The sequence below is a fragment of the Stomoxys calcitrans genome, chromosome 4, assembly GCF_963082655.1.
Source record: "Stomoxys calcitrans chromosome 4, idStoCalc2.1, whole genome shotgun sequence".
Taxonomy (NCBI): domain Eukaryota; kingdom Metazoa; phylum Arthropoda; class Insecta; order Diptera; family Muscidae; genus Stomoxys; species Stomoxys calcitrans.
In genome coordinates, this window is record NC_081555.1 from 87483664 (window position 1) to 87599108 (window position 115445).

The 115445-nt window shown below is 38.9% G+C and overlaps 2 protein-coding genes across 3 annotated transcripts; one reads left to right on the forward strand and one right to left on the reverse strand.

Moving 5' to 3' along the window:
* Positions 1-8069: 8069 nt before the first annotated feature.
* Positions 8070-115123, reverse strand: LOC106089674 (ATP-binding cassette sub-family A member 13). Of its 2 annotated transcripts, none has more exons than XM_059366796.1 (23): positions 114916-115123; positions 113839-114032; positions 43434-43675; positions 43142-43368; positions 42898-43040; positions 42737-42820; positions 42412-42552; positions 39346-39485; positions 38138-39270; positions 37958-38078; positions 33999-34189; positions 33598-33932; positions 33354-33537; positions 29683-29981; positions 29293-29465; positions 28245-29221; positions 28001-28181; positions 27834-27946; positions 21922-22624; positions 21756-21863; positions 15594-15989; positions 15374-15484; positions 8070-9110 (listed from the first exon to the last, which is right to left on the reverse strand). In XM_059366796.1, the coding sequence occupies exons 3-23, from the start codon at positions 43515-43517 to the stop codon at positions 8802-8804; spliced, it is 6153 nt and encodes a 2050-aa protein (XP_059222779.1). In that variant the 5' UTR covers positions 43518-43675; positions 113839-114032; positions 114916-115123; the 3' UTR covers positions 8070-8801. The 2 variants fall into 2 exon arrangements, with proteins under 2 accessions (XP_059222779.1, XP_059222780.1); XM_059366797.1 differs by having other exon boundaries at positions 115075-115093.
* Positions 15998-21768, forward strand: LOC106089675 (uncharacterized). The gene is made up of 2 exons (XM_013255608.2): positions 15998-16617; positions 21261-21768. The coding sequence occupies exons 1-2, from the start codon at positions 16100-16102 to the stop codon at positions 21712-21714; spliced, it is 972 nt and encodes a 323-aa protein (XP_013111062.2). The 5' UTR covers positions 15998-16099; the 3' UTR covers positions 21715-21768.
* Positions 115124-115445: the final 322 nt, after the last annotated feature.

Genomic DNA, 115445 nt, shown 5'->3' on the forward strand with positions numbered 1-115445 from the left:
ATATCGTATGGTACGATTTTCCTGCTTTTGGAAGGAAAAATACCACCCCATAGGTATAACGACATGCTGATGAAAGCAGAGTATATCTCCCTAAACCAAGGAGCTAGTCTATCGGACAAATGCAAATTTTGCCCATGAACATTCCACTAAGGAACAGGGGCAAGCTTCTCACATATTAATGAGTGCAGTCCGATTCAAGTCTAAGCTCAATGATAAGGGGCCTCCTTTTTTTAGCCGAGTCTGTACGGCGTGTCGCAGCGCGACACCTCTATGGAGAGAAGATTTACATGGCATAGTGCCTAAAAAATGTTGCCAGTATCAGGAGGGGAAACCACCGCTGAAAAATTTTTCGGATGGTCTCGCCAGGATTCGAACCACGGCGTTCAGCGTCATAGGCGGACATGCTAACCTCTGCGCTACGGTGGTCCAGCCTATCGGACACAGCTTGCAATTCAATCGGTGACACATTGTCAGGGTCTGGCGATTTAAAGGAGTCGAAACGCACCCTCCCCCTAACCCTTATATACAGAAACGCCAGATCTCCGTGGGTAGGGCGATTTAAGCGAAATTTTGTTTGCACACTAGCAGTAACCTAAAAACAAAAGTTTGGTAACCAAATTTCGGATGGGGTACCTAGGGGGGACGCCTCTAAAACCTACCAAATATTTATATACACCAATCACGACAATCTGGGACTCAAGTGAAAGGTATTTAAGATTAGAAAACTTATCTGATATCTAATTGTCGGACGAAGTGTTTGGGGGACCACCCATTCCGCAAAATACCCCTAAATCGGACACATTTACCGACCATGGCAATATGGGACATAAATGAAAGGTATTTACGAGTAGAATACGAATCGATATCAAAATGTGCGACCAAGTGTATGGGGGACCGTCCCTCTCCAAAAACTCCCCCAAAGGGCCAAAGGGGAAAAATTTAGCAATATGGGGCTCAAATGAAAGGTCTTTGGAAGTAAAGCATGAATCTGATATCAGTATTCGGGAAAAAGTGTCTATGGGACCACCTACACCCATAACACCACCCAAATATGACGTATTTGCTGACCACTATTTTAGAGTAGAACACGAATCTGATATATATTTTTTTGGGCCAAGTCACTTAGTGGCTGTCCCACCCCTCAAAACTCCACCAAACAGTACATGAATGCTGACAATAGAAATATGTTGCTCAAAGAGAGGTAATTGGGGGTAGACCACGAATATGATATCATTCAGGTTCAACAGTCTGGGGGAAGTCCCATCCCCATAACAACCCCCAATTTGAACGTATTTGCTCACCATGGCACTTTGGGTCTTAAAGAGAGTGGGGCTCGATATCGATAGTTTTTAAGGCTCATACCCCAAAACGGACTAATTTGCTTACTTTCCAATAAGGGGTTTACATTAAGGGTATTAGAGATTAGAAAACGAATTTGATATCTAATTGTGAGGCCAATGGCAATATGGGGTTTAAATAAATGATATTTGAAAGCAGAGCACGATGCTGACATATTTTCGATCTAAGTGTTTGGAGGACCACCACACTCCCCAAAACACCCCTAACTCAGGCATATTTACCGACCATGACAATGTGGGGCATAAATGAAAGGCATTGGGGAGTAGAACACGAAATTGGTACCCATTTTCGGGACTAATTTTCTGGGGGTCTACCCCTTCCCCAAAACAGAAATTTTGATATCCAAATGTGGGACCATGTATTTGGGGCACCTTCTCTTGCCCAAAACAGTCCCCAAAGAGTACAAATTGACTGACCGTGGCATTATATGGCCCAAAAGGTATTTGAGATTAGAAAACGGATTTGTTAACCAATTTTGGGGCTAGTGTTTGGTAGACACCTCATCACATAAACACCCCTTAAACAAATGACAATAAGGGGTTTAAATAAATGGTATTTAAGAGTAGAGCACGATGCTGATATTTGTTCAGGGCTAAGTATCTGGGGGACCACTAAGAACACCCCTAAATCGGACATACATATTGGCCGGTCACGGCAATATGGGGATCAAATGAAAGGTATTTGGAAGTAGAGCACGAAATTCATACTCATATTCGGGACCACGGTTCTGGGGGTTCACACCACCCCCTAAACCCACCAACCACCACCATGGGGGCCTTCCAACTCCCAGAACCCCCATGAGAATTCGGACTCAAATAAAGTCATTTAAGAATGGAGTACGTCTAACATCCAAATTTAAATAACCTGAAGTAATAGACCAATAAAGATCATTTGGGATTCAGATTACAGACATTATTATACTGTTGGTTATGTGATATACATACATATATCATTTTCATAGCATGGTGTTTCATTAAAAACTCTTTAATTATCGAAAATAAATATTCAAAGGAAAATATTGTTCCATATAAAGTAAAAAAAGGTGCAGCGGAGCGGGCCCGGTTCAACTAGATTGTCTATAAATATTCTCCTAAAATAAATAAAAAATAAATTTTTTTCATAACAAGCTATTGCAATAAATCTGTATGAAGTAATAACGATCGATCGTGAAGGATCGTGTTGTGCTTTTGGTATTACAATTACAACAACTTTATTTTGATACAAGTAGAAGACTCTGACAAAGGCTATTGGAAAATTGTGCTTATTTAACTAATAACAGTGAAGATGCTAAAAATGCTAATTATTTTTACAAATAAATGCTGCATTGGTCTCTTTTCAAATTGTTTTGTGTTTCATTATTTATAAATTACGAAGCGTTTGGTTTTGGTTAAAATTACAACCACATGCATGAATTCCAGTATGACCCACACACTCACATTTGTGTGTTCACATGCAGGTAAGCTGCTGATTAATTGTTTGATGGCGTATTAATTTTTATAAGTAAATGGCAACATTTTGACCTTGTCAAACCCGAAAATTTTCCGCAAAAAAAAACGTAATGCCAGCCTATATTTGGCATAGTTGTTGGAAGACGAAACAAAACTCTTCATACAAAATTTCAGCCAAATTGGATAAGAATTGGCTCCTCTAGAGGTTCATAAAATAGAGATGGGCGATGGGTAAATACCCAAAAGGTATTTACCCGGTAAATTGGGCAAATAGTTGGGTATTTACCCATTTATACCCAAAAGCTGGGTATTTATAATTTTGCAGATATCTAGGGTATAAAAATATTTTCCAAACAATTTTTGATGATTTCGAATTCTTTGTATATAAACCTGATCTTCGGGTCCCAAACAATTGGATTTAAGTTGTATATAGCCGCTATATGGACCGATCTCCAGACATAAAGTCTTGAGACAATAAATTGGTAATTTTTTTATCTGAATTCGATTAAATTTGGCACAGTGAGTTCTGGTAGACCCCTATCTATTTTTGTGGAATGTGGTTCAGATCGGACTATATTTGGATATAGTTGCCCTTAGATCGACCGCTTGATCTCCCGATAAATGGTATTGAGGCCATAAAAGATCCATTTTTACCCGAATTCGATGAAATTTGATACAGTGTGTTCTAGTAGACCCCTTCCCATTCCTGTCAAATGTGGTCCAGGTCGGACCGTATTTGGATATAGCTGCCGTATAGACCTATCTCCTGATATGGAGGATTGAGCCCATAAAAGGAGCATTTTTGATCCGATTAACATTTAGATGAAATTTGAAACGGTGCGTTTTGGTACCTCTCTTAACCTTTTTGTTGAATATCGTCCATATCATATTTGTATATATTTGCCATATAGACCGATCTCCCGATATGGAGTATATGACCGATCCCACGATAAGGAGTATAAAAGGAGTATTTCTCACCCGATTTTAATGAAATTTGAAGCAGTGCGTTTTGGCACCCTTCTAAACCTTTTAGTTGGATATAAAAACTCACTGTTTCAAATTTCATCAAAATTAGATGAAAAATGTTCCTTTTATGAGATCCATGCTCCATATCGGGAGATCGGTCTATATGGAGTCTATATCCAAATATGATCCGATGTGGACGATATGCAACAAAAAGGTTTAGAATTCGCTGTGCCAAATTTCAATGAAATGGCTAAATCGACTAAGAACCTCAAGACGAACTAGTATATATATATATATATATATAAATATATATATATATATATATATATATATATATAGTTATATATATATATATATATATATATATATATATATATATATATATATATATATATATATATATATATATATATATATATATATATATATATATATATATATATATATATATATATATATATATATATATATATATATATATATATATATATATATATATATATATATATATATATATATATATATATATATATATATATTTATATATATATATATATATATATACTAGTTCGTCTTGAGGTTCTTAGTCGATTTAGCCATTTCATTGAAATTTGGCACAGCGAATTCTAAACCTTTTTGTTGCATATCGTCCACATCGGATCATATTTGGATATAGACTCCATATAGACCGATCTCCCGATATGGAGCATGGATCTCATAAAAGGAACATTTTTCATCTAATTTTGATGAAATTTGAAACAGTGAGTTTTTATATCCAACTAAAAGGTTTAGAAGGGTGCCAAAACGCACTGCTTCAAATTTCATTAAAATCGGGTGAGAAATACTCCTTTTATACTCCTTATCGTGGGATCGGTCATATACTCCATATCGGGAGATCGGTCTATATGGCAAATATATACAAATATGATATGGACGATATTCAACAAAACAGGATATTTATAAAAATTTGCGTTAAATTCCGTTGGAAGAAAGGGGGTTTACTAATTTCATCATTCCGCTTCTAACTCATCGAAATATTGAACTGAGACCTAACAAAGTATATATATATATATATATATACTTTGTTAGGTCTCAGTTTGCGTTAAATTCCGTTGGAAGAAAGGGGGTTTACTAATTTCATCATTCCGCTTGTAACTCATCGAAATATTGAACTGAGACCTAACAAAGTATATATATATATATATATATATATATATATATATATATATATATATATATATATATATACTTTGTTAGGTCTCAGTTCAATATTTCGATGACTTACAAGCGGAATGATGAAATTAGTAAACCCCCTTTCTTCCAACGGAATTTAACGCAAATTTTTATAAATATCCTGTTTACACTTATGAATTCGATTTGAAAAGTTGATTAAAAATTTTTTAACTATTCACTTGTACTTACCCTGGAAACTGAAGCTATTTTTTGGAGTTGCAGCAGAATAATAGCAATTATAATTGGTCAATGTTAATTTCACTTTTATTATAGCCACCACTATAATATGGGTGTTTACTATTCTAGTCATTCCGATTGTAATGCCTCGAAATATTGATCTGCGACCCTATAAAGTATATATATTCTGGATCGTCTCGACATTCGATTCGATATAGCCATGTCCGTCCGTCGAAATCACGATAGCAGTCGAACCCGTAAAGGTAGTCGCTTGAAATTTTGCACAGAAAGTTACTATTGATGTAGGTCGTTGGGGATTGCAAATAGGCCATATCGGTTAAGATTTGCATATAGCTTCCATATAAACCGATCTCCCGATTTGACTTGTAAGCCACAATTTTTATTCGATTCAACTACAATAGTGTTTTGTTATGACTTCCAACAAATGTGCCATATACGATCCATATCGGTCCAGATTTGGAAGCCGCATTTTTTGTCCCATTGAGCTACAATTTTTAATATAGTGTTCTATTATGATTTCCAACAACTGTGCTAAGAACGGTTCAAATCGGTCTACAATCTGATATAGCTCCCATATAAACCGATCGCCCGATTTGACTTCTTGAGCCCTTACAAGCCGCAACTTTGTCCGATTTGGCTGAAATTTTGAATGCGGTATTCTGTAACGACTTCCAACAACTATTCCAAGTACGGTCCAAATTAGTCTATAACCTGATATAGCTCCCATATAAACCGGTCTCTCGATCATCCTTATTCGGTTTCTAGAAGCTTTAATTTTTGCTGGTTTGACAGAAGTTTTGTGGTGGGTTCCCAACATTCGGCCCGCGCCGAACTTAGATCGCTTTTACTTTTTTGTTAATATTTCGAAATTAGCTTGAATTGATATTTTATTTATTAGGGGTGTTTCATTTACCCACTAAATGGATTTTCTCGCTTAGTTTGTATGGAGAAAAATGCTATCCCCGCTAGACTGGTAAATAAAATGCAGAAAATACTTTAAGTACAAAGCTGGGCATGGGATAGCTGTGAGCACCACACAGGATGGAACATTGAGATCCAATCTGCTGTAACGAGAAGCTTAGGTGCGAGCTACCGGACGCGTCCTCAGTTTGCGGATAGTGGAATGCCCCATACGAAGTAGCTGGTATGGCAATCGCGGACATTTAGCGGTATCAAGCGGAGAGTCTCAGTGAGAGACCGGACGGCACCGCTTATTGCACAAATACTTAATGCCTATGATGCTCGATATGACAAGGTGAGTTATTGGCTCCTTTAAATAACCGATTTCCACACTTCTGTTTCCGCGGCGATAGGACCTTTGGACCGGAACGAGCTTGCTCGCCTACAGAAGCTTGAAGAGGACCGCTACCTCCACTTCACCTCTTTGGGTGTGGTGGCTACAACAACATCAAAGCTAAACAAAACATTTGCTGTGGTGACAAGAATACAAATGTGACGCCGTCAATTCTTAATAGCTTAATTGCGGCAATGAGACTTAAGGCGATGGGAGAATGAAATGAGGATGGGAGCAGCTCATACCGTCGCGGTATAATCGAGGCGACGATAGGAAACCTGGAAGGAAGGGAAGAGGTTTCCGATCGGATACCTGAGATGAACCGTGAAGTCGAGTGCGAGGCACTGCTGCCATCGGCACAGTCTTGAATTGACGGAACCCTAGTATTGCCATCTGGAAAATCATGTTACACGGATGGATCAAAGCAAGAGGACAGAGTGGGCCTGGGGGTTTACATTGAGAACCCAGGGACTGAAATCTGTTTTAGACTACCTGACCATAATACGATCCTGCAGGCGGAGATCCGGGAGATCACGGAATGCGTGAAGTGTTGAGGTGCTAACGCGAGGACATATGGAAGGTAAGGTCACGAACAGTCTTGCAGTATAAGAAGGAGATTAACGCCTTCTCTGAGGATGGCAAAATTCGCATCGTTTAGGTGCCAGGCCATAACGGAGTAAGGCAGAATGAAAGGGCAGACGATTTGTCGGTGAAGGGAGTGGGCGACGAATGCGCATGCAACACTTTGGAACAGCGAAACGGTCGGTAAGACTGACGTCAATAAACTTGGTTAACCAGAAGCCTTTCGGGTCGGCGCAATCCGAGTTAAGGGAGTGGGCGACGAATGCGCATGCAACATTGTGGAACAGCGAAACGGTCGGTAGCACGGCAAAAATCCTATGAGGGGATCCAGATCGTGGGAAGATGAGGCTATTATTGAAAGGAAGTAAGAAGGAGGTCAGTATAGCTATTGGTATCATAACGGGACACATAGGACTACGTAAAATCGGTGCGGCAAGTGATAGCATGTGTAGGGCATGAGAGGAAGATGATGAGACGTTTGAGCATTTCCTTTGTCATTGCCCGGCTTTCGCGTCTAATAGATACCGGCACTTAGGTGGAGACACAATACCAGACATGAACCAACTTTGGGGAGTGGTATTGAAAACAATTAAGGATTTTGTAAGTAGCACGGAATTTCTAACTTAAAATTCTCTTTTTAGAGGTCACTTTATAGTTTTTAAAGCGCACAACAAGCCGAGGTGTAGGTGTATGTCCATAGTGGTATGGGGCGGATTAATATCTGCACCCTCTTTTCAATCTAACCTAACCTAATAGCCTAATTCTTCTGGTGTTAAATTGACCACAAATGGTATTAAAAATATTTTTCAATGATGAGAATAAAATACTAACAGCCGGTATTGGTAAAGAACCAACAGTGCACTGGGTTATTACAGCGTAGCCCTTGCACTGGGTTATTACAGCGTAGCCCTTTGTGCAGCCCTTTTATGTCTACGAGTTAAATTAGAAAAAAAATATTTTAAAATTCTCTGTGTGAAAAAATCACAAAATTTAATTTACAATTTTATTAAATAATAAAATAATTCTTATATACACAAAAAAAAAAAAACAATATATTTTGTGATATAACATCGAAATCGAAGTCACAAATATATAATATATATGTAAGTACACATTAATAAGAAAGACATTAGATTCCCGCAACGATTTATAAATACCCCTATATACCTACATATAAACTTATTACGTAAAAAATCACACACTAAAGTAAGGAGTTGGAAGGCGAGCTCAGCTCACTTCTCTCCATTTGTTGTTTACACCTATAAAACCTAACCGATTTACAAAAAAAAAAAACAGTGGTAAGACAAAATAGAGCGGGGTAGTTAAGATAAGAACAAACATATACACCCTGGAAACATAGAGGAAGCGGTAACTAACTAGACATTCTACTAAGCTTATTTGGAATAGAAAACTAATAAAGTATACATACATATAAAAATCTTTGCTATAGTATTTTTAAAGAAAAAAAATTAAAATTTATATTAAAAATTAAGATCATAATAAATACAATACACACGTTTGCTTTGGGCATTATACAATATCGAAATTAAAATACAACAAAAAACCAAAGACATAGAGAGACCACCATATGATTGGATTGTTCCATGTGTAGAGGCACAGCCTGACTTTTTCCCCTTTCTACTCATTGCAAATGGAAATAATTCCCGGAAATTCTTAGCATTCAAAATTTCATATTTTCTCTGCCATTCACAATGCAACTTTCAAGTTTCCGTTTCCACATACCCATTGTGTATGTAACCGGTCGAAGGTGATCCAATGGCGGCTACATCAGAGTCATTATAGAATGAACCTCTTCGAAGATTGCTTTGCTCACTTCTATCCAAAATTCTTTCAAATACAGCATCCAGTTTACACCTGTTTACAGCATAACGTAAGGAGCTGGACACGTGTTGGGGTAAAGCACTTAAATCATGGAAAAGTTGTGATAGCGTAAGACTTTCTTTTGACGGCGAGGTAGTTTGGCTGTCATTTTCGGCTTTTTTCAATTCTTCGGGCAAGTCAATGCCATTCTGCAAATAAAGAGACAAACATATTAATAATTTCAACTAATAACAAGTAAAAGCGTACTATGTTCGGCCGGGCCGAATCTTATATACGCTCCACCATGGATCGCATTTGTCGAGTTCTTTTCCCAGCATCTCTTCTTAGGCAAAACCGAAAACAGAGCAACTGTTATTAGAGCGATATCAAGATATGGTCCGGTTTGGACCACAATTAAATTATATGTTGGAGACCTTTGTAAAATGTATATTGATGGTCATGAGAGGATCCGTCGTACAAAATCCGCAAATCAGGCAAATCGGATAAAACCTCTAGAGATTCAACAAGTCAAGATCCCAGATCGGTTTATATGGCAGCTATATCAGGTTATGAACCGATTTTAACCTTATTTGACACAGTTGTTGAAAGTAAGAATAAAATACGTCATGCAAAATTTCAGCCAAATCGGATAGGAATTGCGCCCTCTAGAAGCTCAAGAAGTCAAGTCCCCATATCTGTTTACATGACAGCTATATCAGGTTATGAACCGATTTGAACCATACCTGGCATAGTTGTTGAATATCATAATAAAATACTTCTTGCAAAAAATCATTCAAATCGGATAAGAATTGCGCCCTCTAGAAGTTCAAGAAGTCAAGATACAAGATCGGCCCATTTACAATCCCTAGGTCGGTTAGGATTGTAAATGGGCCATATCGGTTTTTATCACAAATAAAAAATTTTTGTGCAAAATTTCAAGCGGCTAGCTTTACTCCTTCGAAAGTTAGCCTGCTTTCGACAGACAGACGGACGGACATGGCTAGATCGACATAAAATGTCACGACGATCAAGAATATATTGTATATACCTTATGGGCTCTCAGACGAATATTTCGAGTAGTTACAAATAGAATGACGAAATTAGTATACCCCCATCCTACGGTGGAGGGTATAAGAAAGCTTAGTTAGTGTCTAAACTTCGTCATTAACTGAGCTAAAAGTGTCAGAAAAAATATGCAGAAAGCCATAGCTTCGGAATGAAGAGTGAATTCAAAAGAAGGTTCACTGTCCCTTGAAAAATGTTGTTATTCTTACGAGGGCTGCGGAGTCGAGTCCGAGTTCATAAAAATTCTATGTTTTTATGCAAATCTCGCCATTTCATTTGCAACACCTCGAAATATTTATTTCCGACCTTACAAATTATATATCGTGCCTTTCCCGCGCAAATGATGTATGCGAAAAACTCCAGTATATTTTTTTTAATATCACTTCATTTTTCGCTGTCACGCTGGAAGACCAGTTTTAAAAAAAAATTACACTTAACACATATATAACATTAAAATAAAGTTCGTATTTTGGGTCTGATTTCCTGGTTTTTTCTTGGCACAGATGATTTTTGAGGTCTAGAGAGGGAGCATATTCAAAATGGTTAAAATCGCTTCAGATGCAGATATAGCTTCCATATACATGTTAATCCGATTTGGGCTAATATAGCAATAATTTATTTATTTGTCAATTAACCTTCACGAAACTTAGCACGAAAAATCTCCATATGACTTTTGAGATTACTGTTGAATTTTTCAGATATCGGTTCAAATTTAGATATAGCTCCCATGCAAAAGGTGATTTTTCAGCATTATTTTTTTGGTCACACTGGTTTAAACAGCTCACGTATGTTTTGTGTTTTGTTTCACGGTCAAACATCTTCAGTTTGGTCAATAATTTAACCATGAATCGTGTTACAAACGAACAACGCTTGCAAGTTATTGAATTTTATTATCAAAATGCGTGCTTTGTTGAGAAAGTTAATCGCACGCCTCTTCCATTGAGCTCAATTTTGGCTCAATGGATACGCAAATAAGCACAATTGTCAATTTTGGAGTGAAGATCAGCCAGAAGCATTGCAAGAGCTACCAATGCATCTAGAAAAACTCACAGTTTGGTGTGGTTTATGGGCTGGTGGTATCATTGGACCGTACTTCTTCAAAGATGACGAGAATCGTAACGTAACTGTGAATGGTGAGCGCTGTCGTGAGATGATATCCAACTTTTTTTCCCAAAATGCAAGAGCTTGACTTGCATGACATGTGGTTTCAACAAGTGGGTGCCACATGCCACACAGCACGCGTACTAATGGACTTATTGAGAAACGATTTCGATGAACATTTTATTTCATGTTCGGGACCGGGCAATTGGCCGCCTATATCGTGCTATTTAACGCCTTTAGTCTAGTTTTTATGGGACTATGTCTATACAGACAAGCCCGCTTCAATTGACGCATTTGAAGACAACATTGAAGCATTTATTCGTGAGATAATCGCCGAAATGTTTTAAAGAGTTTGCCGAAATTGTACTAAGCAGATGGACCATTTGAGGCTCAGTCACGGTCAACATTTGCATAAAATAATCTGCAAACACTAAATGATACGTACCGTATTATTCATTCAAATAAAGATTTCATGAATTTTATGTGTTTTTTTAACTTTCCTATAATTCTTAAAAAATCACCCTTTATTTATCACCTTTCGCCATAGTACGGTGAAAAGTTCATAATTTTTTAATCCATAGCAGCTATGTCTTAATATAGTCCGATATCCACCATATTCAGAAAGGCTGTGTAAGGGTCTTACACAAATTATTGTACCAAATTCATCGATTAAAAGATGCACCTTTATGGCCCAAACGAAAGCTGTATATCCAAATATAGATCGATCTGAACCATATTAAACACCAATATCGAAGACCCTAACACAGCCCACTGTGGCAAATTTCAGCGAAATCGGGTAATAAACGTGCTTTTATTGTCCCAAAAAATTAAATCGGGAGATAGCCATTAAGATCGTCGTGTCAATCAATTTGATGTCGATCTAGCCATGTCTGCCAGTCCGCTAATTTTCAAACAAGTAAGGTTTGTCTCTCGAAATTTTACCCAAGTATATTTTATCAATGTAGATAGGTTGGGATTGTAAACCGGCCAAATTGGTTCATGTTTAGTTACAATTTCCATATATACCTGTCCCCCTATTTAATTTCTAGAACTCGAAGTGGGAAATTCTTACGCGGTTTGGGTGAAATTTGGAATAAAGAATTCTGTTATGAATTCCAACAAACATGCCAAATATGTTCCCAATCGGTCCATAGCCTTATATAACCCCCTTATAAACGGGTTTTACGATGTAAATTCTTCAGCTCGTAGTTGGCGCAATTTTTATCTGTTCAATGCGGTCATTGAAAGTGGTAGTAGGATGTTATAGGAGATCTATAGATACCAACTGAGAGTCTATAAGTTCGAATTAAGAAATTCTAAAAGGATGGGACTGAAAATTGTAAAGAACTCATATACAGCCCGGCAGAGATTGAACTGAGTCATCCGGCGATATGCTGGTTCATTTATTAAAGACACACTTTCCCAGTTGTGATTGTATGGAGTAAAAAGAAGGGTTTTGATGTCGGAAGAAGGCACGGGAATGGACACCTTTGTAACACATGAAAGAGTTCATTGGGCATAGCACACCTTAAAATCAAAGAATTTCTAGTCCATATGCTCTCTACCGCAAGATGTTGCAAGTGGGCTAACAGGTACATCGCGTTGTTTCGGTCTTGTATAAGCGATAGGAGTAGCTTATACTCTTGTTTTAGAAGAAGGTGATGGAAGTCTTTATAGTCAATACATGTAGCCAAGTCTCCTCCATTTTTGCGAAAATGTTGATAAGGTTTCTGGACTTCGTATACTCGTAAGTGCTAGTCTGAGGTAATCATACTTCATCTGGTGCCAGCCCACATATATGGGGAGTAGGTTAAAGAACATGTGCATTGCAACCGCAGCTGCCAACCGCTTTACTCGCTGAACTCTAATTCATTTTGTTCGTTTGAGACAGGAATGAAATTAGAAGAGGAGCAGAGAAAACGAGAGATAAACAAAAGCGGGCATAGAGATCGAAAAAGCTCATGATAGCCGGTTGTACGTACCGGATTGAGCCGATGGAGTCCTTCATCGGTAAGGGCTGCCGCCTCAGTGTACACCACAATACTACAGCAACCAAAAAGGTCTTTACCGACTATGGTGTCGCCCCGCCAGCCATCCCAGGCCCTTACAGAAGTTCAGAATGATCCGGGGGTCGAAAGACTGTAGAGAGCGCCTTCTTCACGCCACCGCGGCGCATTGACACAGCAGATGCTCGACAGTCTCCAAATCCTCCTTATACCAACGGACCCTATAGAAATCCTTATCGTCCAGAGCCCATCCCGAAGTCAGATCGGTCCAGTCTTCCACAAACAATCGAAGGTCGTGTTTCCCCAGCTCAAGGACGTCCTCGTTCCGGAGAACCTCGGCCACAGCGCCTTGGCAATCCTGGAGCCCCCAACGCCAGCCCACGCCAAATCTGCGCATTTGTCGTAGTAGGTCTTCACCATTTCAAACAGCTACCAAAGAGGGGGTTCACCATTGTCGACGCACTCACAGAGTGCCTCGTTTCCCGCCAACCCTTGATGGCCCGGAACCCAGCAAACCCTGACAACAGCCCCTATATTTCTGAGATGTTTCTTACATGTCCCAACAAACCTCGACTTCACATGACCCACAGCCAGGGCTTTCAGCGCCGCCTGACTTTCCACATAAATCGTGACAGTCTGACAAAGCCATGCTCCTGATTAAGGATCACGTCTTAGGCACTGATGTTCGTAAAAATCACAGCCTGAAAGACACTGAATCCGTCCAAAAGTCTATGTGCGCCCTTACTTCGAATTCAACAAAAATCCCTCTCCCGGTACCCCCACCCAGCTTGTACTCATCCATGTAAAAAGACGGACCCAAGAAGGGTGGAAAGCTCCCTCCCCGGGAAGACAACCTCCAGATCATTATCGAAGAAAGATCCGCCCGGAGAGAGCCTTATCTCTGACTCCCTCATTCTGAGGGCTATCCTCAAAAGCGGTAGTTTAGCCGACACTGTTCTTAATACAATCATAATTCACCTGGAGAGGACTCTTCGGTTTAAGGAATTTGCTTTAGTGACATTTGGGGGCCAATAATTATGTGCATCCACCATAGAGGCGGCGTTAAAGAATGCCGATGTAGATAACGATATTACGGATTGGATAATGAAGCAGGGGAACGCTACAGAGCTAGGTTATGTCACCGTTGCCATGGCAGCCGGATCGTCCTGACGGAGTTGTTCATCGGCAGAGGCTGCTGCCTCAGTGTAGAACACACTGCTACAACAACAACAACCGCTGTTGTGGAGATTTGAAAAGATTTGATTATTCATGCCACTGGGAAATTCTTGGATACTCTGCCTGAGGTTCTTCTTTGTTTGTTTTCGATGGAAAAGGATGGCCTTGGAGCTATAGAAATCTTCAAAATTTCAAGAGGTAACCACGAGCAAGAAAAAATCGGGTTTACGACTCAGGTTGTTGTTGTTGTAGATACATTTATATATATTTGAAGTGAGCGATCATCGCTTAGCTTCATAGGTGACTGTAGGTGTAGGTGTATTGGAGGTGGGTCGGGCAGTTCTCATCTATGGATGCGATACTTGGTGGCCTGTGACGAGTGCAGATCACAGTTATGAGATCTGGATAGAATAAATATCCTTATAAGTGGTGTTATGAGTACTTTTGCGACCAGGTACGTGGAGTTCCTCATGTATATCTTAATCAGCTAGCCCGCCTAGCTGATTGACCTATACATAAGGGAATCGGATGATGATATTCGGGATGATACAACTTTATCAACATAGGAAATTATCGGCTAGACTGACTACCAAACGGGAGTGGATATTAGGCTGCATGTGCTAATCTGCATATTTAGTGATAGTTAGGCGGTGTTATAGGCTCATGAGTACGAGCATAAAATCGAAAGCGCTGCATCGCTGTCAGTCCTATGTTGTTCTTGTTGTAGCCATATTTGCATGTGGAGGTGCGGTCCTCTTCAAGCTCTTTTATTCGAGCAAGCTCGTTCCGGTCTGAGCCCACAAAAGGGTTTTGTGATATTCGTACGTTTAGGTACCAAAAAGTACGAAATGGTGACTTTTACCCAGCGCGAACGGATGGGGCTAGAATTATGATTTTGGGCTCATATTAAAGAGCGTCTCAAAAAATAAGATTCGGTGACAAAAATTTCCCAAAATAGTACCGGAAGTGTGAAAAATGTATGTTTAGTACCTCAATTGGTACTTTTTGGTACCTTGTTTATTAACTGAGCTAGAGCTTTGAATTTTGGAATTAAGGTACACTATGGCAACCTAAATTGGGATGCCAAAAGAGTATTAAAATAGGATATGGAAATTTTAATTTACCTCTTTTTGTTTGCCATTTACGTTGGTGGGATTTTCAACTTTAATACTGAATTTGATAGAGTGAGCGTGGACCTGCAAGTCTTTGGCAAAGGGGAACTGTCGAAGAATTTCCTGGAATAAAAAAAATATGTATATAAATATTATAATGGAAGTTTTTACAGAGGAATCTTAACCAAAGTTCTAAAGAAAATATTTATTTCTATTTTTTACTCTCACTCACCTTTTCCAAATCCCTTAATTTATTTTGATCACAGTAGACCGTCACATTGTAGTAACCCCCAAATTGTGCCTTCAGACTCTCCGGACTGCTGCAGGTTAACATTTGACCATCCTTAAGAACCGCAATACGATGGCAAATTAGATCGATTTCCGATATGGAATGTGAAGTCAAGACAATTGCCCTCTTCTCGGCCAGCAAGTCATCAATAGTGCGATAGACAATGGCTCTGGTTACAGGGTCCATGTCGCTGGTGGGCTCATCCATCAGAACCACTGAGGTGCGACCACAGCATGCAGTGGCTACAGTCAGCTTGCGTCGATTACCACCACTCAGATTTTTCACTAGAACATCACGATACGACTCCAATTGGAAGGATTCAAGTATGCCGGCAACAAGCTGTCAATGAAAAAACATTTAATTTTACAAATTTGTGTTGTGTTCGTTTACGTGTGTGTTTTATTTTATTTTTCTTTCTTTTCTTTTTTGTGCGGATAATTATTTTTAAAATGACCCATATATGTGAAGCTTGTGACCGTTTGCAAGGTCATCCCTGCGGAACAGCTCCCAATCGTCCAACGTTTCAACAGCCCACCATGTATGACCATTTCGCTAATTTTCAAAATTTCAAACAATTAAAAGGCCGTCATCAGGAAGAGCTTTTGAAATGTAAAACACCATACGGGGATGCGGAACAGAAACTAGAAAATGCCATAGAAAACCAACATAATGACCATACAAAGGGTACTAAAAGTGAAACTACTACCAATTTGAAGTCACTTCAAAAGAAAAACTCATTGTGGTGCATTTCGCGAAGCCCCATAAATTGTCCCATCAGCGCCTGTAAGTGCTTGTTAGGTGTTTCTTCGGTCTTATCACACATTTTGCGAGATCATCACGACGAGATAAAATGCCAAGAGATTTATTTGGGAAACAGTTGTGATTTGTTATTTAATCCCAAGGACATGATATATGGCAAAAATATATGCTTGGGTGTGTTGGCCTATGGTGGCGCCACTGGTGAAAGGTAAGTCAACAGCAGACAATTTTTATAACCTCCACCATAGGATGGGGGTATACTAATTTCATCATTCTGTTTGTAACACCTCAAAATATGCGTCTAAAACCCCATAAAGTATAAATATTCTCGATCGTCGTGACATTTTAAGTTGATCTATCCATGTCCATCCGTCGTCTGTCTGTCGAAAGCACGCTAACTTTTGAAGGAGTAGAGCTAGCTTGAAATTTTACACAAATACTTTTTATTGGTGTAGGTCGGTTGGGATTGTAAATGGGCTAAATTGGTCCATGTTTTGATAAAGCTGTAATATAAACCGATCTTGGGTCATGACTTCTTGAGCCTCTAGAGGGCGCAATTCTTTTCCGATTTGAATGAATTTTTGAAAGAAGTATTTTGTTATGATATCCAACAACTGTGCCTTTAAAATACCTAAAGTTAGTCTTTGCTAACACCGCTAGGAATATTTTTGCAGGACAATTTAACAGCCAAGGGAATCATTGAAGTAGCCCTTAAGTCTTTTAAAAAAATATTTAAAAAATCATTTAAAAAAGAATTGTAGGAGAGCACATATTCTACAAAAACGTTGGGCATAAAATTTTTCTATAGCTCTTTAAATATAGGTTACGTTGAAGCATGCGCGTCTAGTAACCTCGATAGTAAGTCGTTTATTCTGAGAAGAAGAATACATATAGAAATTCACTGCCGTACTATCCAACCCGGCACGGGATGACTATGAACACCACACAGTCTGGAACTTTAAGCTCCGATCTCTGTGGTGGTCATATGAAGTTATCACGAGAAGCTCAGCTGAGAGCTACTGAGAGCATCCACAGGTTGCGGATAGTGGTGGAGCTATATCAAGTTATAGTCCGATTCGGGGCTCAAGATGTAAAATCGGGAGATCGGTTTATATGGGAACTGTGTCAAGTATATAGATCGATTCAGACCATATTGCTCACGTATGATGAAGGCCATGGGAGAAGCCGTTGTAAAAAATCAGTGCCAAATCGGATGAGAATTGCGCTCTCTAGAGGCTCAAGAACTCAAGATCCCAGATCGGTTTATATGGCAGCTATATCAGGGTATGGAGCGATTTGGACCATACTTCGCATAAATGTTGGAAGTGATACCAAAAGACCACGTGCAAAATTACAGCCAAATCGGATAGGAATTGCGCCTTCAAAAAGCTCAAGAAGTCAAGACCCAAGATCGGTTTATAAAGCAGCTATATCAGGTTATGGACCGATTTGAACCTATTCCCACAGTTGTTGGAAGATATATCAAAACACTATGTGCAAAATTTCAGTCAAATTAGATGAGAATTGCGCCCTCTAGAGGCTCAAGAAGTCTAGACCCAAGATCGGTTTATATGGCAGCTATATCAAAACATGGACCGAATTTTTATCCTTGTTTTTATAAATATTCGACTTTAATACCTTGTAGTCCTGGCATTTTAGATATTTAGTGTTGTTGTAGCAGTGTGTGCCATTAAATACCTAAAATGCCAGGACTACAAGGTATTTTAAGTCGAATATTTATAAAAACATAAGGAAAAAAAATTAAGCTCAGTGATAAGGGGGCTCCCATTTTATGCCGAGTCCGAACGGCGTGCCGCATAGCGACACCACTAAGTAGAGAAGTTTTAACATGGCAGGATACGTCACAAATGTAGACATTATAGAAAGGGGATAACCACCGCTAAAAATTTTTCTGATATTCACGCTGGGATTTGAACCCAGGCGACCATTCTTACCATTGCGCCACGATGGGCTCGCTTAACCTGATATAGCTCCCACATAAACGATTTGAAGCCTTAAGTACATAAAAGAGGCAATTCTTATCCATATATATATAAAGGGTGACTTTTTAAGAGCTATAGGAAAGTCTTTCAAAAAAAGCATATAAAATTCAGAAAAATACATGAAATCTTTATTTGACTTCATAGTACGGTCCATATCATTTAATGTTTAAAGATTATTTCATGCAAATGCTGACTGTGACTGCGCCTCAAATGGTCCATCCGCTTAGTCCAATTTTGGCATACTATTTCCAACATTTCGGTCGATATCTCACGAATAAATGTTTCAAAGTTCTCTTCCAATACGTCAATTGAAGCGGGCTTGTCTGTATAGACATGAGCTTTAACATAGCGTCACAAAAAAATAGTCTAAATACGTTAAATTGCACGATCTAGGTGGCCAATCGACCGGTCTCGAACGTGAGATAAAATGTTCACCGAACTCTCCTCTTAATAAGTCCATTATTACGCGTGCTGTGAGGCATGTGACACCGTCTTGTTGAAACCACATGTCATGCAAGTCAAGCCCTTGCATTTTGGGCGAAAAAACAGTTGGTTATCATTTCACGATAGCGCTCACAATTCACAGTTCATTACTATTCGCAACATCATTGAAGAAGTACGGTCCAATGATGGCCCATAAAACGCACCACACTGTGACTTTTTCTGAATGCATTAGCTTCTTGCAATGCTTCTGGCTGATCTTCACTCCAAAATCGACAATTCTGCTTAGCTACATACCCAATGAGCCAAAAATGAGCTTCGTCGATGGGTTGGAAGAATCGCGCGATGAACTTTCTTAACAGAGCACGCATTTTGATAATAAAATTCAATAATAAGCAAGAGTTCTTCGTTTGTAAGACGATTCATGGTTAAATTATAGACCAAACTGAAAATGTTTGACCGTGAAACAAAACACGAAACGTGCGTGAGCTTTTTAACCAATGTTGCCAAAAAGATAATAGCTAAAAATTCAGCCTTCATACATATAAAATCTATGGGTTTTACTGCTTGATATCTCGTTATCATTTTTTAGTTTATCCCTCTTAAGGGAAATCGTTCAAATAACTTCACACATACGGTTAAGGGAATATAAGATTAGGCCTGGCCGAACTTAGCACATTTCAGAAAAAATTTGTAGGAGAGGTTAGGTTACGTTGAAAAGAGGGTTGGGAAAATAATCCCCCATAAAACCCAAGCCAGTTATCGGCTTCTTGTGCGCTCTAAATACTAAAAAGTTACCTCGAAAAAGAACATCTAATTTAGGAATTCCGTGTTACTTACAAAATCCTCAATTGTTTTCCATACCACGTCTCTAAGTTGGTTCATGTCTGGTATTGTGTCTCCACCTTAGTGCCGGTATCTGTTAGCTGCGAAAATCGGGCAATGACATAGGAAATACTCCAACGTCTCATCTTCTCATCGTCTTCTCCGCATACCCCACCCATGCTATCACTTGCTGCACTGATTTTACAAAAGTATGTCCTGGTCCTATGTGTTCTGTTATGATACCCTTCAGTAATAGCCTCGTATTTTCTTGATCTGCATCTGCGTTTCGCTGTTTCACAGTGTTACATGCGTTTGCGCCTACGCCCTTAATTTGGGCAAGTTTATTGACAGCAGTCCTCTGGCCTTCACTGCCAAATGTTCTGTTCTGTGGCCCGGCACCGAAATGATGCGGATCGTGCCATCCTCAGATAAGTCGCGATCAGTCCGAACCAGGACTGTTCGCGACCGTCCTGGTTGTTATTGCCAGTTTACTGTCAGTTAAGTTGTTTACTCTCGACATCCTCGCGTGAACACCACACCATCTCACTCATTCCGTAATTCCCAGGATCTCCGCCTGCAGGACCGTTTTATGGATAGGCCGTCGATAGCAGATCTTACTATCTGTGTTCTGAATTAAGACCCCCAGGCCCACTCTGTCCTCTAGCTTTGATCCATCTTTGTGGTATGATCTCCCAGTTGGCAATACCAGAGTTCCGTCAATCCAAGACTGTGCCTCTGGAAGCAGTATTAACCTCAAGTGTCATCTCAGGTATCTGATCGGAAACCTCTTCTATTCCATCCAGGTTTCCTATCATCGCCTCGATTACACCGCGATGGTACAACACCGCCTTTTCTCTCATTTGCTATTTATAGGTCTGTTCGGTAACTTTTGAACAAATTTTTAAGAGTGTTGATGTATTAAAAAAATTGTGAAAATTTGCACATATTGTTACTGGAAGTCGTTTGCGTACTTTATTTGCCAGCAGAAAAGAAAGGAAAAGTGCGTAAGAGCGAGCAACATTTTAAGGTTTAGGTAATAGAAAGCTTGCAAAATTAGACTGGAGGTTTTTTCCCAGCAGAAATTTGCAGTGTCGATCAGCTGTTTTATGAAAATCAGCTGTTTAGGTTAGGTTATTAAGCAAAGTATTTTGTTCAGCTTTCGGAATTTTTGTGAAAAACTTTAACAAAATATCATAATTGTTTTTTTAAATATAATTAGATGAACTTTTTTTACTAACTCTATCTTACATTAATATTAGACGAGGATTAATTGTTTTTAAGTGCCGTTAAAAATTAATTTAATTATTTCACATGTTTTTAGCTTATATGTCTTTTTATATCGAGTTCGGCAGTTGTTCACATGAAAAGCCGAATGGAGTAACAACCCTTATATATCAAAAGAGAGTAAAGACTGTTCTTACTCTACTGCAAATTTTGCTGGAAAGATACGCGAACGGACCTATTGTGGCCTCTTCTTTCATAATCCACTTAGGTTTTCTTGGGATTTTTTGTGTAATCAAATATTTAAAAAAATTCCTTGAATAATCAAATTTTGAAATTTTTCTATAACTTTTTTTTACAGATCCAATCGACCCGCTGAAAGAGGCATTTGTTTGTCCAATGCATTTTTACCGATGGAACATGAACACCTCAATGCTCACTTTCCCATCTTAATAATGGCTTGTCGAACTTCATGGACATCATACCTAGCTTACCCCAAGGGTTCTAGGAATGATCAAACTTCTACAAACGAAAATCCAATGGCAGAACTATTTCTGATATGGCTAACAAGTGTGCAGACCACCAAACCCATTCACTATACCCTGACTGTCTATGACAAATTGTTGAGCGCCTCCCGCAGTTCTATTATGCGAATAAGGAATTTAAGTGACACCCAAAATCCTTCAAAATTTATGTCAAAAGAAGTGGATTATATGCGCCTTTGTCATGGCGATATTGAAATTCTATCACAAAGACGTGAAGTACCCATTCACATGGAAATTGTCATAAATGAATACGAATTAAATGGAAATTAAAAGAGAAACAAATAAATTAAAGATGAGAGATAAAAGCCTACCTTTGGCAGGTCATTGATGCGTCTTAGCTTTCCATAGAACTCAATGCATTCTCGCACAGTAAGCAAATCATCCAAGGTGTTGGTTTGAGGACAATAGGAAATTTCCGGCTAATAAACAAAGAACAAAGATTAGAAAAGTATGATGCTAGTAAACATAATTACTTACATTATCATAGATAATATGTCCCGCACTGGGCCTCAACTGACCGGACAGCATTTTAAATATTGTCGATTTACCAGCACCATTTTTACCCAAGAGTCCAAAACATTCACCCGATTTGACGGTAAATGTGACATTTGACACCGCATATTGACCATTTCCATAGGTTTTACTCAGATTGTCCACTTTCAGGGCATATAGATCATCCTTGTCATTACGCTTCAAAGAATTTTGGATTGAGATCACTTTCAGCTCCTCCAAATGTTTATGTTTGCTTGAGCCCAAATGCTGCATGATTTTTTCCTTCCAGTCTCCCAGCAAACCACTTTCCAACAAGACATTCAAAACCAAAAAGAAAATACCCACCACACCCAAAGAGGTGAAGTGAACTTGCAAAAGATCACTGTTAACGGGGTTCTTATAGGAATCAATGCCATAACGACGGAATGTCAAGGAGACCATATAATTTTTACACAATTCCAACAGGCCATCGCCTAAAGCATGTTGAGGGAAGATAATAAAAAGACGATGATTGAGGAAATGTCTCCATTCATCCCAGGCAGGTGTATCACCGACAACACCTAATAGCACTATAGTGGACAAAGTGAACAGAGGTATGATAATGTTTATGATGAAAATTCCCACAATAGCCACACTGGAATCGTTGAAACACTTTTCGAACACATGAACTCCAGGTATGCAGGCAAATCTGAAAAGGAAAATATGTTTTATTATTAAAGAGGAAATTTCCTATACCTCAAAGGAGGTCATATATTTAGCTTAGACCCTGAATTGACTGTTTGCAAGTTTGATTGTGATTGCCCATACTGAGTTACCGCAAAATTGGGATCATGTCCGTCAATCAATTAAAAAGGGTAGAAAATTCTCCATCTGCGAAAACGTTTTGTACAATCGCAGCGAGTCCACCACCTTGTACGTGGTCGGCAATTGATCGGAAACTTCGGGCTCAGATTTTTATATACAAAAAACTTTGTTGGTAAGAGAGCCAACGATCTTACTTAGATAGAACGGGGGCTCATTGAGCTTAACTGGAGACAGACTTCGATATGAAAGGAGATTTGGTAGAAGAAAGAACTTTCGATACGAAAGGACTTATCCAAAAAGGACTTAGGTTAAGTTAGGTAAGGTTAAAAAGAGGGTGCAGATATTAAATCCGCCCTATGCCACTATGGACATACACCTAAGCCAGTAATCGGCTTGTTATTGTTAAAATTTGTTAAAAATTATAAAGTAACCTCGAAGAAGAACATTTTAAGTTAGGAATTCCGTGCTACTTAAAAAATCCTTAATTGTTCTCAATGCCACTCCCCCTAAGTTGGTTCATGTCTGATATTGTGTCTCCACCTAAGTACCGGTATCTGTTGGACGTGAAAGCCGGGCAATGACAAAGGAAATGCTCCAACGTCTCATCATCTTCCCCGCATGCCCTACACATGCTATCACTCGCCGCACCGATTTTACATAAGTGTCCTATGTGTCCCGTTATGATACTAACAGCTATACTGACCTCCTTCTTGTAGCCTTTCAGTAATAGCCTCGTCTTCTCACGATCTGGATCGTCTATAGGATTTTCGCCATCCTACCGACCGTTTCCCTGTTCCATAATGTTGCATGCGCATTCGTCGCCCACTTAACTCGGACTGCGTCGACCCGAAAGGCTTCGGGTTAACCAAGTTTATTGACGGCAGTCCTCTGGCCTGCACTGCCAAATCGTCTGCCCTTTCATTTCCCCTTTCTCCGTTATGGCCCGGCACCCAAACGATGCGGATTTTGCCATCCTCAGAGAATGCGTTAATCTCCTTCTTACATTGCAAGACTGTTCGTGACCTTACCGTCCTGGATGTTATTGCCCTTATGGCAATTTACTGTCTGTAAAGATGTTCAGACTCGACGTCCTCTCGTTAGCACCACACCACTTCACGCATTCCGTGATCGCCCGGATCTCCGACTGCAGGACCGTATTATGGTCAGGCAGTCTAAAACAGATGTCAGTCCCTGGGTTCTCAAAGTAAACCCCCAGTCCCACTCTGTCCTTTAGCTTTGATCCATCCGTGTAACACGATCTTCCAGATGGCAATACTAGGGTTCCGTCAATCCAAGACTGTGCCGATGGCAGCAGTGCCTCGCACTCGACTTCAAGGTTCATCTCAGGTATCCGATCGGAAACCTCTCCCCTTTCTTCCAGGTTTCCTATCGTCGCCTCGATTATACCGCGATGGTAAGAGCTGCTCCCATCCTCAATCCATACTCCCATCGCCTTAAGTCTCATAGCCGTAATGGCTGCCCTAGTGGGCGTGGTCCTCATCGCTCCGCCTATGCCGAGGACAACATGTTCTCTGAACCTGTTGTTTGGTCCTTATGTTGCACTTTTTCTCCATAGCAGTCCACCAAACTACTGAGGCGTAAGTAAGTATTGGTCTAAAAACGCTCCTGTAGAACCAGTGGACTATCCTCGGATTCAGGCCCCATTTCGAGCCTACGGAACGTCTACATAGTGCCCAACATCTGTGAGCCTTCTCAGTACGCTCTTGAATGTGACACTTCCAATTCAGTTTCCTGTCCAAGATCACACCTAAGTATTTGACCTTGTCAGACATCGAAATCGTCTTATTGAGGAAACGTGGTGCGCTAAATCCGCCCATCTTCGTCTTCTTCATGAACAGGCATATTTCAGTCTTCTCTGGGTTAACATTGAGACCTCTGGGTCTAGCCCCGTCATATGCCATACGTAAGACCCTTTCGGCCCTTCTGCATAGCTCGTTCGGATCCTTACCCCTTAGAAGTATTATAACATTGTCTGCGTAGCAGACGGGTTCAATTCCCTCCTCAGTCAGCATCCGTAATAGGTCATTTATGGTGGTCACCCATAAGAGTGGCGATAAAATGCGCTCCTGTGGCGTGCCCTGTGCCACTTTCTCCCTTATATTTATGCCATTGGACACACAATTTATCCACCTGTTCCTTAGCATATGGTTTATCCAGTCTATAAGGACCGGGTCCACCCGGTACTGGTCTAAGGATTGGATCAGTGTGTCGCTCCGCACATTGTTAAAAAAGGACTTACATTCACAGAGTAACAAAGCCCATTCCTCTATCTAGCTTGGAATTGAAAAACACCAGCAAGAAAGGTCCCAGCTTGTGTCGCTACGCAAGCTTCTCGGCAATATAATAATTCAAAATTTCCCGGTAATAATTCAAATTTTTGACTCAATTTTCCATGGATGATATTCATTATAAAATTAACATTCAACATAGTTCTCCGGCTTGACAATGTAGGTAGTATAATAAGATCCAACCTTAACTCATATGAAGGTAAGGACTGCCGATCCCACCCCGTCGAAGGCAAAACAAAAGGAATTGCTTTTGAACAGATTCGATCAGATTTGAATGAAGTGTATAGAAAGGATCCTATACTATAGATCCGTATTCAAGGTTGCAACGTAGCAAAATCGAGAGATTGGATTACATGGGAGCTGTATCAAGCTTTAGATCGATTCAGACTATATTAAACACGTATATTGAAGGTCATAGAAAAAGCCGATGTACAAAATAATAGGACAAGAATTGCGCCCTCTAAAAGCTGAAGAAATCAAGGCCCAAGGTCGGTTTATATGACAGTTATATCAGGTTATTAACCGATTTGAACCATACTTAGCACAATTGTTGGAAGTGAAACCAAAACAGCACGTGCAAATTTTCAGATAGGACGAGAATTGCGCCCTCTAGAGGATCAAGAAGTCAAGACCCAAGATCGGTTTATATGGCAACTATATCAAAACATGGACCGATTTGGCCCATTTACAATCCCAACTGACCTACACTAATAAAAAGTAGCAAAATTTCAAGCGCCTAGCTTTACTCCTTCGAAAGTTAGCGTGCTTTCGACAGACGGACGGACATGGCTAGATCGACTCAAAAACTATTTGATATAGCTGCTATATAAACCGATCTTGGGTCTAGACTTCTTGAGCGTCTAGAGGGTGCAATTCTTATCCGATATGGCTAAACTTTTTCGTGTGGTGTTTGGTCACTGTGCTAAGTATGGTTCAAATCGGTTCATAACTAAATATAGCTACTATATAAACCGATCTTGGGTCTTGACTTCTTGAGCCACATGAGGGAGCAATTCCTATCCGATTTGGCTGAAATTTGCATGAAGTTGTTTGTTATGACTTCCAACAACTGTGCTGAGTATGGTTCAAATTGGTTCATAACCTGATATAGCTGCCATATAAACCGATCTTGGATCTTGACTTCTTGAGCCAATAGAGGGCGCAATTCTTATCCGATTTGGCTGAAAATTTGCATGCAGTATTTTGTTCCAATAACTGCGATAAATAGGGTTCTAATCGGAACATAACCTGATATAACTGTCATATAAACCGATCGGAGATCTTGATTTCATAAGCCTCTAGAGGGCGCAACTCTTATCCGATTTTGCTGAAATTTTGTACAACGGCTTCTTCCATAGCCTTCACGTGCCCAATATGGTCTTAATCGATCTATAGCGTGATACAGCTCCCATATAAACCGATCTCCCGATTATGCTTCTTGAGTCCCTACAAGACGCAATTCTCATCCGATTGGACTGAAATATTACCCAATGACTTCTACTATGGTCTTCAATATTCAATTCACTTATGGTGCGAATCGGACTATAACTCGATATATCTCCAATAGCATAACAATTATTTTCCATTATTCTTTGTTTGCCTTAAAAGAGATACCGCGCAAAGAACTCGACAAATGCGGTCCATGGTGGAGGGTATTTAAGATTCGATCCTGCCGAACTTAGCACGCTCTTACTTGTTTAAACATCATATCATCATTAGTATCCTTGAATGGTGTAAAGTCTCTGGAGCGAAAATATCAGCCAAAAAGTCATCAATATTTCACATTTCCAGAAAACAGAGGTGTAATCCGGTTGACCTCACAGCCCACCACATGATATTTCCTGTTGTTAATAACTTTAAGATTTTAGGCATCGAAAAAAAACTACCGTTAGAAGGAGCAAAGTTGCAAAAAGGATGGGGTTATATTTATTTTGTCATTCCATTTGCAACACATCGAAATATCCATTTCCGACCCTATAAAGTATATATATTCTTGATCAGCGAAAAATCTAAGACGATCTAGACATGTCCGTCCGTCTGTCCGTCCGGACAGCTGAAATTTTGCACAGATTCTTTCTTTGTCCATAATCAGGTTAAGTTCGAAGATGGGCTATATCGGACTATATCTTCATATAGCCCCCATATAGACCGATCCGCCAATTTAGGGTCTTAGGCCCATAAAAGCCACATTTCTTATCCGATTTCGCTGAAATTTGGGACAGTGAGTTGTGTTAGGCCCTTCGACATCCTTCGTCAATTTGGCCCAGATTTGGATATAGCTGCCATATAGACCGACCCTCCGATTTAGTGTCTCAGGCCTATAAAAGTCACATTTATTATCCGATTTTAATGAAATTCGGGACAGTGAATTCGACATCCGTGTCGTATATAGTTCAGACCGGTATATTTTTAGATATAGCTACTATACTTATTAGTATTTGGTCCAAATCGGAACATATATTGATATAACTGATATGGGACATAAGGTATGAAATTTTCACCGAATTTTGATGAAAGGTGGTTTACATATATACCCGAGGTGGTGGGTATCCAAAGTTCGGCCCGGCCGAACTTAACGCCTTTTTACTTTTTACTTTACACCAATTACCGCCCATACAGGTTCACAAGGACTTCTTGAGTCCCTAGAAATCATATTGATTTTGGTTTCTTCAAAATACTCCACATGTAAACTGAGTTTAATTGAGTAAACTTTTAACAGAAATCATATCGGTGGTTATCCAAAATTCATACCAACCCAACACACATTTTCCAGGATTTACTTACCCAAAGAATAAGGCCAACACAATGACTCCCCACAACTGTTGTAGGTCTGTGAAGACAGGCATATCAAAGGCCAATATTACAGAGCAACATACGAATATACCAATTATAAGAATCTAAAAAAATATATAATTATAGAAAATACTTTTCTTTAAATATGCAAAACCTACTAAAAAGTCCCATATAAAGGCAACTCCCCAATAGGTGGCGGCATCGACCCCACACAAACGCTGTTGCAGTTTTTCTCCCTTTACGCGTTCATTGACCAAATAGACGGAGGCAACTGCCACCACCATGGAAAAGGCTATAAGCAGAATAAAAGCCAGACAAGAATCACCAGCTTGGCGTAATCTTTAAAGAAAAAAAATGATTTTTTTTTTTATTGAGAAAAAATTTGTTGAAACCTAAACTCACATGGATGTGGTACTCAATTCCAAAAAGCCCAGCTCCCAAGGTTCATTGTACGATGTGATCTTAAAGTTGGTATTATTCGTCTCCACTTGCATCAAATATGAGTTCATGTCATTCAACCAGGCCACCATGGCATGGTAGCCCTTATTGTTATACCAAACCATGGACTTGGATTCGTTGAAGGTATATCCGCCATAGCGTTTCTCTTGATACTCATTGAGTGACTTCAATATCCAATAGAACGATTTTTCAGTATTGGGAAATTCTTTACAAGTCAAATCTGCCCCCGCAGCACAATCCTGTTTCATATTGCTATAAACATCCTGGGTAAAGGCCAATGATTTTTCCATACTCAGCATTTGTGTAGTCTTGGGATACAACTGTCGCGACAACTTTATGGTCTTATCGAAATCATCCTCCAAACGTTGAGCCACAAACCACATGGCACAAATTTCAAAGAGAGCCGGCAATACAATGACACACAACAGCATGCGATAGTTGCGACTGAAGTGTACCAAACGTTTCCAAAAGAGTTGACGCATAGCGGTACATCTATGCAAATTCTTTTCGCTGACCATATCCCAGCCCAATTCTCGTTTGAGTTTGGCATTTTTCAACAAATCATTGCCCATAACATGACCATTAGTAGTACCATTGGCAGCATGTTTGTCGAGATTTTTGAATACTTGCTCCAAATTCTCGGATTCAATACCCAAATCTTTAATACGACCTTCGCCTTGTAACTCTTGTAGATAACTCAAGTATTCGGAGGAATTATAATTTGGTTGGTCATACGAAATTCTTAGACTTAAGTCGGTGGAAGAAGTCTTATCCAATTGCCTGTAATTGGTTAAAAGTTTATTGGCCTTGTCCACAATCATATTCGAGGTTTGCGAATCGCAGCTATTCATGCTAACCTCATAGAATGAGGTACAATGATTTTTCAAAGTTTCCGGATTATGTTTGGCAATAATTTTACCCTGTAATTGAAAAAAATAGGGGAGTAGTAAGGTTTCTAAAATTTCTTGTTGGTGAGGTTCACTCAACTTACATTCTTCATTATCACAATGACATCGCTCAGATATTCGGCTTCGTCCAAGAAATGGGTGGCAAAAATGACGGCTCTTCCTTTGCGCAGGCGCTCAATCAAATCCCAAATGTCTTTGCGAGCCTTATTATCAACACCATTACAAGGTTCATCGAGGATAACAACGTTGGGAGAGGCTGAAAATTGGAAGAATTGATTATACAGGAGGTACATCGAAAAGAGCAGCCATGTAAGGATACTTGGCACAAGAGGTTACGTCGTTTTTTTATTATCATTGAAATCAGATAAAAACTAGGTATAAAATCAAATCGGTAGGTCTATCTTTATCAAGGCTTAATCGATTAGGGGACCTATTTTAACCTTACTGGACACATATGTAGCGGAGATACCTACCTATAAACGATATAGCCACACACAATCTTCGCTTGTATCCTCCAGATAATTGGCTGGCTTGATAGTTTTCATGTTTTCCGAAATTCAAATCCTTAAGAGTCTTTTGCACCTCTGACTCATAGTTGCGCTTTAATTTGATCTTGGCGTAGAGTTCCAAATGTTCACGAGCTGTAAGATTTGGTATTAAGATATTATCCTGAGAGCATACGCCAACTTTATCGTACTCTTTGCCACTGGACATGGCCTGAGACAAAATAACTCTACCCGTTGACTGCACCACCTGACCAGTTAACATTTTGCTGTCGAAAAAGAAAAAATATTACAAAAGCATAAGAAAAAATTAAATTAAAAACAAATAAAAAGGCATTTAGTTCAGACAGGTCGTACATTGGATACCCACCACCTGAAGAATTTACACCTTTTCGTCAAAATCCGGTGAAAAACTTAAATTACATGAACCCACAAACGTATCGGTATAGGGTCCGATTTGGACCAAACCCGGTACGGACGTCGAGAGGTCTAATACAATTATCTAATCAAAACGGCAAACCAAAATATTGATCTATATAGCCATATTTTGGAGGAGTATGTAAGGATCTAATACAACTCATTATACTAAATTTCAGCGAAATCGGTTGATAAATGAGCACTTTTATGGCCTTAAGAACTTCGAAAGTATGGTAAATTTTGCAGCTCTATTGAAATATGGTCCGATCTGGGCCATATTCAACAAGGATGTCAAAGAGCCTAGAACAGGTCACGGTGCCATATTTCAGCGAAAACGGGTAATAAACGCTGCTTTTATGGGCCCAAGACCTCGGGAGATATATACCGACAGCTATATCCACAAACAGTCCAATCTTAACCATACTAAGTACGAATGTTAAGAGACCTAACACAACTCATTGTGCCAAATTTCCGGTAAATCAGATTATGGATGCGCATGGGACTTTAATGCGCATGACACTTCATGACATTCTCCCCTAGGTAACGACCAGCGTGGCATAGCTTTGGCAGAGCAGATTGAAGGCTCCACGTTTCGCATGGTGAATGAGGATGCCCCCACTAGGATTACGAGGAGATGCAGCAGCTCGCCAAACATTTTCATTGCATCTCCTGTCTCCTGACAAGCCGTCATCTCTTTGGGGTCAGACCACCTCCCCATAATTCTCACCATCGACAGACCACCGGACTTCATAACCTCTGAGCGCCGGACGTGTATCAAACAGAAGAAGGCCGATTGGGCTGGCTTCAGAGAGTATACCAATCACCGCTTCAGTGAACTGCCACCCCCTCATATGTGCTAGTTGCCGAGAGGAAAGTCGGCGACAACATTAACGCAGCAGCCGGTCGAATACCCCAGAGGAATTTGTGGCTGGGACACTTGGAGGCAAGCTGTGGTCTACTGTTAAGTTACTCTCGAACCCCGGTAGACGAGATGATAGGACCTCAGTCACTTTTGCCAAAGTAACCGTGACTGATCCGAAGAGATGCGCCAGGTAGTTCAACCGTCAATGCATCCCGAGAGAGACAGGGCAAGGAGGAGAGCCAGTCGCCTTAGCCGTGGTCTCCAAGCCAATGGACAGCTATCACAATTTACCGTGGGCGAAGTTAAGAATGTCATCCGTGGCGCCTAATCATCCGAGGCGTTGGGCCCCGACGGAATCTCTACATTGATGTTGAAGAATCTGGATTTACCTGGAATTGAGTACCATACTTCTGTTCTCAACCTGTCTTTGAACACTCTTTTAGTTCCCGATGTCTGGAAAATGGGCAGAGTGATCCCGCTACTGAAGCCTGAAAAGGACCCAAGTTTGGGGGAGTCGTACAGACCGATCTCCTTTCTCTCATCAGTAGCAAAGACGCTTGAGGCATTATTCCTCCCGAGCCTGATGGGAGAATTTCCATTCGCCGAGCATCAACACGGATTTCGAAGACTGCATAGTACAACAACTGTTTTGCATGCCATCGCCGTACACATTTGCCGTGGCTTCAATCAGCCCAGGCCATGTGATAAGACGGTCCTAGTGGAACTGGACCTATCGAAGACATTCGACACGGTCAGCCATGCCAAATTATTTGAGGACATCGCCAACACGTCCCTCCAGCCAGGGCTGAAACCCAGGGTCGCGAATTATCTGTGTGGTCGCCAGTTATTTTGTGGAATTTACGGATAAGAAGTCAAACCACCATAGAGTCAAACAGGGAGTTCCCCAAGGTGGGGTGATATCTCCGGCACTGTTTAACCTCTACCTATCCTCCATTCCACCCCTACCAGACGGTATGATACGATCTCTAGTATCATATGCGTACGATCATGGCATCAGGCCCACCCAATGTTGACATCTGCGATAGGTTGAAAGTCTCCCTCAACGAACTTGCCTCATATTTCGTTGCAAGCACAATGAAGATATCTGCCACAAAATCTTCAACCATATTGTTGACTACAAATACGCGTGAGGTGAATTCTGAGCTGACTGTGATGGTCGATGGAAAATGATTCCGAACATCAAGTGTCCCAAAATATTTGGCTTCACATTTGACAGCTCTTACAAATTCTCCCCACATGCCACAGCAATTTGCGATAGAATGAACAGTAGAAACAAGGTCATCAAGTCACTTGCTGGCAGCATTTGGGGAGCAGACAAAGAAACCTTGTTGACCACGTACAAAGCAATTGGCCAGTCTGTGGTAAGTTATGCAGCGCCAGTGTGGTCTTTGTGGTTCTGTCAGAATGCCGCCCTCCGAACTGCGTCGGGCTGTCTCTTCAGTTTTCATGTGGACCACCTCCATCAGGAGACAAAGATCCTACTAGTGCGAAGCCATAACTACATGCTGTCTAAGCAATACCTTTTGGGCTGTTATCGCAGAGACCATCCAAATCATCATCTTGTGGATAGATATCCACCGCCCAGAAGCCTTAAGGTAGATCTATATGATCTAGAGCGAGAGGTTCTTCGCTACAAGAGAGAACCTCTAGATCAAGCGGCATATCTAGCAAGTCTAGACAACATTCATGCAAACATGGTAGCAAATGCGGTAAATGGCTCCCGGGTGAATGTAGTCCTTAGAGAACGACTGCCTCCCATTGCACCTGAAGAAATTGGCCTCCCCCGGCAAACCAGAGTAGTTCTGGCTCAAATACGTTCCCGCAGATGCAGCCGCCTCAACTCCTACAGAACAAGGATTGATGACGACGTGCAAGATGTATGTCCCTATTGTAACCAGGGACCACACGATACACGTCACCTGTTTCACTGTTCAGCCAGACCCACTCGACTCAGACCCAGATCCCTGTGGACGCACCCCATCTTAGTCGCAGAGTTCCTGGGTCTTGACACTCAACAGAATCAAGCAGGCACAACAAACTGCTACAACAAAAACTCACTGTTGCAAATTTCAGCGAAATCGGATAATAAATGTGGCTATAATTGGCCTAAGACCTTAAATCGGCAGATCGTTCCATATGGGGCTATATCAAGATGTAATCAGATATAGCCCATCTTCGAACTTAATCTGCCTATGGACAAAAAAAAAGAATATGTGCAAAGTTTCAGCTTAATATCTCTATTTTTAAAGACTGTAGCGTGATTTGAACAGAGGCACGGACGGACGAAAATTAATATTTCAAACTCCTCGATGGAGGGTATAAAAAAAACTAATCTACTTACATTATAGTACTTTTACCAGCGCCATTGCGACCCAATAGGCAGGTGACCTTATCCCTTGGAAATGATAGCGAGATATCTGTTACCGCATATTTAGTCTCATTATAAACTTTGGTGACATTGGTAAGAGTGGCACCCACACTGGTATCCAATTCCTCTCGTTGGACTTCCACAAATCGGTTGTCGTCTGAAAAAGTGAAGCCCCATATTAAAGGGATTAACTTTTCGATATTCCCCACAAACTCACCATCCTTGAATCGTTGATGAATATATCCTATGACTGCATAAATAATCGTATCCAATATAATCATAAAGAATGCAAAACCATATTCGCCTCTTAAACCTTCACGGAATGCAGCTTCAAAACTTAAACCAACTTCTTGCAATTCCATGCGCATAATGTGACTCCAACCATGAGCATAGGCCGTAGTAAATGACAAATTGATAAGAAAATTTTGCAAGGAATTCAGTTTGGAATCAAATATCAAGACAATTATGTACGGACAGAAGGTAATGAAGAATAAGACAGTGGTGGCAACCGCTCCAATGGTAGCGGTTACGAAAAATGTGGAACACATGTAGCTGAAATGAAAAAAAAAAACACATTAGAAATGCATTTAAACTCAAAGTGAGAGATGAAGAACATACCAAAATGATATAAGACATGCTCCAAAGGCGCACAAATAAATCATTGTGAATACCCATTTAGTGTAGACAATCATACCTCCAGTATATAGAACAATGGATACCATTATGAAGATAACCAACAACTCTAAAAATGTAACCAAACACCAAGAGGTCATTTCGGAACAGGACTTAAGACCCATGGCGCGCATGATCTGAAAATGCAATGAAAGAAACACTTTTATCATTTTATTTTAATTACAGAATATAAACAGCCGCACATACTCTGGGAAGAGCAACGAAGTAAAGTTATTTTATTTTAAGGTAAATGAGTTTTCCAGGTTCCGCAGACTACTCTCTGAGTATCCTTAAGCCCTTACATTACTTTACTTGGCTATGACAGAACATTTGGCCCATTAGCTGATGCATACGCCTCATCAACGTGTCGCCTCCGGTCTTAAATAGTTCAGAGGGCAACCCGTTGGGTCCTGCTGCTTTCTTGTTCTTCAGTTGGGTCACAGCAAATTGGACCTCATTCTGACTAGGAGGTAAACAATCTATACCATTATCAGGGATTGGTTCTACGGTATCCTTTTCGCTGCCATCGACGGACACTAGCAGTTGGGTAAAATGTTCTTTCCATATCCTCAGCTTGCTATCTATGTCAGTTGCCAGATAATCCTACTTTGTCTCTGCAGAAGGATGTGCCTCTACTAAAGCCATCGGTTTGATTCTTTGGTAGAATTTCCGGTCTTCATTCTGACTCCTGTACATTTCAATTTGCTCACACTCAAGTCTTTCCATTTCCTTTTTCTTTGTGCGGAGTAGACGTTTCTCCTCTCTGCTTTTCTTCTGATAACTCTCCTTCATCTGGTGCTTTGCTACTAATTACAGGGTTGCTCTGAATGCCAGATTCTTGGCTTCAGTAGCACCTCGGCACTCTTGGTCGTACCATGGGTTCTTTGGGGGAGGCTTCTTGTACGGATTTCGCGGCATTTTTCATGGAGTGGGCACTAAATTGCCACTGCGCCGTTTTATCATCGGGACAGAGAGGACTTCCATCAAGCAGTTGGGTCAGGAAGTATGTCGTTGCCATCTTTTGTGTTTGCAGCTTTTCAACGTCCAGCTTCCGTGCAGTGTCAGGTCGTACGTTTCTCGCCACACTAAGTGGGTGCGAACCTTTGCTGCAACAAGGTAATGATCGGAATCAATGTTCGCCCCTCGGATCGATTATATATCCAACACGCTGGTTGAATGCGTTCCATTTATCACAACATGATGTATTTGGTTTTTCTGGTTTTGATCTGGTGACAGCCATGTGGCCGTGCGAATCCTTCAATGTTGGAATCTGATGCTACTAACTGCCATGTTCTTTGACGCGGCGAAGTCTATTTAGCCTCAATCCATTATCTGAAGTTTTCTTCGTGTGGCCTAAATTGTTCGGCTGTTGGGCCAAAAATATGTAACATCCTATTTTCGCTTTAAAAACTCCCAGATAGATTGTAATATCATGAGCGGGACAGCGGTCATATTCCCTTTCCAGGCGCTCGCAGAAAATATCCTTTGTCTGATCGTCCTTGTCTTCCGTCGTGGCATGGGCGCAAATTAGGATGATGTTGAAGTATTGGGCCTTTATGCGGATTGAGGCTAGCCTCCCATTCACCGAAGTAAACCTGAAGACAAGGTGTTTCATTCTCCGACTAACCACTTTCCACAGCCAAATTCATGCCTCGTCTCACGTCAGATATAGTATAGGGCATCACCACCTGGTGTTGTTGTGGAGCCCTTCCCGAGCCATCGCACTTCCTGTATGGCAGTAATGTCTGTCTTGTACTTCTCCAATGCATCCGCCAGAGTGCGGACATTCCCGGTGCAGATACGCAAATCATGGTCATTAAAACGTTTGCCGGGGCCGTCAACATGGGGGATCCGTTTTTTTCTTCTTTGAGTTTTCAAGGTAATTCCTTCAGGTTTTCCGGGAGCTGGGTTGGGGCATCGGATTAGTCCCCAACCTATCTTTCTATCATTCTATAGGTGAACTCGTTGCACATTTTAGTTCGCTACATTTAACGATGGTAAAGGTAGCTACCGAGGTGACACCACGGGGAGGTTAGTGTTCACATTTGAGAAGAAGAAAGACCAAGATAAGCCTGGATTTTGACAGTTCAAAACCAATCAGAACGGTTGCTTGGTTTTCAACATCTCCAAGTCACCCCATCCTAAACCCCTAGGGGGCATTTCATGAGAAGACGGAACTTGGAGAAGACGGAACCGAGACCATCGCGATACTGTACCCCGCGCTGGATAATCGAGAAGGTACCGAGTACCTCGGCGGTGCTGATATCTTGCACCTATAAGTTGGACCTAATACTGATGGAGTCAGTTATCTAGCGCTCCTCAAACTTTGGACACTCTTCTGCTCTGATGGAATGTGGAACGCGGCTTGGCGGCATGCTATGTAGCCGGGAAGTCCTTCCTTGTTGACGGGTTGCACGTCGTTTTCCTGAGTGGAAATCTGTGTTCTTTCCGACCTTGCGGGACCTTCTTTATACACGAATGGGTATAAATATGATCGGGACATCAGGACAGAAGTTTTCATAGAAATCCTTGAAATCAGGGAATTATGAAGGCTTCTGGACGGGTGTAGCGTCTTTCAGGTGGAGCTGCTTACACTGTTACATTGTCACGATATACATGGACAGTCTAGCTGTGCTTTTGGATCTGGCCCAATAAGCAATCCATTAATGGCCAGGTCGTGGTTGTCCCACCATTGAAGTTTGTGACTGCTAAGAAGATGTAAAAACCTTCTCCGAACTTAAATGGATTGCTGATTGGCGCAGATGGTGCTACGGAATCAGTGAGCCCTGCTCTGTGCAAAGTTCTTAAAGGGGGGGATGCCTTCTATAATGACTGCGAGTATGAAGCGTGGGATGATGTTGAGGGCAATAGGGTAGCGCAGGCCTTGTGACAGAGTGTTTCAGAATCTTTAGTCTGCTTGATTCTGTTGAGTGTCAAGACCCAGGAACTCTGCGACTAAGATGGAGTGCGTCCACAGGGATCTGGGTCTGAGTCGAGTGGGTCTGGCCGGGCAGTTAAACAGGTGACGTGTATCGAGCGGTCCCTGAGTCCTGACTGGTCATTGCAACGTCAAGTTCTTGAGGCACAGGACGCAAAGAGAGGCATACTATTGCAGGGAAGAAGAACCAGGATTTGCATTTGAGACGGTCGAGCACTGTGCCGCAATTGCGAAATGAATACAAAGGAGAGTTGTTGAACGCCTCTTTCGGTGCCTAAATTCCATTCAGGCACTCAGTCCTCTTGTCATTCTGGAGCTTTGTGAAGGCCGGAATTGTCCCAGTTCCTTAGTGGAATGTTCATTGCCAAATTTGCATTGAAATTGCCTGATTTGTGTTTTTTTAACTATTATTAAGTACGATCAAATCTCGGGTATATGGCCAAATTAGGGGTCCCTAAAAACCCTTAACCCTTTAAGGGATTTGCTTAACTAACCTAATCCCAACGTAGAATTTCCCAGCCCTAGATTAGCTGTGTACTGTGACTTAAAACTTTTTATTTTCAAGTATTTTGCCTGTTAGGGCGATGATAATTTTATTTCATAATTTTTCGCTTGTTTCTCTTTTGAGACCAGCTTAATGATCCGCGATTTTTGCAAGGGGAAAGGAAATCCAGAGATCACAACAAACCAACCACTATGGGATGCGTTTCGTCTTAGGTGAGAAGACGATATTAGGTATAAGAGCTTCATACATCGGTATGTCGTACTTATATCGAATATACCGCGAAATCGTGTCTTCGATGTAAGCACGACACTAACACAAGTTTCTAGTGATAGACTTATTTTCTACACGACTACATAGCTTCCATGGTATACATCCATGATGTTGCATTTATTTTCCATTGCAAAAATCTCTGATCATTAAGCTCATCTCAAAAGAGAAGCAAACGATTTGTTTTATACTTACCATAGAATTCTTTGATTCCCTCATCCATATAAGATGGCGAACACTCGATGCTATTTCAGCCACTAGGCCAATAAAGAAAGCCAATTGTATAGCCTGGGCCAAATAAATGCCCGTTTTAAAGCTAAAAAAAAAAAAACATAAATCATGCTATTGCGATTCTCTATAGCATGCTGTACTTACTCATCCTTTGTATAAGCTGGATAGGGGAACTGTTTGGTAAAGTATTTTAATTTGTCAATTTCGAATTTGTATGTTTCCTCAACTTGACTGCTAAAACTGCTGAAAAGATCTGCAAATCCTTGACGTTTTTGTCTCTTCAATATCTCGCCGTTTTCTAAATTATCTAGAAGTTCGTCGGATAATTGGGGCAATAATGTTGTTATAATTTCATTATCTATAGATTCAGTAGTTGCTTCTAGAGGTAAGTCAGTGGTTGCTTCCTCATCTAATTCCGGCATATTTGTGGTCTCATCATCACTGGGTGTCATGGGAGTAGTTTCGGTTACCGACACCAGGGGTTTTTTCGTTACATTACCCACATCTATGCCAATGCCCGATACAACTGATGATATGAGAGTTTGGTTTTTGGGTTTAGTTGAACCCAAAACAGCCGTAGTACTATTTGAGTTGGTGGACCATTCATCATCATCATCTTCGTCGTCTTCTTCATCGTCCCCAGTCTCAATGTGTACCGTAAAAAGAGGACCTGGGGGCTTGGGTGTGGTTGGGGGCTCCAACAGACCCTGCTCTCGCAGTTTCTCTTTCTTATGCCTAATAATACCCAAATCTAAGGAATGTTTTATCTGCACAAAACCTCGATGATATTTCAAATCCAACAGCATTGAACCTGATGGACCCGGGAACCAGAAACGATTTTTATTCTCTATTGTAGGCTGTGTATTCTGTGTATCCATGTGCAGTTTATAGGCCACATTATCACTCTGAGTGTCATTGAAATAGATGGCCGCATAGAACATTCTCTTATGATTCATTTCGAAAGCTTGACGGCGCAATTCCTCCTCACTATCAAATGCCAGGAAACGATCAGCTGAGAAACATTCCAAAAGTTTTCTTATAGTAACCACAACATCCTCTATCACGGGATCTGTGCGTATGCGTTCAATTACAGCCTCCATTTGATCCAAATCTATTTCATCGCCAATGACGCTACGTACAAAAGGTGTTTTAGCCAACTCAATCAAAGCATTAAAGCCATTTTGGAAATCACCCGGAGTTTTCAGCTTAAGGAGAATCTGTTCAAAGGCTACGGATAGCTGTTTCAGACGATTGATCTCCTGAAATGTTGTATTTGACTGCAAAGGCGAATGGAAGAAGAACAAATATTCAGAGCTTAGAATTTTGACGAGTCAACCCTTTTTCGGACTTACCAATGCCATAATCGAATTAGTATCAGCATTATTAGGAGCAAATAATATTTTTCCTTGTATAATGGGCTTCACAGATTCCCAAGTGATTTTGCCATAGTTCGATCTGGTCACATCCAAGTATAATTTTTTACAGTATGGTGCTGACAAAAAAAAACGAAAATCGGATTAAAATCTGCAAATATTTGTGATAAAAAATCTATTTAATGGAAGATTTTTTAGCTATTATCTTTTTGGCAAAACTGGTTTAAATAGCCGACGAACGTTTCGTGTTTTGTTTCACTGTCAAACATCTTCATTTTGATCTATAATTTAACCACGAATCGTCTTTCAAACGAACAACGCTTGCTAATTATTGAATTTTATTATCAAAATGCGTGGTCTGCTAAGAAAGTTCATCGCGCGATTCTTCCATTGATCGACGAAACTCATTTTTGGCTCAATGGGCACGTAAATAAGCAAAATTGTCGGTTTTGGAATGAAGATCAGCTAAAGCATTGCAAGAGCTACCAATGCATCTAGAAAAAGTCATAGTTTGGTGCGGTTTACGGGTTGGTGGCATCATTGGACCATACTTCTTCAAAGATGATGCGAATCGTAACGTAACTGTGAATGGTGAGCGCTACCGTGAGATGATATCCAACTTTTTTCGCCCAAAATGCAAGGGCTTGACTTGCATGACTTGTAGTTTCAACAAGACGGTGCCACATGCCTCACAGCACGTGTAACAATGGACTTATTGAAAGGCGAGTTCGGTGAACATTTAATTTCACGTTTGGTACCGGTCAATTGGCCACCTAGATCGTGCGATTTAACGATTTTAGATTTCCTTTGTGGTCTATGTTAAAGCTCATGTCAATATAGAAATGCCCTCTTAAACTCTTTACTTCTAAGAGGTAAGGAGCCGAACCAGCTATGCAGAAGGGCTGAAGGGTCTTGCAGATGACACACGACTGGGCTAGACCTAGGGGTCTCAATGTTAACCCAGAGAAGACTGAAATCTGCTTGTTCACGAGGAAGACGAAGGTGGGCAAATTTGACTCACCACGTTTCTTCAATAGAATAATTTCGATATCCGACAAGGTAAAATACTTAGGTGTGATCTTGGACAGGAAACTGAATTGGAAGTGTCAGATGTTGGGCACTATGTAGCTCTAAATGGGGCCTGAAACCGAGGATAATCCACTGGCACTGTCGTGACAAAGGCGGAGCGATAAGGACCACTCACACTAGGGCACTGACTATTCTAGATATCTGAACCATAGCCATACAGATTAAGTGCGAAGCAGCCACTGCGCCTATGAGACTAAAGGCGATGGAAGAATGGATTGAGGATAGGAGCAGGTCATACCATCGCGGTATAATCGAGGCGACGATAGAAAACCTGGAAGGAAAGGTAGAGGTTTCCGATCGGCTCCCTGAGATGAGAATTGAGGTCGAGTGCGTGGCACTGCTTCCAGCGGCACAGTCTTGGACTGACGGAACCATAGTGGGCCTGGGGGTCTACAATGAGAACCCAGGGACTGAGATCTGTTTTAGACTGTTTTAGAGCGATCACGGAATGCGTGAGGTGAAATGGTGTTAACGACGTCGACTATGAACATTATTGCGGACAGTAAAATTGCCGTAATGGCAATAACAACCAGGACGGTAAGAACACGAACAGTCTTGAAATGATAGAAGGTAAAAAACGCCTTATTTGAGGATGGCATGGTCCGCCTTTTTTGGTTGCCGAGCCATGGCGGAGTAACAGGGAATGAGAAAGCCGATGATTTGGCAGTGAAGGCCAGAAAACTGCCATCAATAAACTTGGTTAACCCGAAGCCACTCGGGTCGACGCAGTCTGAGTTAAGGGCGCGGGCGACGAATGCGTATGTAACCCTGTGGAACAGCGAAATGGTCGGTAGGATGGCGAAAATCCGATGGGGATATTCAGATCGTAAAAAGACGAGGCTATTACTGAAAGGAAGTTAGAAGGAGGTCATTATAGCTTCGGAATCATAACGGGACACATAGGACTACGAGCTCATGCAAATCGGTGCGGCAAGTGATAGCATGAGTTGGGCATGCGGGAAAGATGATGAGACATTGGAGTATTTCCTATGTCCGGCTTTCGCATTTATTATCCGATTTCGCCAGAATTCGGGACAGTGAGTTGCGTTAGGCCCTTGCACACTCGTCTTCAGTTTGGCTCAGATCGGTCCAGATTTGGATATAACCGCTATATAGACCGATCTCTTGATTTAAGGTTTTTGCCCCATAAAAGGCGCATTTATTGTCAGATTTCGCTGAAATTTGGGACCGTGAGTTGTGTTGAGGCCTTCGATATCCTTCCTCAATTCGGCCCAGATCGGTTCAGATTTGGATATAGCTACTATATAGACCGATCTCTTAAATTCATCTCTTGGCCTCATAAAAGGCACATTTATAATCCGATGTCGTTTAAATTTGACACAGTGAGTTATGTTAGGCTTTTCGACATCCGTGTCGTATATGGTACATATCGGTCTATATTTAGATATGGTTACGAAAAAGGCCAATATTTTGTTCTGCAAAACTGAACAATGACTTGTACTTATTAGACCACTCAATATCCGTGTGGAATTTGGTCCAAATCGGACCATATTTTGATAAAGCTGCTATGGGGGCATAAATTATGCATTTTCACCGGATTATAACGAAAGGAAGTTTACATATATACCCGAGATGGTAGGTATCCAAATTTCGGCCCGGCCTAACTTAAACTCTTTTTACTTTTTTTTCGTAGTCCTTAGAGTTAATATCATTATCACAGTAGCATCATATAGTCATTGTGCTAACGATCTTAACTTTAAGTACAACGAATAACGAGTTGCGATACTTCAAGCCAGTCATTTACGATGGTGCCGATGAAGATGATCTTACCAACCAATCATCGAAACGTGGAGTCATATCTGATTTCTTTCTTCGGAATTCAATTATCAATATCTCCTTTGTATGTAATATTCTCCTAGTTATTTAAGCTGGACTTCCTTAAGGCACTATCGACGCAATATATTCTTATTACAATAAATATATATGGGAACTTACTTGGCATAGCATTTATCTCGTCATCGTTGACTTTGGAGAAGTCTTGAGATTCTAAGATGTCTGAGACTAAAGGTATTGTATCAATACTGGGAAATGGATAGCCGCAGATTAAATTACCAGCCTTGACAAATGTTTTGCGATCTAGAAAGAAAAAAAGATTAAACACAGAATGTGTAATTAAATAACTTTCCTAAAATATTAATTAATTCGATTTTTTCCAATTAAATCCCCCTTTTTCTAAAAACTTATAGTTTTCAATTCAATTATTAGTTTAGATTATTTATAAATTTACCAAGTGCTTTTAATTAACATGAGAAATACTTACTTGAGAACAAAGTCTTTATATCGAAAGTGCCATTTAGTGTCTTCCTCACCTCCGGTATCATATCAACAACCTTACCAATGTTTTCTTAATAAAAACATAAATTTAGAAAAATATTATCATTTAATTTTCAAATACCTACTCGTATAATTTCCGCAACTTACCTCGTATTTCACCAAAATGTGAATTTGTGACTAGAGTTGTTACGGCACTAATGAAGTTTGCTTTTTCCGGCAATTCGACCAGTATTTTAAACAATCCATCATCATTGATGAGTATTTGTACAACATCAACAACAGGTTTTACTCTGTAGATAAAAAATCAAAGGACCAACATAAAAATCTTGTAATAATGAGCTGTCATCTCCCCATCCTAGGATGATGATTATCAAGAAGTTCTTTAACTTACGGTGATTTGGGCAAAAATTCATATTCATCATAGGTGTCCGTACTTTTACATTTATTTTCCAGAGTGCAAATATACGACAACATCCCGGGTAACGTTTGACGTGCCGTCGGCAATTGGCGTGTTGGAAATTGGCAGGAATCTTTGTGAACCGGTGTAAATTTGAGACGTATCAAATAGGGAAGAAGAAAAATCACTAGAGGCCACAGAATTTGTAAGGCCATCAGCCACTGAATGAGATAGGAAAAAAGTGAAAAAATCGTAAAACATTTTCAGAGTTTCGAAACAAAATTACCTTTTGACGCCATCTGACTAGAAAATCTTTTCGCAGGATGGCCTGGATTTGACTCCAACTGATATTGGCCTTTAAGAATTTCATGGTTAAACTGTTTCTCGAACAGTTCACCTAACTTTGGTAGTTTTAGCAGAGGTTAGTAAGAATCTTTGGTGCTGTTGACAATCTTATTATCATATTTTCGGAGTCGTTATGTATGAACGGAGACCATAAGATCGAATTGTGGTGTAAATCGGTGGTAACTGCAAATAGAATAAAATAAAAAAAGTTATCAATATGAAATGATGTGAAGTGCAATGAAAAAAAAATAAAAAACTAATGTTGAGCATATTTAGACCATAACTGGTATTTGAAATCAAAATTTCAGCCAAATCGGGTAAGAATTGCGCCGTCTAGACGCTCAAGAAGTCAAGACCCCATATAGGTTCATATGACAGCTATATTAGGTTATGAACCGATTTCAACCATACTCAGTTGTTGGATGTCATAATAAAACACCTCGTTCAAAATTTCAACCAAATCGGATAAGAATTGTGGCCCCAAGATCAGTCAAATCAAGATCCAAGATCGGTTTATACGACAGCTATATCAAAACATTGAACGATATAGCCCATTTACAATCCCAACTGACCTACACTAATAAGAAGTATTTTTGCAAAATTTCAAGGATCTAGCTATACTCCTTCAAAAGTTAGTATCCTTTCGACAGACAGACGGACGGACATGGCTAGATCGACTTAAAATGTCATGCAAATGCAAATTTGCCCATGAACATTCAACTATGGAAAAGGGGCAAACTTCTCACGTATCAATGAGAGCAATTCAATTCAAGTTTTATGCTCAATGATAAGGGGTCTCCTTTTTATAGCCGAATCCGAACGGCGTGCCGCAACCTCTTTGGAGAGAAGTTTTACATGGCATAGTACCCCACAAATATTGCCAGCATTAGGAGGGGAAAACCACCATTGAAACTTTTTTCTGATAGTTTCGTCAGGATTCGAACACAGGCGTTCAGCCTTAAAATGTCATGACGGTCAAGAATATATATACTTTATGGGGTCTTAGACGAATATTTCGAGGAGTTACATACAGAATGACGAAATAAGTATACCCCCATCTTATGGTGGAGGGTATAAAAACAAGTCAGTGCGGTTTTCGTCATCCTTACGAGACACATAGAACTACGAGCACATTTATACGGAATTGGTGTGGCAAGTGATAGCACGTGTTGTTGATAGGTTTGGTAAGGTTAGTTTGAAAAGAGTGTGCGGGTATTAATCTGCCAATAATCTTTATACTAAAACGTAACCTCGAAAAAAAAATTCATAGAAATTTCGTGCTTTACAAAGACCTCAATTATTTACCAAACCACGCCCCCACGTTGTTTGGTAGTGAGTCCCCAACTACTTGCCGGTGTATGTTAGCCGCAAAAGCCGGGAAATGATATAGGAAATGCTCCAACGTCTCATCATTCTCCCATGCCCTACACATGCTATCACTTGCCGCACCGATTTTGCATAAGTGAGCTCGTCGTCCTATGTATCCTATTTTGATACCGAAAGCTTTACTGACCTCCTTATTACTTCCAGTAATAGCCTCGTATTCTCCCAATCAGGTTCTCCCCATAGGATTTCGTCGTCCTACTGACCGATTCGCTGTTCAACAGTGGTACATGCTCGTTCGTTGCCCACGTCCTTAACTCGCACTGTGTCGACCTGAAAGGCGTTTATTGACGTCTTATATCAGTAATGGCTGTCTTACACTTAATCTTTATGTCTATGGGTCAGATATCTAGAATAGTCTTCAGTGCCCAAGTGGGCGTGATCCTCATCGCTTCACCTATGCCAAAACAACACGTTCTATGAACCTATTGTGTCATCCGTACGTTGCATTTTTTTCCCATCGCAATCCACAAAACTTATGAGGCGTAAGTAGGTTACGTTGAAAAGAGGGTGCGGATATTAATCCGTAGCATTAATCATGTAGCATGAACTATCAGATAGCAATACCAGAGTCAATATATGACTGTGCCGCTGGCACCTCGCACTCCGTCTGAATTCTTCCATTCTCTCCAGGTTTCCTATCGGAGCCTGGATTATACCGCAATGGTATGATCTGCTCCCATCCTCCATCCATTCTCCCATCGCCTTAAGTCTCATAGCGGCAGTGGCTGCCTCACCTATGCCAAGACAACATGTTCCTTAACTCAACGCAGTCCTCCAAAGTACTGTACAGCCATTGTAATATCCTTGGATTTAGGCCCCATTTCGAGCCAACAGCTAGCCTACATAGTGCCCAACATCAGTGAGCCTTCTCGGTACACTCCTGAATGTGCCACTTCTAATTCCTCTCTTAGATCCCTTCTAAGTATTTTAACTTGTCAGATATAAAAATCGTTCTATTGATACTGTTCCGGTCCACCCGAAACTGTTCCAAAGATATGATCAGTGTGTCGGTCCGCACATTGTTGAAAGCCCCTTCAATGTCAATATATACCACTACTATGAACGTCTTGATGTAGTAAAGCTTCACTTGATGTAGTAACGCTGTTTGAGTTTGAGCAGTTCGCTGGATGTCCTACTCTTTATCATGGTATCCACCAATCGTTCTACGGATTTACATCTATTTATTTTTTTTTTTTTTCTTGCAAGTCTTATGGAGCGTTTCCTGCAAGATGTCCCTAAGAATATCGGAAAACTTCTCTCCAATCGAAATATTCAAGACCTCTGCAATGACTTTTACACCACTTTTTTCCAGAGACAATAAAATATTATTAATATCTACACGGAGACAGTACAATGAGGCGCTTATTACCAACCTACCTGTGCAGATTTTAGTTCCCAAGCCTCTATACATTGTACGATTTCCTCTCTAGACTTTGTATATATATTCTATGACTTTTGAATGTATCTTATGATAGTAAGTATTTATGCTAGAATCTTCCGTGGCCTAGAGGCCTTGGATGTATATTGCACAGAGCTGCAGACGTCCATCCCGTATTTTTCCTAAGCCTTTTTTAATTCACCATCTTATTTTTTGTACCCACCACCATAGGATGGGAGTATACTAATCTAGTCATTCCGTTTGTAACACCTCGAAATATTGATCTGCCACCCCATAAAGTATATATTCTGGGTCGTCTCGACATTCTGAGTCGAACTAGCCATGTCCGTCCGTCCGTCTGTTGAAATCACGATAAAGGTATCGTAAAGCTAGCCGCTTGAAATTTTGCACTGATACTTTTTTTGGTGTAGGCCGTTGGGGATTGCAAATGGACCATATCGATTCAGATTTAAATATAGGTCCCATATAAACCGTTCCCCGGATTTGACTTCTTGAGCCCCTAGAAGCCTCAATTAGTATCCGATTAGGCTGAAATTTTGTAACAAAGACTTGTGTTATGCCAAGAATGATCCGAATCGGTCTATAGACAGATATAGCCCCCTTATAAACCGATCCCCGGATTTGACTTCTTGAACCCTAAGAAGCCTCAATTTTCATCCGTTTTGCCTTAATTTCGGAAAAAACACTTGAGTTATGACTTATAACATACATGCGAAGTATGATTCGAATTGGTCTATAAACATATATAGCCCCATACAAACCGATCTCCGGATTTGACTTCTTGAGCCTCTAGAAGCCTCAATTTTCATCCGATTTGACTGAAATTTGGCCCAAAACCCTATGTTATTACATATGATATCAGTGCCAAGTTTTATCCGAATCGGTCAATATGGTGATATAGGCCCCCCTAAGTACCGATATCCCGATATGACTTCTTGAGTCCAAAATAATTCAAACACAAACTCAGTTAATGAGGGTTCATTTTTAGCGGAATCCATGTTGGTGGGTACCCAAGATTCGGGCCGGCCGAACTTAGCACGCTTATACTTGTTTTTAATTCAGCCTTATATTGTAGATGACCCATTTGCGTGGTGCCCAAATTGCCTGATCTAAAACACTTTATGTCGTTGTTCAATTTGTCGTCTAAACTTAAACTAATAAAAAGATCATAAGTGTTGCATACTTTCAGGGCAAATTCCATTGCTGTTAATACAAATGATCTTTCTAATTGAAATTGCATGTGGGAATCTACTAATTCTGATAACATTATCATTTGAATACACAAAGAAATACGTGATTTGTCACCGTTTATGGTACATTGACATTAAGGAAATCAAGCCAATTATTGAAACAAAAAAAAAAAACTAATAGTTTTAGAAGAGCAAAGTGCACATGAAACGCAAAGCCATTGACTGCATTATTTACTATTAGGAAAATCATTTAAGAAAAAATTAATGACTACTCTGGCATATAATAACGGTGAGTTTTCTAAAATGGCTTGTGGACAAGAGCCATTTAATCCCGATTTAAATAACTTGGTTCTCATCTTTTAAGAGGCGTTGCGTTATTTCGCCCAAAATGACAAATGTTATATCGCCCAAACGATGCCACAGAGCCAAAAAAAAAACGATTTTTCCAAATGTCAGAAAGCCCAAATCCAACAAGTAAAAGCGTGCTAAGTTCGGCCGGGCCGAAACTTTAATACCCTCCACCATGGATCGCATTTGTCAGTTTCCTTGCCCGGTATCTCTTTATAATCAAACAGACGATAATGGTTAAAAATGGCCATGCTATTGGAGCCATATGAGGTTATGGACCGATTCGGACCATAGTTGGTTTGGATTTTGGAGACCATAGTAGAAGTCATTATGCAAAATTTAAACCAAATCGTATTATCGCGCCCTTTAGGAGCTCAAGAAGTAATATCGGGTTTATATGAAAGCTATATCAGATAGATCTACTAGCAGGACCGGGCCTACTCCGCTGCGCCTTCTTTTACTTTGTATGGAACAAAATTATCCTTTGACATTTTTTTCGACAAATTAAGGGCTTTTAGTGAAATACCATGCTACGAAAATAGAGGTTGAGGGTCATTTAAGTTTGAACGTTAGATGCTGGTGAGTTTAGGGGGTGGTGTGGGTCCCCAGAAACGCGGTCCCGAAAGAGGGTATGAATTTCGGACTCTGTTCTTAAATACCTTTCATTTGGGCCCCATAATGCCATGATCCATAAATATATATGTCCGATTTAGAGGTGTTTTCGTGCTTGAGATTTCTGAGTTTCCCGACACTTAGCACTGAAAAATATCAGTATTGTGCTCTATTCTCATATATCATTTATTTAAACTCCATATTGCCATTGGTTTACGGGGAGTTTATGGGATGAGGCATCCCCCAAACACTTGGCCACAAAATTGGTTATCAAATTCGTTTTCTAAATACCTTTCATTTGAGCAACCATGGTCGATAAATGTTTACTCTTTTACTTTTACTCAGATCCGCGCTCTCCGAAAGACCTTTCATTTGAGCCTTATATTGTCTTGGTCTGTAAATTTGTCCTCTTTGGGAGGTTTTGGTGGAGGGGCGGCCACCCAAACATTTGGCCCCACATTTATATATCGTATTCTACTCTCAAATACCTTGTATATGAGCCCCATATTGCCATGGTCGATAAATATGTCTGATTTAGGGGTGTTTCGGGGGTTGGGGTAGTCCCCCAAATACTTGGTCCCACAACTGGATATCGGATACGTTTTCTACTCTTAACTGCCTTTCATTTGAGCCCAATATTGTTGTTATTAGTCTATACATATATATACTCGGTGGATTTTGGGCGTGGGGTGTCCCCCTAGGTACCCCATCCTAAATTTGGATACCAATTTTTTGTTTTTATGTTTCTACAAGAAAGCACACAAAATTTCGCTTACATCGCACCACCCATCTCCGAGATGGGGGTTTCTGAAAATTAGGGTAAGGGGGAGGGTCCGCCACTCTCCCTTCAGATATAAAAAAATGTGGTAACCTATTTCACTACGGGATCATTATGCGCCATAAGTGAAAACTTCAAGAAAATCGGCTTAGCCGTTTTTGAATCTGTACGAAACAGACAAACCAACAAACAAACACAAATTGATTTTTACACCCACCACCATAGGATGGGAGTATACTAATCTAATCATTCCGTTTGTTACACCTTGAAATATTCTCCTAAGACCCCATAAAGTACATATATTCTTGAAAGTCTCGACGTTTTGAGTCGATCTAGCCATGTCCGTCCATCCGTCTGCCGAAATCAAGATAGCAGTCGAACACGTAAAGCTAGCCGCTTGAAATTTTGTACAGATACTCAATATTGATGTAGGTCGTTGGGGATTCCAATGGGCCATATCGGTTCAGATTTGGATATAGCTCCCATATAAACCGATCTCCCGATTTGACTTCTAGAGCTTTGCAAGCGGCAATTTTTGTCCGATTTGGCTGAAAAATTGTTTCGGTTTATAACCTGATATAGCTCCCATATAAAACGAGCTCCCAAATTGACTTCTTGAGATCCTACAATCCGCAAGTTTTGTCCGATTTGGCTGAAATTGAGCACGTAGTGTTTTGTTGTGACATTCAACAACTGTGCCAAGTACTGTCCAAAGTGGTCTATAATCTGATATAGCTCCCATATAAACCGATCTCCCGATTTGACTTCTCGAGTTCTTACAAGCCGCAATTTTTGTCTGATTTGGCTGAAATTTTGCATGCTGTGTTGTGTTACGACGTCCAACAATTGAGCCAAATACGGTCCAAATTAGTCTATAACCTGATATAGTTCCCATGAAACCCGGTCTCTCGGTTATCCTTGTTCGGTTCCTAGAAGCTTAAATTTTTGCTGGTTTGACAGAAGTTTGGTATGTAGAATATAATAATATCTTTCAACTAAATTTATTTTGTATAAATTTTCTACTGAATCCATAGTGGTAGATTCCCAAGATTCGGCCCGAAGTTAACACGCTTTTACTTGTTATATATGAGAAGAAGATAGTCCGTCCGTCCGTCTGTCAGCTGAAATCCCGCTACTGTCTTTCAAAATAGAGATATTAAGCTGAAATTTTGCACAGATTATGTTTTGGTCCATTGAAAGGTTAGATTTGAAGATGGGCTATATCTTGATATAGCCCCCATATAGACCGATCTTAGGCCCATAAAAGCCACATTTATTATCCGACATCCGTGTCCTATATGGTTCAGATCGGTCTATATTTGGATAAAGCTACCAAACAGACCAAATTGAACCAAAATTTAACATTGATTTGTATTTATTAAACCACTCAATGTCCGTGCAGAATTTGACCATATTTGCATATAGCTGCTATGGGTGCATAAATAACGCATTTTCACTGGATTATAAAGAAAAGTGGTTTAGATATATACCCTAGTTGGCAGATATCCAAAGTTCAGCCCGCCCAAACGTAATTCTTTTTTACTTGCTTTAAATAAAAATATCTTTTGCATTCCAAAGAGGGGGAAATTAACCAGGCTGAAGATTTTCTTTTATACAAAGGTCCAAAAGTAAAATTTTTTTTAAATAAAATTGCCTTTTGCATTTCTTTATACATTAAAAAAATTATATTGGGTTCAATGTCATTTATTCATTTGGGCTTTATGGCATTGACTCTTATGACATAAATAATTTTTTGTTTGGTTAGGTAATATGTCATATCCTTTTTCATTAAAGGTCCAAAATCAATTTCATTAAATGTCAGTGTTCCCAAAAGCCGATCATATCGCCCAATAGTGTGAAAGAACAACTAACATTGACATCGTTTGGGTGACATGACATTTGTAGTTTAGGGCTAAATAACGCAATGCCCTTTTAAGACGCTTCCATAAGGAATCACATTATATAATAACAACTTTAAAATAATAATAAATATTATTTCAACAAAAATTAAAGGTATGATTCAACCATATTTTCCAAAGATTCACTCAGCCGCAACTTGTGCGGACTTTTTATACATTCAACAAATGTTTATACTGATGTTTTATTTCAAGACTGACATAATAAAAAAGTTTGGATATCAAAGCTGTTCTTAACTGCGCAATGATTAAAATATTTGTATAATTCTTAAAACTTGTCAATTGTGAGTTATGACCCTCTTGCATTAAGCATACAACAAACCAAATGTACTTTTTTTATTTAAATTCAGGTTAATGCGAATGAACACTTATTTTAGAACAAACACATCATCATACTTATATACTCTTACACCCGTCTATCGCAAATAGTAGAACAAATTATACAAAATTGCCAACAAAACATCCGACTCCGAAAAAAAAACAGTTCAAATGTTTCATTCGCCTTCCCCTAATTCCATTTGTCATCAAATCAATTTTTTAATTTAACTAGACAAGAAAACTGAGTTTGGAGTTACTGTTATTTAGTACGGGAAGTTGTCATAATAATAATAACAGAACCCTTATGGTTATATAGAAAAAATATTTGTATAAATAAATAAACATAAATAAAACTTCGAAACCCATGAGTTTTATTTAAAGTTAGCTTTCTTTTATACAAAACTTAAGATATTTCTTGACAAACAACACTACCCCTTCATTAAACAACTTTGAAGAGTTTGAATTCCAACCGTTTAATTGATAAACTATTTTCTACCAGTGTGTTAATCATACAGTCTAGAACAAAAACGTGTCTTTTGCAAATAAAATAACATTTGTTCCGTTCCATTAAGGCTGGCTGTTTCAAATTTTGCTCTACTTTTTATGGAAAATAATTTAAATAAATCATGGGAAGTCTCTTGTGCATGGTAGTGGTCTGGTGAAAAGGCATTAATCCGTCTAAAATTGAAGTAGTTCTTTTCATCAAAAAAATAAAAATATGGTACCCACAGTGGCACCTCTCTACTAGGGGGAGGAGGACGACACCATATGATGCTACATTTAACTTTGCGGTTCATGTGGCTAGACAAATCGCACAGTCAGTGAATTTTGTTAGTGAAAACAGCAAAAATGTTTGCTGAACCAAAAAATAAAGTCTGCTGAAAATGGGACAGCAGTAATTTTTCGCAAGGTTAGGTTAAGTAAGGTTGAAAAGAAGGTGTGGATATTAATCCACCCCATGCCACTATGGCCATACACCTAAGCCAGTATACGGCGCGATGTGCGCTTTAAATACATATAGCACCTCAAGATATAGAATCAATGTTAGGAATTTAGTTCCACTTACAAAATCCCTAATTGTTTGCCGTAATACGCCCTTAAGCTGGTTTATGTCTGGTATTGTGTCCCCACCTAAGTACCTGAGTCTCTTAGCCGCAAAAGCCGGGCAATGACATAGGAAATGCTCCAACGTCTCATCATCTTCCCCACATGTCCTACACATGCTATCATTTGCCGCACCGATTTCGCATATGTGAGCTCGTAGTCCTATGTGTCCCAAGTTTATTGATGGCAGCCCTCTGGCCTTCACTGCCAAATCGCCTGCTCTTTCATTCCCCCTTAATTCGTTATGAGCCGGCACCGCAACGATGCGGATTGTGCCGTTCTCAGAGAAGGCGTTAATCTGCTTCCTACTCTCCAATACTGTTCGTGACCTTACAGTCTTGGTTGTTATTGACCTGGTGGCCAGTTTACTGTCCGTACAGATTTTCATACTTGATCGCCCGGATCTCTCCTTGCAGGATCGTATTTTGGTCAGACAGTTGAAAACAGATCTCAGTCCCTAGATATTCAATGTAGACCCCTAGGCCTACTCTGTCCTCTAGCATTGATCCATCTGTATAGCATGATCTCCCAGATGGCAATACCAGAGTTTTGCCAATCCAGGACAGTGTCTTGCACACGACCACAAGTGTCATCTCAGGTATCCTTCCACGTTTTCTGTCATCGCCTCGATTATACTACGTTGGTATGATCAGCTCCTATCCTCTATACATTCTCCCATCGCCTTAACTCTCATAGCAGCAGTTGCTGCCTCACACATAATCTGTATGTCTATGGGTCGGATATCCACTACACTAGGGACTAGTGCCCTAGTGGGCGTGGTCCTCTTCGCTCCGCCTATGCCAAGACAACATGTTCTGTGAACCTGTTTTATGGTCTTTATGATGCACTTTTTCTCCGTAGCAGTCCACCAAACTACGGAGACGTAAGTAAGTATTGGTCTAATCACACTCCTGTAGAGCCAGTGGACTATCCTCGACTTCAGGCTCCATTTCGAGCCAACATCTGTGAGCCTTCTCAGTACGCTTTTGAATGTGACACTTCCAATTCAGATTGTTGTCCATCACTCCTAATATTTAACCTTGTCATAATCGAAATCGTTCTATTGAGGAAATGTGGAGCGTCAAATTGGCCCACCTTTGTCTTTCCCGTGAATAGGCAGATTTCAATCTAGTCTGGGTTAACATTGAGACCCCTAGGTCTAGCACAGTCGCATGCCATCTGCAAAACCTTTTCGGTCATTCTCCATAGCTCATTCGGATCCTTACCTCTTAGAAATATCTGCGTAGAGGGTTCAAATCCCTCCCCAGTCAGCATCAGTAATGTGTAATTGATGGTGGTCACCCATAGGAGTGGCGATAAAATGACCCCTGTGGCAAGCTCTGTGCAAATTTCTCCCTTATATATATATATATATATATATATATATATATATAGATATATTGGGTTGCCCAAAAAGTAATTGCAGATTTTTTAAAAGAAAGTAAATGCATTTTTAATAAAACTTAAAATGAACTTTAATCAAATATACTTTTTTTACACTTTTTTTCTAAAGCAAGCTAAATGTAACAGCTGATAACTGACAGAAGAAAGAACGCAATTACAGAGTCACAAGCTGTGAAAAAATTTGTCAACGCCGACTATATGAAAAATCCGCAATTACTTTTTGGGCAACCCAATATATGTATACATATATACACGTCATGATATCCACAATTTATCCACCTGTTCCTGAGCATATGATTTATGCAGTCTCTAAGGACCCGGTCCACCAGGTACTGATCTAAGGATTGTATCACTGTGTCGGTTCACGCATTGTTAAAAGCCACATGTCAACAAGTAAGGGCGTGCTAAGTTCGGCCGGGCCGAATTTTATATACCCTCCGCCATAGATCGCATTTGTCGAGTTCTTTCCCCCATGTCTCTTTTTAGGCAAACAAAGAATAAAAGAAAAGAATTGATTTAATATTGGAGCTATATCAAGTTATGGTCCGCTTCGGACCATAATTAAATTGAATGATGGAGACCATAGTAGAAGTCATTGCGTAAAATTTTAGCCAATTCGAGTAAGAATAGCGCCTTTTAGGGGCTCAAGAAGTAAAATAGAGAGATCGGTTTATATGGGAGCTGTATCAGGCTATAGACCGATTCGGATCATATTGGACACGTATGTTGAAAGTGATGGGAAAAGCCTTTGTAAAAATTTCAGCCAAATCGGATAATATTGTAATTACCCCCCAAGTGCACTCATCGAAAAAATCACCATAACGAGCACATGTGAATCAAATGAGATTTAATATCATATTTAAGTTCAGCGTTAAAAATTCAACATGACTACGAGTAATCAGGCTTAGCAAATAATAGAAGTAGCCATGTTTTCGTACAATATGTCCCTATTATTCTTTCCACCGCTGTATATCAGGCTATGCGCTAATTCGGGCAATATTTGATTTAGATGTTGGAGGTCATAGCAAAAGACAAAGTCCAAAATTTATGCCAAATCGGACAAAAATTGCGGCTTCCAAGGGCTCAAGATGTCAAATCAGGGGATCGGTTTATATGATCGGTTTATTATATCAAACTATTGGTCGATTTGAGCCATAGTTTGCACAAGTGTTGGAAGTCATAACAGAACACCACATGCCAAATATTAGCCAAAAATGATAACAATTGCGGCTTGTAGGAGCTCGAAAAGTCAAATCGCGGGATCACTTTATATAGGAGCTATATCCAATTCTGAACCGATATAGTCCATTTGTAATCCCCAACGACCGACATCAATATTAAATATCTATGCCAAATTTCAAGCTGCTAGCTTTACGCGTTCGACCTCTAACGTGATTTCGACAGACGGACGGACGGACATGGCTAGATCAACATAGAACATCGAGACGATCAAGAATATATATACTTTATGGGGGGTCTTTCTTTAATATTTCGAGGTGTTACAAACGGAATGACTAGATTAGTATACCCCCATCCAATGGTGGTGGGTAAGGAAACTAGTTAAAACCCCGAATAAAATGTTCTATATATCAAAAATGAAAGATGTTGTCAGGGTAACGAAACTTTATATTTTTCACAAACTTTGTAAGAATTTTTTTTATGTCTTACGGTGGTGGATATAAAACAACCGTGGGATTTGAGGCAACTGTGGCGCAGAGGTTAGCATGTCCAACTATGACGCTGAATGCCTGGGTTCGAATCCTGCCGAAAACATCTGAAAAACATTTCTACGGTGGTTATCTCCTCCTAATGCTGGCGAAATTTGTGAGGTACCATGCACGCTGTTCAAACTCGTCTATAATAAGGAGACCCCTTGTCATTGAGCTTAAACTTGAATTGGCCAACACTCAGTGATTTGGATTTCATAGCTTATCCTTCAATTATCCATTTTTAATTTCTGCCTATAAAGAGAAACAGTCGAAAGAACTTGACAAATGTGATACATGCTGAAGGGTACATAAGATTCGGTTCAGCCATCCCTATGGTATTTTTACTTGGCTTTAAATTTGCCTTTCTGTTTTACCCATGAGAGTACAAGTAATTCGGGCCTACCAATTAACACTTAACTGGATTGGTATTTGTATTTATTTATATTTTTGGAGTACAATGCACAACAAGATAAAATCTTATATGTTACAGTGCAGGTCGTTGTTCGTGTAAATTTAACAAATTGTACAATTTAAAAAAATCTTATTAACTAATTTACACATTATCCAAAAATATTAAAAACCTGAAATCGTTGAAATCACTTATGCATTGAGTTTTATATGGAAGATTGTTCCAGAGACGAAAGCTAAATACGAAAAATTGGCTTTCAGATGATAGACTGTTAATTCTTGGAGAGATAAGCTTCATTCCTCGGTTGGAGCGGGCAAACGTTAAACGACTGTAGAGATAGATGGGCTCTTTAGTGTAAATAATTTTATGCAGTTGTAATAAATATCTAGAACTGGTCATATCGAAAAAGTTACCCGACCACTGCAGTGTGTATCAAGCAGAGATCCTTGCAATTCAGGAAGTGGTGGAATGGCTTAAATATAATGTCATTACGACGATTGGCATAAATATCTGCTAAAACAGCGAGGCAGCCATTAAATACCTGGAGAATGTATTTCTGAACACAAAAACCGTCCTCGACTGTCGCAGATCTCTCAACAAAATGGCTGAACAGTTCAAAATTCACCTGTTCCGGATGCCGCGTCACAGAGATATCCCAGCGAATTCGAAAACAGACGAGCTTGCGAGACTAACAACTACCTTACACACTCCAGGGACACTAGAATCTGTGGGTATACCTCTAGTGACATGTAAGGCTGTGTTATCCTTGATACATTATCCGATAATCCAGACAAAGTGGATTACACCCTACCTAAGCCACCTTATTGATACAAATTACTGTATTACTATTCCTGATAGAATCGATTGGAACTACGATATCCCTGGCAACAGAAGTTGCATAGTCTTCTATACGGATGGTTCCAAACTAAAGGACCAGGTGGGTTTTGGGGTGTATTCTAAAGATCTAGAACTGGTCATATCGAAAAGGTTACCCGACCACTGCAGTGTGCATCAAGCGGAGATCCTTGCAATTAAGATGGATGGTTCCAAACTAAACGACCAGGCGGGCTCTGGGGAGTATTCTGAAGACCTAGAACTGGTCATATCGAAAAGGTGTGTATCAAGCAGAGATCCTTGCAATTAAGGAAGTGGTGGAATGACTAAGATATAATGTCATTACGACGATTGGCATAAATATCTTCTCAGACACCCAGGCAGCTATTAAATTCCTGGAGAACATCTAAACACAAAAACCACCTTCGACTGTCGCAGATCTCTCAACGAGATGGCTGAACAGTTCAAAATTCATCTGTTCTGGATGCCGGGCCATAGATATATCCCAGGGAAGTGTTAAACGGACGAGCTTGCGAGACTAGGAACTACCCTACACATTCAAGGCATACTGGAATCTGTGGGTATGCCTCTAGAGACATGTAAGATATGTTTTCAGGACCAGGCCCGAAGGACAACGAATGATTGATGGTCACCTCGAAATATGCGTCTAAGACCCCATAAACTATATATATTCTTGATCGTCATGAGATTTTAAGTCGATCTAGCCATGTCCGTCCGTCCGTCTGTCGAAAGCACGCTAACTTTCGAAGGAGTAAAGCTACACGCTTGAATTTTGCACAAATACTTTTTATTAGTGTAGGTTGGTTGGGATTGTTAATGGGCCAAATTGGCCCATGTTTTGATATAACTGCTATATAAACCGATATTGGGTCTTGACTTCCTGAGCATCTAGAGGGCGCAATTCCCATCCGATTTGGCTGAAATTTTGCACGTGGTGTTTTGTTTGTGTTTTTAGTGTTTTTGGTATCACTTCCAACAACTTTGTTAAGTATGGTTTAAATCATAACCTGATATAGCTGTCATATAAACCGATCTTGGGTCTCGATTTCTTGAACTACTAGGGGGCGCAATTCTTATCCGATTTGGCTGATATTTAGCATGACGTGTTTTGTTATGGCTTCCAACAACTGTGCTAAGTATGGTTTTAATTGTTTCATAACCTGGTATAGCTGCCATATCAACCGATCTTGGGTCTTGATTTCTTGAGCCTCTAGAGGGCGCATGAGTTGTTTTGTTATGACTTACAATAACTGTACTAAGTATGGCGCAAATCGGTCCACCACCTGATATAGCTGCCATATTAACCAATCTGGGGTCTTGACTTCTTAGGCCTCTAGAGGGCGCAATTCTTATCTAATTTTACTGAACTTTTTTACAACGGCTTCTCCCATGACCTTCAATATTCGTGTCTATAATGGTCTGAATCGATTAATAGCTTGATACAGCTCCCATATAAACCGATCACTTTTGCTTCGTGAGCCCGTGCAAGGCGCAATTCTTATCCGAATGGTCTGAAATATTACACAATGACTTCTACAATGTTCAGCATTCAATTCATTTATGGTCCGAATCGGACTATAACTTGATGTAGCTCCAATAGCATAACAGTTCTTTTTCAATATTCTTTGTTGCCTAAAAAGAGATACCGCGCAAAGAACTCGACAAATGTGTTCCATGGTGGAGGGTATATTAGATTCGGTCCGGCCGAACTTAGCACGCTCATACTTGTTTTTTTTTTTTTTTTTTTTTGTTGCAGACAGTTCATACTCGTACATTAAGGCTGGTACTATGTTCTCAATTCACAGCGGAAAACCCATGGTTTTTGCGATTACTTTTTTTTTAAAATACAAAAATTTCAATGATAACATTGAATGTTATTTAAAAATTTACTGAAAAAAACTAGCAAGTTTTTTTGATTCAAAATATTTTTTCTAAAAAAAAGTAAATGCGAAAAAAATTCGTCACGAAAAGCGAATATGTAATCGAAAATCGATTCTACTCAAATTTTCCCACAAAAATAACTAGGATGGCTTTATCAAAATTGACAGCCACAAAAAGCAACACTTCAAAGCACAACTATATCCAAAACGTACAGAAATTTTCCCAAGAGAAGAACTACGTACGTACGTACATCGTTTTATGTGGATTTTGTTTACAAAAATATGAGTTTGCGAATGTCACACAAAGTGTGGATTTGCATAAAATCACGTTTCTAACTGAACAGTCACGAATTATGACGTTTTGTGTCGTCGTTAAGTGTCTTGTCTGTCTATTGGCACTGTAGCTGTGGCCATAAATTCAAATTCCAATTTGAATTGATGCAAATGCCACCGCCACGGAGCTACTGATACAACTCATAAAACAACTACAACAAAAAAAATTAGAAACATTTTTGGCAAGGTAAACTTTGACTTGAGCTCAAGTGTACATTAAATCAATGATTAAATCAACTCATTTCTCTCAAGCTCAAACTCACTCTCTCGGCTATGTAAGCTTGAGGTGTGCACCAGCAGTTATCGCACTGGTAGTTGTTGTTGTTATAGTAGTAGTAGTAATTAATTAATCACATTTCAATTTACACTAGCACCGCTGACACTACTACCAATGACAGATAAAAGACAATAACGACTACAATAAAGAAAACAACAACACTTTAAAATATGATCAAATTGAATAGTATTGTTGTTGTTACTCTGCTACCTGCTAATAGAAGTAATTAGAAAAAAAGAAAAAAAAATACTGGATAAATGATAAGAGACGTGAGATCGATTTATTTTGTTTTTTATTTAATTCCAAACCAGTTTCTCCATAGTTATTGCACATAGTAAAATACAACAATAGTATTAACAACAACAACCATTGCAACTTAATATAAAACTGAGAATAAACAAAGCATTATAGAAAATAACATCAATCACACGCGAAGATAAGTAGATAGAAAAAAAATATTTGCTAAACACTTCAGTAAGTCAAGAGTATTTGAACCTCAATTTTCGTATTCAACAATATCCGATTTTCATTTTTTCCGGCACAATAACAATTTTAATATAACGGCAGTTTAAGGGTCATAACTACTTAAACCACATCAGTTAGCTTTAGGTCTATTAACGTCAGAATACCCATAATAACTGTTTGCTTTAAGAATACCTAAAATTTTTTGTTTAAAATATGAATGCAAATAAAAACAAGTAAAAGCGTTCTAAGTTCGGCCGGGTCGAACCTTATATACCCTCCACCATGAATCGCATTTGTCGAATTCTTTTTCCGGCATCTCTTCTTAGGCAAAAAAGGATAAAAGAAAAGATTTGCTCTGCTATTAGAGCGATATCAAGATATGGTCCGGTTTGGACCACAATTAAATTATATGTTGGAGACCTGTGTAAAATGTCAGCCAACTCAAATAAGAATTGCGACCTTTGGGGGCTCAAGAAGTAAAATATAGAGATCAATTTAAGAATTCAACATTCAAGATCGGTTTATATGGCTATATCAGGTTATGGACCTATTTGAACCTAATTTAGCACAATTGTTGGAAGTCACAGCAAAACACGTCGTGCAAAATTTCATTCCAATCGGATAAGAAATGCGCTTCTAGGGGCTCAAGAAGTCAAGACCCCAGATCGGTTTATATGGCAGCTATATCAGGTTATGAACCGATTCGAACCATACTTAACACAGTTGTTGGATATCATAGCAAATTTCATCCCAATCGGATAAGAATTGCGCCTTCTAGAGGCTCAAGAAGTCTAGACCCTAGATCGGTTTATATAGCAGCTATATCAACACTTGGACCGATATGGTCCATTTACAATCCCAACCGACCTACAAAAATAAAAAGTATTTGTGCAAAGTTTCAAACTGCTAGCTTTACTCCTTCGAAATTTAGCGTGCTTTCGACAGATGGGCGGACGAACATAGCTAGATCGACATAAAATGTCACGACGATCAAGAATATATATACTTTATGGGGTCTCAGACGAATATTTCGAGTAGTTACAAACAGAGTGACGAAATTAGTATACCCCCATTCTATGGTGGAGGGTATAAAAAAACGCTTAGGAAATATTACGGAACCGTTTCTCTTCGTCGACATTTGTTTTTGAAAAGCTCTTGTTTCCTCTACAACCTGGGCTTTTTTACATGTAGAGCAATATTACTTTTTTTGCAGTTAAGTCTATTCCTCTAGAACTTTAAAAGCTCCATAACAGTCAATTTGGTTGGAAACTTAAAACAAAACAATTAAAAAAGTGTTTTGTATGGCTTTTTGATAAAAATTACTGTACCACTATTCCTGGTAGAACCGATTGGAACTATGATATCCCTGGTAACAGAAGTTACATAGACTTCTATACGGATGGTTCCAAACTAAACGACCAGGTGGGCTTTGGGGTGCACTCTAAAGATCTAGAACTGAACATATCGAAAAGGTTACCCGACCACTGCAGTATGTATCAAGCGGAGATCCTTGCAATTAAGGAAGTGGTGAAATGGCTAAGATATAATGTCATTACGACGATTGGCATAAATATCTTCTCAGACAGCCAGGCAGCCATTAAATCCCTGGAGAACGTATTTCTGAACTCAAAAACCGCCCTCGACAAAGTTCTCTCAACGAGATGGCTGAACAGCTCAAAATCCATTTGTTCTGGATGCCGGGCCACAGAGATATCCCAGGGGTTTGTAAAGCTGACGAGCTTGCGGGACTATGAACTACCCTACACATTCTAGGGATACTGGAATCTGTGGGTATGCCTATAGCGACAAGTAAGCTAAGTTCTCAGGTCCAGGCCCGAAGGACAACGAATGATAGATAGTCACAAAGAGGGAGCTGTGAGCATTCCAAAACTATGTGGCCTCATCTAGACTTGAAGAGGTCTACTGCTTTGCTGTCATTGGCTAGAACGGACGTCTCAGTCGTTGTGTCCGCCATGACAGGTCACTGTCTAATCGGAGAACATGCTTACAGACTGAAGGTTGCCAGCAACGACTTTTTCAGAAGCTGTAGGGACATCGAGGAAGAAGAGACTATAGAACACCTTCTGCGTGTGGGTCCCACACTAGCAGTCAAAAGGAGTTCCACTTTAGGTTCTTATTTCTCTGAGAACCTGTCTGATTTAGCGGATGTGAACATTCGCAAGTTATTGGGCTTCTTTACGCGATCTGGATGATTAAACAGTAAGAACTAGAAGGCATCTTCCTTCTTCTGTTCCTGTGGTTTTACAATGGACGAAAACGTCTACTTGAGTCTGATGGCAGACTACCACTTAAACCTAACCATAACCTAACCTAAGTACGGCTGTGCCGTATCTTATATACCCTTCGCCATGGATTGAATTTGTCTACACTAACAAAAGTTGTCCCATAATTTAAGATTTTTCCTTATTCGTAGGATTTTAGCGATGAAAACGAGACAAAGAACCAAAACTTTAAAATAAAGATGCTATCTTTAAACTAAATTACCTTATTCCAAAGTACATGACCATCCGTTTCAAATTTTGATCACTGATTGATTCTTATTTTACTGCACAGATGACTGTCCATTTTTTTTTAAATTCTTTCTCTAAACTTAGCATCCTAACTAAAATAAACTAAACTTTTAAAGACGTTTCTATTTGTAAGGCTATTTTTCGTGTTTTACCGCGGTTCAGTGTTGTTTTGTCAACGATATTTTGACCTTTGTTTCATATTTTTCTTTAATAACAAGAGGCAAAGATAAGGATTTATTAACCTACTGCTTAAAATAAAAAAATCCTTAATATGAACGGAAATATTTTTTACTTAAAAAAATTTTCTTTAAAAAGTTGGAAAATTGATCGACTTTAAATTAAGTTTTGCTAGTCCTTGGCTTGAATCATTAAAATAAGGATAACAATTTTTTCAGTATATTTAGATGGGTGGCGATGTCACTGGTGAGGAAGTCAAAATAGACAGGAAATGAGGTACAAATAAGGTGCGATGCAAACCCTCACCACATTTTGTGGGGTAGTTCCTACAAGCCCTGGCAGAATTCGGGACTACTATCGACCTTATTAAACTAATATTGGTAACTCCGCTACCTTTGTAAATAGGATTTGAGAAGAAGTTTTAGATGTGACAATATGTTCGGAAAATCTAATCGATGAGTTTCAGGAAACGACGGTCTTCATGTAACATTCCTTCCAGACTATCACTACATTGGATTTGGAATAGCACGGCCAGCGCCGAAACCAATAAGCTTCCGTAATTAGTTGAAAACCAACTGGCTAAAATTCGGAAGTCTACTCAGAAGAAGACTTGGGCAAGATAATTTAGATTGTTCAAGCATAGAAGACATTGACGCCAATATCAACAGGATAACGACTGCACCAATGGGGTCTTTCGAAGATAGTTGTTCTCTTCGGGAAAGGAAATCAGCCAAAAAAAAAAACGCTGGATGACCGGGGATATTGGCAATATTGGGAAGGAGGTCCGCAGGCTTTTTAGCACAGCACGTTGTAAAATAGCGGAAGTTTACAGGGATGTGTACTACACACGGCACAAATAATGCAATAAGATTACCTGAGCGGCAAAACGTGCCTGCTGGAAGCTTTTCTGCAACCAGGTCGATAGCTTTAATGACGCCGCCAAGATGAAAAGTTTCTCTCAAAAACCCATGTCTAAACTGAAACGTTGGTAGACGACATGGGAGTGAGAGCAGAGATAACGAAGGATATGTTGAGACTTTTAATGAAAACGCATTTTTTCACAAGACACGACGGGACTCAAGGAGATTTCGGAATCTTGGACTAATGAGGTTGGTCGAAGGCTTATCATAACGGAATTTATGGTCAAGGAAACCTTGACCATTCAAACCATTTAAGTCACCCGGAACTGATGGAATATTTTCGGCGTTACTACAGAAGGAGGCGGACTATCTGGCGCCCTGGCCACTATTTCCACAGCGTGCCTAGGACTTGCATATACTCCGACAGACTGGCAGGAGGCAAGGGTGGTATTTATACCCAAGCCCGGCAAGACAAGTTATGCGACACCAAACGCCTACAGACCTATAAGCTTATGTCTTTCTACTCAAAACCATGGAACGTATTGTGGACACCATGATAAAGAGTAGAACATTCAGCGAACTGCTCAAATACAAACAGCATTCCTATGTGAAGGGAAGGTCGGTGCACTCTGACCTGCACAAGGTTGAACATAAGATAGAAGAATCCTTCGATGCCAAGACGTACACACCGGCGGTATGTATTTACATAGAGGGGGCTTTTAACAATGTGCGTACCGACACACTGACCCAATCCTTAGAGCAGTAACCATATGCTAAGGAACAGGTGGAAAGATTGCGGGTCCCATAACTAAATATATGGTAGAAAATGGCACAGGGCAAGCCACAGAGGGGCATTTCATCGCCACTCCCATGGGTGACGACCATAAATAACAAATTACGGATGCTGACTGAGGAGGGATTTAGACCCGTCTGCTACGTAGACAATGTAATACTTTAATGGGGTAAAGATCCGAACCAGCTATGCAGAAGGGCTGAAAGACCGAAAGAGTCTTCCATATGGAACACGACTGGGCTAGACCTAGGGGTCTCAATGTTAAACCAAGCAAAGACTGAAATATGCCTGTTTACGAAGACTGAAATATGCATGTTTACGACGAAGGCGAAGGTAGGCCAATTGGACGCACCACGTTTCCTCAATAGAACGATTTCGATAACTGACAAGGTTAAATATTAGAAGTGATCTTGGACAGAAACCTGATTTGGGAGTGTCACATTCAGGAGCGTACTGAGAAGGTTCACAGATGTTGGGCACTATGTAGACGGGCCGTAGGATCGAAATAGGGCCTGAACCTGAGGAAAGTCCACTGGCTCTACAGGAGCGTGATTAGAACAATACCTATTTACGCCTCAGTTGTTTGGTGTACTGTGATGGAGAAAAAGTGCAACGTAAGGATAATACAACAGGTTCAGAGAACATGTGTCTTGGCACAGGCTGAGCTATGAAGACCACGCCCTCTAGGGCACTGGAGACTATTCTAGATATCCGGTCCATTGACATACAGATAAAGTGTGAGGCAGCCATTGCGGCTATGAGACTTGAGGCGATGGGAGAATGGATAGAGGACAGGAGCAGGTCACATTATCGCGGTATAATCGAGACGACGATAGGAAATCTGGAAGGACTGGAAGAGGTTTCCGATCGAATATCTGGGACGGCACTTGAGGTGGAGTGCGAGGCACTGCTGCCAGCGGTACAGTCTTGGGCCGACGGAACCTTTGCCATCTGGAAGATCATGCTATGAATGGATCAAATCTAGAGAACAGAGTGGGCCTGGGGTTCTACCTTGAGAACCCAGGTACTGAGATCTGCTTTAGACTGCCTGACCATAATACAGTCCTGCAGGCGGAGATGCGGGCGTTCACGGAATGCGTGAGGTGGTGTGGTCTTCACGCAAGGACGTCGAGTGTGAACATCTTTGCGGACAGTAAACTAGACATAAGAGAAGGAAGAGTAAGGATAAGGATATACTCCATCAGCTTTCTCTGAGGATGGCATAGTCCTCATCGTTTGGTTGCTGGGCGGAGTAAGGGGGAACAAAAAGCAGACGATTTGGCAAAGAAGGCCAAAGGACTGCCGTCAATAAACTTGGTTAACCAGAAACCTTTTGGGTCAACGCCTACCGAGTTAAGGGCGTGGTCGAATAGCGAAATGGTCGGTAGGACTGCGAACATGCTATGGGGAGATCCGGATCGTGAGAAGACGAATAAGCTATTACTGAAAGTAAGTAAGAAGGAGGTATAGCTTTCGGTATGATAACGGGACACATAGAACTACGAGCTCACATATGTAAAATCGGTGATGAGACGTTGGAGCATTTCCTATGTCAAGCCTGGCTTTCGCTGGAAAACAATTTAAGATTTTGTAAGTAGAATGGAACTCCTTACTTAGATGTTCTTTTTCGCACAACAAGCCGATTATTGGCTTAAGTGTATGTTCATAGTAGCATGGAGCGGAATAACCTCCGCACCCTCTTTTCAACCTAACCTAACGCCTCCTAACCACCACAAACCCCAAAGAAGTACACCCTTGCCCGCTCCCATTGCTATGTCAAAGACCAGACATTGTAATAGTCAGGCGAGTTCCTTTCTCCGTAAGAGTAAGAAACGCAGTGAACAGACCCTTAGCCAACTTGTAACCCATAGCATAGTATAGCATAGAGTGTTGGCTTCGTCACAGGGCTTGGTTCACTGATTCCGTTGAATGGCCGAGACTCATGTATCTCTGTAGAGCTTTTTTCGACATTTGACATTTTTTGAATCGTTGAGTTTAAAGATATTTCATCTCTGAACCTTTCAACCGAATCCAAGAACAACATGTTAATCTTTGGACCTGAACTAATTAAAAATGTCCAAATAAAAGAATTAATAAAAGTTTTTTTATTTGTCAAGTTCATTGCAGAAACAAAACATAACAATATGGGTTAATTAAAATCAAACTCTTATTGTTTATTAGGTAGAAAAAACCCTTTTCATCTACAACTTGTTAGTGACAAAAACCTATTCTATAATTGTTCATGTATCTGTAAAAAAAAGGTAAAAATATTAATAATAACTTTGAACCGGTTAAAGTGGAAAATTCTGTTGTGAGATTGTAAGCGTCATTTGTTAACAGTTTTTATTGAAAGTTTATCACGGAACATTTCATTGGTTGTCGTGGAAACTTTAACAATAAATATGCCACCGCGTATAGAGTTCAACTTTTTATGCAACAATTATTGTGGCCTGAACTCTTGTTGTCGGTGTTGCCATAATAATAGCACAACTCAAATCAGAATACAATTATTATAATAATTGGTTGTGACTAACGATATACATGGGAAACATTCATGCCTATGTAGGTTGGCAAATGTATTTCCTGTTTGAAATTTTCTCCATTTCCGCCTCCAAATTATTTAAAATAAACAAATTACATTTTTTTTGGAGTAATAACTGTAGCCTTGGTATATTGTATTACATAAATGGATATGTCTCCAAAATATTGTAACTAAATTAGAATCACTAAAGGATTATGTACAGATTTAGAATATCATGAGGCAAAATCATTTGATAGGCCTTGTGGATTGCTATATCTGAAGTTCAAAATTCGTTTCTACACGATTTGTCAGGTGGCTGGTACTCCACATTCCCACACCTGTGAGAAAAGTTTAAAACCCTTAACTTATTGGGTTTGAATGAAAGGTTGATTGTTGTCTTAGAAAGGTGAAACAAGTTCCCTAAGAACAACAACATATGGTTGCCCAAAAAGTAATTGCGTATTTTTTAAAAGGAAGTAAATGCATTTTTAATAAAACTTAGAATGAACTTTAATCAAATATATAATTGCCATTTTGTTCGATAACCTTTTGCCATCTTCCTGGCAAATTTAGTATTCCACGCTCATAGAACTTCTGGCCTTTATCTGCAAAAAACTGAACCAAGTGCGATTTTATAGCCTCATCATTGCCGAAAGTTTTACTATTTAAGGAGTTCTGCAAAGATCGAAATAAATGGTAGTCTGATGGTGCAAGGTCAGGGCTATATGGTGGATGCATCAAAAGTTCCCAGCTAAGCTCACTCAGTTTTTGGCGAGTGACCAAAGATGTGTGCGGTCTAGCGTTGTCCTGGTGGAATATGACACCTTTACGATTGACCAATTCTGGTCGCTTTTCCTTGATAGCTGTATTCAATTTGTCCAATTGTTGACAGTAAACATCCGAATTAATCGTTTGTTTCCTTGGAAGCAGCTGAAAATATACCACACCCTTCCAATCCCACCAAACAGACAGCATAACCTTCTTTTTATGGATATCAGCCTTTGAAGTGGTTTGAGCTGGTTCACCATGCTTGGACCATGATCGTTTTCGACTAACGTTGTTGTAAACAATCCATTTTTCATCTCCAGTTATGATTCGTTTTAAAAACGGATCGAATTCATTGCGTTTAAGGTGCATATCACAAACGTTGATTCGGTTTGTTAAATGAATTTCTTTCAATACATGTGGTACCCAAATATCAAGCTTTTTCACCAGTCCAAGACTTTTTATGTGATAATGAACGGTTGATTTTGTTATATTTAACTTCTCTCCTATCTCACGCTCAGTTACATGACGATCCAATTCGATTAATGCTTTGATTTGGTCATCATCAACTTCATTTGGCCGAGCTGAACGTGGCTCATCTTTAAGTGAAAAATCTCCAGAACGGAATTTTCGAAACCAATTTTGACACTGTCTTCCTTTTAAGGCTTTATCACCATACATATCTCGTAACTTTTTAACAACCTGCTCCGCGTTTTTTCCTTTACGGAAATAATAAAGTAAAATATGACGAAAATGCTCCTTTGTGGGCTCCATATTAAAATTGACGCCAAACAAACAAATGTAAACAAAATTTCGCGCACTTTTTTTCTAAAGCAAGCTAAAAGTAACAGCTGATAACTGACAGAAGAAAGAATGCAATTACAGAGTCACAAGCCGTTGAAAAAATTTGTCAACGCCGACTATATGAAAAGTCCGCAATTACTTTTAAGCCACCCAGGAAATATGGATTTCAAACTAATATTTATAAGTAGCAAAATGAAGAAACAATAACATCTATACAAATTAACCAAAGCTTCAAAAGTTTTCATAAAGATAATTCTTTATTATAGTATTGACTGTGATTACAAAGATCAATTAGATCGGAATACATTATACCATAATTGGCCAGGATATCGCCTAGGAATATCACCTATCAATAATAAGTTCAATAATATCGGTAGTCTTTATTGTCTATAAAGGAAGTAGGAATCCTTTCTTCGCCAACCTTTCCAATTTCTGTAAATTTGAGTCTTTGAAGGAAATAAAAATTCATTCTTCGTCAACCTTGCTAGTTTATGTACATGAACTACACACCGAAAGAAAACGCATTATATTATGCCATTATTCATACGAGACATGAGTTTGGATGTGGATTTGTGGTTAGTTGGAGACTGATACACTATCTCCAGATTTTCTCCAGAGGATTAGAAACAATTCGTCTCAGCACGGGATTACTAGAAGCACCACATGGGTTGAAACTCTGAGTTTCAATTTCATCGTCATCATAACAAGATCAGCTGAGAGCTATCTGGCGCGTTCACAGGTTGCGGATAGTGGGATGCCTTGTATACGGAGTAGCTGAAATTGCAGTCGGGCAACACCGATATCGAATGGAGAATCTCAGTGGGAAGCAGTGCGGCATCGGCTCTTGCTTAAATACTAAGTGCCTATGATACTCGATATGACAAGGCGAGATATTGGCGCCTTCTATTAACCAATGACCGCATCCTTACCGCGGCGAACGGTCCTATGAACCGGAACGAGCTTGCTCACCTATAGAGCTTGACGAGGATCGTCATCTCTACATACAAATGTGGCTACAACAACAACAGAGACAACTCGCACAAATAACAAATTCTTCTTCATCAGTCTAATATGTACTAATTCTACGACAGAAGACAAGAACTACTAGACCAAGATTACATTTGATGACCATCTATGAAGAACATATGGACTCTGCTTTGCAAATAACACTTACAGCGTGAAGTATTTTTTAATGCCACTGTAGGTAGAATATTTTTGATCCTACGGTTCGGTAACAGATTTAGACTTAAAGACTTCGTAGAGGCAAAAATATAATTAACGGATTTCAGTATTGATCGAGCAGCGAGTAGAGAGAGAGAGAGAGAGAGAAAGAAAATGTAGGCATTTTATCACCGTGTAAAATATGTATACTTTCTATCCAAGGTGCAAATATTGATTCGGTTCATTACCTTATTACAGTAAAATATGAACATCTTTACCGACAGTAAACTGGCCAACATGGCCATAACAACTCGGACAGTAAGATCGCTAACAGTCTTAGAGTGTAAGAAGGAGATTAACGCCTTCTCTGTGGATGGCACAATCCGCATCATTTGGGTACCGGACCATAGCGGAGTAAGGGGCAATGAAAGAGCAAACGAAGGCCAGAGGACTGCCGTCAATGAACTTGGTTAATCCGAAGCCTTTCGGATCGACGCATCGAAACGGTCAGTAGGACGGCGAAAATCTTATAGGGAGATCCGGATCGTGTGGAGACGAGGCAATTACTGAAAGGAAGTTAAAAGGATGTCAGTATAGCTTTCGTTATCATAACAGGACGCATAGGACTGCGAGCACACTTTGCCAAATTGTGTAAGGCAAGTGATAGCATGAGTAGGGCATGTGGGAAAGATGATGGAACGTTGGAGCATTTCCTATATTATTGCCCTGCTTTTGCGTCTAACAGACACTGGTACTTAGGTGGGGACACAATACCAGACATGCACCAGCATATGGAGTGGAATGGAAAACAATTAAGGATTTTGTAAGTAGCATGAAATTTCTAATAATGATTTTCTTTTTCGAGTTAATTTTTGAGTATTCAGAGCGCACAACAAGCCCATTACTGGCTTAGGTGTATGTCCATAGTGGCATGGGACGGATTAATATCTGCGCCCTTTTTGTAACATAATCTAGTTTTTAACCTAATCTATTAATGCTTCGCACCGTTCGTAGCTTTTCGAAAAACAAACGAACTGACACTGCACGAAAACTGTACTGGAAAGCTGGAAACGCAATAGATGCCTACGGCATAATCCCTCGATCCTTATGCTCCTTGGTTCGATGATATTTTCCACTTCCTGCAAAATACCATAAAATCCATAATTGGGATCAATTGCCTTCCCGTGGAAACCATGGTACGAACAAGAGTGTCTTCTGCTGAAATCAAGAATGCGGCCTACAACCCGGCAATCGGCAAGAAAGCGGTAAGCAAAGGACAGATAGCGGGAATCAAGGAAACAAGTTGACGATTTAATAATGAAAATGTTGAGCCCAAACTTTGTGCGGATAATTTTTTACCACAGTCAGGTTAAGTCCGAAGATGGTCTATATCGGACTATATCTTGGCATAGCTCCCATTAAGACCAATCTGTGGATTCAAGGTCTTGAAATTTGGTACGGAGAGTTGTATTCGACCCATCAACATTCATGCCATATATGCTCTAGATCAGACCATATTTGGATGTAGCTGTCATACCGACCGATCATCCGATTTAGGGCCTTGGCACCATAAAACGTAAAACTTTGTGCCCGATTTCACTGAAATTTGGCACACTGAGTTCTTATATTCCTGCAAAGTAAAGCTTAGATTGGACCATAACTGAATATAGATGCCATATAGAACAATCTCCCGATTAAATGTTTTTGTACCATAAAACGAACATTTATTACCTGATTTCGCAGAAATTTAGTTTGGTTTTTCATATAATAGCAAATTTACATTGAAGTTTTTATGATCTGGCTTTAACTAAATCCAAATACAAATCCTGTCCGTTTACACTGCGTTTTCGGGCATTTAAGCGACATACACAAGCGTACATGCGTATACAGGAATGTGAATATCACACACAAACATACACAATTCTTGAAAACAGTTGCATCTCTTTGGTACTTTTTTCGATTATTCAGCCATGGAATCAGGTGTATCTGGGATTTAAAAATCAGGATTTTTTTTTAAATCCCAGATAATATCTGGTATGAATTTTTGTATGGTAAACCTGCAAAAAAACACATTGGGCCATTGACAGAAGATGGGGGTTTAAACCGCGTGTCATGTACTGGGTTTATACTACAGTTGTCTGACCTATAATGCTATATCGTGTTGTAGTCTGGCGGTCGGTGCTTCGAAAGTCCACCTGCTTTTCAATACTCAGCTGTTTGCACATCACAGCCGCATTGAAGATGACACCATCTAATGAACTGAATTTAATGTTATGCCTACAACCTCGTATTTCTGAACTCAAAAACTGCCCTCGACAGTGGCAGATCTCTCAACGAGATCAATGAATAGTTAAAAATTCACCTGTTCCGGGAGCCGGGCCACAGAGATATCCCAGGGATTTGTAGAGCAGACGAGCTTGTGAGACCAGGAACTACCTAACACATTCCAGGAGAACTGTTATCTGTGGGTATGCCTCTAATGACATGTAAGCTAAGTCTTGTGGATCAGGCCCAAAGGGCGCTTTAAAAAGCCCAAGAACGAAACGAACGAAAACATCTAAGTGCGTTTGATGGCAGACTGCCACTTACACCTAACGGATTTGGACGAAATGTGGTTAATAAGCACATATATCCGAGGTGGTGGGTATCCCTAGTTCTATCCGGCCTTTTTACTTGTTCTATATATTTTTAGATAAGAATTGCATCCTGTGGGTGTTTAAGAAGTCAATTCAAGAGATTGGTATAATAGGAGCTGAGATTCGGTCCATATTTGTATATATATGCAAGATCATAGGAGTAATCATCGTGCAATATTTCAGTTTGATTGGATAAGAATTGTGCCCTTTAGTGACTCAAGAAGTAATATCGGGAAATCGGTTTATTTCGTAGCTTTATTTACTCATGGCTCGATTCGCATCGTACTTGATATATAAGTTGTAGAATAAAGAAGTCATCGTGCATCATTTCAGCCAAATTGAATGAGAATCGCGCCCACAGTAAGAACATCAGGATGTAAAAAATTTTAAATATCGAGTTGATGTGAAGTACTTTTACTATTTGAGCAGCTTAATATTGTCACTTTTTATGAACTCCTCGTCTAATGATGGTACAAAAACAATAAAGGCACTGAAGCAGGAGTCTTTATAAAGTTCGTAAACATAAGGATATAAACAAGCATCTCGACAGTTGCAGCGTCTTTTAGGAAATTTTTTCGTGCAACAAGTTTGCTTATGAATTAGCCAGAGACAATGGACCAAATATACTTTATCATCTTTTTATGCCCTCCACCGTAGAATGGGGGCATACTAATTTCGCCATTCTGTTTGTAATAACTCCTCAAAACATTCGTCTAAGATCCCATAAAGTAAATATATTCTTGACCGTCATGACATTTTAAGTCGATCTAGCCACGTCCGTCCGTCTATCTGTCGTAAGCACGATAACTTTCGAACGAGTAAAGCTATGCGCTTGAAATTTTGCAAAAATACTTCTTATAAGTGTAGGTCGGTTGGGATTGTAAATAGGTCATATCGGTTCACTGTCTCAAATTTCGGCGATATCGGACAATAAATGCGCCTTTTATGGGCCCAAAACCTTACATCGTGAGATCGGTATATATGGCATCCATATCCAAATCTGGACCGATCCGGGCAAAATTGAAGAAGTATGCCAAAGGACCTAACAAAACTCACTGTCCCAAATTTTGGCAACATCGAGAGATCGGTCTATATGGCAGCTATATCCAAATCTGAACCGATCTAAGCCAAATTGAAGAAGGATGTCGAAGGGCCTAACACAACTCACTGTCCCAAATTTCAGCAAAATTGGATAATAAATGTGGCTTTTATGGGCCTAAGACCCTAAATCGGAGGATCGGTCTACATGGGGGCTATATGCAAATCTTCACCAATCTGGGCCAAATTAGAGGAGGATGTCGAAGATGTGACTTTTATGGGCCTAAATGTGACTTTTATGGGCCTAGGACCCTAAATCGGCGGATAGGTCTATATGGGGGCTATATCAAGATATAGTCCAACCTGAACTTAACCTGCTTATGGACAAAAGAAGAAACTGTGCAAAGTTTTAGCTCAATATCTCTATTTTTAAAGACTGTAGCGTGATTTCAACAGACAGACGGACAGAGGGACGGACATGGCTAGATCGTCTTAGATTTTTACGCTGATCAAGAATATATATACCTTATAGGGTCGAAAATGGATATTTCGATGTGTTGCAAACGGAATGACAAAATGAATATACCCCCATCCTTCGGTGGTGTGTATAAAAACCTTTAAAAGTCGGCAAAAAATGTGTTGTTGATAGAAGCATTTGACTGGTTTCCTGTATCTCGATTTCATTTTCGACCAAGAAAAATCATCGCTATGCTATGCCGTCAAAAAAGTCATTTACCATAATAAAACAACCACCTCGCCATACGTTGCTGTCACACTCGCGATGCATCTGTTGTATGGATGTGTCGAAAAGAATAATTTAGAAATTATTTAAACGAAATGATAAAAAACCTTAAAAGATGTTTATTTTCCTGATAATTTATGGCGTCAAATGAACGTTTGATGTTATGATAAAGCCTGGATGCAGACTCACATTTATTTTTCGTATCGAATTAGGACAGACTTCGGATACAAATTTGAATGTATTGGCCCACTTTCGTAAAGACTTTTGATCGATCTCGGAATGTTTAGTTTGCTGCGATAACGCTTCACTCAATTAGACTTGTACAGGTTAGGATATTATCCCAAAATAATATTCTAACCTGATGCTGCGGAAACGGCAGTGCTCTCACCGTCTTAGTCTGATATGTATCTGGCCTACAGGTACTTATGTGAACAAGAGATTTCATTCATAGCATTTACCGATTGGCTCAAATGCCAAAAATGGTGTTACATTCAAATGTAATTTCTAGATACCAAGACAGCTGAACCTAAAAGGTGGCTTCTAATAAAAAAAAATATTTCTTATTTTAAACCAAATGCTTGTTGGAATATTCAAATTTTGCGGTAAAGCCAAGAAACGTAAACAGCAAACAAATAATGAAAAATTAGTAAAAACTTTAACAAACATTTTTAGCTTTAAGGCAAATATGTCTTAAGCGAAAAACTTCACCTTTATTGACTTTTTATTTCATTCCATAAGAAAACAAGCCTATAATTTATAAGCTTAACTCCACATATACTGTTCTACGTCAAGAATATTCTAGGAACTCATCAATTATATTAATATGCAAATTCTTATTTATTTATTTTATTTTATGTTAAAAATATAAAAAAAATCTCTTAGATTCTATTATAAAAAACAACGAATTTCAATGACAATCAATGTTGACCTTGAAATTTAACTGATTATCAACTAGAATTAAGTAATATGGCCCATAAGACTAGCTCTAGCCACAATGTTAACAATTTTGATTAGCACCTTTCTCACACACATTTAGCCAAACAGAAGAATATGTGATAGATAGATAATGATGACTAGACATTTTTGCTTGCTATTTGTTGTTATTTTTGCTATTTTGCCATTTTGTTTATATTTTTGTTATTTTTTTAACTTTTTTCTATTAGCTGCATTGCGCCTTAGCTTGAGATCAATACTAGAAAACAAACAAAACAAGAAAAAATTGAAAAAAATATATATTCTGCAATCCAAGATAATTATGGGTTAAAAGTTGGTGGAAATCGAAGAACATTTTAAATGCGATATCACGTTTTAAGTAAAAACAGAGATAGGAAATCATAAAAACCGTAGACAAATATTTGCCATAAGCCATGAAAATAAAGATAGGTTTAGAGTAGTAGTAAAATAAGATACTTTTAATTGTTGTTTTTAATTTATAAGACTGGAGGATAAGGAAAGAACAAACAACAAGTAAAAAAGTATTAAGTTGGATCGGGTCGAACCTTGGACACTCACAACCTTGGATATATATATATTAACCACATTTCGTCGAAATGCGGTGAAAAATCCACAATTTTTTAAATCATTACAGCTATATCGAAATATGAAGAGATATTGATCCAATGTCTGCGAAATTAGTTTGTGATAACTAAACTTAATAGCCGCCCCCTTTAACTAACCAAAACTAACCCAACTATACTTAAGAAACTAATATGCCTATTCCATTTGGATTGACGTTTGACGCCCCAGACGGGAGTTTCGGCATTAGTAAGAAACGTATTTCGATGGCATGTTTTCTGTGATCAAATCCATCTGTTGTCTAACAATTTCTTTGTAATCAGGTAGTAAACGCGAATTTTATGGCCCAATACCATAAATCGGAAGATCGGTATATATGACAGCTATATCCAAATATAGCCGATCTACACCGTAATCGGTACGCATGTCGAGGAATATAATAAAACTCACTGTGTCAAATATCAGCGAAGTAGGGTAATAAATATGGATTTAATAGACCTAAGACTTCAAATCGCAGATCGGCCTATATGAGGGCTATATCAAGAAATAGTCCGATGTAGCCCATTTTTGAACTTTATTTTTCTAGTGACAAAAAAAAATTTGGCTAGAAATTAAATTTTGCCAAAATTTCTCAAATGAATGAAATTTTGTCAAGATGTCCTATGGAAATAAATTTTGTTAATATTTCTCATAGAAATTGCTGCAATACACACATATTGAAAGGTAAATCTTTGGCAGTCAAAGATTGCTGTGTAACAGGTTTTGGCTATTGTGTGTGTTGCTGATGCTAGATGTTCTTTTTAAGTTAGAGATATTGGAGATAGAGGGTTTACTTTTCTTACTGCGCTCGAAGAAAGATACCCTAATATGATGCAATGTTTGTCTCAAAAAGGAATGATTCTACCATTGCTCACTAATTAGAGAGTAGGTGGAACCATGTAATCATTTTGGGGTTTATCGGGCTGAAGCTGAAGCTTTCGCCAGCTTCGAAATTACGATTTCCGTAGCCAACCCAATGCTTTTAAGCACATCACCTACTCCTGAACTTTTTAAAAAGGTTTTAAAAAATAAAAATCTATTGGTTTCAGCTGGAAAAAGAAATCCAGCGACGAAATGGAATTTTGTCAAAATTTCCCATAGTTTATCGGACTGAAGCTGAAGCTTTCGCCAGCTTCGAAATTACGATTTCCGTAGCCAACCCAATGCTTTTAAGCACATCACCTACTCCTGAACTTTTTAAAAAGGTTTTAAAAAATAAAAATCTATTGGTTTCAGCTGAACAAAGAAATCCAACGATGAAATGAAATTTTGTCAAAATTTCCTATAGAAATGAAATGTTGAAAAATTTTTAATACAACTGCAAATTTGACAATGTTTCCTATGAAAATTAAATTTTGACATAGAGATGAAAGTTTTACAAAATTTCATACAGAAATGAAATTTTTACAAAATCTATTATATAACAAGTGAAAATGTATTAAGTTCGGCAGGGCCCAATCTTAGAAAACCACCATAGAAGGATCGCTGAAATTTTTTTCCGAAGTTCTTACAGGATTCTAACCCAGGCTTTCAGCTACATGCTAACCTCTGCGCCCAATATTGGGTCGCAAATGGTTATTTCTTTGTGGTCGAATAAACTAATCCACAAAACCCTCCAAATGACATAATAGGTTAGGTTGAAAAGGGGGTGCAGGTATTAATCCGCCCCATGCCACTATGGACATACATCTCAGTCAGTAATCGGCTTGTTGTGCGCTCTAAAAACTATAAAGTAACCTCTAAAAACGAAAATGGATTTGTTACTTACAAAATCCTTAACTGTTTTCCATACCACTCCCCTAAGTTGGTTCATGTCTGATATTGTGTCTCCACCTAAGTGCCGGTATCTGTTAGACGCGAAAGCCGTGCAATGACAAAGGAAATGCTCCAACGTCTCATCATCTTCCCCGCATGCCCTACACATGCCGCACCGATTTTACATAAGTGAGATCGTAGTCCTGTGTGTCCCGTTATGATACCAATAGCTGTACTGACCTCCTTTCAGTAATAGCCTCGTCTTCTCACGATCTGGATCCCCCCCTAGGATTTTCGCTGTTCCACAATGTTGCATGCGAATTCGTCGCCCACTCCCTTAACTCGGACTGCGTCGACTCGAAAGGTTTCGGTTTAACCAAGTTTATTGACGGCAGTCCTCTGCCCTTCACCGCCCAATCGTCTGCTTTTCATTTTCTCGGATTTTGTCATCCTCAGAGAAGGCCTTAATCTCCTTCTTATTGCCTTTATGAAAATTTTACTGTCGGTAAAGATGTTCACATTCTACGTCCTCGCGTTAGCACCACACCACTTCACGCATTCCGTAATCGGCCGGATCTCTGCCTGTAGGACCGTATTATGGTCAGGCAGTCTAAAACAGATCTCAGTCCCTGGGTTCTCAATGTAAACCCCAGGCCCACTCGGTCCTCTATTTTTGATCCATCCGTGCAACATGATCTTCCAGATGACAATACTAGGGTTCCATAAATATAAATAAATATATAATATCGTGCTCGACGTGCTGAGTCGATCTAGCCATCTGTCTGTCAAAATCACGATAGAGGTCGAACGCGAAAAACTAGCCGCTTGAAATTTCGCACACATACTCAATATTAATTAAGGTAGTTGGGGATTGCAAATAGGCCATATCGGTTTAGATCTAGATATAGATCCCATATAAACCAATCTACCGATTTGACTTCTTGAGCCCCTGGAAGCCGCAATTTTTGTCCGATTTGGCTGAAATTTTGCATGTGATGTTCCGTTATAACTTCCAACAACTGTGCCAAGTACGGTCTAAATCGGTCAGTAAACGATTTCTCGATTTGACTTCTTCAGTCCCTGGAAGCCGCAATTTTTTGTCCGATTTAGCTGAAATGATGCATATCTTATGACTTCTAACAACTGTGTCAAGTACGGTCCATATCGGTCTTTAATCCGATATAGCTCCCATATAAGCCGATCTCCCGATTTGACTTCTCGAGTCCTTATAAGCCCCAATTTTTGTCCGAGTAGGCTGATATTTCGCTTGTGATGTTTTGTTACGACTTCCAACAACTGTGCCAAATACGGTCAAAATCAGTCTATAACCTGATATAGCTCCCATTTAAACCGGTCTCTCGATCATCCTTGTTCGGTTCGTAGAAGCTATAATTTTTGCTGGTGTATGGGGCCACCCCACCCCCATAACACTACCCAAATAAGAAGTATTTGCTGACCATTGCAATTTGAGGATCAAATAAGAATTATTTTAGAGTAGAACACGAATCTGATATATATTTTTAAAGTCAAGCCAATGATGACCGCCCCATCCTCCAAAACATCCCCCAAACCGGACATTTTTGCCGACTATGGAAAAATGGAGCTCAAATGAGGGGTATTTGGGAGTAGACCATGAATTTGACATCAACATTCGTGCCCAACTGTCTAGGGGATGTCCCACCACCTTAACAACCCCCAAGTAGGACGTATTTGTTGACCAAGACATTGTGGGTCTTCAAGACTGTGGAGCTCAATATTCATAATTTTTAGGGCCCATACCCTAAATCGGGCATATTTGCTGGCTTTTCCAATAAGGGCTTTAAGTGAATGGCAATATGAAGTTCAAATATATGAGAATAGAGCACGTTGCTGATATATTTTCAGTGCCCCTAAATCGGGAATATTTACCGACCATGTCGATGTGGGGCTTGAATGAAAGGAATTAGGGAGTAGATCAAGAATTGATACCCAGTTTCGGGACCAATTTTCTGGGGGTCTACCTCTTTCCCAAAATAGCCCACAAACAGCAATTTTTTACTGACCACCGCAATATGGGGCTCAAATAAAGGTATATGGGAGTATAATACAAATTAGATAATCAATTTTTGGGCCATGTGTTTGGGGGATGCCTCATCCTGTCAACTCCCCTCAAAACCAATGGCAATATGGAGTTTAAATAAATGGCATTTGAGAGAAGAGCACGATGGTGATATTTTTTCAAGGCCAAGTGTCTGGGGGGCCACCTCACTCCCGAAAACACCCCTAAATCAGACATCATGGGAATATCGGGCTGAAATAAAGTATTTTAAGAAGGGAGTACACCTTACATCCAAACTTAAATTCGTAGATCAATAAAGATCATATGGGATTCAGATAAAGGCTCTTATATTGTGAAACTGTTTGTCAAACGATATACTATTTTCGTAGCATGGTATTTCACTAAAAGCTTCTTAATTATCGAAAATAAATATTCCAAGAAAAAGAATGCACAGCGGCGCGGGCCAGGTCCAGCTAGTTTCCCATAAAAATGAAAATTTTGAAATGTTCCTCTAAAAATAACTTTTGAAAGAAGTTAAACTTTAACAATTTAAATTCATTTAGTTTATTCCCGAAAGATTAAACAGCTATCAGCTATAAATGAAATGGACAATTTTAATTTAAAAGAAGTTAAAAAATATTTCAAAAACAATTTAGCTAATGGTTTCTATTTCGGGCTGTTTTCTATGCCATTTTGTTTTTTTGTCAATACCATTAAAATATTGATTACTATATGACAATAAAAGGCATTAAGAACATTTGTAATTAGCCCCATTGGAATGAGTGGCGATTGCGGTTCAAATGGCGGGGTTTTCTTTATTTTTCAGTTGACTGATTTCAATGAAGGTTTCATAATTACTTCAACAACGATGGCGATGGCGATGCCGTTGACAATGTCAACAATTGAAAACAAAAATCCATCCTGATATGCATCGAAGCAAAAATGCGCAATGACCATTTCCAGCGGTGTTATGCGAAAGCAGAAATCAGAAAAAAAACATTTTGTGTTTTAAAATATATAATAAGATACTATCGATCTACCTCAGTCATTAGCTTAAATATCTTGTTTTGTATTTAAAATGTTTTTCTTTTTTTTTTAATTTTTATAAAAAGAATAAAACAGATATTAAATAAATGCATACTCGTTTCCATTTGCAAAAGCTTTTTACAGCGTATTAATTTGCCGCTTAATTGTATTTATTGTGTAAATTTCAATTCATTATCAATGTAAATATTGAAATTAATGCAAGCTGAGAACATTTACTACAAATCATTGAAGCGTGTGTAAAATTTAAGGTTAAAATATTTTTGCACTGAAATAATAATGTGCTGCATTCTTTGACAATGAGAGCATTTTTCCTTTTGCTTCAGAGTTACAAGGAGCACAGAACCAGAAAAGCAAGTACAAAGGCGTTAAGTTCGGCCCGGTCAAACTTTACATACCCAACACCTCGGGTATATATGTAAACCACCTTTCGTCAAAATACGGTGAAAAATGCATACCTTATGCCCCATAGCAGCTATAATGAAATATGTTCCGACTTGCACCAAATACTAATAAGAACAAGTCATTGTTCAATTGTGTATATTCAAATATAAACCGATCTGAACCATATATAACACTGATGTCGAAAAGGCAAACGTGAGTCACTGTCCCAAATTTCGGCGACATCGGACAATAAATGCGCCATTTATGGGCCCAAACCATATATCGAGACATCGGTATATATGACAGCTATATCCAAATCTGGACCAATCTGGTCCAAATTGAAGAAGAATGTTGAAGGTCCTAACACAAATCACTGTCCTTTTATGGGCCCAAACCTTAAATCGAGGGATCGGTCTATATGGCAGCTATATCCAAATCTGGACTGATCTGGGTCAAATTGAAGAAGCACATCGAAGGTCTAACACAACTCACTGTCCCAAATTTTGGCACAATCGGACAAAAATTGCGCCTTTTATGGGCCCAAGACCTTAAACCGAGAGATCGGGCCAAATTGAAGAAGGATCAATCTGGGCCAACTTGAAGAAGGATGTCGAAAGGTCTAACACAGCTCACTATCCCAAATTTCGGCGACATCGGAAAATAAATGCGCCTTTTATGGGCCCAAAACCTTATATCGAGAGATCGGTCTATATGGCAGCTAAATTCAAATCTGGGCCGATCTGGGCCAAATTGAAGAAGGATTTAGAAGGTCCTAACACAAATCAATGTCCCAAATTTTGGCGACATCGGACAATAAATACGCCTTTTATAGGCCCAAACCTTAAATCGAGAGATCGGTCTATATGGCAGCTATATCCAAATCTGGACTGATCTGGGCCAAATTGATGAAGTACATCGAAGGTCTAACACAACTCACTGTCCCAAATTTTGGCACAATCGGACAAAAAATGCGCCTTTTATGGGCCCAAGACCTTAAACCGAGAGATCGGGCCAAATTGAAGAAGGATCAATCTGGGCCAAATTGAAGAAGGATGTCGAAAGGCCTAATACAAGTCACTGTTCCAGAATTCAGAAAAATCGGATAATAAATGTGGATTTTATGGGCAGCTATTTGACAGCTATATCCAAATCTGCACCGATCTGGGCCAAATTGAAGAAGGATGTCGACTGGCCTAACACAACTCACTGTCCCAAATTTCAGCAAAATCGGATAATAAATGTGGCTTTTATGGGCCTAAGACCCTAAATCGACGGATCGGTCTGTATGGGGGCTATATCAAGATATAGTCCGGTATAGCCTATCATCTAACTTAACCTGCTTATGGAAAAAAAAAGAAACTGTGCGAAGTAGCGTGATTTCAACAGACAGACGGACGGACGGATGGACATAACTAGATCGTCTTAGATAGATTTTTACGCTGATCAAGAATATATATACTTAATAGGGTCGGAAATGGATATTTCGATGTGTTGCAAACGAAATGGCAAAATGAATATACCCCTATCCTTTGGAGGTGGATATAAAAGTTAAGGTATTGAAGCATGTTTTTCTAATAAAGACTTATCAATGAAAATACTTTTTTGACCCAAAAAATACATTTTTTTCACAAATTTTTGAGTTACAAACTTAACTGAATAATCAGATGTGAACACATGTCGCAGCAAAGTCGTCGTAAATTTTGTCGCGAATCCAAATCACGCATAAAAATTAAAATTGAAGACAAATGCCTTCCCAAATTGCAAAATACGAAGCAAAATTTAAAAAAAAAAAATTATGTCGAATATCTTCAAAACCAGTGGAGATATTGCAGACCTCAAGTGGACTTTTTTTGTAAGGATTTTCAAGCAATATCCAGTAAAAAAATTTGAAAATCAGACCATAAATGAAGATTTGGAAGCCCGAACAATTTTTGGAAATACCAGGGTGACCAACTTCAGAGGCCTGCCAAAAGGCGCCCGGACAATTTGCACACTATCTCGTTAGCACCTCATCTCTAACCATTTATCTCTATCCGTTTCACACGGCATATTTTTTACTAGATTTTTTCCATTTTCTCCCACTGTGCGTGGGAAACAGGCGGCCAGGGAAGAAATTCCAGTGTGGCAAGAGAAGTAAGTGCTTGGAAGGAATCCAGGCACGAAATGAGATGTTCGACTATTATCCTATGTCTTCTCGTCGCGATTGCAGGGCAGTGTCACAAAAGGTGCTCGACCGTCCCCAACCCCTCGTCATCGCACACTCTGCAGAAGTCTGCCTCTCTCTGTGTCCAGTGCGACGTTAAAGATCTGAAGCTGCAGTAAACAATCTTATGGGCAGTCCGAAGTTATGCTTCCTCAGCCCCAGAATAAGCTACGTTATATTACACGAAATACTCGGCCACGGGATCTTTATCAACTTGCGGCTCACAGCACCAGCTCATGCTTCATTTGCGCCGTCATTGTGCAACACGTGCACAAATGGGAGTTTCCTATCTGCAATGCTCAGCCCACATAGTTCCTGCTGGATAAGCGATAAATCCTGTAACTGCATCTAATTTTCTCTGTTTTTCGCCGCAGGTTGAGTTTCCTTGGTCGATCTACTCCCTTTTGCACAAGTCTGCAACAAGGTAGTTATTGCTGTAGAAATAACCTATCGCGTAGAAGACAACTTGTCGAAGAGTGGCAGGAGACTCCTGTAGGTTGAGACAGAGGTCTCAGCGGCCTACTCCGAACCACCTCCAGACTTCTTTACGCTACCTCGGCCGGTTCCATGATGACCGCAGTCAGAATTTCCAGCGATAGCACTCATCTGCTTCCGGCCGGTACAGGATAACTATGGGCACCACACAGGCTGGTGCTCATATCTTTCAGATAAGCTTCCCGTTATCACAGGGAGCGTCCACAGGTCGCGGATAGTGAAAAGCTTCGATTTTATTCGGAAAAGCTGAAAATGCGGCCGCGGGAAGTCAGCAGTATCGAAAGAGAATCAATGAAAAAAGGTTTGGCAGTAAATGGAGATAAAACAATATGGATGGTATCAACTCCCAAAACGCCTTGTACAACCAAGCAGATAAAGAAAATGGAGAAAGTTGGGAACCACAACTTTGAGATAGGCAGCAACTTTATTGAAACCAGTTTTGAAATAAAGCGAAGAATAGTACTGGCAAACAGATGATACTTTGGATTGAGTAAGCAGTTTAGAAACAAGGTTACCTCTCGACGAAAGAAGATCACACTATACAAGACGAAATTTGTGGACCAATTTGCATTGATGGAGAGTATCGGCATTGTATAAACCACGAACTGTATGCGCTATATGACGACATTAGCAAAGTTAAACGTATCAAAATACAACGGTTGCGTTGGCTAGGTAATGTTGTTAGAATAGATGAAGAAGCTCCGGCGAAGAAGTTCGGGAAGACAAAAAGCCCGTTTGAAAGATCAAGCGGTCAGAGATACCTCGTAACTTGGTGAATCAGGCTCCGACCAGGCTTCGATCCCAACTCTCCGAATCCACTAAAGGCTGAGGAAGACTTGCCATTGATTATTCACAGAGGGGAAGTAAACCAAGCAAATTTGAACTCTTCTCTACGGGTAAGTACTCTACTGTCGAAGAATAGTTCTCTAGTTAAGTCTGAACTGTCTACTCTTCTTCCGTTCCTATTGACTCGAACCGACAAATATTCGTAGGTAAGAGCAAGCCCTTTGAAAGTATTTCTTCGCTTTCTTGACCTTTGACTTGTTTTTACCTTTTACACATCAAGATTTAATGTATTCTACCTTGTGATAACAAGGCTTCCAGCTACCGATCGCTTCCATTGTAAGTTGGCGACTCCTTTTGAGTTACTGGATTCACAATTCGATTGATCTGTAGGTGCCAACCCTTCAGAAAAATGAGCATTGATCTTCAGCGTCTCAAGGTCCTGCAAGATAGATGACAGCAACTGATCAAGAGTAGTGGGGCTTGCTATTTCAATCAGATTGACTTGTTTCGGACGGACAATTTGGAGGTTGTGATACCACCAGTGGTCTCCCCGGTCTCTTCATATTTCCATTCCAGTTATCTTTAGCCACATCTAAATTCTCCTCTTTATTTTTATTATTGTTGTTCTCCATATCCCACGAGCGTATGGAAACATAGCCCATTCTTTAGATCTAGAGCCCTAGATCAACCGTTCCGCTGGTAATAGACCATCAACCACTTAGGGAATAATAATAACATTGCAGCTACCTTGAGTGACTGTAAAACATCTTGGTTTAATATATATCCGTTATGAGGCACAGTGATGTTATTTGCCTGGCACATTAAAAATCAACCCAACTCCACTCAACAATTTTTTTTTTTATTCATTAAACTTTTTTGTCCGCCCGCTTTCAATATGCAAAATTTTGCTGAAATTTTCTTTTTGATTTTTAAAGTTGCTAAAGCCACAAAAACTCTTTAGATACTGTGGTCGCTAGAGCTTATCTCAAATTCATAATACAAAGAATTTAAAATGATCATAACATTTATCTAGAATAATAGCTCACTATGATAGATGGAAAATTTCTAAATACTTTTCATACGTGATTATTTTATCTCTCTGCTTAAAATCCAATTAAAACACGTTTTGAACAGAAAATTTGAGCAAATGCATCTTTACAAAGAAAGCTCGAATTTTTGTCAAACTGAAATTCAATACGCTTTGACAAAATAGAATTCCAGTTTTATAAAAGACCAAAAGCTAACAAAATATCTGTTTATCTTACAACTCGTTTTGTGTTTTGTTTGGGGCCGAATAGTAGAAAAGAACAAAATTGGAAAATGACTAAAAAACGTAAACAGCAACAAAAACTTCCAAAAAGTTGTAACGACTCCAAAAAAAAAAAAACAGGCAAATGAGTTCAGTGTGTCAGGGTCAATGGTGATGTGAGTTTAAAATTAGTTTTGGAACTTTTTTTTTAATAAAATTTGAATCATTTAAAAATTACAACAAATGGAATAATTAAACAAAAGTTGTACATATGGAAACGAAATGATGAAAACTTTGGACTATGTGGAACTATGCAAACAGTGGAAATCGAAAATATTGAAGAATAAAGGCTTGGTTATGCTCTGCTTTATAACGATTATTATGATAAAATTTGAAGTTGGAAGAAATTTCAAAACCAAAAATTTATGTTTAGAAAACTGTTATTCTCCTATCCTATGATTTTATTTAATTTATTAAAAATTAAGGTTGAATGGGTAGCCCACCTCGAAAAGATGGCCAGTCCGACCTGTTGTGAAAAGTAAATGAAAAAAATGAGACATATGTTATAACAAGAAATTACAAGAAGAGAGTAGGTGGTAAGCGCCAATACTGCGCTGTCGTATCCTCTTATCCATTTTAGCAATATGTCGTGAAACTGGACTCTATTCAATGAAGCCACACACTTCTCCGCCAAAGGTCAAACTGTCCTCATTGTACTAAAGCCCATGGTCTTGAGTTCCGCCATATACACAAACTGATTTCGGTCCAGCATGGGTTGATTATAAGCACCACATCAGTTGAAACTCTGTGCTCCAATTTCTTCGGTGTTCGAACAACAAGTTTAGAAGTTTAGCTCGATATGCCAAGACGATTTATGGGCGTCTTTTAATAACCAATGGTCATAACATTACCGCGGCGATTGGTCCTATGAACCGGAACGCGCTTGACGAGAACCACTACCTCCACATATAGTTGAGTGTACAGCATCAGCAACAACAACTGATTTCGAAAACTGTAAATCCCTTCCCTGAATTTCTTATCGTAATGACACATAGCTCTCCCTGAAATGTTGTGTCTGTTGTAGTATAGCCCCTATCCAGTCCGTCTCCTGAAACCTTCCTCAGTCTGCCCACCGCATGCATAGTGTCCAGAAGGGAACCTTGGCCGTATTCTGCCTTCTTGTGCGACTCAGGGCAGTGACTTTCGACCCATTGTTGTAATATGCCCTCCAATATTTGAGAAGGCCGCCATCGCGTACTTCTTCAATTGGTAAGTCGTCTCATCTTCTCTGAACTACCCTTGAGTTATGCCTGAAGTTCTTCGACGTCAGACCCTTTTTATACCCACCATCGAAGGATGGGGTATATTCATTTGTTATGCAGGTTATGTTCGAAGATGGGATATATCGGACTATATCTTGATATAGTCTCCACATAGACCGATCCTCCGATTTAGGGTCATAGGCCCATTAAAGCCACATTTATTATCCGATTTTGCTTAAATTTGCGACAGTGAGTTGTGTTAGGCCCTTCGATATCCTTCACCAATTTGGTCTAGATCGGTCTGGATTTAGTTATAGCCGCCATATGGACCGATCCTGCGATTTAAGGTCTTAGGCCCATAAAAGCCACATTTATTATCCGATTTTGCTGAAATTTGGGACAGTGAGTTGTCTTAGGCCCTTCGACATCTTTCTTTAATTTGGCCCTGATCAAATCATATTTGGATATAGATGCCATATAGACCGATCTCTCGATTTAAAGTTTTGGGCCTATAAAAGGCGCATTTATTTTCCGATGTCGCCGACGTTAGGGAAAGTGAGTTATGTTAAGCCCCTTGACATACTTGTGCAATATGGCACAGATCGGTCCAGATTTGGACATAGCTGCCATATATCGATCTATCGGTTTTAGGTTTTGGGCCATAAAAGGCGCATTTATTGTCCGATGTCGCCGAAATTTGGGACAGTGAGTTGTGTTAGGTCCTTCGACATCCTTCATCAATTTGGTCCAGATCGGTCCAGATTTGGTTATAGCTGCCATATAGACCGATCCTCCTATTTAGGGTCTTAGGCCCCTAAAAGCCACATTTGTTATCCGATTATGCTGAAACTTGGGACAGTGAGATGTGTTAGGCCCTTCGACATTCTTCGTCAATTTGGTTCAGATCGGTCCAGATTTGGATATAGCTGCCATATAGACCGATCTCTCGATTTAAAGTTTTGGGCCCATAAAAAGCGCATTTATTTTCCGATGTCGCCGACGTTAGGGAAAGTGAGTTATGTTAAGCCCCTTGACATACTTGTGCAATATGGCACAGATCGGTCCAGATTTGGACATAGCTGCCACATAGACCGATCTATCGATTTTAGGTTTTGGGCCATAAAAGGTGCATTTATTGTCCGATGTCGCCGAAATTTGGGACAGTGAGTTGTGTTAGGTCCTTCGACATCCTTCATCAATTTGGTCCAGATCGGTCCAGATTTGGTTATAGCTGCCATATAGACCGATCCTCCTATTTAGGGTCTTAGGCCCCTAAAAGCCACATTTATTATCCGATTATGCTGAAACTTGGGACAATGAGATGTGTTAGGCCCTTCGAAATTCTTCGTCAATTTGGTTCAGATCGGTCCAGATTTGGATATAGCTGCCATATAGACCGATCCTCCGATTTAGGGTCTTAGGTCCATAAAAGCCACATTTATTATCCGATTTTGCTGACATTTGGGACAGTCAGTTGTTTTAGGCCCTTCGACATATTTCTTTAGTTTGGCGCATAAAAGGTGCTGACATATAGACCGATCTCTCGGTTTTAGGTTTTGGGGCCAGAAAAAGAGCATTTATTGTCCGATGTCGCTGAAATTTGGGACAGTGAGTTGTGTTAGGCCCTTCGACATCCTTCATCAATTTGGTCCAGATCGGTCCAGATTTGGTTATAGCTGCCATATAGACCGATCCTCCTATTTAGGGTCTTAGGCCCCTAAAAGCCACATTTATTGTCCAATGTCGCCGAAATTTAGGACAGTGAGTTAAGTTAAACCCCTTGACATAGTTCTGCATTATGGCACAGATCGGTCAAGACTGGGATATAGACCGATCTCTCGGTTTTAGGTTTTGGGGCCAGAAAAATCGCATTTATTGTCCGATGTCGCTGCAATTTGGGACAGTGTGTTAATGCAATATGGCACAGATCGGTACAGATTTTGATATAGCTGCCATATAGACCGATCTCTCGATTTAATATTTTGGGCCCATAAAAGGCGCATTTATCATCCGATGTCGCCGAAATTTGTTACAGAGAGTTACGTTAAGCCCCTCCACATATTTCTGCAATTTGGTCTAGATCGATAAAGATTTGCATATAGCTGCTTTATAGACCGGTATCTCGATTTAAAGCATTGGCCCCAAAAAAGGCGCATTTATAATCCGATTTCACTGAAATTTGATATAGTGACTTATGTTAGGCTTTTCGACATCCATGTTGTATATGGTTCAGATCGGTTTATTTTCAAATATAGCTACCAAAAAGATCAATATTTTGTTATACACAATTGAACAATGACTTGTACTTATTAGTATTTGGTCCAAATCGTTACATATTTCGTTATAACCGCTATGGGACATAAGGAATACAATTTTCACCGGATTTTGTTGAAAGGTGGTTTACACCCACCTGAGGTGGTGGGTATCCAAAGTTCGGCCCAGCCGAACTTGACGCCTTTTTACTTGTTTGTTAAAAAATTTGCTATGTTTGAAATGTCAAATGCTACGTTTTGTAATAAGCATAATTGGCTCTTTACATATACGATATATTTGTTCAGCATTTACCCTACATTTACGAGAGCATAACCAGGCCTTAACAATGATATCGAATGGATATCATCTACAACTTTTCCAAAATGATTTCAGAATTCTTCATAACAATTTTCTTTTTTCTGAATTTTTTCATTGATTTTTCATATGATGAATCTTCTTTGAAAAGCTAAGGATGGGGCTAGATCGTTGTACAATGCTCGGAAATCAATGGGACTTCAAAATAGTATTTCGATGTTTTGCAAATAAAATTCACAAAAATGTCTCCCCATTCTACACTAGTGGACGATATAATAGCACAACATAAAATACTATAACATATAAATGGCCAATATAAATCAAATATTTCGCTTCGCTAATTTTCATCATAAAACCTTGTTGTGAAAAATTAAATCTTGTTAGACATGCATTTGTGAACCTAAGATTTCACTATTTGCGCAACATTGCTGCAACCTATGGTTATAACAGAAAAATGCATTCAAAAACAAAAACTGCATTTCACACCAACTGGCGATAAAAGAAATCCCATGGTTACTTAATCACCAGAAGTCATAAAGTTACAAAACTTTATATCTCAAACAAACAATCTTCTTTTTTTGAATATGATAATACCTAAAAAACTATCCAAAAGAAACAATAACCAACTAAGAAATACTACTCCCACAATTAATTGCAATAAAAATTAAATTTATTACAACATATAATAATAGTTCAACAAAAACAATTTCCTCACTCTTAGATTCCACTCAAATATTTTAGATAAATATTGTCAGGTAGGTGAAGAGATTTCGTAAAATTTTACTTATTTATAGCAGCATTTACAAATATCTGTTAAACTGTTACATCAACACAGTTCATAAAATCGATCTGAAATTAGCACATTGATTTCTATGGTAAAAACAAATCATGAAAGAATGTAAACACAAATAGGAATATTATGGTACGTATTATATCCCGGCCGACATGGGATAACTATGAGCACCACACAGGCTGGAACTTTGTGCTCCGACTTGTGTGGTGTCCATAGTTATCACGGTAAGCTTAGCTGAAAGCTACCGGGCGCGTCCACAGTTTGCAGATGGTGGAAAGCTCCGTTTTTATGCGGAGTAGCTGCAAATGCGGCCGCGGGCAGTCAGCGATTTTCGAGAGAAGAGTCTTGGTGAGGAGAGAGGTGGCACTGGCTCCTAAATACTGAGTGTCAATGATACTAGAGATGACAAGGCGAGCCTTCAAACAACCAATGGCCAACATCAGCGTCTGTTCCCAGGTTAGGGGCGGCTGGAGGTGAGCGTCGGATCCTCGAGCAAGCGTCTCGCCACAACGAGGGATACATGTGCAATCCCACAAAACCCATGCGGTTGGGGCGCTGGGCCAGTAACCCGCCCCCCGAAAACTATGAGAACTACTATGAGAAACAAAGGAATAGTAAAAACGGACCCCCCAACGTTGACGAACCACGCAAACGAAAAAAGGACTATTATTTGCGGATCTGCACCTGATGCAGTATATGCGCCGGCGGATGTATTAGAGTAGTACAAGGCAGATATTGCCGCCTTACAGGAAGTGCGATGGACTGGGAATGGCGTCACTATAACACCAAACGGTGACGAACTATACTATAGCTGCCATAACATGAGGCATGAATTTGGCTGTGGATTTGTGGTTAGTCGGGGACTGAAACACCTTGTCTCCAGCTTTACTCCGGTGGATGGGAGGCTAGCCACAATCCGCATGAAAACCAAATTCTTCAACATCAGCCTTATTTGTGCCCATGTCCCGACGGAAGGCAAAGACGAGCAGACCAAGGATATTTTCTACGAGCACCTAGAGAGAGAATATGACCCATGATATTAAAATCGTTCTGGGAGACTTTAAAGCGGAAATAGGGAAGGAAAACATTTTTGGTCCCAGTGTCGGAAAGTTAAGCCTCCACTAAATAACGTCCAGTAATGGGTTGAGCCTGATAGATTTCGCCGCGGCAAAAAACATGGTAGTTAGTAGCACCAGATTTCAACATAAAAATATTCACAAAGCCACATTGATTGATCACATTGTGATAGATGGAAGGCATTCATCCAGTGTGCTAGATGTACGATCGATCCTTGGAGCGAATAAAGATTCGGATCAATACCTTGTTGCAGCAAAGGTTCGCAACCGTCCGAACATGGCGAGGAAAGTTCGATCTAACACTGCACGGAAGCTGGACATTGAAAAGCTGCAAACACAACAAATGGCAGCGGCATACTCGATGATATAATGGCGCAGAGGCAAACTATTGCCCACTCCATGGAAAATGCCGCGAAATCCGTACTTGGGTACCAGAAGCCTCATCCAAGAAACCCATGGTACGACCAAGAGTGTCGAGATGCTACTGAAGCCAACAATGCGGCATATAGAGCAACCCTACAATCAATAGCAACGCGCCAAATGAAGGAGAGGTATCGGGAGAGAAGAAGAGAGCAGAAACGTCTATTCCGCAGAAAGAAAAAGCAAATGGAAAGACGTGAGTGTGAGCAAATTAAGATGTACAGGTGTCAGAAGAAGGAAATTCTACCGAAGAATTAAACATCAAACCGATGGCTTTGGTGCAGGTACATCCTCCTGCAGAGACAAAGAAGGAAATTTGGTAACTGAAACAGATAACATACTAAGGATATGGAAAAAACATTTTAAGCAACTGCTAGTACCCGACGTTGGTGGCGAAGAGGATACCCCAGAACCATTCCCTGATGATGATATAGAATGTTTACCTCCTAGTCAGAATGAGGTCTAAGTAGCAGTGACCCGACTAAAGAACAACAAAGCAGCAAGAGCCGACGGGTTACCCGCAGAACTATTTAAGACCGGAGGCGACATGCTGATTAGGCGTATGCATCATCGATGATTGGAACCTCTGCAGTTAAAAGTGAGCTAGTACTATTTAAAAACAATTTCATAGCTATTAAGAAATTGTTGAACTCATAGCGACCATATATTCTTAGCGCTATGTGAAGTTTAATACTGCTCAAATTAACTTCATTTTAACAATTGTGTTGCCCAAAAAGTAATTGCGGGTTTTTTTAAAGAAAGTAAATGCATTTTTAATAAAACTTAGAATGAACTGAACACTTTTTTTCTAAAGCAAGCTAAAAGTAACAGCTGATAACTGACAGAAGAAAGAATGCAATTACAGAGTCAAAAGCTGTGAAAAAATTGTCAACGCCGACTATATGAAAAATCCGCAATTACTTTTTGGGCGACCCATAGTATTGAGGTTAAAAATTTGTTGAGTCTATGGGAGTCATATTTAAACTATGCCTGACATGGATGGTGGAACTTAAAAAAATTTTCTGGTACAATTTTCACTTTTCGCAGCCAGATTTCGCTAACTATTATTCTAACGATTCTAATTTAAAGTTATCATTTAGGAAATTTCCATTCACTGACACCTTTACCTTCATGATCTCCTTTGCAAAATAGGATTTCGTTTGCGAAAAGCAGACATAGTACCATCCTTAAGTTTGAAAAATGTTATTTCATTTGATTTACAATTTTGTTCTTATATTTGAAGAAGTTCATATTTTTATAATATAGTAAAAATTCACACCTTTCACATCTCAACTCTGGCTGATGAAAGCCGCTACCAAAAAAAAATGTAATAACTTTTTTTCTATTTAATAATAATAATTTAATAATTAATTTAATTAATTAATTAATTAATTTAATTAATAATAATTTAATAATTAATTTAATAATTTAATTTAACATGAATAAAAGAAAAATGTATTCCATACACCGAAAAAAAAATGTAGCAATATTCATCATTGTAGCAATATTCATCAGCCACCCTGTATTTCTCTTCTGGGATGCAAAACTACATTATCGAACTATTTAATTCCTAAGTAAAAGGCAAGCGTTGACGCCACATTATTGCATTTTTCCCATAACATTTTAAATTTGAAATTAGAAAATAAACATTCTAGTTTGCTTTGTTAATCTTGCGTCTTAGCGTCACAGAACACTATTAAAAGCAATCGTTGCAAAGAAAAATGGAATCAAAATAAAATTGAAAAAAATTAAACATTCATGGGTGCGTATAATTTATACGGAAGTTTTTTTTTTTTTAAATTTGTAATACACAAAAAATAAGGTGTTCAATAGGGTGTCTTACATTTTAAAATGATGAAGATTTTTAATTTTCTTTAAATTCATAAATCTTTTACTCAAGAATTATAAAACATGCTATGTGTTCTTTAAAAATTAATATTTGGCGAAACTTTTGTGAAGCTAAGGGAGCTTTCTCTTTGGTCATCCGGTGGCTTGATACAATGCCCGATATTCGAAGTTCTATTTTCATGATCAAATGTGTGGATGACCGTCCAACCCCAAAATACCGCACTAGTCTGACATACAGTAGCACAGAAAAGTCTACATACTCCACTAAAAAAATGCGTTTTATAAAACGAAATTTTTATAAAAGAAGTTTTTCCGCCAAATATTGAATGCTGCTAAAACGTTTCTGCATGGTCAACACTTTTATAATCAGCTAAAATGTATTGGATTATATCATATCTCCATTAAGTGCTTGTTAGTTTACGAAGCTGACATTTACAAAAAGGTATGTAGTCTTATCCGTGGCATTGTATTTATCGATCTTGGCAATATGGGGCTCAAAAGGAAGGAATTTGGAAATAGAACGCGGGCTGGGTATCCATTTCTCGTGCTTGGAGGCAGGGAGATCGCCCCATCCTCATATTGCCATGTTCGGTAAGTATGTCCTGTTTGGGTTTGGCGGACACATGACCCCAAATGCGGATACCAAGTTCGTGTTCTACTTTCTTCTGAGTCCCATATTACCATGGTCAAGGAAGTCCTATTCGGAAGCGTCTTTTGGGGTGGGGCGGCTTTTAGGGGAGGATATGTCCCTTCCGATATCAACAAATTATATAGCCTATTGCTCCTCTTAAACCAACTTATGCAATCTGTGAAATTTTCAAATTCTGTAGGTTTGTGTGTTAGGTTCACAATCTACTTAAAATACTCATCACTTGATCTGCACATTGTCATGATTGGTCAGTTAGCATATCTGGGGTGGTTTTATGGGTTAGAGCTCCACCCAGATACATCAACACAAATTTTAGTTTCATATTCGTTATCTGCTCTCAAATATCTTTCATTTAAACCCCATATAGTTATGATCAGGTAATATTACGATTTGGGGATTGGTTTAGGGGGTTGGGTCGGCCCCCTATTTCTTGGACCTCATTTTTAGTGTCATATTCGAAGTCTACTCCCAAATACCTCTCAATTAAATCCCATATTGGCATGATCGTTAAAAATGCCTTTTTGGGGCGGTTTTATGTTTGGACAGTTTTGGGCTTGTGCCGGCCCCGTGGATACTTGGACCCAATTTTTAATATGATATTTGTACTCTACTCCCAAATACCTTTTATTTGAGTTCCATATTGTCCCGATCGGTCCACTTTTGATTTTGGACGGTGTTGTTGGGGATTTTTTTCTAAAATTTCTTACTCCATGTTTCGCACCATACCAACGAATACTGAGCGAATAGAGCGAATCATATCTCATTTTAAGCATGACAGCAATATAAATAAAAGTAAAAGTGTGCTAAGTTCGGCCGGACCGAATCTTATATACCCTCCACTATAGATCGCATTCGTCAAGCTTTCTACCCGATATCTCTTTTTAGGCAAACAAAGGATAAAAGGAAAGAATTGCTATAATATTGAAGCTATATCAAGTTATGGTCCGATTCGGACAATAATTGATTGGAATATTGGAGACCATAGTAGAAGTCATTATGTAATTCGAGTAAGAATTGCGCCCTAAGGGGCTCAAGAAGTAAAATAGAGAGATCGGCTTATATGGAAGCTATATCGGGTTATAAACCGAATCGGTCTATAATATGGATGATGATAATTACGCCCTCTGGAGGCTCAAGAAGTCAAGATCCCAGATTGGATAATATGACAGCTATATCAGCTTATGGATCGATTTGAATCATATTTGGCATAGTTATTAAAAGTCATAACAAAACAGAATTTTAGCCAAATCGGATAAGAATTGCGTCCTCTAGTGTTTCAAGAAGTCAAGATTCAAGATCGGTTTATTTGGCAGCTATATCAGGTTATGTGCCGATTTGGACCACACTTAGCACAGTTGTTGGAAGTTGTACCAAAACACGTCGTGCAAAATTTCAAACGGATAGGAAATGCGTCCTCTAGATGCTCAAGAAGTCAAGACACCAGATAGGTTTATATGACAGCTATACCCGGTAATGGAACTATTTCAACCACACTCAGCACAGTAGTTGGAAGGCATAATAATAAGATACCTCATGCAAAATTTCAGCCAAATCGATAAGAATTGTGCCGACTCGACTGACTCAAGAAGTCGAGATCCAAGATTGATTTATATGGCAGTTATATCAAAACATATACCGATATAGCCCATTTACAATCCCAACCGACCTACACTAATAAGAAGTATTTGTGAAAAATTTCAAGCGGCTAGCTTTACTTTTTCAAAAGTAAGCCTGCTTTCGACAGACAGACGGACGGACATGGTTAAATCGACTTAAAATGTTATGACGATCAAGAATACATATACTTTATGGGTTCTTAGACGAATATTTCAAGGAGTTACAAACAGAAATTAGACGAAATTAGTATACTCCCATCCTTTGGTGGAGGGTATAAACAATGCCTAAAAAGCAATCATCTAAAAATGCATTTGAACGCAACAGCATTACTCGCTATTGTTGAACGAAGGAAAGTCAAAAGCAATGAAAAGATGAATGCGTTATAAAAAGGAATGGCAACGCACTGTTCTCTGGTGTGAATTACATATTGGCATTGAGCAGCTTTTTGATAAAAAGTACTATGCTACTATTTCTGATAGAACCGAGTGGAAATACAATATCCCTGATAATAAATGTTCCATAGACTTCTTTATGGATGGTTCAAAACTAAACGACCAGGAGGGCTTTCGGGTGTAAACTGAAGAATTTTTCGGCCAATGAATATATCGAAATATTGTCCGTAAAAATAAGTAAATAAACACCAAGTTTTATTGAAAATAACCTAAATCTATTGGGGTTTAATTAAACATAAAGACCGAACAAAAGAAGAGAGCAATAATTATTTTTACATTTTTTTTAAGATAAAAATTTTTTTATAATATTTTTTAGAAAACTTTTTTCAATAACAAATATAGAATTATAATTATAAATTTAAAAGATTAATATGATTATTTTAGAATAATTATAAAAAATAAATTTTAACAAAATTTAAAAAACAAAACTAAGTTTTATTATTCTTTTTTTTTTAATTTCCTGATTATTATTTTTTATTTATTTCTTTTCAATTTACATTTATTTGTTCCAACTAAATTTACTAATAAAAATTAATTTTTTAATTAATTTTTTATAAATTTATATTAATATTTTCTACAAAAATTAAAATTTTTCAAAAAAAAAAAAATTTATATTTTCTATTAAAATCGAGTTTTATATGAAAATTAAAATAATATTTTTTTTTACTTTTCGTTAAGTATCCGTTTTCAAGGCACTCTAATGTATAAACACAAACACACTACATAGCTGTAATGATCGTCAAAGTATTCTCTTAGAGATTCATTAACCATGTTCAGACGTTGTATAACTTAATCGAGGCACGTTTACTTTCAAATGAATTATTGAATATGAAAGAGTGTAGATACCATAAAAATCAATTAGTTCGAAATAAATCTGAAAATACTAATTTCGAATAGCCAAGAGCAGACAAACCAAAATGATGTATCAGAGAATATTCTTTTGATAATTAAAACTTTTAAACAATGGCAAGGTGTATACCATTGGACTGGCTGTTAAATACATCCGCCTTTAAGTAAAAAAGTATTGTGGCCCAAGTGATTAGTGATCAGTTTGGATGAACAAAAAAAAATATGTACAAACAGTTTGCAGGAAGATTATAGTTGAAAATAGTTTCTAATCAACAGTTGGATTCCAAACAGTTTTGAAAATATAATCCAAAAAATCTCAATATGTATACAACTTTAAAATTTAAATGCATTATTTTATTGACAGAGTTTAAATCTCAAATGTCATGCAAATATATGAAAGGCATCTAAAAAATTGTTTTGTTTTTTATAAGGCGATTGATCCTAGCATGTTTCATTGATCTACCAAATTGCAAACAATTAAAAAATCGTTTTCCTACATTATTTAAGAAATGATTCATTTCAATGAATAAACTAACATAATCCTGACCTAGTGCATAAATGAGATTATATACAGCGGTCAAAAAAAGTATTCATCATTAGCAAAATTGATAATAAATTCACTTATTTTGGGTAATTGAAGAAAATTTAAAGTAAACAAATAATGCAGTTTTATGCAATAGTTTATTTTTCGTAATATGTTTTAAAATAAATTCAAAAAATAAATTTAATTAGCGCAAAAAATGCAGTTTTATATAATAATACCAAAAAAAAAAAAAAAAAATTATTCATCATTGATGTGCTATCATCAAAGTCAAATTCAAATATTATTTGGGAATCCCCCTTTTCTGTTTTATTTAGTAAAGGAGGCTTTGCCCTTGACAGCAAATATTTAATTTCATTGAAAATATAGTTTTTGTCAAAATGGGTCGTAAGCAAAACGAGGTTTCTGATGAGGTAAAAGTTTTGATAATAAAACACCACAGGAATGGTTTAACTCAAAAAACTATCAGTGAAATATTAAATAGACCACGATCTACTATACAATCCATCATCAGAAAGTGGACAGAAACGAAAACTGTTGACAATAAACCAAGATCTGGTCGACCAAAAGCACTTTCAGTTGGAGATGTGCGTTGGCTAGTGCGGCAAGTTCAGAAAACTCCGAAGACAAATGCGACCATTCTTCGTAAAAACACTATGGAATATTTAGGGAAGGAAGTTACTACACAAACAATTCGAAATACACTCAAAAGGCATAGTTACAGAGGAAGAACTGCACGTAAGAAGCCCTTTATAAATAAAATAAACCGAGTGAAAAGGCTAAACTTCGCAAAAATGTATGTAAAACAGCCCGAATCATTTTGGAAAACAGTCATTTTTGCAGACGAGAGCAAGTTTAATCTTTTTGGGTGCGATGGAAAGGTCATAGTGTACAGAAAACCAAATACAGAGCTTGAAGAACGAAACACAGTTGCTACTGTAAAACATGGTGGAGGTGGTTTAATGGTTTGGGGGTGTATGGCGGCTTCAGGAGCGGGAAATCTTGAAATTATTAATGGAGTAATGGATCATAAGTATTACATTGACATTTTAAAGAGGAATTTAAAAGATAGTGCTGTAAAACTTGGGCTTGGTAATAACTTTCAATATTATCAAGATAATGACCCCAAACATTCTGCTTTAAATACCAAGATGTGGATGCTGTATAACTGCCCCAAAGTCATTAAAACTCCTCCTCAAAGTCCCGACTTGAACCCAATTGAACATCTTTGGGAACATCTCGAACGCAAATTGAGAACGCGCAATTTTTCGAGCAAGAGTCAAATGCAACAGGTGATAATGGAGGAATGGACTAATATAGACCAAAATATAACCGCTAAATTAGTCCAATCGATGTCAAACCGTTTAAAAGAAGTTATAAGACGCGGTGGTCGAATAACAAAGTATTAATTTTTTTAAATTATGTTATTTATTTTTTTGTTTTTTTGCAATGATGAATACTTTTTTTGTTTAATTTTTTGTGTTCAGCTGTAAAATGGCCCTTTTTGTTCCAATAAATACTATTTTTTTCTTTAAAAACAATGAAATTGTGTACATATATATCACACAAGCACTACTGCATCATTAGTTTAATATGTTTTTATTCCAATTGTCTTTTGTAGACTTATTAAAAAAAAAACATTGAATGATGAATACTTTTTTTGACCGCTGTATATTTAGAATAAATTAACACTTGCTCATATTATCAGCAGATTGATAATGCAATCTCAATGACCACTTGTTAGCGAACTGCGTATTTTTATAAAACAAAAAATAGCATAACACTTAACATGAAACGGAGACTATAGTTATCAATCTACAATTTAAGAAGTTGAGTATAATATTAAATTTTAAAGGGGTCAAAAGCAAAAATATGACTCAATAAATACAACAAAATAGTGATTTGAAGCCATATATTGTCGTTAAATAAATCCGTTTTGCTTTTTGCAAACGGTGCATAGCATCAAGATAATACTCTCATTTAATCATACAATCATGTGGCAAGTACTCATGAGGTACTTAAGCTACGGTAAACAAAGAAAGCAGTGAACAAAACCTTGACATCTGTTAGAACTTGAAAAGGTTTAGCTGTCCTGAATTCTTCCATTGGGACGAATGGCAAAACCATATCAGTCAGTAATGACTAATATGATAGTAAAGTCATTGTACTGACTTCGTTGCAAGGAGCTGTGCCAACCTAGCCACCAGTGGGTCACAAGCCATCGACATCGGACTATGTAACCTCTACGACTACCTCCGCACGGCAATATATAAACCCAACCTTAAATATTGCCGTGTTAGTGCTGGGTAAGGATCCGAACGAGCTATGCAGAAGAGCCGAAAGGGTCTTGCATATGGCATATGACTGGGCTAGACCTAGAGGTCTCAATGTTAGCCCAGAGGAGACTGAAATATGCCTGTTCACGAGGAAGACGAAGGTGGGTCAATTTAACGCACCACATTTTCTCAATAAGACGATTTCGATATCTGGCAAGGTCAAATACTAAGGTGTGATCTTGGACAGCAGACTGAAACTGAAAGTGTCACATTCAGGAGAGTACTGAGAAAGTTCGCAGATGTTGGGCACTATGTAATGGGGCCTGAATCCGAGGGTAGTCCACTGGCTCTACAGGAGCGTGAGAAGACCAATACATATTGGGTTGCCCCAAAAGTAATTGCGGATTTTTCATATAGTCGGCGTTGACAAATTTTTTCACAGCTTGTGACTCTGTAATTGCATTCCTTCCTCTGTCAGTTATCAGCTGTTACTTTTAGCTAGCTTTAGAAAAAAAGTGTAAAAAAAGTATTTTTGATTAAAGTTTATTCTAAGTTCTAAGACTGTAGCATAGTTAAACGTATCAAAATATTGGGTTGCCCAAAAAGTAATTGCGGATTTTTTAAAAGAAAGTAAATGCATTTTTAATAAAACTTAGAATGAACTTTAATCAAATATACTTTTTTTACACTTTTTTTCTAAAGCAAGCTAAAAGTAACAGCTGATACCTGACAGAAGAAAGAATGTAATTTTTGGGCAACCCAATACAACAGTGGCGTTGGCTACGTCATGTTGTCAGAATGAATGAAGAAGCTTTAGCAAAGAAGTCTTTCTAAGGCGATCACGATGCTACACGCAAATCGGGACACCTTCTATAATCTGGTGTCAGAGATTATAGAAGGAGTGCAGAAGATCGAGGCGCTTGGAACTCTATACTACCTTCGGCAAATGGAACAAATGTTCTGTCCTAGTCTATTAAATAAAGCAAGTGCAAGTGGAAATATATCCTTTTTGCAATTTAAATGCAAAAGTCTACTAGGAAAAGTGGATGAGATAGTGGAATTCATGTGATGGAAAACCATAATGGTCGCATGATGGTTTTCCCCTCCTAATTCTGGCGACATTTGTGAGGTACAGGTACTATGCCATGAATGGAATCCAGGTAAAAACTTCTCCCCAAAGAGGTTTCGCACTGCGGCACGCTGTTCGGACTCGGCTATAAAAAGGAGGCCCCTAATCATTAAGCTTAAACTTGAATCGCAGAGCACTCATTGATATGTAAGAAGTTTGACCCTGTTTCTTAATGGAATGCTCATGGGAAAATCTGTCAAACCAGCAAAACTCAAAGGTTCTAGGAACCGAACAAGGATGATCGAGAAACCGGTTCGACCGCTATCGTGATTTCGACAGACGGACGGACGGGCATGGCTAGACCGACTCAAAACGTCGAGACTATTCAGAATATATAAATTTTATGGGGTCTTAGAAAAATATTTTAAGGTGTTACAAACGAGGTGTTCACCTATATTGATATTGTTCACATATTGACTTAACTAGATTACTCTGCCCGCACTCTATCCAAGATGCAAAGTTCCTAGGTCAGAGTATTTAAGTATGAAAACATTAGTACCTGTGCTACTGTACTCATGTAGTACTCATGTAGGAAATCGTTTACCGAGATCATATAAAAACGTGCTTAGTCCCGCCGAAGCAAATCTTGAGAACCCAACACCATGGATTCTACTAAAAATTTACACAAATGAACTTAGTTGAAGAGCACATGTGTACTTTATGTGTAAAATGTCTGTCATATCGGACACAAATTTAAGTCGTAGAAAACTAAGCGGGAGATCGGTTTATATGGGAGTCATAAGCGTAGAAAGGCCTCTGGGGGTGGGCTAAGCACTAGATATGTGCGCGCGAGTGATTTTCCACCCACGCTCACTAGACGAAAATTTTACTCACGCACGCTCGCGAGACACTCACGATTCACGAAACACGCACGACTTACAAGACAATCACGACTCACGAGGCACTCAAATTTGGTTTTCGGTATTCTATAAGGATAAACAAGCCAATTTCTTCGTAAAAAAACGGTGATCCAAAGACTTTAAAACTTGTTTATCCAGTCTGGCAGTGTCTAGCAGGGTTCTGGGTTTTTTTCTGATGCAAACACATTTTCTCGGCAAGCTTTCAGTGTAATTGTCGATTTTTGACATTGTGAAAGATTTGGGTCCACCCAAGACTGCTTCTTCTACTATAATCTGAACCCAAATTTAAAAAGTGTCAAAAGCATTTAAAAATCTACCTTTTTTCTTTGCGATCGCCTGATTGGAAAGCCTTTGACCTTTAAAAACTTATATACTTTGCTAATAAAGGGTTTCCACGAACCATTTCCGTATTCGGGCACCTTTTTTAAAAAAAATTTACAAGAATCCATATTTTCCCAATTATTACATCTATTGATAATCAAGAAATTAGAAATCAAATCCATGGCAGCCGGATTAACCCGATGGAGTTCTTTATCGGCAAGGGCTGTCACCTCAGTATATAACACACTGCTACAACAACAACTAAATCAAGAAATCAGAAACAATGTGTTTCTTTTTATGTATGTTCATAAAAATTTCGGTTCCAATCTCTAAAATGAACTGAACCTATATTTATTTCGCACCCGTTTTCCATAAATTTGAAATATTCTAGTGATATTTATTGAAAAATGTAAAACGCAATCCCCAAAGACCTACATCAATAGTGAGTATATGTGCAAAATTTCAAGGTACTAGCTTTATGCCTTCGACCGCTATCGTGATTTCGACAGACAGATGCACGGACATGGCCAGATCGACTCAGAATGTCGATAGGATCAAGAACTTTATGGGGTCTAAGATCGATATTTCGAGGTGTTACAAACGAAATGACTAGATTAGTATACCACCATCCTATGGTGGAGGGTATACAAAGATTGTTAGGGTGTTCGAAGTCTCTCTCTCTACATCCGAACTATGCGAACAAGCTCCTAAGAGAGGTGAAAAAAAAAATGCTCTTAACAATTCTTCCTAAAGTCCGACTGAGCGAACAAGGTCAAGGAGAGTATGTAGGGGAATTTCCGCGAATGGGCAGAATCCCTCCGAGCTAGCGAACAAGCTCCATGGCATATTGTAGTAAAACTATAAGAGCTACTCTTTATACATCCAGCTGTGTGAACAAGCTCAGAGGAGGGGGTAGAGAAAGGAACAAGCCAATTATTCGAACTTTAACAAGATAATCATAATGTTTAGGTTAACGTATATTGTTCAATGTTTAAGGAGATAGTTTTTAAGTCTGATTTTAAATGTAAAGGCGTTGCTGATGCCCTGTAAACTAAATGAAAGAGTATTTCAAAGACGAATTGTACCAATATAAAATTGCCATACGGATACTAGACTTCGTTAAAGTTGTGAGAAAACTGGTTAAATTATATTGATTTCTTTATGTTTTTGTCAGACGGAATAGAGCACGCTCTAATCGAAAAAAATTACATGTGCTATTTTCATATGTTAGTTTCGTTTGTATCACACGACATGTACAAATGAACATGTGCTAAATTTAACATGTCATAAGTCCTGGGTGGCAAAGAAAAACTTAAAAACTTTAAGTTTTAAGACCACCAACGCCCATTTCAGGAGAAATTTTTCTCAGCCCTGTATGTAATATTGAACATTGATATTTGTTACGACTTCTTTACTCAAGAGGTTTTACAGAAAATTCCAAAGTTTAATACCCCACTATTAAGCAAGTGGTTATACAAATCCATGTAGTGAAGTGAAAAACTTGATATTTAACACTGATTTCTTTGTTATTTTAATTTCATAGTAAAATGCCCTTGAAAACTGAGTCATCAGATTATCAATGCAATATTTGCCAATAAAATAATCGCTAAAATAATGATTAGTTGTTGTAGTTTTTGTTTTTAGCTATCATTTTAAAGTGTTTCTATCAGATTTGAATTAGCATATATTAGAATTAATAACTATTTACGTTGTTAAAGGTTAGTTTAAAATTAGAATTCCTTCAAAGGTCTTTTGAAGAAATTTAAAAACCAGTTTTCAAGCAATTATTGAATAAAAGTCATCGTGATTTTTTCCACTAATGGATAGCCACTAGACACTTTAGTTGTATATATAAAAGTATAAGAGATATTGCAATCAAATCAAGTATCCCAAACCAAAATAATCAATCGTTTTTGTAGTTTTTTTATATTAGAAATTTTGAGTTGATAAACAAGAATTGTTAATGGTTTTTGCTATGGACCATTCGAAAGTAGTTCCCAAAAACGTGTACATACAATCTTCGTCATTGCTTTCTTTTAAAATAAAGTCATGAAATGAAAAAATAATATTCAATTAAATCGTTTACATTACAAATAATGTTACACCTACCCTGCCATAGGATTGACTGGGATCATTTGATGTATTGTTAAAATTCTTAACGCATACGAACAAATGCTGGGTAGAATTCTGCATCTCCGTGGAGGATACATCGCAGGCCTCAAGGCTATGGAATATTCTGCCCTCGAGACCTATGACGGTGGGGTATATACAAAAGTCAGAGCATGTATGGAAAATGTGTAGTGAGGAAACGCTAGAACTACTCGTTAATACACATTTTCCCGGGAAATTCTCCAACGGACAACGTGGCACCAGAAGAGGTTGTCACTAGTATGAATTCTTTTGAGAGGCAGACAGAAATATATCATAGGGCAAAGATCCCAAGAGATTGCCTGTCGCGACAGCAGCATGCATATAGTCAAGGCAAATCCGCTGAAACAGTCCTTCACGACTACATAGAGGGTTCTCCCGCTGTCAAGGAATATGCAATGGTAGCATTTCTTGACATTAAAGGTGCTTTCAATAATTACATTATACAACCGACGCCAATCATGAAGAAGTTGAAGTTTCTACACATCAACTCTACCGTAAGAATGTTTTTTAATTACTTACTTACTAAAAGATGCATTACGACAGGCTTGGGATCTGTGGATCTAAAAAGATGGGTCAGCAGAGGAACTCCTCAAGGAGGTGTACTGTTTCCTCTACTGTGGAATATAGACATTAACAATAAAATATTGTCTCTGGAAAAAAAGGTGCGAAAGTGGTCGCGTATGCTGATGACGTGGCAATTGTGGTTAGGGGAAAGATTGCCAGGAAACTTCACGTGCAACATCGAAGTGGGCTACCGAATGTGGTCTGGATATAAATCCGTGCAAGACAGAAGTAGTTCTTTTCAGCAGGAGATACAAGTTGCCTACAGTGGAACCTGTATCCTTGGGTGGAGAGAATGTTCCATTTACAGAAAGCGCAAAATACCTGGGTGTTTTGCTGGATAGGAAACTGAACTTCAAATCCAATTTTTTGGAAAGGGCAAGAAAGGTCACTCTTGCCCTATACACCTGCAAGAGAGCCATTGGCAAAAGTTGGGGATTTAGACCGCGTGTCATGCATTGGGTATATACTGCAGTTGTCAGACCCATTATGTTGTATGGTTTTGTGGTCTGGTGGACTGCGCTTCGAAAATCCACCTACTGCTCAATACTTTACCGGATTCAAAGGATGGCTTGTTTGTGCATCACAGCCGCACTGAGGACGAAACCATCTGATGCACTGAATGTAATACTAACATACTAATGCCTCTGGATATTGTGGTTACCCAAATTGCTGCGACCACTGACGTGAGGTTAAGAGAGCTTTTTTATTAGTCATGTGGCGGCTACGGACACTGTGTGATCCTTGATACAATAGCCGATGTTCCAGGCAGAGTGGATTTCACCCTACATGAGCCCCCTTACTGATAAAAATAACTGAACCACTATTCCTGATAGAACCGATTGGAACTACGATATCCTGGTAACAGAAGTTCCAAACTAAAGGATGGTTTCAAACTAAAGGACCAGGTGGGCTTTGGGGTGTACTCTAAAGATCTAGAACTGGTCATATCGAAAAGGTTACCCCATCACTGCAGTAAGTATCAAGCAGAGATCCATGCAATTAAGGAAGTGTTGAAATGACTAAGATATAATGTCATTACGACGATTGGCATAAATATCTTCTCAGACACCCAGTTAGCTATTAACTCCTTGGAGAACGTATTTCTGAACACAAAAACCACCCTCAACTGTCGCAGATCTCTCATCGAGATGGCTGCACAGTTCAAAATTCACCTGTTCTGGATGCCGGGCCACAGAGATATCACAGGGAATTGTAAAACGGACGAACTTGCGAGACTAGGAACTACCCTTCACATTCCAGGCATACTGGAATCTGTGGATATGCCTCTACCGACATGTAAGCTAAGTTTTCAGGACCAGGCCCCAAGGACAACGAATGATGGATGGTCACAAAGAGGGGGCTGTGAGCATTCCAAAACTATGTGGCCTAATCTAGACTTGAAGAGGTCTACTGCTTTGCTATCATTGGCTAGAACGGACGTCTCAGTTATTGTGTCCGTCTAATCGGAAAACATACTGACAGACTGAAAGTTGCCAGCAACGACTTTTGCAGAAGCTGTGAGGACATCGATGAAGAAGAGACTAGAGAACACCTTCTGTGTGTGTATCCCTCACTAGCAGTTAGAAGGAGTACCACTTTAGGTTCTCATGTCTTTGAGAACCTGTCTGATATAGCGAATGCGAACATTCGCAAGTTATTGGGCTTATTAAAGCCCAATTAAAACGATCTGAATGATTCAACGGAAGGAACTAGAAGGCATCTTCCTTCTTCTGCTCCTATGGATAAAAACGTCTAAGTGAGCCTGATGGCAGTAATTTTCATAGAAACGCCAAAGTCCGCAAAATGTATTGTTAGAATTTTTAATCGGTTTTGAGACCAGATTGGACCTTTTAGTACATCTTAAAATCTTAATCTTAAAAGCCATTAATCAATCAGCGATCGAAATTCGAGACGGATGGTTGAGTTCATTAGTATATATGGGAGAAATTAAAGCCCAATTAAAGCGATCTGGATGATTCAACGGAAGGAACTAGAAGGCATCTTCCTTCTTCTGCACCTATGGATGAAAACGCCTAAGTGAGTCTGATGGCAGTAATTGTCATAGAAACGCCAAAGTCCACAAAATGTATTGTTAGAATTTTTAATCGGTTTTGAAACCAGATTGAACCTTTCCGCACATCGCTACGTACTCTAATCTTAAAAGCCATTAAAAATCTGTGATGTCAAATAATAATCAATCAGCGATCGAAATTCGAAGCGGATGGTTGAGTTCGTTAGTATATATGGGAGAAAAATTTTAATAAAATTTAAATTTCATTTCGAAGTGCCCTTGAAAACTGAGTCATCAAAAATCTGTGCAATATTTGCCAAAAAAAATTGTCCCTCGCTGTTGTTGTTGTATTCTATCTATCATTTTATAGTGTGTATCAGATTTAAATTAGCATATATTAGAATTAATAACAACTTACGTTGTAATAGGTTAGTTTGAAATTAGAATTCCTTCAAAGGTCTTTTGAAGAAATTTAAAAACCAGTTTCAAGCAATTGTTGAATAAAAGTCAAAGTGATTTTTTTTACTCATGAATAGTTATTATAATTAGACACTTTAGTCGATTATAAAAATATAAGAGACATCGTCATCAAATCAAGTATCCCAAACAAAAAAATCTATAGTTAATAATTTATAATTGTCATTGGTTTGTTTTGCTATGGAACATTCTAAAGCAGCTCCAAAAAACGTATGTAGACTTTTTAACAAAAAATATGCAAATAGCCTATCATGTGCGGAACGAACTTACTGGTTTTATTTTGAATTTTTCGACTTTATCAACACATACCGGTCTTCAAATTGATATCATTAAAGTGATATTCAAGTATTAATAATGATAGACCAGTCGTAATAATTCATACAATGTTCGTCATAGCTTTCTTTCAAAATATGGTATTTATAAAAAAATAGACATAAATATTGAATAAATCGATAACGTTAGAGTTAACCTAATATATGACCTATAGTTGTCAAATGAATGAATAGGATCTTTTTTGAACATCTTCTAGCTCGAGATCATATTCAGTAACATAGCAAAGAACTTATATAAATTGAGCAAGTGTGTGTTATTGTTCAAAACACTGTGACTGGTTAGTGGATCGCGATTTCTGTTACGCCATGTAACTTAATCAGCACCTTTGTCAAATTGATTAAGGTGCCCTACATACCCAAAGACTATTGAGTACGGTGTAAAGCACGCTTTTGTTTTGAAACAGGGCTCAATAAGTCTTCTAACTCTTATTAGCGTAGCAAGAGAGACGAAAGCCTTGCTTTCCACAAACACATCAACAGATGTTCGAAAAATCACGAAAAAACTTTTTAAAGATCAAAATAAAAGAGCGCAAACAGACAAATGAATGGGTCATTTGAAAGAATTCTTAATTTGTTTAAACTCTTAACCGATAAGGAAAAGTAATGCCTAGGTTGGGTTAGGTTGAAAAGAGGGTGCAGATATTAATCAACCCCATGCCACTAAGGACATACACCTAAGCCAATAATCGGCTTGTTGTGCGCTCTAAAAACAAGAAAGTAACCTCTAAAAAGAAAATCTTAAGTTAGGAATTCCATGCTACTTACAAAATCCTTAATTGTTGTCAATACTACTCCCCTAAGCTGGTTCATGTCTGGTATTGTGTCTTCACCTAAGTGCCGGTATCTGTTAGACACGAAAGCAGTGCAATGACAAAGGAAATGCTCCAACATTTCATCATCTTCCCCTCATGTCCTACACATGCTATCACTTGCCGCACCGATTATACATAAGTGAGCTCGTAGTCCTATGTGTCCCATTATGATACCAATAGCTATACTGACCTCTTTGATACTTCTTTTCAGTAATAGCCTCGCCTTCTCACGATCTGGATCCCCCCATAGGATTTTCGCAGTCCTACCGACCGTTTCGCTGTTCCACAATGTTGCTTGCGCATTCGTCGCCCACTCCCTTAACTCGGACTGTGTCGACCCTAAAGGTTTCGGTTTAACCAAGTTCATTGACGGCAGTCCCCCGGCCTTCACCTCCAAATGGTCTGCCCTTTCATTTCCCCTTACTCCGTTATGGCCCGGCACCCAAACGATGCGGATTTTGCCATCCTCAAAGAAAGCATTTCCCCTTACTCCTTTATGACCCGGCACAAAAACGAGGCGGATTTTGTTATCCTCAGAGAAGGCCTTAATCTCCTTCTAACACTTCAAGACTGTTCGTGATCTTACCATCCTAATTGTTATTGCCCTTATGGCAATTTTCTCACGGTAAAGATGTTCACACTCGACGTCCTCGCGTTAGCACCACACCACTTCACGCATTCCGTGATCGCCCGGATTTCCGCCTGCAGAACCGTATTATGGTCAGGCAGTCTAAAACAAATCTCAGCACTAGGGTTCTTAATGTAGACCCCCAGGCCCATTCTGTCCTTTTGCTTTAATCCATCCGTGTAACATGATCTTCCAGATGGCAGTACTAGCGTTACGTCGATTAAAGACCGTGCCGAAGGCAGCACTGCCTCGCAATCGACTTCAAGGTTCATCTCAGGTATCCGATCGGAAACCTCTTCCCTTCCCTCAAGGTTTCCTATCATTAACAATTAATCAATTCTCTAAGTTTTATATTTCGGGATTGGAGAACACAAAGACAAATATTATTCATCGAAAATCGCTTTATTGTTTTTCAAAATATTTCCCATTAAGATCTATACACTTTTGCATGCGTTTGAACCAATTTTCGAAGCACTTTTGCCACTCTGATTGAGGTACCTCCACAACATGCATTCTGAACGCATCAACCGCTTCTTCAGGTGTCGAAAAACGGTGACCCCTTTTTAACGTAACCGATTAAAGTCATTCGGTGCCAAGTCAGGACTATACGTTGGATGACTGCTCAAAAATGCATTTGTTTGAGCTGATGTGTGAGAGCTCGCATTGCCGTGGTGAAGAGTGACCCGTCTTCGAAGGTTGGTTTTCCTAATTTCTTGGAAGACAACTGGCAAACAAATGGTTGTATACCACTCAGAATTAACTGTTCAGCGTTGTTCTAGTCGTACGTTTGCGACATGTCTAGTTTTCCGAAAAACAGACGATCATTTGCTTGGAATTGCTTCGTGCACAAACAACTTTTTTTGGATTTGGCTCATCTTTAAACATCCATACAGTCGACTGCTGTTTACTATCGGGCTCATAAGCGTAAATCCACGATTCATCACCTGTCACGATGTCATAGGTATCAAAGCGATCGTATTTTTGGGGCATTTCTTTCGACCAATCGACACAAGCCTTTTTTTAAGCGATTGATAAATTGTGTGGGATCCAACGCGAACAAATTTTTTTGGCAGTCAAATGTTCATGCAATATTGAATTTATGCTGGTCCCACTAATGCCTAAGGTGGTCCCAAACTCACGATAGGTCACATGACGATCTTGTAATATCAGATGGTGCACAACATTAATGGTTTTTGAACGATTTTCACGAATTTCGACTTGGTGTGAACTCGGTTGAAGTCACCATACATACCGTCAATAAACACCGGACCTTAATGGAGCTTCATTGCCAAAATTAGAATAAAGTTCATCGATGCACTGTTGTTGAGTTAATCCACGTGGAAAGATTTAAAAAATAATCGCACGAAAATGTTCACGATTTAATTCCGAGATAAATCCTTTAACTTACTGTATACAACACAAATAGCGCTCGTATGTCAAAACGTTCTGAGAACGCTCAAAAATGTCAAGCTTTACGATAGAGCTGTCAGTTGGCAGATTGCAACACAAGGGTTGTCCAATCCCGAAATATAAAAGGCAACCCTCGTATTTTTTTTAGATATTTATTATAATTTGATTCATCGTCATATTTGTATTTGAATTTATTTTGTTAATATTAGAATTTTTCCATATTTGTCTTTTGTTTTTATTCCTTTTTTTTTGAGTTGCTGTATTAGGTTTTCTGCACTTTGATTTTAAATTTGCCATATAGGTGGCGCTCTATCGTGAATTTTGTATTATAACATATTTTCATATACATATAAAGACTTTATTAAAAAAATAAAAATATTCAAGTAAAACGATTATCTTAAAACTATAGTGATACGATATGTATAATTGCCATAGAAATGCCAAAGTCCACAAAATGTGTTGATAAAATTTTAAATCGGTTTTGAAGCTTGATTGGACCTTTCAGTACATCGTTATATATGCTTAGCTTAAAAGTCATTAAAATTAATTATATATAATGTAGAACCAAATGTACGATAAGATTAGACGGGAGTATCAATCGTAATTTACATTTGTCATAGGTTAGGAAAGATTAATTCATTTCTAATTTGATCTAAATGGTGCTTGTAAAATACAAGAAAATTTTAATCGGGCATCTGATTAAGTTGAAACTTCAGCAACATATTAGAAGTCTATGATTTGTGGTATATTATAACAACTTTTCAACATAACTTTCCAAAATATTCATCAAAAGGACCAAAATAAACCAGTAGCAGCGTGCTAAGTTCGGCCAGGCCGAATCTTATATACCCTCCACCATTGATCGCATTTGTCGAATTCTATGCGCAACTGTTATGCTACTGGAGTTATATCAAGTTATAGTCCGATTCGTACCATAAATGAATGCTGAACATTGTAGAAGTCATTGTGTGATATTTTAGTTCATTCGGTTAAGAATTGCGCCTTGTAGGGGCTCAAGAAGCAAAATCGAGAGATCGGTTTATACGGGAGTTGCATCAAGCTATTGATCGATTTAGACCACATAAGACACGTATGTTGAAGGTCACGAGAGAAGTTGTTGTACAAATTTTCATCAAAATCGGATGAGAATTGCGCCCTCTAGAGGATCAAGAAGTCAAGATCCCAGATCGGTTTATATGGCAGCTATATCAGGTTATGTACCGATTTGCGCCATACTTAGCAAACTTAATGGAAATCATAACATAACACCTCATGCGAAATTTCAGCCAAATCGGATGAGAATTGCGCGCTCTATTGCCTCTAGAAGTCAAGACCCAAGATCGGTTTATATGGCAGCTATATCATAACATGCACCAATTTGGCCCATTTACAATCCCAACCGACCTACACTAATAAAAAGTATTTATCCAAAATTTCATGTTTTACTCCTTCGAAAGTTAGCGTGCTTTCGACAGACAGACGGACGGAAACGGCTAGATCGACTTAAAATGACATGACGATCAGAAATATATATACTTAATGGGGTCTCAGACGTATATAGTATACCTAATATTTAGCTATTCCTTAAGCAAATAAAGATTACCGCCCCATAGATATACTGCCTTTCTTGTCTAAAGCTTTAAAACGCATTATGTGTGATCAAATTAGCAATTTTCTGACTGAGAATGGCTTACTATCTGACAGACAATCTGGATAACGGAAGAAAAAACCAGTTGCACTACTCTGCTAGATGTTAGTGGAAACCTTCGCCAAAACATGAACATGGACCATTGGACTATTTTGGAAGTCATTGTGCAATAATTTCAACCAATTTCAAAAATATTTCCTTCTAGAAGCTCGAAAAGTATAATCGTCAGATCGGTTCATATGAAAGCTATTTCTAAGTATGGACCAAATTGGCCCAACTAACCTTCATTAATAAGAAGTATTTGTGCAAAATTTCAAGCGTCTAGCTTCACTCCTTCCAAATTAAGCGTGCTTTCGACGGACGAACGGCCATGGGTAGATCGACTAAGAATGTTAGACGTCTCAGATCGATATTTCAATGTGCAAGAAGATCTGCTTGTGGCCCAGTTCGTAAGGAATAAATAACTTGGGGTAGCCTGCCCTTGCCGGGAACTTTTGCATACACGGATGGGTCTTAAGTCGAAAGGGGCACCGGGGCAGAAGTGTTAATTGAACTGCTTCGGAAGTCATATAGGTTCCTCGATGGTTGCAGCGTCTTTCAGGGGGATGTCTTCGCGGTTGTGAAGGCACTGGAGTCGATGTCGATGCGGGAGTGATAGCCCGATCAGACTATCGCGATAAATATACATATGTGGGCAGTCAGTCGTCGCTGAAGACGCAAAGAGAAACTTTGAACATTGGGAAGGGCACGGATGTCGAAAAGCCTAACATAAGTCACTGTGTCAAAATTCAGTTAAATCAGATTATAAATGCGCCTTTTATGGGGCCAAGACTTTAAATCGAGGTATCGGTCTACATGGCAGCTAAATCCAAATCTAGACCAATATATGCCATATTGAAGAAGTATGTCAAGGGGCTTATTTTAACTCACTGTCCCAAATTTCGGCAACATCAGACAGTAAATGCTCGTTTTATGGGCCCAAAACCTTAAATCGAGAGATCGGTCTATAAGGCAGCTATATTCAAATATGGACCGATCTGGGCCAAATTGAAAAAGGACGTCGAAGAGCCTAACACAACTCACTGTCTCAAATTTCAGCGACATCGGACAAATAATGCGCCTTTTATGGGCCCAAAACCTTAAATCGAGAGATGGGTCTATAAGGGAGCTATATTCATATATGGACCGATCTGGGCCAAATTGAAAAGGACGTCGAGAGCCTAACACAACTCACTGTCTCAAATTTCAGCGACATCGGACAATATATGCGCCTTTTATGGGCCCAAAAGTTAAAACCGAGAGATCGGTCTATATGGCAGCTATATCTAAATCTAGACCGATCTGTGCCATATTGAAGAAGTATGTCAAGGGGCTAATTTTAACTCACTGTCCCAAATTTCGGCGACGTCAGACAATAAATGCGCCTTTTATGGGCCCAAAACCTTAAATCGTGAGATCGGTCTATATAGCAGCTATATCCAAATCTGAACCGATCAGGGCCAAATTGAAGAAAGATGTCGAAGGGCCTAAGAATTTTTAACACTTTGTGTCAGCTGCCCTGTAGTTTCAATAGCTTAATGACATCACAATAAGTGTTTAATTGATGGACATAGATATGCATAGAATGACAATGTCACATACCATTAATGCAGCGTGACCACATAGAGCCACTGTATGTAAATTCTAGCTTTTTTAACATATGAATGTGTAAATATGCACAATGCTCTACTCACTTTGAAGCCTTCGAAAATAAACGGTTGATGGTTGTTGAGATCTGCTTTCAAGATTTTGTTACCAGTTTGACTTGATGCAAAGCCGGATGGGAACGACAAATCGTAAAACACCGATCGATCAATTGGTGAACAACGGATGAGAATTGCTGCAAGTTATTCGCCGATATTCAAATGAAATGCGTTCGAGAGTCACACTTTTTTTTTTTGTGGAAAAGGAAACAGAAAAAAATCGAGAGCTTAATTAAATCGGCTTAGATTAAGTTGTTGAAACAAAAAAACTAAACTCAATATAAGAAAAAAAAAACGATGCTTTAACGCACTAGTAGTAAAACAGTGAGTAATAAAATTGAAAACAAAAAACGTCTGCACCGGTTTTTTTACTGCAATGCAAATCATCCCACTATCGATCGTCGCAAGTAACCGCACACTATTTTTAGAATAATCTGGTTTTTCACTTTGATTACAAGAAACTGTGATGTTCTGCTTCACTTCACATGTCTTGTCTTTTTTGTTTATATGTTTTTGTTGTCTTTTTGAACCGCGCTTTCATTGCATTACTTTGTTTTTGTTGTTCTGTGTTTTTGTTAGCAACAAAACAAAAATTGCAAAAAAGAAGACTACGATACTGTGAAAATTACCGATGAGGCGCGAAGACACAGAGACTTGGAAAATAGCACACAAAACAATTACAATTGACTATGGTTGGCGGCTTACAACAGAAACAACAACACCAGCCTCTAACCCACCGACACAGCGGCTTAAATACCAGTTTCACTTTCCGCCGTCTGTTGTTGCTGTTATTGTTTTTTTATGTTTAGTTTACAGGTATGTGTTGGGAATTTACTTTGCGTTATGTTTAGTCGTAGTCGTCGTTGTTGTTGGACCTTATGGTAAATTACAATAACAACATTACACTACTGCATTTTAAGCTTGACACTTTTATTACAAACGAAACAGAAAGAAAAGAAAAATCTACAAAGACACGCTTTGAATTGAATCGACCCCAAATTAAAGTCTTCCTTTTTGAATGACTATTGAATTAAAAAAAATTATATACACTTTTTGCGTTAAAAATACCTAAATAAAGTATTTCCAAACACTTGCTTCTTCTATTTTGGTAAATTTTCTTTGTTTTTTGTAGCAAGCCTAAATTTTGCGCTTGCACAAAACACACACGGCTCGACTTGAGTGCAAACTCTCCTGGTTTGAATTAAAAAAATCTAATTTTGACGTTACGTTTTTTGTTTTTTCCGTTCACAACAACTGTTGCCACCGATCGCCGCTATTGAACTGAGCTTAAAGTTAATACAGAGTTAGCTAAAGCATCGAAATATCATCACAGTCAGCTTGAAATGCTTTGTACTCTCTCGCTCTCTCATTGAATCGGTTCATAGTTTCACGCAGCCAATCAATCGGACGAAGAAAATGTTGCAACACTCATTGGCACTCAAAAAATTCAGCCTACACTGAAAAAAATAAAAATTGGTTTCCATTTCGAAATTAATTGATTCAATTAATTTTTTTAAGCGAAACTGCTTCAATCACGAGCATGATAGTATCAGTCACCATCATCATCACAGAAGTAATAAAAAAATTTGTAATTAAAA

What these genes read in the sequence shown, in the direction of transcription:
- LOC106089675 (XM_013255608.2), top strand. Translation starts at nt 16,100, where the DNA reads ATGACCCATATATGTGAAGCTTGTGACCGTTTGCAAGGTCATCCCTGC. An exon ending in GGTGGCGCCACTGGTGAAAG is followed by an intron (nt 16,618 to 21,260) that starts GTAAGTCAACAG and finishes TTTTTTTTACAG; the next exon opens with ATCCAATCGACCCGCTGAAA.
- LOC106089674 (XM_059366796.1), bottom strand. Translation starts at nt 43,517, where the DNA reads ATGAAATTCTTAAAGGCCAATATCAGTTGGAGTCAAATCCAGGCCATC. An exon ending in TATAAAGACTTTGTTCTCAA is followed by an intron (nt 42,553 to 42,736) that starts GTAAGTATTTCT and finishes TTTTCTTTCTAG; the next exon opens with ATCGCAAAACATTTGTCAAG. An exon ending in CCTTTATATGGGACTTTTTA is followed by an intron (nt 27,947 to 28,000) that starts GTAGGTTTTGCA and finishes ATATTTTTTTAG; the next exon opens with ATTCTTATAATTGGTATATT.